General features: G+C 45.7%; 3 protein-coding genes and 2 pseudogenes across 3 annotated transcripts; all 5 read right to left on the minus strand.

Annotated features, from left to right (window-relative positions):
* Positions 1-18,599: 18,599 nt before the first annotated feature.
* Positions 18,600-18,719, minus strand: LOC136643258 (5S ribosomal RNA; annotated as a pseudogene).
* Positions 18,720-24,032: 5,313 nt separating this feature from the next.
* LOC136641145 (keratin, type II cytoskeletal 3-like) lies at positions 24,033-33,876 on the minus strand. The gene is made up of 7 exons (XM_066616808.1): positions 33,331-33,876; positions 30,504-30,715; positions 28,083-28,143; positions 27,521-27,616; positions 26,131-26,295; positions 24,861-24,986; positions 24,033-24,257 (listed from the first exon to the last, which is right to left on the minus strand). Exons 1-7 carry the CDS (start codon positions 33,874-33,876, stop codon positions 24,033-24,035), a joined length of 1,431 nt encoding a protein of 476 aa, XP_066472905.1.
* A 17,897-nt stretch (positions 33,877-51,773) lies between these two features.
* LOC136638797 (keratin, type II cytoskeletal 75-like) lies at positions 51,774-65,625 on the minus strand. The gene is made up of 9 exons (XM_066612826.1): positions 65,137-65,625; positions 63,403-63,614; positions 60,844-60,904; positions 58,580-58,675; positions 57,099-57,263; positions 56,597-56,722; positions 53,705-53,925; positions 53,006-53,034; positions 51,774-51,811 (listed from the first exon to the last, which is right to left on the minus strand). The coding sequence occupies exons 1-9, from the start codon at positions 65,623-65,625 to the stop codon at positions 51,774-51,776; spliced, it is 1,437 nt and encodes a 478-aa protein (XP_066468923.1).
* Positions 65,626-79,277: 13,652 nt separating this feature from the next.
* LOC136638798 (keratin, type II cytoskeletal 73-like) lies at positions 79,278-96,293 on the minus strand. Its single transcript, XM_066612827.1, has 11 exons — positions 95,580-96,293; positions 91,685-91,896; positions 90,675-90,735; positions 90,350-90,445; positions 89,584-89,748; positions 89,319-89,444; positions 87,700-87,920; positions 86,964-86,992; positions 86,599-86,850; positions 81,538-81,626; positions 79,278-79,448 (listed from the first exon to the last, which is right to left on the minus strand). The coding sequence occupies exons 1-11, from the start codon at positions 96,291-96,293 to the stop codon at positions 79,278-79,280; spliced, it is 2,136 nt and encodes a 711-aa protein (XP_066468924.1).
* On the minus strand, positions 91,436-91,556 carry LOC136642299 (5S ribosomal RNA; annotated as a pseudogene).
* Positions 96,294-109,463: the final 13,170 nt, after the last annotated feature.

Here is a 109,463-nt window from a genome sequence, read left to right on the forward strand (position 1 = left end):
CCTGGAAAGCACTTTCTGTACGTATATGGTGATTTCCAGCACTTATTGCCAACAAATTCATGTTGTTCTCAGCTCCAGTCTTCAGTCTCATTTTCCTATTCTGTTCTTTAAAAAGTCATGATCCTGATCACATCGTGTTTTTGATGCGAAGATGACACATGGTTTGCCATGGCCAATTGGATTAAACAGAACTGTGGGCAAACAAGGCCACGGGCCATGATGGCAAAGAAAAAATAATGGCAGCAAGAATCAGCAGACAGTCACTGAACAGCAGCTAAACAATGCAATTTCTTTGCGAAGTTATCATTTTTCAGTCACCTGGGCTGAATGCATCACTGCACTCAGGCCTACACTCAGGATTCACCGTATTTGGGCGAGATCCACACCAAAACAAGAGCCCTCCTACTGGCCTTTCTTGTTAATGCTGCCTGTTCCACTCATCTTTCCGAGTGACCAGTGACGGCAGAGAGGAGCAGCACCAGAAGCCTCCTTTGGACAATGGTGTGGATTGGGAGACATAACAGGCAAGCAAATGGGTAGCAGTGACAGCAGCAGGGAGGAGGTGGGCCCACAGCAGGAAGGGGGACCTATTGCCTGCCCAAGCATCTTGCCCAAGCATCCCCCAAAACCTGGAGCCAACCCAACCTGCACTAGTAGTGTGTCACGGGTAGTCCCAGTCTGTCTTAGAAGTTCTGAAACATAACTGGGCAAGGAAACACCTTTTAAAGCAGTGTTCCCATCAGATGTCACTAGGGTTTATGTTACCAGGTGCAAGAGCTCATTGTGTCACCCCCTTCCGCAGGCACTTCATCCCCTTTCTCCTCCTTCCAGTTTTTTGTACGTCTCTCGCTCCGAATCTTCCTCCCCACCTGCCTGCCCACTAACTACTCACTCAGCGAACAACCCTGAGGAGAAAGGTGAAGTGCCTGTGGAAGACTTGTGTGGGCATGTCCTCCTTTTTCCTCTCCGCCATGGATTCTGAGTTGCTCCCAAGCATTGGCCACTGCCTTAGTACAAAGATTGCACTGGTTGCGGCAACCCCATTGGCTGCTGTGCAAGTTGTGACAACCTAGAAGTCTAGTAAAAAAGCATAACATCATGCTACTAGACTTTCTTACCTGTATATGCAGCTCTGAAGCCACCAAAGAGGCAATGCTATCCCCAGAGAGAACAAGGGGTAGAGCTACAGAGCACGCTAGCATGACCATGTTTTGCCTCCATGTGTAGGAGAGCCATTGTGTATCTACCACCATTGTGTATCTAAAGAACTTGGTTCGCTTCTCCATCTGCCATGAACTACAGTATATGGGGGCTTCAGGAATCATCATTTTTGACCAGCACCTGCTGCAATTGCCTATCAAACTTTTTTTTTTTGCTCCATTGCAGGATGCTTCAAAGGAAAGCATAAACATCTCATTTCTTTGCCATTAAATCCAAGAGCAAAGAAAAATCTTCTTCCTTCTACTTTGTTTTTGCTGCTTCCACTCATCCCAATCAACAACCTCTGTAATTAAACCCAAGGTGGCCTAATTACAAGCAGCAAAGTCAGGAAGTTCAAGCCAAAGGCTTTCTTCCACGCATATCTAATCACCCAGCCTAGCAGCAAGGGAGCAGTCACTAGTCCTCCTTTGGGCCTTCATGTGACATGTCCACATGGCATCCACCTCTCCAGCTGGTTCTGTAATGGGGCACAAGACACTTACTGGAAAAGGCAGCTCCCCTTTCCCTGGGACAGTCCCATGCTCCAAGCTGAAAGTAATCTCTGCATGTTGCAAGAACGCAACAAAAAGGCAACAGAAAGCCACTAGCACCCAGCAGGAAAAGAATGGAAGTCCAGCACAGGCAGGTTTATTGATACCAGTTGTAAATTGCGCTTCATGCAAACAACTTTTCATTAAAATATTAACAACACAATTCTGTGCAACCCAGTATACATATTGCAACCTTAGGGCCCAACTGTAGCTGGGCTTTGTAGTGCTGGAACTTGCATTCCAGCACCGCAAGCCAGGCTGCTGTCATGTGCTTCTGGGCTGCTGCTGCTGCAAACAACCAGTAGTGTGGCACAGTGCCCCCGCCAGTGCCAGTAAGTTGGCAGCAGAGGCGGGTGGGGAAGGAAGGAGCAGGGGGAGTTTTGGGGTTGGGAGAGCTTCAAGGCAGGGAGGGGGAGGCAGGGAGGGGCTGTAGCCCAGTGGCAGTGACTTGAACTAGGATCATATTCCTCTTTCCCCAGCTGCCCCACCCCCTTTCTTTCCTTGGATGTACACCAGCTATGTGGGTCTAAGGAGATTCACAGGTGGCCAGAGGGCCTATCCAGAGGTATGTAAAAAAGTTTGGTACTTACCTCTGGATGGATTTCTTATTCCCCCTCCCCCCATTGGATGCAGTGTGATAGCATAGCTGCATCATCATCAATGGCAGTGGATAGGATTGAGCTGCTCATTTACTGCTGCCCACTGTCAAAGCTCCCATTGTAAGAAGATAAATAGTTCAGCCCTGAACTGAGGTTCTTATCCATGTTTTCGGCTGTCATACAAAAGGGCAGTGTATATTATGTGCTGAAAGAATTAAAACACTCAACAATTTGAAATGCTTCGTACTGCAGCCTGTATTCACTATGCAAATCACAAAGCTTAATTTCTTTCTTTGTATTATTTAAACCTGCAATTTTAACTATTTTGTATCATTTTTCTGATTCTGCTGGTCATGGGGAGGTCAAAAGGCTCCACTCCTGGTCACTGAGGTTGCAATCCTATCCACACTTACCCAGGAGTAAGCCCCATTGACTATAATGGGACTTACTTCTGAGTAGACATGTAATAATAATAATAATAATAATAATAATACAGGTATTTCTATACTGCCTTTCTTGGTCCTCAGATTTCTCCTTAGACTTTATTCAAGGCAGTTTACATAGGCAGGCAAATTTAAATCCCTGTAGGGATTTTTACAATTTGAAAGAAGGTTTCTATTTTTCAAGAAACCACAACATTCAGATGTTTCTTTCTTGATCTGGTCGCACATTCTGGCCTCCATCCTCCCACGCTCAGAGCAGATGGAATAGCTCGGCTCAGCTTGTCAGCTGCTTCAAGGTTGCACGGTGCCGGTGGCCTCAAACTGGCGACCTTCGGATGTTATCTTCAGGCAAATGGAGGCTCAACCCTCTAGACCAGGGGTGTCCAAAGTTTTTGGCAGGAGGGCCACATCAGCTCTCTGACACTGTGTCGGGGGCCGGGGAAAAAAAGAATTAATTTACATTTCAAATTTGAATAAATTTACGTAAATGAATATATTAAAGATGAACTTATATGAACGAATGAAGGTCTTGCAATAGCTCAATGCCTATAAAAGGCCTTGCACAAAGCAAGGCTGGCCTTTCCTTTGCTGCTGCATCACAGATGTGAAAGAGCAAGCAGTGGAGGGATCCCTCATCCCACAGCTCACATGAGAGGTCAAACAGTCGCCGTCAATCTGAGAGAAGTTGCGTTGGGCCAGTGTGGGCCAGTGAGGGCCAGAGGCTCATTGGAGACTGGGGGCTCCCTGAGGGCCACATTAAGAGACCTTGAGGGCCGCAAGTGGCCCCCGGGCCGGGGTTTGGGCACCCCTGCTCTAGACCAGACCTCCTCCTGTATAGGATTGGGCTGTGAATCTCTTACTCAGTCACTCCTCTGGCTTCTGATTGTTTAGCAGACCCAAGGGGAGGGGGCAAAATCCCCAGGGCCCGGGCTTCCATGAGGCCATGACAAAACAAACTATACAGTACAAAACAAATTTATTACAAAATAAATCTGGGTACCTCAGCCTATTCAGGGTGGTGTTTCCACCACTATAGGTTTAATCCACTTTCAATGCACTCAATGTATTCTGGAGACTGTAGTTTGTTAAGTGTAGCTCTAACAGCTCCCAGATCCCTTAAGAACATAAGAACAACCCCACTGGATCAGGTCATAGGCCCATCTAGTCCAGCTTCCTGTATCTCACAGCGGCCCACCAAATGCCACTGTGAGATACAGGAAGCCACAGTGCCCCCAGAGTGCATTGAGGGAACAGAAGTGCATTGAAAGTGGATTAAAGCTGTAAATGAGTCCAGGTCTTCTCCATAACCACCAACATGTATTAGTACAATTCAAACATGGGCAAATGCAACTTACACCTTCAAACCAGAACTACTAGATCCCAGTAGCAGGTCATTCAGTTCAGTTCACAGAATTCCCAGGTACCAACAGTAAATTCCACCCCTTGTCCTAGTTTACTATGTCTCTAGAAAACTTGGCATAGGGTCTACATGTGTTTTGGCATTGTTTGAAAGTGAAATTAACAGTATGGAGTACAAATAGAAGTCTGGAGCACAGAAAAGAATGAAGAAAAAAAATGATGGGGAAAAAATCCAGGCTTAGTTTATTTCACGGGGGCTTTGTTTCAAACTCATCACCTAGTAATGAGGGAAGATAGTGATAGCCAGTCCTTGGATGACCCTGCATTATTAGAAGAAGAAGAAACAAATGAGGAAGACTTTGCTGAGAAAGAAAAGAAAAACAGTAATGCTACTCAATGGAAGGAAATTATCCCATTCTGATAAATGTTTTCATTTCGTTTCAGTCTTGCTCATGCTAATGTCAATTAAAAACTTGTTTTAAAAATGTAGTAATAACTGGTTTGTAGGAAAATTTAGGCAGAGCCCAATCAGGCATCTTGTCCTGGGCCCGATACCAGCTCTCAGCAGCCCTGCCTTTCAGGGGGCACCCCCCCCACACACACATTCTTCAATTCTGATTCCATATTTCAGCCACAAGGGCTAGAAAAGTTCATTTTAAAACAACAGCTAGGATTCATAAGGAGCTGAATTGAGTGCTTGCCACTACATTCCGCACTTATTAAATGCTTCCTCACAATTACTGCAAACACATAGTCATAACAATAATATTATAATAACATAATTATTCTTTATGTGGGATCGTTTCACCCTTGAGAAGCACCTTGAGAGCCTCTTAAGAGCCAAAGATGCCAAGGACTTTGTTTGTGCACCCTCCAATGAACACTCAAGACAACAGACCTGGGAGAAAGGGCCACCTTATTAGTAGTTATAGTACAGAAGGAGAGGCTTTGGCAGCGAAGCACCTGTGATGCGGAGGCTGGACCACTGGAAGGCCCCAGAATCACATCTGTCCCCCAGGCTGGGCATGCACCCAACTCAAAGCCTTTCTCAGGCGGCGCAGCTCATCCAGGCCTATCCTGTAAGGGGGAGGCAGCAGGACCACAGGCCATGCCACCTTGAGCCACTGAGTCTCTGAGGCAAACTCCGCGGTTCCAACCAGGGCCCCGTCTATGTCCTCGTGCCGCTGAGCCCCTGAAGACTGCAAGTGGGTTCTGCCCTGCCTATGCTGCCTGAAGGTGCACGCCAAAGTCCATCTCATGCCTTCGAACTCGCACCACCTGCCATCATAAAGTGACCGATGTTCAGCAGCAGAAAAAAAAACCCCAGCCCCAGACAGTCTGGGATAGGCGAAAAAACTATGAAAAGTAGTAGTAGGCGAAAAGTATTTTTTCCCTTACTAAGTAACTCCAGTGAGCCATCTCATGTGAGGATGTGAGGAGAAGAGCTTCCAGGTTAGAGGGTATGGCTTGCAGACCCAAATCCCGATGAAATACTTTAATTGGACTTCTAGATGTGTGACACACACATCAGTCATCTTTACATAACTCTTTTGATTGATACTGAAATTGCTGTAGAAGTTTTGTCCAAGCAGAACCCTCAAAGTGTGTTTTGCCTTTAGGTGAATGTCATTGTCTGTTCAGCCATTTTATGAGACTGCATCAGAGAGAGAGAGGTGAGATAGCAAAGCCTCCTCTGTTTGCCTGGTTTGAGGCAAGTGCCATTTGACTCCTCCATTCCCCAGGCTCTTGGAGCAGGCTGCATCGGACAGAGACGTCACACAGTAGGGCCCCCTTTATTGATTCATAGCCCAATCCTATCCAATGCCAGGCCCACAGCATGCAGCCATGCCAGCTATGGTGGGGGTGTGAGGGTATGACCAAATGGTCAACAAGAAGTAAGTAACAAACTTTTTACTTACCTCCCAGTAGGCCGCTTGGTCACCTATGGGTCTCCTCAAGCTCATGCCAGCTATTGTGCTGGTGTACATCTGAGGAGGGGAAGGGGGTGTGTCAGGAGGCAAAAAAGTGGGTAGCATCCCAGCGCATACTGCTGCCAGTGGGATCCACCCCTCCAGCCCTGAACCACCCCTGCCCTCCCCCAAACTGCTCATGGCCCACTTCTGCTGTCACCTTACCTGCTCCACTGCCACCTTACCTGCCTGTTGGTGGCAGGTGCACAGAACTGCCAGCCATTTGCATTGGCAGTTCCAATGCGCTTAGCAGTAATGCAACATTTATGTCTGCAGAACATGGGTTCCATTATCGTAAAGGACTGGGCAGTTAGACCACTGACCAACTGACCAACTCCCCTTCCAGAACAGTCTCCACTGTGGCCGCATCATCATTATTATTATTATTATTGTTGTTGTTGTTGCTGTTGCGTTGCTGTTGCTGTTGCTGTTGTTGACAGTATTTATATGCTGCTTTTCAATGAAAAGTTCACAAAGTGGTTTACAGAGAAAACTGAGTAACTAATGGCTCTAATGGCAGTAACTTGCATTTTCTTGCTTTCCTGTTGTTACATGTTATGTGAAATGCCTACCTGTTGTTAGAGCAAGAGTAACTCCTTTTTGGAAATGTCAGCCTTACTGGGTTAGGTGAAGATTGTTCTGTGGGAGGGTTGTTGTGTGGCTTAGTGGGAAAAACCGCCAAAACCATTATCTGCTAGGCAAAACTGAAGTAACCTCTGGCTGTCTGAGGTAAATGCGGTCAACAAGCCCGTATACGATCATGATAATAAAGTATAAAGGTGTGGTACGTCTGCCTCAGAGCAGTTGCACTAGAGCAGTGATTTTCAATCTTTTTCATCTCACGGCACACTGACAAGGAACTAAAATGGTCAAGGCACACCTCCAGGTTTTTGACAATTGACAAGACACACCATGCTGCCAGTGGGGGCTCACATCTCCCATTGGCCCTGTTAATAAATTACCTTCCCCCAAATTCCTGTGGCATATCTGTGGACCACTCGTGGCATACCAGTGTGCAGTGGCGTCGCTAGGAGGGTGCGGGGGGTGTGGTCCACACCGGGTGACGCGCACGGGGGGTGACATGCACCTGGGAGGGTAACATGCTAAAATTGTGGTAGTTAGGAGTAACCCCATCATATTATATACCGTTGGATGCAGAATTTTGAGCGGAATGCAATGCAATAAACCAGAGTGAAATATCTCCTTTCTATCAAAAGATATGACCAAAAAATTGGAGAACAAAAATGCATGGAAAGTGAGTCGTATCGCGCGTTTACTCGTGAGTAGGTAAACTTGCCTAAGTCTGTCGGAAAGGGCAGGCTGAGAGGAATCCAACGACACCAGAATGGTCCTGATCCAATGAATGCAGCCCCCAAAAACACCTGAGAAGGAAGTCCCTCCCTCCAAGCAGATAAATGTATTGAGCCCTATGGAAAGTGAAACTAAGTCTCATGGTTGCATTTACTGGTGAGTAAGCAAACGTGCCTTGGCTGGTGGTCAGACCAGGCAAAGGGGAATGTGAGGCCACCAGAATGGTCCTGTTCGGATGGGACTGGAGCTCAATAAATGCTCCAGAAACCTCCCCTCCCACTAAAAAGGATCAAAACAGAGGCTTCAGCTAATAAGGTGAACTTTTCTGAGACTTGCAAAGCCAGGTGGATCCTGACAGTGATCTGGTTTAAACAGAAGTTCTTAAATTGAACTGGGCACTGAGTAGGGCTGAAAACCTTACTGATTTTGGAGGGGGGGGGGTGTTATTGCAGGCAGTCTACAGAAGAAATTCACTTGGTGGACCAGGTCTGGCTTCTTGTTGCTGGCAACCTTCAGTCTCGAAAGACTATGGTATTGCGCTCTGAATGGTGGTTCTGGCACAGTGCCCAGTGTGGCTGAAAAGGCCGATTCGGGAGTGACAATCCCTTCCACACTGGGAGCAAGTATAGTGTGTCCCTGGTCTGTCTCCCTGGCTATGGGCCTTCCTTCTTTGCCTCTTTGCCTCTTTGCCTCAGTCTGTTGGCCAAGTGTCTCTTCACACTGGGAAAGGCCATGCTGCACAGCCTGCCTCCAAGCAGAATGCTCAGGGTCCAAGGTTTCCCATCTGTTAAGGTTCATTCCTAAGGCTTTCAGATCCCTCTTGCAGATATCCTTGTAGTGCAGCTGTGGTCTACCTGTAGGGCACTTTCCCTGCACACGTTCTCCATAGAGGAGATCTTTTGGGATCCGACCATCGCCCATTCTCACAACATGACCAAGCCAACACAGGCGTCTCTGTTTCAGCAGTGTATACACGCTGGGGATTCCAGCTCGTTCCAGGACTGTGTTGTGTGGAACTTTGTCCTGCCAGGTGATACCGAGGATGCGTCGGAGGCAGCGCATGTGGAAAGCGTTCAGCTTCTTCTCCTGTTGTGAGTGAAGAGTCCATGACTCACTGCAGTACAGAAGTGTACTCAAGATGCAAGCTCTGTAGACCTGGATCTTGGTATGTTCCATCAGCTTCTTGTTGGACCAGACTCTCTTTGTGAGTCTGGAAAATGTGGTAGCTGCTTTACCGATGCATTTGTTTAGGTCAGTATCCAGAGAAAGAGTGTCGGAGATCGCTGAGCCAAGGTACACAAAACCATGGACAACCTCCAGCTCATGCGCAGAGATTGCAATGCAGGGAGGTGAGTCCACATCCTGAACCATGACCTGTGTTTTCTTCAGGCTGATTGTCAGTCCAAAGTGTTGGCAGGCCTTGCTAAAACAGTTCATGAGCTGCTGGAGATCTTTGGCAGAGTGGGTAGTGACAGCTGCAATCTCAGCAAAGAGGAAGTCACGCAGACATTTCAGCTGGACTTTGGACTTTGCTCTCAGTCTGGAGAGGTTGAAGAGCTTTCTGTCTGATCTGGTCCAGAGATAGATGCCTTCCGTTGCAGTTCCAAAGGCCTGCTTCAGCAGGACAGCGAAGAAAATCCCAAACAAGGTCGGCGCAAGAACACAGCCCTGCTTCACTCCGCTTTGGATGTCAAAGGGGTCTGATGTTGAAAACAAAAATAGACCATGAAAATATATTAGAGCTGATAAGGGTTTGGTTAGGAAGCTGATTTGTCTCCTATACTAGGAGATGCACAACTCAAGCCTGTGCATACCTACTCAGAAGTAAGTCCCATTAGAGTCAATGGGGCTTACTCCCAGGAAAGTGTGGATAGGATTGGGCTGGCAATCACTTCATCAATGGCTGATAAGTATTCCCTTCAAATGGCAAGATTCGTCACTTTAAAAATACAGCCTTTCCTCTTCAGTCAAACAACAAGATTAATAAATCACTTTCAAAACAGTACCTTTTTTCTGCTCCTGGCCAAGTAAAGTGTGTGCTTGTCTCTCCCCTCCCCCTTTGCCAACTGCATGGAAATAACTTTAAGGGGAGGGGGAGGAAAGCAGGAAGGTTTGGAGACTGAAAGGGGGGAGTGGAAGAGGGAGGGGGTTGAAAAGAGAGATTTCACTTTGATGAGATCTCAGGCTGGGAACTAGGAACCAACCAGACAAGGATCAAGGAGGGTTTCTTTCTGATTGTTAGCAAGGGCAAGGACTGCAAACCAAGCATGCTCAGTACTTGCCAGATGGGGGTTGGAGTGGAAGAGCTTTGGAAACAACATGCAGCGAACACAGAAGGCGGCAGCCTCGGAGTGGAGGGAGAAGCGTTTCTTCTGCTTTAAAAAAAAGCACAGAGACGGGCAGAAGACGGGCTCATATTCTGCCCAGGGGTGTGACTTTACCGCTGTGAGAGGACATCCCGCGCCTCCCCTTTGGGTTCCTGGTGCCTCCCTAAGGAGCCACGCCTCACAGTTTGAATAACACTGCTGTAGTGTTTTGGATTGCACGAGCTGTGCCCTAGGAGCAGGCTGAACTGGGCCAGCACTATCCCTTTTTCCTTTTGTGCCATATATCTGTTAAGTTGTAAGCCATGATTGTAAAGCATGAACCTTCTCAAGTGTATTAGAAGAAAAGTAGTATTTCCTACTATGTAAAATTTGTTGCTGTAAACTGTTGGATAAAATGAATTTCAAATGGAATACTTGTCAGGCACATAACCTGAATGTTGCTCTGTAGATACAGAAGTGAGGAGAAGGACAACCAGGTCCCATTCATTGATTAACCAAAGGCCAGTAGGAACCCACTTGCCCCTTCTACCTAATGACAGTGGCGCTGTGGCTATGGAAGAAAAGGGACTGCTCAATGTACTGAGGGCTGCTGGGAGATTGTGCCCCTTTCCTGCCAGCAAGAAGAGGCTTAGCTGCCACCAGCTGCTCTCAGAGTCACTGCCATGGGGCAACAGCTGTTTTGTAGGTGCTCATGGTATGTATAGGGTAGTTTCACTTGGTAGGGTGGGAGTGGTTTTTTAATGTCAAATTTTAAATACTTATGGAAGCAGCTCGAAGCCCTAAGGATGGCACGGGGCATACATTAAGCAAACAAACAAACAAACCAATAAATAGGTGCCAAATCGCACCTGTTGAAGGCATGGCTCTTGTTCTTATGTCCCCTCCTTTGGGCCACCTTGTTTTCTCCTTTTCCTCTTCTGTTAAGTGCTACCTCTGTCAAGGACTCCCTCCATTTCCTGGTAGACGTGTTATTTGTGTATTTAACAAGCATTTTCCTGGTTCATTCTTTTTTCCCCCCTTTAAGTAAGTAATCTCATGCTTTTCCATGTGAGTGTTGAGCCTTATATTGTTTCCGCACTGTCCAATGAACACTCGAGACAACAGATATGGAAGAAAGGGCCACTTTATTGCACATTAACAAGAGGAGCAGAGGCTGAGACCTGCAGTATCTGAGGCAGCGAAAGCCCCTGTGGTGCGGGGAGGGACCTCTGGGCGGTACCAGAAACCTCTGCCCCCAGGCGGGCATGCACCCGACTCCGAGTCGCGCCCCGCTGCTGGGACGGCGCATCTCATCCATGTCTATCCCTTAAGGGGAAGGCAGCCGGACCGCAGACTGCGCCACCTCGAGCCGCTGAGCCTCTGAGGTGTGCCCCGCGGTCCCAGCCAGGGCCCCGTCTAAGTCCTCGTGGCGCCAAGCCCCTGAGGACTGAAATAGGGTTCTGCCCTGCCTATGCTGCCTGAAGGTGCATGCCAGAGTCCCATTCACGCCTCCTAACCCGCACCACCTGCCACAAGGAGGGGTCAGCCTAGCGCTTGACCCCCCCCCCGCTCCCAAACAGGGGAAGAAGCACCTTAAGGCCGCCCTGCAGGTCCTTAAGAAAGATGTCTGCGCCTTCCTCCGACAAATGAACCCCGTTGCTCCTGTACATGTAAGGTAGCAAGAACACAATCGCAGGATGCATGACCACCCTGCCACCAGCGCTAGACACCAAGTTGCCAATGCTCCTGGTAATTTTCCTGCACATCCTCTCAACCTTAGCGCAGCAGAAAGCCCCCCGCCACACGCGACGCTGTAAGAAATCCGACCAAACCAAAGTGGTCCCCGGTAGCCAACCCATAAGGGTGGTGATGTCCTCACGAGCTCTGTTCGTCAGAGCCAGACCGGACATTCTGCAAAGGTCATTTTCGCCCAGGTGGAGCACCAAAATGTCTGGTGGGGGGTTCACTTTCAGGAACTCCATCAACGCTGGCAGCAGCTGGCCCCATCTCATGCCCCTCTTGGCTAACCAAGCAACCTGCACTGCCGGGCTGAGGCCCAGATTCGATCCGAGGGGGGTAGCAGCCGCCCTCTTGCGGGCCCAAAAGATAATGGAGTGGCCACAGATTAACACGCGTATCGGGCTACCATTGCGTCCTGCAAGATGAAAACAGATGTTATTGCAAGGCATCCACTTTTACGCTGCTCCCCCCACAGATGGGGTATGCCCGGACGCTATATGCGTCATTTGCGCACGTAGCGCCTGTAGGTTGACGAACGCCAATGACCTATCCTTTGTATGTCCTCCCCTGACAGCCCTAACTCAGCTGCTGCAGAGGCTGCGCCAATGCGGAGGGAGTGTAAGCCAAACTCCCTAGGCTGCAACCCCAAAACCCCCAGTGCTCGTGAGAAAATTGCCCAAAACTGGAACAGCATGAGAGGAGAACCATCCCTATGCTGGAACAGAGCCCCTGAGCGCTCCCCCAAGAGTGCAAAATACTCCCTTAACGCCGCAACTGGACACAATGGCATTCCTACCACCTCCTTAAGGGTCACCAAGCAACCAATGCCCCTTTGGTCTGTCTTAGACCGTCTGAGGTTAATTGAGACTCCTCCGGGCACCCAGGTTAGGTCCGCCCTCCGGAGGGCCTGTGCTGATTGATCAGTCTTGTTTTTTTGCCAGGACCTCGCTGGGACGAAAAGCGCCAAAGAAGCTGTAAGCAATGCGGCCCTGAAAAGTTGAACCTCACATGGTGACGAACAAAGGGTCGTGAAGGTCCCTGCGATACCCCCGAGCAACTCTGGCGTGATGGGGCGCCTGTGGTCCCGGACAGGGGGTGTTTTCCTAGCGAAGCCCTCTAACATCCTCCGCACTCTGAAGTCTTGAGTGAAATCGGGGTAGCCCCCTGCTTTTGAAACAAAAGCTATGGCAGACATGAAGCCCGGGAGGGAGCTAACCGCCCTTCCAGACCGCTGCAGGTGAAGAAGGAAAAGCAGCAGGTGCTCAACAGGTGCCGGCCACAGGCTGGGCAAGCCGGCCGTCAGTCTAAAATCAGCGAACTTAGTTACCTTCCGTGAGTAACCCCTCTGCATGCTGGGCGCCAGTGAGGCGCATATGACCTCGTTTACTTCTGTAAGCCAAGGTCCCAGAGCCAAGGAGGCATGTGGTCCGGGGATGGCGCTACCCCAGGGGCGAGTTCCCGAAATCGGTCCTCCTGAAATCGAGACAAAGCATCCGCAATGCAATTCTCAACCCCTGGAACGTGCTGAGCTACAAAAAGAGCATTGATGCGCAGACATTGCAAGATGAACTGCTGCACAAGCCTCATGACCCTGGGGGATTTGGAAGACATAGAGTTCACTACTGCCACCACTGCTTGGTTGTCACACCAAAAACGCACCAAGGCGTTCTGGAACTCACCAGCCCAGATGTGCACTGCCACCACTATCGGGAAAAGTTCCAGGAAAGTAAGGTCGGCCGTGATGCCGCCCTACGCCCAGCTCTGCAGCCACGGTGCAGCGCACCATCGGCGGCAGAAAAAGATGCCAAAACCAAAACCTCCTGCTGCGTCTGAGTGCACCTGCAAGTCAGCCTTGAGCAGCTGCTCAGAACACCAGAATGAAACCCCGTTGAATTCCTCCAGGAAACGAAGCCAGACCACCATGTCTTCCCGCATGGCCGCTGTGACCCGTACCCTGTGGTGTGGCGAGCGCAACCCTGCCATGGCCTCGCACAATCTACGCAAGAAGGCCCTCCCTGGCGCGACCACCCTGCAAGCAAAATTCAGGTGCCCTACCAGCGCCTGCAACACCCGCAGCGTAACCTTCTTTGCTTGTTTAACCGCCTGCAATCTGGACACCAGCGCTGTCAACTTGTCATGCGGGAAGAGGGGCCCTCCGTCTTGCCCTGAGCCAGCGGGACCCCTAAATCGCGTGTCAGGGCCTCAAAAGTGGTGAGCAGCCTCTGGCACTGACCTGTGCCCGCTGGGCCCATAAAAATAAAGTCATCGAGATAATGCGCGGTAGTTTGCGCTCCGCACTGCTTCCGTAGGGCCCACTCCAGCATTGTACTAAAGCAGGGGTGCTCAATATGTTGATCCCGATCTACCAGTCGATCGTCAGGCAAAATGAGTAGATCGCAGGCTTCTCTCCCGTCCACGCATTCCTGGGAGTGAGCCTGCCCTGGGAGTGAAGCATCCCTGGGAGTGAGCTCCTGTCCATGCATCCCTAGGAGTGAGCCCTGTTGACTCTACTGGGGTGACTTGTGAGTAGACCTGGAGAGGAGCCACTGACTGGCAGGCTTCTCGCCTGTCCACGCATCCCTGGGAGTGAGCCCCATTGACTCTCCTGGGGATGACTTACCTTTCCCCTGTTTTTGCACTGGTATGTATGCAGATCTGCCTCCCCAACTTCCATCTGTTGGTTCTGTGTGCAAGGGGTTTTGCACTGGTCTTGCTGTGATGTCTATATAGAGATATTCCCTCCCCCACACCTTTCCCTTGTTTTTGCACTGGTCTGTATAGAGATCTGCTCCCCCCCTCCCACTTGTATTGGAATTGAGGAAGATCTGGTGAGGAGGTAGATGTGGTGTCAGCAGTGGCCCCTTTAAGGGTAAGGCCTGGGCATCCAGCAGAGTGTGCTGCACAGCTGCAGCCACTTGAAGGCAATAGGGCCCTCAGGGATATAAGAGCACCTGAGGCAGGAAGGGCTCCACTTATTTATGTGAGTCAGCCTTTTCCTACATGAAGATCTTTAAGTCCAAGTACCGTTCCACCATGACTGATGAACATTTGGAAGTGTGCTTGAAGCTGGCTGTCAGCAGCTACTGTCCGGGCTATGCATCCTTGGCTGATTCACTTCAGTGCAAGTCATCAAAGTAAACTCAAGTAATTACAAAAAATGTTTATAGTTAATTATGTTGTGTTGTGCAATATTGGCTCATGCGGTTATGCAAGGTACACCAACATACATTGTACACATAAATGTTATATGATGGCGCGAACATTGTAAAAAAAACTCTGGTAGATCTCCGGGCCTTGCTGGGTTTCAAAGTAGTTCTCGAGCCAAAGAAGTGTGAGCACCCCTGTACTAAAGCATTCAAAAGTGGCACAACTCAGTGAACACCCCATTGGGAGTGACCGATCCAGTTAAAACTGGCCCTGGAAAGCAAAGCCCAGCAGGCAGAAATCTGCAGGATGCACCGGAAGCAGGCGGAACACAGACTTGATATCACATTTAGCCATAAGTGCACCTGGGCCACAGCGTCTCAATATGCATACTGCTTGGTCAATAGACGTGTAGTAGACCATGTAGTACTGGTCGGGGATCCCGTCATTCACCGATGTCCCTTTGGGGTAGGACAAATGGTGAATGAGGCGGTATTCCCCTGGGGCCTTCTTAGGCACCACCCCCAGTGGAGAAACCTTAAGGTCAGGCAAAGGGGGAGTAGGAAAAGGGCCCAAAACTCGCCCTAAACCCACCTCCTTGGCAATCTTCCTCTGGACTATGTCCTCCATGCCCGTGACTGACTTCAGGTTTCGAGCTAAGCTCACACCCTTGAGATGTGGTGAGTGTATACAGAAACCCTGATTGAAACCCTCCCACAGGAATTCTGCTGCAGCGCGATCAGGGTATTCACTCAGCAGCTCGGCCAACACCGGCAGCCTAATCGGACTTGGTCCCTTTGGAAGTGGAAGCGTCACCTGCCCCACCTCCCTTCTTCTGTCCTGAGCCTCGGCGCCTAGGTCTCCTGACGCGGTAACCCCTTGGGCATGAGGTGATCGGGTGGCCTGCACCGCACAGTCCACAGTTGTGCAGGAAGGAACAACTTGATCTGGAACAGTAACCTGACGATGCATAACAAGCACGCGGGGGTTGAACCCGTTGGCCTGGCATTCCTGTCTGCGGCGGCCCCGCCAGGCGTGAATTGCTGCTCCTGGCAATCAGGTGGCCGCTGTCTGAACGCTCTCCCGCAGTAGCACCTCCCACCATCACAAGTTGCATCCACAACTCAGAGTTCTTCCTTTCCCATGAAAGCTGGGGATTATTTTCCATGCGCATGAGGAATTGCTCGTCATATGCCAACCAACCTGAACCCGAGTATCCTCGAAAGGCCCTGTGAATCAAGTCCAGGTATTTTGCCAGTGCCGGGCCTTTGGACAGATCTCTCTGCAGTACCACCCCCATGTAGATGGTAAACCCTGCTAGCCAATTAGTCCAATTCCAATCTATTTTAGGCTTACGCACTATCTGGTGCTCCCTATTGCACTCCCCTGGCCTGATCTCGGGCTCTGGCTCCCTGTGGAGAAGGCTGAAGAGGTCCACATACTCACCCTTCCATATCCGTTCTTTAACTGCCGGGGCCAGATGATCCCCAAGTGGAAGATCCTCCTCCCCGTATGGCATAGGGGGAAGGGGGGGAGCCCCTTGAACCGCCGCCTTGGAAGCTGGTGACGTTAGCAGCCATGCACCCGCTGCCGGCCCAGCCCCACTCTGCACAGGCAACCCAGCATGCCAAGCTTGGGCTGTATTGGCAAGCTGGGGCGCTAAGTAAGCCTCACCTTGCACCTGAGGGAGCTCGCCTGGCCCTGCAACCCCCACAGCCAGCTGCGCGCTCGCCCCTAGGGTGCCATTCTGTGCCTGCGAGGGGCCCGAATGCAACACCGCCCCTGCCTGTCGGGGAAGAACAGCCGGTGCCGCACCACCTTGCTGATATGCAGCCTGCTGGGCGGTCCATCCCTGTGGGGAGGCAGGCTGTCTGCCCTCCAGCAGTTGTGTAGACACTGCCAAGCAGCGGGGCTGCGCAGTCTCCGCCACGGCCAGGACGGGTGAAGGCTGAGGCAATCCCGGTTGCCCTTCTGGGCCATCCAATACAGACCCTGGACGCCCACACTGGTTGTGCGGGACAGCGTAACCTCCCTAGACTTCCACAATACCCGTCAAGCCTCTCCCTTCATACTCACCCACGTTGGCCCGGGCCCCCGTGTTGGGGCTAGGCACTGCAACAGACGCGGATGGAGCCACTGCTGCATCGCTGTCTGCAGAGGCCTCTGAAGATTCCCTCGCCGGAGTCAAAGCTGGGCCTATGGCAGGCCTCTCATCTTCCGCTGGCGTTGCCGCCGCTGCCGCCACCAGCCTGCAGCCCTCCAAAGCTGTAAGCCTGTCCAAAAATCCCTTGCAGGATATCGGACAGGGAGGAGCACGCCCGCTTCTCAGGCGGGGCATTGCCCCCAACTCGGGGAGTACCCGATGAAGGCACCATCTCCCCTTGCAATGCCATGACCTGCGCAGCTATGCTATCCAGGCCTGGCGTGGGAACCACCTGCCCCGCCGTAGAAGCCCCCGCGCTCCCAGCAGGCAGTGCGGCAGCGGGTGCCTTGCGGTTGGCTCTACGCTGGGACCTACGCATGTTGAAGAGAGATTTGAGCAAAGAAAAAGGCTAACCTCGAAAGCCAAAAGTCTGCTGTAAAGCCCCAACTGCTGCTATCCACAAGTATGCCGAAAAGCACCACTGATGCTATTCCCACGGTGCCCACGTGCACAAGGAGGAAGGGGGCTGGGTCTCGTCCCCTTTTAAAGGTCCACCTTAGCTGCCAGACCCAGCCCCCTTCCGCCCCCCCCTTGGGGAGGGACTCTCGTGTCCTGGCCAGGCAAAACAAACTCCGACCACCTCCTTAAAGGGGGGCGATCGGGATAATAGTGTATAACACAAAAATTGTTCATGTTGAATTTTTAATGTTTCACTTACAATCCACAGCCCAATCCTAACATGTGCTGACGCAGCTGGGCCAAGTGGCCTACACCATATTTAGCGCAGTTTAGGAGCAGACTCGAGGTCTGTTCCCTTACCCCAGAGGTGTCCAAACAATTTGGCAGGAGGGCCACATCATCTCTCTGGCACTGTGTTGGGGGCCAGGAAAAAAATGAATTAATTTACATTTAAAATTTGAATAAATTTACATAAATGAATATATTAGAGATGGAATTTATATGAATGAATGAAGGTAGCTCAAGGCCTATAAAAGGCCTTGCACAAAGCAAGGCCAGCCTTTCCTTTGCTGCCACTGCTGCATCACAGATGTGAAACAGCATGTAGTGGAGGGAGCCCTCGTCCCACAGCTCAGAGGTGAGAGGTCGAACAGTCGTCCTTACGCTGAGACCAGTTGCGTTGGGCCAGTGTGGGCTCCAGCAAGTCTCAGAAGGGCCAGAGGCTCATTGGAGACTGGAGGCTCCCCAAGGACGAGATTGGGAGCCCCCGAGGGCTGCAAGTGGCCCCTGGGCTGGGGTTTGGGTTCCCCATGTTGATCTCCAGCCTGCCCAGTGGGGCCACTCACATCTGTAACAGCTATTTAGCTAGCGTGCATCCAAGAAGCCCTGTGTAGGACTTCCAGGCCTGGGGGAGAAGATAGGATATGGCAGAGGCGGCCGCCACTGATCCCAAACCCCTCCCGCGCTTGTCCCCCCATTCTGCTCTTCACCGCCTGTAATGGAAATGAGCAAGATCCCTGGAGGAAATAGGGTGTGGTGTCAACAGTGGCCCCTTTCTCTGGCAGGCAAGCAAGGGGGTAACAGCAGGGCCTTAGATTGCAGTGAGTGTGCTGCACAGCTGCAGCCACTCAAAGGCAATAGAGCCCTCAAGGATAAAAGCCTGCACCAGCACTGGAAAAATGGATAGGATTGGACCCTAAGGTTACAATTGTATATACATTTTCCTTGAAATAAGCCTGTTGAACACAGTGGGCATGCATAGGATTGCACTGTTAGCCAGGCAGTCAGCTGGCCCACTGGAATCTCAAATGACCCAGTCAGCTGACCTACCACAGCATTGGTTGGCAACCTTCAGTCTCGAAAGATTATGGTATAAGCCTACAGCACCCAGTATTCCCAGGTGGTCTCCCATCCAAGTACTAACCAGGCCTGACCCTGCTTAGCTTCCAAGATCAGATGAGATCGGGCATGTGCAGGGTAACAGTTGCTGCTACCATCACCACAGCATTATGTACGTAGGTTTCCCTGCTTACTTCCTTGTGTCCATCATGTTAGCAGTGTATCTTGCCTATGTTATGTATTGTGCCTAATAGTTGTACTAGGCAAAGTAATTTGCTCCCCCCATTGACGTATTGATATGTTTCCAACAGTACTCACTCTTTACAACTTCTACGTTTCATGAAATCAAGCTCCATTTCTAGGTAATTGTCATTATACAGTGTGTGACAAATCACAGTTTCGAGCATGATGGTTTTAAGCTGAAACCCTATGAACATAAAAATCAATCAAGAGAACTATCTAATCTAGGGTCCAATCCTATCAGGCTGCTACACTATCAGAACTTGCATTCTGGCAGCACAGCAGCCTTTCTGGCATCACAAATGGTGATGTACTATCATGCACAACTGGGCCACTGCTGCGCATGGTTAGTGGTGGTGACTGCACAAAAGTGGCCTGCAAAGTTACTCCGATGCCATTACGTTCGTGCAGGGTGGTAGGTGGGATGGAGTGGGCGGGAATGGGAATGGGGAAGAACAGGGCAAGGACCAAGGCAGGGATGGGGGTGTGTTGAGAGCAGGATAGGGCAACTATCAATGGCAGTGGCTCTGCCAATATCCTATCCCTCTTTCCAGGCTCAATCCACCTCCCTGGTTCTACTTGGAGTTGCGCCAACAGAAAATTTGGTGCAGGTCAGACCTATCAGGGAACAGGAGGCTTACCCCATGGTGGCCTCTGGGACTACCCCCCCCCCCAACCGGATACAGCACACACTCTGTTGGCGCAGCTGCATCAGTGGAGACATTAGGGAGGATTGGGGTGCAAGTATTATAATCCAAAAGCAGCAAGCCAGATGTTTTGGGAAACTTATAAGCAAAGCAGGAACGTGATTTTATTCATTCAATGTAGCTATCCTGAATAATTGGTGTTGGCAGGCATATCTTTCAGGAAAATGTGGAATCTTTTCAAAATGCCTGTTCAAGAATAACTCGATAAGTGGACTTGATGGGTAAACACTTATCCTAGCACATCACAGGGCTGAGTAGTCTTATTTCTCTGCAATCCACCTAAGTGCTGTTTACAGTCCCACCCCTATTCCCTTGGGATGTTAGTGATCCATTCCCAAAACAGTTTGGTCTTCTCTACCAAAAACATTTTTTGGAAGGAGTGGCTATCTGGGTGAAAAGTGGGCTAATGCTGTATTCCACCACTAGGTGACAGCATGTGCAGCATTCTGTCTTGTCTTAAGAAGGTATATACTTTATTCTGCCACAAGGTGTCATTGTTTGCTCTTTGCTTCTTTTTCTGCCAACAATGATTTGAAATGCTCTGTTCTGATTGGACCCGATCTAAAGAATTCCAACCCAGCATGTCCATTTAAAAACAACCCCTCAGTGCCTGATCCTAAACACCAAAAGAGGACTGCATATATTACTTTGGTAAAGTCTTCATTTCCCATTGTCAAAATTGCCTTCTGACCTGACCCACCTGTAGAAACGGTTGCAGTGACCTAGAGACAATTTCCAAGAGCACACTCACTTGAAAATGTCTATCTGCAATATCAGAAACTGCTGTCAGACTGTTGTGGTTGTATCCATGGATGGGGCTTGGACAAATGTGATGTCTGCCTCACAACTGTGGGCATACACATTACAAAAGATTACTGTGATTACATTGCGCGAAGACAATGTGAAGTGGGTGAACTAGGCCTTGGGGTTGTTGGTTGAGTACTTAATTTCTTAGGATGCAATGTGGCAGTAGTAGAAGCGTGAGGCCATCGTTCAAGCTCTGCTTTGCCTGCAAACAGTGCCAGCTTAAATTGCTGCTATGTCCCTATAAAGCTGGGAAAGACTCCTACCTGAGTGGCTGTCAGTCAGTGTAGACCAGCCTGAGATGGATGGACTACTGCTCCAACTCCTTACATGGCAGTGTCATACATTCTGGATAAATGTCATACCTTAGCACATTAATGTTGCTAGTGGCCTGGTCTGCACACACAGCAGAATAAGGTGGGAAAGTCCTGAGGCAGTGCAATAGACTAGAAGAGCCGGAAGGTGGGAATCATAATTGTATGATGTGAAACACACTCCAAACTTCCCAGCAAGTAGCAAACTTGCGCTGGAACCCTTCTGCCTCGTGCTACTTTTCTGCTTACCAGGAATGTTATGTAGAGATCACTCAAAAGTGGTATCTTGCACCTGTTCTTTGCCACCTCACAGTAGCATCACAATGGGCATGAGTGTGTGTGTGTGTGTTTGTGTGTGTGTGTGTGGGCCACAGTGGGTGTCACCCTCAAGAGGGCTAACACCACATTGCCCAAGCCTCAGGACAGTCTTTGGCCCACTTCAGGTCCAGCTGTCTTGCACTCTTGTCAATGATTGTGTTTTCACTGCTCATCAGTGAGAACATGAAGTGACTGGGCCTGGAGCAAACTGAAGATTGCCTAATGGGAAGCAGTCTGGAGGCAGATTTTTTTTTTTTAATTTAAAGCAATATAATAACCCGGAAGGTTGAGGGTAATGTGTTTACATCATTACATCACCCTCAAATTTTCAGAACACCAAGCTTCTCCAGGTAAGCACCGCACTGGGTGTCACCCACCCCAGGGTCACCTCTGATACTTCATCCTGTGTCAGAACTAAACCTGACACAGGCAGCTGTGCCACTGTGTATATTTAGGTTACGACAGGGAATTTCTTGTCATCTCATAGGTCCAGAGGGAATGGAAAAACACGTGTGTGACACAGGAGCTGAGTGCATGCATGCAGTTTATTGGAGATACAGAAGAGATTCGGAGGTCTTAATAAGAAGCAAAGTGGAGGCAGGGATGTTACTACTGTATAGATAAGAAAGCACAGGGTGATCTCAACCAGTACTCCAACAGAATAGCAATCCATGCATTGAATTGTGGGTAAAGTACATACAAGTGCTTAGTTTGTTGTAACTAGAGCTGAAACAGAATTTCACTCCAAAAGTTATGAAGATTCCTGATGTATGATGTCATAGATCATAAACCACCCTGAGTGGCATTCACACATGCATGCACCCCAAACACAGATACACACGCCACACATAATCCCTTTCCCCCCCGACTTCTGAAGATTCACTCTGAATGCAACATGTGCATTTTTTTTTTTTCAGCTGAGCTTCTGGCTTCTTTGGGGCTAAGAATGCAAACTTTCTCTCAAATCTGTTGCAGGTCTAGCTGTAACAACACTATCATTTATCCAAAAAGAGAGAGGGGGAGAGAAGGAAATGTTATTTGCAATCCCATCTTGGACGGTTAATGCATCGCTTCCCTGTCTGAAATGCTTTGCTAGGGACTGTATGACAAGGGGGTGGGGGGAATGGTCGGGATTCAAATTCCGTAAGTCCTAAATTAGCTGATGCAAGGAAACCAAGGTGAGAAGGGGAAATTGAGCAAATGGGGGGGGGGAGATTGCTTGAATAGCCAAGATCCTTCCCGAAGACAGTTACCAAGCCACTGAACTCAAGCTACAGCAACCCACGAGGAATCATTCCTGTGAGCAAGAACATCTCTAGTCATAATATCTACATTTGGTGTAGCCATTAATCCATTGGCCACGAATTTAATGGTTCATGTGGCTACCCACAGGTGGGATTCATTCCTCCCAACATTTGGGCTTTAATAGGCACATTTCCTGGACGAAGAACTGACTGATGTAACATGCAGACTTCGGACACCAGTGCTGCAGTCACCTCGGGAACCATACACAGCTCCTAAGATGCCTCCACCAGTTCCGGCGGCATAAGCCCCACCAGCACTAGGGCTGTGCATTCCAATCCCCAGGCCACCAATACCACCGGCTGCGTTAGTGTAGCCCCCACTTCCAGAGGAGTTAACAATGCCTCCAGCTCCTCCCACTGCATGGTGAATTCCCCCATGGTGCCCACCTGCACAACTGCCCTCTGCAGAAATGCCGGAGCTATGTCTTCCACCTCCAGAAGTCACCACATGCTTTGTGGTTACTGTGGAGGCAAAGTTGCCACTTTTGGAACTAAATCCTCCTCCGTTTGCTATACCCGAACCATGTCCGACCCCATAACCAATTCCTGCTGCCCTGCCTCCTGTGCTAGCTGCAGCTCTGGACCCCATCGTGTGGATACAGCCAGCACTTCCAGAACTGAACCCATCTCCCACACCGGCAAACGTTCCCATGTTGGCACTCCCAACAGCAGCGCCAAATGGTATTCCAGGTCCAATTCCAGAAGCACATTCGCCCACCGGGTAGCCTCCGCTAACCATCGCTGCAAGGAAGACAAACAAAGACAGGTTGGGTTCCATTGATGGTAGATTTGCCAAGACCCTCTGAAGAACTACCAGCACTTGTATAATGCTTAATTAAAAAAAAAAAATACTCACCTACACTTACAGGGTTCCCTGTGCATATCCTATTAGGAAGAGAAGGGCAACATGAATTCATTATTCCACAATTTCTGGTATTTTATATGTACTTTGTATCAAGATACGTTGGAGTTAGGCTGTTTAGAGGCACCAATCATTAGAGGCATCAACTCAGCACTAAGTGATTGATGATACACAAATAGAGAAGGAGGAGCCTCTCTCAGAAACTTATGTCCAAGATCTTCTGACAACAGATGGACCATTGGTCTGATTCTGTGTAAAGTTATCCCTAGCCTTTCTGGTCATGAGCAGGAGGCAAGGTCTTATGTTTGGTACTGCAACTCTGTTCCCTGAACACTGGAAATCCTAATCAGTTGCTTCTTGGTCATGAGGGCTAGAAACATGGAAAACAAGTTCTCAGGATGCTGAATTTGTCTTTCAGTACCAAATTCTGCACTTTTCTGGAAGCACAGAAATCCACCACCCTGGTTTTATGTCAGTGATCCACTGGGCATCCCTCACTGTATCCACTTCACTAAGCCCCTCTTTGTACTGCAGTTATCTCAAAGCTGAGGAGTGGACCTCAACAGGTGGGAAACCCTGGCTTCTGAGCGGCCCGCTTGGAGGCAGGCTGTGCAGCATGGCCTTTCCTAGTTTGAAAAGACACTTGGCCAACAGTCTGAGGCTAAGAGGCAAAGAAGGAAGGCCCATAGCCAGGGAGACAGACCAGGGACAGACTGCACTTGCTCCCGGTGTGGAAGGGATTGTCACTCCCGGATTGGCCTTTTCAGCCACACTAGATGCTGTGCCAGAACCACCATCCAGAGCATGATACCATAGTCTTTCGAGACTGAAGGTTGCCAACAACATATCTCAAAGCTAGCTTCCCATTTTAGCAAAGCTTCTTTTTACAGTATTCTTCTATATTGGTTAAAATATGCACTTCACCTGCTCTCCTCTCCTTCTAGCAGTGCTCTATAGGTAGCAATCTCAATGTCCAGAGCCATCTTGGTGTTCAGCAGCTCCTGGCAATCACGGAGCAGGCAAGCCAGTTTGTCTTTGGCCTGCTGATAGGCAGTCTGCAATTCCACATGCTTGCCACGGGCATCTTTAAGGGCAATGTCGCCACGCTGTTCGGCATCACAGATGGCTGATTGCAGACTGGCCACCTAGGAATGGGAGGAGGAAGAAAACGTTTGTCATGAAGATGATCTAATTCCACAGGCAGAACCTTTTCCTGTCTGCTTTGCCATTCCATAACCTATCCATTTCTCTTTTAGGAAGTGTGTATATCTCTGTTCCAGATCACAGAATGGGAAGAGGATGAGAGCACATGTGAAGCAAGGGAGTCAGCTCTTTTGATGCTTGCAATAATTGTATCAGTCAAGTGATGCCAGCAACTCCAAAGCTTTAACTGTTTGTTACTTTGGGTACAATTTGTCAAACATATGTCACATTCAGCTGAATGGTTCCATGCTATCCAATGCAGAGGTGTGGCAGAAGTGCCCTCAGCAGAGGAGATCAAGCCAGTGAATCATTCAGAGGCACAGCAGTGAGTCTTCCCTCTGGATGACTTTGAGTCGGCAGGAGCTTTTGACTGCTTTCTTGATTTATTGTGCCATGCACACTAGCCATTCTTACACAACAGCACACAGTTTGAGAACTGCCATGTGAGATCTTTGCCTGCTGCATACTAGGTCTGATCAGAAGCCAGAGGAAAACTTGCCCCATTTAGGGCAAGTGGGATAACAGGAAAAGAACATTTCCCCTACCTGCTTCTTTGCATTTTCAGTGTCGGTGTGCAGCCTCTGGATCACTCGATTGAGCTCCGAAATCTCTTGCTGGTTACATTTAAGTTCTTCATTGAATTTGCCCTGATGATTCTGAATCTCTGCAATCTAGAGTCAGCAAAACAGGATTATGAGTATGGATCAGGATCTCTACCACCAAACCCTTCACATCTGTTACACTGACCGAAGCTTGCATGTCAAATATTTAATTTCTTTGGTATAATCCTAAATATGGGATCCAGTTCTTCTGTATTGCCTAGTATCGTGAAACATGCAGTATAATTGCAGTTCAAAGCACTCATTTTCCAAGGAGCAAGTCCTGCTGAACTCAGTAGAAAGCACTTCTGAATAAACATACTTATGGGCCAGTCTTCCAGGGCCACAGCATGCGCTGCCCTGGACACCGAATGTAGTTCACAATGGCCAAGTGATAGGAGGCATTGGCACAAAAGCCTACATGGGCATGTGGTGGCCTCTCGCACTGGCAGGACAGGCACCGGGCACCAGGAATGGTAAGTCCAGCACCCAGTGGCACAGAGGCACAGAGTGGCACAGTGGATGGGGGGAGAGTGGGGAGGGCAGGGAGGGATGTAACAGGGTGGATAAGGGTGGCGACAAGGGTGGAGGTGGGCAGTGCGGGCCTGGGAAGGATGAGGACAGTGTCTGAGGCTCCCAATGGATCCTATCCACTCTCCCAGGCCCAATCTGCCAGCATAGGGCTACTCGGGCCTGCACCAGTGATTTTGCTGGCGGTAGGTATACTCCAACTGTGGAACTTCCCACTTGGGAGGCCTGGTTTGCCCCCTCTTGGCCCTGGTTTTGTTCCATCAAGTGAAAGTTTCCATGTTCAAACAGGCCTGTGCTCTATGGAGCCTAACAGCACAATCCTATGCATGTTTACCAGCTCCATTTTGTTCTATGGAGCTCACTCCCAGCTTGAGTGTGCTAAGGACTGCAGCCTAAATCTTTCCAGTTGTTTGGGTTCTTTTAATTGGCTGATTGCTGATTGGTTTTATCTACTGCCAGTTTTTTCTTTTTTTTTTAGTTTTAAAGTGATTTGTTTGAATGGTTCTTTAGTGCTGTAGATCACTGTTACCCTATTTGTTGGAAATTGCCTTGAACATTTGGTATCAAAAGGTATACATTCTTAAAATCAGCAAGCAAGCAAAATATCAAGTGATCATCTGGAGAGAGCCTAGGACTGACCAGACTCTGTTTAAAAGCAGGCAATTTCTGACTATCAGACAGATACCTTGTTATGGTAAAAGGCTTCAGCTTCTTGTTTGCTGGCATGAGCAATATTCTGATACCAGGCTTCTACGTTCTTCAGGATGGCATCCATGTCCAGGTCTCGGGTATTGTCCATTTTCAGAACCACTGAAGTGTCAACGATGTGGCTATTCATCTGTGCTAACTCCTGCAGAACATGATGAGACCTCATTGTTACATCCTACTTTGCCACAATTTCTCTCTCAAGTAATTTCTGCCCAAAGTTGCATATACGCAGCAGGGATCAAATGTGTACACCTGTGGGCTGGGCAGAAATGAGTTAATAACAGCAAAGCTGGTCATTTCATTTGGCAAATGATGGCTCTGCTGGAAGCTCAGATGAAAGGTGAGCTTCAAGGGCCATATATTGGGCTACCCAAAACAATCTTTCATCTCTAACTTGTACTGAGATAAATGCAGGGTAGTGACATGCTGGATTACAATAATGACAGGTCTTCTAGACCCTCCAAAGACAATCTTGTGAGCAATAAGGTTTCTAACCCACATTATATCTTATTATTATAGGTGGCAATCATCACACTTAAACCAATCCCAGTTACCAGTGAGAAAACCCCTATGTAATTTAGTGGTAGTAAATTGCATATATGGTATAAAAAAATGGTAAATTCCTTCATTTCGAGTGTACTACTTTTCCTTTTTTCAGTTTTTCTACTCTTGTATCTATAACTTGACAGAGTCTGATGTCTACATATTCCTTTAGGTAAGGAGGAGGGCAGCCCTAGTCATTTCTGCCACTCCTTGAAAACAGACAGGAAATGTCACAAGCTTTCATAAGAACAGCCCCGCTGGATCAGGCCATAGGCCCATCTAGTCCAGCTTCCTATATCTCACAGCGGCCCACCAAATGCCCCAGGGAGCACACAAGACAACAGACACAACCTGCGTCCTGGTGCCCTCCCCTGCATCTAGCAATCAGAGGCAGCTTGCCTCTAAAACCAATAGCTTACACATACCTGCTGTGACTTGTAACCTGTCATAAGCTACAAGGAAGTTTATTCTATTCCATTTATTCTACAACTAACAGCCCAATCCTGTGTGCTGCCCCTACAACAATGGGACAGGGTCCCATTGTCGCAAATGGTAGTTCATGGTTTGTGATGCCACAACCCCGCTCCCCCAACAAACCGATCTGTGCTCCCTCTCAACGTTCAACTTTTTTTAGTTTTGGAGGGTTTATTCTATATTATTCCATTTTATAGATGGGAGAACTGAGGCAGAGACGTAGTGGTTTGTTCCACAGTGTGTTGAACAACACACACTTGGTTCCAATTCTGTATGAAATTATAAAGTAATTCGTTCCTGTTTCTCTGGGGACAAATTTGCCACATATTTCATAGGAAGTAGACGCTTACCTCTGAAAAGACACATCTCAGAGCTTCCAACTCCTGTGCCAGAACATCTACTTTAGATTCCAATTCTTCCTTGGTGAGGAAGACACAGTCAACATCCTGGAGACAATGAGAATGTGCACAAGAAATGGTATTTAAAAAGGGCTTTTGGTGAGGAGAACCAATTCCTTCTGTCTCATAGTTTGTACTGTCCTAAATTTATGCAAAAGGAACTATGATCAGCTGCAGACTGTTTTTTTTTTTGTTTTGCATTTCATTATAAAAAGAAATTAGTCATCAGACTGATCCTCCATATCCATCTCTACTGAGAAGTAAGATCCATGAAATTCAACAGCCCTAACTTCCACATAAGACTGCGCAATAGGATGCTCACAGAATAAGCAAGTTAATTCTTCCATTTACTCAAATGAAGGAGAAAGCTTTGTGGATGCATTCTTTTATGCACACAGAGCCTCTCCCTCCACTGATGTCCACAGGGAAGCATTTGCAGACCAGGTTGCTCCATGTCCATATCTTGTTTTGATTTCTCTGTGTGTTTTATACTTCTTAGACATCCACTGCTCACCTTTTTGAGCACCACAAATTCATTCTCTGCAGTTGCACGTCTGTTGACTTCCTCTTCGTATCTGTTTTAAAAAGAAAGAGTATAACAAATCCATTGAGAGTAGGGATGTGCCAGAACTCCCTGAGAAATTTTCCTTGTCTTCTAGAAACTCTTTTGGTTTATTCTTAGTGTCTCTCCAGGGGAGGAATCCTGAAATTCATTCTGTCACTTCAAAATGCTTTGGGGGAAGGCAGGATATAAATATTTTAAAATAAATGTATAAATACATTTTGAAATGTTGGTGTGAGCCCTAATGAGAGTTTGCTCTTACTATCAGAAGAATTAAATTGGAAAGCAGCTTTCTCTTCAGCATGCTCTGATGAAACATTATTTTCCCCTGAGAGCAGTGGTTCCCAAATGTTTTTTGACCGGCGGCTCTCTTGACCTACTGGGCCATTGGCCATGGCTCTCCATTAAGGCTACAATCCTATATATTGTATAGGGCGGTGGAATTTCTGTGAGGATTCTGCAGCTCCCCTGGCTGGTTACTGCAGCTCCCCGGGAAGTGGAAGCTCACATTTTGGGAACCACTGCCTTACAGGAATTTCTGGCTTGGTGAATACAGGATCTTGCAACAGGTAAAGGGCTTGACAAAATTTAACACTACAAGAGTAGGAGAAACAAATCTTGCAAAATGCCCAAACATTTGGCTTTGAATGCAAATGACAGTGCTTTTATATTGTGAGGTTCCCAAGATGACTTTTATATTGCGGTGCTTTAGTTCCTGTTATGGGAAAACATTCAAGGGGAGAAAGTAAATTTTTAAAAGCCAGGGAAATTTCTTTGGAGATTCCAAGTATCTTATGAGTAGGGTCCCACAGGAACAATTAATGGGGTGTATAGCTGTGCTGTGCTATGGGTGGCATCTGACCCTCAGTAGCACTGCCTTCCTGCCGGAAGTGCAGGGCTGGAGAAAAAACTTCTCTCTCGACGCAGTGGATAAAATTCATAAACCCTGGGCGGAGAGTGGCTACCAAATTTGACCTAAAGCAAAACTCTCAGGCAAATTGGAAGGTTTCTGCTCAGGAGACACTTCCAAGGAATCCCAACAGATGCAAAAATAATTTTGATGAGATTAGCACAATGTCTTTGGGGTTCTAACCACCCCTAATTAAAAGAGTTGTTTCAAACAAAAAGCAAGATTCTGACCTCCAAAGCCAATACAAACATGTTATTAACTTTAATAGTAAAGCTAGAACTTGTACCTGGGGCTTGCCTTATATAAAAACTTTGCTTGCTACAGCAGATGGGAAAGATGGGTATGTGGAGAATGAGGAACACCATGGTGTAGGCTTGCTTAATGCTCTGGGCATTTAAAAAGGAAGAAAGGTGGTCACTGTAGATTTGAAGATCAAGCTAAGAAATGGAAAGCCACTGTACTAGGTCTCATGAAAATGAATATTGGGTAAGGGTGTTTGCTTGTACCTGCACTGCCAAAGGCTGTTTTGTCTGAGTAGCTGCCACTTAACCCAAAGCACCTTTTTACATTCAAAAAAACAGCATGCTGACTGAGTGCCACAAACACTCCAGGGTCAGCCAAGAATTTGTTGTGCAAGTACATTCAACAGTCATGTGAACAACTGAGGCTGGATATGAATATACTTTTAAAAGAGAACTGGTGGTGTGAGATGATAGGAATACTACCACTCGTAGTGTGCCTCACTCATCCCACTATCGTCCAACCCGGTTTTGAAGGTTGTTGGAATATTTGGAGTGATTTTTCAGGGACTGCATGAAAAGGAACCAAAAAGAACCTGTAGGGTGAGGGCAAACTGCAATGTGACGTCCACCATGCGACTGAGTGAAGCTTTGCCTTCACTCTCAATAAGCAATTTCATTTGCTCTCTCTGATACTGTGATGCAGCCAAATGTGATTGGCTCTCTAGCACCATGATATCTTGGGAAGCACCCATGACGGAAGGAAAGCTCGCAACTATCTGAAGAAGTAACCAGGGTGCATGCAATGGTAGTGTACAGGATATTTTTCAGGAAATATTTTCACTTCCCCAAAGCTGTGTTTTCCACAAACATTAATACGAACAATATTCAGCACAGAGTTGGTTTGGTGTACACCGCAAGCAGCAATGCCTCTAATGTCCCACTTTCTCTCTTAAGACTGTCTCCAGCCTGGCCGTGGGGCTATCACAGATTATTGGACCATGTAAATAAGCCCTTAAATCCTGAATGATCTTATCCTAAAAAAGCAAAAACAACCACTGAGCCACAAAGATTATTAATGTACAGAAGAACTTAAGGTGTAGACTCTTAATTAAATGTGGTGCGAGGAACAATCGTTTCTGTCCATCTCGCCTGGGGGTGGGTGGGATAGGGAAGCAGTAAGGCAGTTTGTCAAGCTTTAATTGAATTAATGAGTGTACTCACTTTGTCCTGTAGTCCTCTACTAGTTCCTGCATGCTCTTCTGCTCATGTTCTAGTTTCCCTCTCTCAGCCAAGAGACATTCCAGTTGCTTCTTTAGGTTGCCAATGAAATTTTCATAGTAGGCTTCCAGGTTCTTCCTTGTGGGTTGGACACATTGCTGTAGAAGCTCCCACTTGGTCGCAAGTACCTTGTTCTGTTGCTCAAGGGATCGGACCTGGAAGAGACATGTCAGCCAGTCATTCTTTCCATCACCAGCATAGACCAGTGAATTATTTCAGCCTTGGCTAGCCTCTCCCTTTCCCTCTCAGCAGCAAATGGAAATGACAGCTTACCCTGAATGCACCTGGGGGGGGGGGGAATTATTAGATCTAAAATGTACATTTTAAAAAGTTGAGCTTGGAAACTTTTTTCAAATTTCAGCAAGCCAAATGTGGCCCAGATTTTCATGTAATTCTTAAATTAGGGCATTTTCACACATTAGGCAACCACAAAGCTGGGTCTGTCATTGAGCACACTCAGTTGGAACTGCCAGCCAATACTTGCTCCTTTATAAGTGTCACAGTTCGGCACATCTTTCTAAATACGTATTTGCCATGCTTTAGCTTTGCATTTTTGATGTGCTTTAAAAATTCTTAGTTGTACACCTCAAATTATTGTTGCTGTTGTTGTTCATGAAGTAGCCCTCTACCTCTGGTATATCATTTGTAAGCTTTGGACTATTTTACCCACTTCTCAGATGGGTGATAGAAACCAAGGTGATAGAATTGTGACCTGCACCATTTCAGATTCTACTCCTGCAGATGCTGATGAGAGACCAATTTTTTAATGTTCTGCTGTATAAAAATCTCCACCATGTAGTAACCTATCACGTTAAGTAGAAGACTAAACACTAAAACCTTTCTGTATGCTCTGCTGGTTGACCACATGCAAGGTGCTTTGCAGGAGGGGAAGGGGGATTATTCTAAAATATGAGAAACACACAGCCTGAAATCTACAGTCCACATTCTCTGACCTCATTTTGCATAAGGTGTGCAACAGCTCTTGTGATAATTCCTTAGTGCAGTTTTAGTTACAGACCGCAAACTGATCACAAAGTACGCTGTCTTGCCAATGCATTTACGGTTTCTCACTCACAGATGGAAATGAAGTCAGTAAATAATTTAATCAAAAGTCTGGATCTGGAAGGACTAGAAAGCTTTTCACAGCTTTTATTTCAGTTGGAGTGGGCCGAAAAAGAGAAGAGATTCCCATCCAAATCTTCTCTATGTATTAAGACATTAAAAACTCAGGAAAAGCCAGGCTAATGCACTGGATACAGACCTCCATGCTTGTCCCATTAGACCTGGACAAGTAAACTTCAATGGAGGGAGAAGCTCCATACACACACACCTGTTGCAAAAACTGAGCTGCCTTTCATTTGTAGTAAAGGGGGAAGCTCTTCTAGGACACAGAGTGTGTGTTAAAGTTTTTTATGCTCACCTTAGATTGTTGGACTGCACCTGTGTGTAGGCTACTTTAAGGGACTTTTTCAAACAAAAAATAAACATGTGATATTTAATGCAACAAGCTTGCAGACTGATTGCATTACATTCACTAGAACAATATAAATTTCCAGCATGAAGGAGGGAGGGGGTTAAAGGAAGGAAAACTATAGTATTTACTAATTTTTAATTAGTTCCACAGTTTCCTTTAATTCTGCATCTGTGATTCTGCGTTTGTGATCTGTGTTGTGTGATCCAGGACTGCATCTGAGCTATTTGCAACTCCAAAGTTGAATTGTTTGTTCTGCATCCTGGAAGGCTTATCAGTAACTATGCCTATCAGTAACTATCAGTAACTATGTGTAGAATGACAAGTGTTGCTGCAAGTAGTGGTTTATTCAAAGCAACATTGCAACTTTTATACAGTTTTACTCCTCCTTTCAAGCAAGCTCAAAGTGATTTGCAAAAAACAAACAAACAAAAAAACCCATAAAAGAATAATCAGTTAACTCTTTCTCACTACAGGGCACAATCCTAACCAGGTCTACTCAGAAGTAAGTCCTATTTTGTTCAATGGGGCTTACTCTCAGGAAAGTGTGGCTAGGATTGCAGTCACAGTTGCATAACTTTTATGACAATAGAGGATCTTCAGCTCATTTCATGTTAGACCAAATATATTGCCCTATAAAATGAGTGCTGTTCCTCTTGATGTCTCTGAAAGTCCACAGTGGGATAGAAAGCTCTCATGCTTGCAATTTATATAAGCTAGACTGGACAAAATGGAAGAGAGGGAACAGGGTTTGAGACGCAACATGGAAGAGAAAGAAGGGGGAAATGAAGTTATGTGAGAACTACAGCTAAGCAATGAATGATGAACCAGGCAGGAAGTCACTGATTCACATTTTTGTAGTTTGTCTTAAGGAAGACAAATTACTGTGTCTCCCTTACAGCCCTCTTCTGCAGTGTGTGCATGAAGATCCTGACCTACATTATGGAGCCATTGTAAAACTTACTGAGATAATGTAGCTGAAATGTTTTGAACCCTGGAGTGCTGTATGAAGTCCAAGCGTTTCTAGGGAAGGCATTTTTGAAGAAGGGAACGTCAAGGTGGAATTTAATTTTTTTTAAGTAGTGAGATGTGATTTGAAACACAGAGGCGATGTTGAGGATAGATTATTCTAGGATAAGGAAGCATCATAGCCTAAAGATTAGGGAAGAAGATAGGAGCAACGGTGGGGATTAACTACACTGAAGGAAGGCCAAAATCTTGCCATACTTGTGGCTCTTCCCTTCATTTAAACATTTTTGAGAGCAGGAAAGAGAACGCTGGATAATGACCAACTCTCACCTTGTCAATGAAGCAAGCAAACTGGTTGTTGAGGGTCTTCATCTCTTCTTTCTCATGCGCTCGTGCTATGTGCTCCTCTGGATCAAGTCCGACAGAAAGGGGCTTCAAGAGGCGCTCGTCAATGCTGACTCTGCGGATCCCTTCGCCTCTGCATGGCATTCCACCCCCCATACCTCCAATTCTCCCGTAACCTCCAAGTCCACCCTGACACTCAGGGCCACCAAAACCTCCTCCAAAACCTCCAAAACCACCCCCCATCCCACCCCCCATCCCACCCCCCATCCCACCCCCCATGCCTACACCTTGGCCTCCCATAGGGCCCCCCATGCCACCATAGACTTGCCCTCCAAAGCCCTGACCGCAAGCGATTCTTCGGCTTCCACCACCAAAGTTATTGAGGCTCATGCTGGAGTAGCCGCCACATGGTCTTGCAACTGGCTGGCACACAGGAGCACAGGCACCTCGACCGCCCAGGCCGCCAATGACAGAAACAGAAGTAAAGCCCTTCCGTCCACCAAGGTATCTAGGACCGCCACACACGTTCATGGTAGTTATTTTAGAAATGAAGCAAGCTGTGTTAATGAAGCAGTGGAACAAGGGAAGCGCGAAGGAAAGAGAACCCCTTCTATGTGAAATCTGGAGCTTCTTGCTTATATATGGCTTGAGAGCTGCATGGGGTGCAAAAAAATTAAATGAAGCAGCATGGGTTTGGTTTGCCTAGCAGCTAGAAATGGTTTCTCTAGTACAAGCCTCTGCTCCAGAGCAAACACTTATCGTCTATGAAATAAAGTGAAATTAAAAAACTTGCTTTGCTTGCAAGCTTCCCTTCTCAGAGGCCTTTGTGCTTTTACTTTAATTAATCCGCTTCCTCAATGTGTAATTATCGTTCAGCAAAATACTTCAAGTGGTTTGTTTACCAGTCAGTTTCACTTGCAGCTTCATCCCTTTTTATGTTTAATTATGTGAGGGAACATACCTGAGACACTTACTGTTCAGAAGGCATTTTTTTCAGGGTGACTTTTTTTGCCTGACTAGAGGGATGGCCAGAAAGAGAACAGGTGGCACTGAAAGTTGCCACCAAAATGACACTCAAAGAAGAATAAAAACTCCTCTAGGGGAATCCACCAAGGAAAGGCAAAAATCTTAGCTGAATCCTGCAGATAAAATTATTTGCTTATTGCAATACTGGCACTCAATGTATTGTGTCCTCTCATATTTAGAAGAGGAGACCAACTGTCCCTCTTCACCCCAGCATTGCGTCTTTTTCAGTGGCTGTTTGGTGTCTCGTCTGTATTTTTTTTTAGAATGTGAGCCCTTTGGGGACAGGGAACCGTTAATTGATTTATTTTACTATGAAAATCTCTCTTGTTGAAATGCAGTATATTAATATTCTTGCTGCTGCTGCTGCTGCTGCTGCTGCTACTACTACTTATTTTTATTATTATTAGTGATGGAAACATGGGCCTAGAGCACTGCTCTTCATCCATTTTTCAGATTCCTGCTTTCTCAGATAACAGTATATTTTTAGTTCCACTGAGCATACAACTAGCATACTAAGCCAGGGGTGTCAAGCATAAGGCCCGCAGGCTGGATGAGGCCCCCAGAAGCAATTTATCCAGCCCCCATTATAAGAAGGCTCTCATAGCATTACAGTTGAACTCTCTCATATCTTGAAATTATGAACAAGATCTGCACATTTTCTCTTCTGTCACTTGCAAGTAATGAGTTTCTGTGTGAGTATAAAGTGTTTACGTCTGGCCATCATCCACTTAATGATGTCACTCCCTGCTTAATGATGTCACTCCTGGCCCTCAGCAGGTGCCATGAATGCTATTCTGCCCACTACCTGAAATGAATTTGACACCCCTGTGCTAAGCATTCCCAACTGGGAGGTGGGGTGGAGGGCAGGAATTTTCAGGAAAGCAGAAGACAGGGGAATCAGTGGGTGCCACTTCCTTGCTGTCATTCCCCCCTCCCCATCTGACCTTGCCTTGCTTCTCTTCTTCAGGATTTCAATATAGCTCGGTATTCTGTAGTTATAACCTTAAATATTCCAGTGGATTACATGTGTGCCACATTTACAACTCTTATTCAGTGCAAACTAGATCTACAATGACTTTGGGAGATGAGGTTTCCAGATTTTTCCAAATTCTCAGGGTGCAATCCTAACCCCTTATGTCAGTGGTTTCCAGCACTGGCATAGCGGTGCCAATGGGACGTGTGCTGCATGCTGCAGTTGGGTGTCACTCACGGAGGCCTCCTCAAAGTAAAGGAATGTTTGTTCCCTTACCTCTGAGCTGCACTGCCCTTAAGTCAGAGCTGGAAAGCACTGACATGAGGGGCTAGGACTGCACCCTCAGTCTTCTAATCAGTTTGCCAAAATGTTGGAAAATGGATGAATTTTGGTTTCATGCAAAATACCATATCAAGCATGCTCTGAGTGTTCCTTTGCAGAAAAGGTGTCTTGATAGGAAAAGTGACCTGTGATTGAAATGAAACTAGTTCACACCCTATAGAGGACACCCTAATTTTTGGTCTATTGACTCACTTTACTGTAGCTGAAACCTACTCCTCCTCATCTAATTGCTTCTGGAGCAAAATATGCTTGTTTTCTAAAGGACTTTTATCTATGAAAGTTAGGAACATAGGAGGCTGCCTGATACCAAGTGAGACCCTTTGGCCATCTGATTTAGTGTTCTCAACACAGATTGTCAGAGGTTCTCTAATGCTTCAGAAAGGAATTTTTCTCTGCCCTTCATGGAGATGCCAAAGATTGACCCTGGAATCTTCTGCATGCAAAGCAAATGCTTTTCCCATGAGCAGCAGCCTCTCCCAAGCACATAACTGGTTGTGCTGAACCACAGCTTGCCTCGTCACCGCTTCTGAAGATTAACTGTCCTAGAGCCATTTCTCTGGGTAGGTTCTGTGGTCCAAGGCTTTTCATTTTTCATTTTTTGCTGTTGCTGCTGTTGTTCCTAGTACCACTTCTCTCAGCACTACCTTAGACAGATACCACTTTTCTAAGTGCTGCCAGTCAGGGCCAGACTATCCATGAGGCCAACTGAGGTGGTAGAGGATTGATGGGGGAAGCATACATCTCCACTGCTTGTCCACCTCTTCCCTGGATTGTATAAAGGAGAAGGAAAGGGAATGAAGTGGTAGGCTAGATTGTCAAAAAGGAGCAGAGATGGGTATGTAACTAGGTAAGGTGGCACAGCTTTCAGTACACCGTCTCAGGCACCAGGAGGTTTTGGGCCAGCCCTACTACCATAGACAGCGGCCATGCAATGGACTGGGTGGCTTGTCCCGCAGTTGGGGCTTCTCTCTGCACCCTCCTCCTTCAAGCCATACCATTTTTGTAGGGCTGGGCAGCTGCACAGCCACATCAAGCCCACTGGTGCACCTCTGTACCAGCCATCTCCAATTCCAGGAGGCCAGGAGGGGCAGGATGACATGGCCACTATGTTAATGGAGCTAAGTACCATCTGCCTTTCTGTGAAGGCCACTAGTGATACTAGTACTACTGGTTGGCAAGTGGGCAAATCAGTAGCTCTGAGTAGCTGCCAATTTGTTGTAGCAGGGCTCAAGTTAACATGAGGATCAGCTCATAGCATTTTAGCTTAGCAGCTCCTTTTTAAAAGAAGCATAAAGGGGAACATGATTTGGCTAAAACTAAGGGAAGTCAAGGGTTAAGTCATGTGGATTTCCTTAAAAACTCCACTAACATTCCGCCCCCCCCCCCAATAACTTAAGCACCGATCACAGTAAAAAGTGTGGTCCATTTAACAGGAAACTCCTGCAAGATTTACACAAGCATAAGCCAAGCAAATGGAGGCCATTTATGCATCAAATTAAAGAAGGATCAAATGAGTAAGTGCTCCCTGTAAACTTAGGAATGCACTGCCAGTGGAGGGGAAGGTCACATGAAACGTGTTTAAATATTCTGGTACTTAGAAAACTTGCAATGCACTGGAAAGGGAACCTAGCCTGATGGACTTTTGGAGGGGGGAAGGAGTTTTTGAAAGCATCCAATTTTGCAATATCTCTGTGTTCATCTATCTAATCCCTGCAGTATGGATGCTAAAATTAATCCTAGATATGTATATAATTGTACCTCTGGGAAATTTCAGTAGTCTTATTGAAACTCCTGAATTGCCTTAGATTTTCACCAGTTGAGGAACCAACCTCCAAATTCACTTCACATGTCACCCTGGGCAAAATTTCATCTACAGAGGAAACAGGATAAATATGTGTTCCTAACAAAGGAATATTCAGTGCTGCTCTCCCTCATTGGCTAGCGTTTCTGTGGCAACTCATTCCCATTCCTTAAATGTTTTGTATTTATTTCCTTGTGGCATAAAAACATCTTCCTTCCTTGTGCTTTTAGGCATGGGTGTGACATGTGGCAGTATTCAAAAATGAGATTTAAGTTCAAAACATGAACTTGTAATAGGTGAACCAGCCCTAAGATGCTTATGTTACAGCAGACATACCAGTTTGGCGGGGTCTTTGCTCTGCAGCTTTCTAAATGTGATGGTTAGTCCCAGTGGTGTCACTAGGGGGTGTGGGGGGTGCAGGCCATACCGGGTGACACACAAGGGGGGTGATGCACACTGGGAGGGTGATGCGCTAAAATCATGGTGGTTAGGAGTAATACCATCATATTATATACCGTTGGATGCAGAATTTCGAGCAGAATGCAATGCAAAAAATGGGAGTGAAAAATTGCCTTTCTATCAAAAGTTATTGGCAAAAAACCAGAAAACAAAAAATTCATGGAGCCCAATGGAAAGAGGAACCAAGGGGTATCACGTGTTTACTCATGAATAGGTGAACATGCCTTACTTCATCTGAAAGGGCAGGCTGAGAGGAATCCAACAACACCAGAATGGTCCAATGAATGTAGCCCCCAAAAAACACCCAAGAAGGAGGTCCCTCCCTCCAAGCTGGTGAATGTATTGAGCCCTATGGAGAGCAAAACTAAGCTACATGGTCACGTTTACATGTAAGCAAATATGCCTTGGCTCCTGGACAAGTCAGGCAAAGGGAAATGTGAGGCTACCAGAATGGTCCTGATTTGATGCAACTAGAGCTCAACAAATGCTCCAGAAGGCAGCCCCCACCCCACCCCTATAAAAAGAATGAAACAGGCTTGACTGGTAAGGTGAAATTTTTTTCTGTTTTAGTCTGCAGTCTTATCCACACTTTCCTGGGAGTAAGTCCCACTGACTTTTATGGGACTTTCTTTTGAGCAGACAGGCATAGGATTGGGCTCTCAGACTTGCAAAGCCAGGTGGGTCCTGATAGTGATATGCCTGAAATATAAGAACTTAAATTGAACTGGGTACTGGGTAGGGGTGAAAATCTTACTGATTCTTTTTTTTTTTGGGGGGGGGGTGTTATTGCAGGTAGGCTACAGAGAAAATTCACTTGGTGGAACAGGGTTGGCTTTCCCTTATTTATTGATTTTACTTTAATTTATTTATAATTATTTATTTTAATTTGCTTTATGATGGGTCCTGGACAGATTGTCATTCTAAGAAGTGGGTCCCAGTGCTAAAAGTTTGAGAACTGCTCCAATAAGGTGTTAGTAAGTTGACACCCTGGGGGGAGGTGACACCACTAGTGACCAAAATCACTAAAATCAGAGTTTGGAGGAATAATACCATCATGTTATATATCAATCAATGTGTAATTTCATGCAGAATGCGATGAAACAAACTACGTTGAAATATCTTTATTATATCAAAAGGTACAGCCAAAAAACCAATGAGGCGGGGCAATGGTAGATCACCATGCCCACCACCTAGAGTGTTGCCCCGCCCACTGCAGGGGGGTGACGTGCTGGCCTCCCGCACTGGGTGACGCGAACCCTAGTGATGCCACTGGTTAATCCAGATGTGAAGACAATATTCTCCAGCATCTTGAATTACCTGCACATCTGGACCATCTTGCATTGGGTGACCAAAGTAATTGCTAAACAAGCAAAGATTTTCACAGTAAATTACAAGGACCAAGTTTTTATGAACACATTTAAGCAGGATGTATTTTGATTGTGGAAGAAGATGACAAGTGTAGTATGCCTTTAAAAAAAAAAAGGTGAAAGTATCAAACCTAAATAACTACAGAGAACTTTTGGGATGTGATTTTGCTACAGCGGAAATGAGTACTCACAAATATTGTGAGTTTGGATTTAGAGTGTGCCATCCAATCCACCCATCCCTGCCCCATCTCCTCCTTTCCACCCCCTCCCTGCCCTTCCGCCATCCCCTGTGCATGGCTTACATGCTCTGGCAGGCCTCATGATGTCTGCAGTAGCTAATGGTGCTGATGCAAATTGCTTTATGCCTTAGAGCAGAGGCTGGCACATTATCAAGTATGGGGGAGGTAACATTTGGTATGCTGCCCCAGTGATCAGCAGCTCTTGGACCAGCTGTGGCTCCACCTGGCCCAGCCAACTCCTGAAGTCTCAGTATTGGTGACAGTTGTAGGGCCCAATATGCCATTGGGGGTGGACAAGGGAGCCATGGAGAGCCCAGGATCAAATGGTGCCCCAAGACCCCCAGCAACCTTGCAGTGGCCACAGTAACAATAGCTATCGTAGCAGATTCCTTCTCTTTGCAAATGTATGTTTGACTAGGGTGTACGTTGGTTCCAAATGGATGAAAAATGGAAATTAATAGGGTCCATTTGTTTCATTGGTTACTAGAAATGAAAGGAACGGCAGGGTCACAAATGAGTTCTGACCCTGTAACTTATTTGAGCCCTTTGTTTCATCTTACTGTAGATGATGAAAAATGAGCCTACCCCCCCCCCCCCAGAACCTGGGCATGATGGGAATGAAGAGTCCCGGAAGGATGGATTCCCTGCTCACCAGAGAGCAGGGTGAGCAAATCTAATGCTATTCAGGGCCGTGGGAAAAGGGAAGATCCAAATCACTCTTCTCAAGGAAAACTTCCTCATCTGGTACAAAGAAGAAGCAAAGATCTTTCTTGCAAGGTCAGTTCTCCCCATTTATGCTTCCTAGAACTCTTTAGGTTACGATAAGATTTGGAGACAAAAAAAGATTTCCTCCCAGATGTCTCTGGTGTCCCCTGCAAGGGATGCAACAAACAACTAAACAAATGAGTTTGGTGTATGAAATGAACACAATTTCAGTTGCAAAAATGAAAGCAAATGGAATAACAAAGTGAAAAAAAAAAATCGTGCACATCCCCAAAAGCCCAGAGGCTTCTGGGGTAGCACTACTCTTGCCCACTGTGGCTGGAAATCTAGTGTAGAAACTGTGCAGAATTTGAGGACCCAGATGATAAAACAGATTTGGGCATTACACAGTCACAGTAACACGTATCATCAGCCACAGAGTCTGTTCCCAGCATCCTCCATTTGATATGTCAGAAGCTAAGCAGGGTCAGGCCTGGTTAGTACTTGGATGGGAGACCGCCTGGGAATACCGGGTGCTGTAGACTTATACCATAGTCTTTCGAGACTGAAGGTTGCCAACCAATTAGAGTTGCCGGTGAACCTAAAGAAGCAAGACTCAAAGTGGTTTCTTAGGCAAAACATCCGAGCAATACTGAGGGAATCAAAGGGGAAAAAAGAGGTTTTAGCAAGATTGACACACATACAACCTTCCATGTAGCTAGACATTTGGTGGTGAGGAAACCTACAGTGGCCGGTAACCATTACAGAACTGCCAAAATGCAGGAAGCCCAATATGTTATACAGTTATTAGCTATTTTATTGTTATTTAATTAATTAAAGGTATTTAATGGTGTAGCTATCAGTGCAGTAAAATGTAATTTTATATTTTAAAACAATACTTTTAAGATTGTTACAAACTATGTAAGATTGGCCTGCCGGCCAGGGTGCTCTGCAACAGCGGAACCAAGTTCTGCTTTCACAAAATGGCCACGGGCAGAATGCGCCGCCAGCGGCCATTTTGGGAGTGCTGCTGCAAGATGGAACCTGTTGCAGCCACTGGAGTAGGTAAGGCAGGGGAGGGAACAGGGAAGGGGTGAAACCAGGCAGGGAGGTAGAGGAATGAGGTGGTGGGGAGGCTGCGGCAGGTGATGGATCCTGCAGTGATGATGCACGCCAGATCCTATTCACTCCTTCAGCAGCCTCTTCCCCCTTTCTCCCCTCGGGCCAGCTACATAAAGGGTGTAGGTCCGAGGAGACCCATTGCAGAGTGGGAGGCTTGCAGAGGGGTGACGGGATTTAAAACTCCTTTTCCCTCCAAAGCCTCCCAATCCCCCCCCCCCAGATACAGCACACTCCTTTTGGCATGGCTACACCAGCAGGGGGGAAAGGATAGGATTGGGCTTCTATGGATTGGGCTTCTATAGTGATCATGGGGAGCAAGTACTCGGTAGTGAAGTGAGATACTGATTGCACACTTTTCCTTATAAATGAAAACAGAAAATGCAGGGCGGAGGGCTGGAATATCACGGGGAGAATATCACTGGCTGCAACTCTAAGTGGTCACTGGGTTTTACCCAAAATGAATTCAGCGTGAATTTAAGATTCTTCTGTAGGCAAAATCTCAGAGGATTTAAAGGGTAGGCAAGATTTTCTGTCAAGCTAGCAATACTTTACATTATGCATACTAAATATAATATGTAGGCAATTCCTTAATATGCCCAGTTCTGTTTGGCTATGCAAAAGGACAGATGGATCTGATTTTCTTTCATGAAATGGATGTTTTTGAACATCTTATCTCATGCAATATAAACAGTAATCATGAGTTGTCATTTGATGGAGCAAACCATAATCCACAGCATACCATTTATGACAAGCCCTTTGTCCAGATCAAATCAACAAATCAACAACAAAAAGTCAGGATGGAATTATAAATGCACTTTGTTGGCAACTCCTGTGAAAGTCTGAAAGCCATCATGAACAGGCTTAATGAATGAACGGTCAACAGCCACGAGTGGTAGTGCAATGCTAATCACATTGGAGTACGCTTACAAGGGAATAAGAGCCCAATCCTATGCATGTCTACTGAGAAGTAAGCCCCATTAGAATTAATGGGGCTTACTGGGGCTTACTCCCAGGGAAGTGCGAATAGGATTAGGCTGTAAATTCCATTAAACCATGGGAGTAAGCTTCTAAGCAAACATGCATAGGATTGTGCTGTAAATAAATCAACCATGAATTTCTACATTAGACTATTTTCTTCCCTGCCTTTTATAGCTCATTGCATCCTAAATTGCTGTAGTGGGTTTCGGTAGGTTCAAATAAATCTATAAAAATGGCAAAATGAGATTTAAAACATCTCAAAAAATAATTGGTGTACTAGTGCTATATTATGCATGTTTATACCAAAGTGTTTCACTTACTTCCACCACCTGGCCTCCCCCATCCAATGAAATGAAGCAAACAAGACCCCACTTCTCTCCCTGGGAGAGCATGATCCAGTACTGTCTTCACTCCTCTTTCCATCTGTCTTCTCCACTTTATCATCAATCTGTGTTTGTGGTCAGAGCTGACTTTTGACCTTAGGCAAAATGACACCCACACACACACACTGAACCTGATGCTTCTTAGTTAAGGTTCTTTACAAATGGCAGAATTAAAGGCAGCATTTCAACTCTCTTGATGATGATATCACCACTCTTCTTATAGGAGAAGTCCTGGTGCTGTGCACCGCACTACCCACTCCCTGACTACTTCCTGGAGACAACAATTATGGAATGGAAATAAGGGTCAGAGTTTTATGGATTAACTTGTATGATCTGCAACAAGATAAACCCACTCCCTTTCCCCTTCTGTTTTTCAGCAGTGACTACTGTACTCTGCTGGAGCATATTCTGAGGTGAGAGCTAAGATGACATGCCTCTCACTGTCTCCTTGATTTAGGTGGCTCCACCCTGGCTCAGAGTCTGGGTTCAGACTTCCAACTGATCCTTGCTCCTGATTGTCTTCTGCCACTGGTGCCAAGGAGGGTCCTGGAGGCATCAGTCCCAAACCATCTCAGTCAATGAAGCTACCACTATCTAAGGCTGCTTCCCATCCCATTTGCCTGTGAGCCAGTTCACAAAAGATTGTTTGGGGTACACTTCTTATCATCACTGTAATGTTTTACCCTTACTCATGGCCATTCTGGGAATTGTTGGCATCATTCAGTCTCGGAAGACTATGGTGTCACGCTCTGAATGGTGGTTCTGGAACAAAGTGTCCTCTCCAGTGCGCAAAGCCTGGGTAAAGTAGGTATGGAGGATAGGCTGTTACCCATGCAGCAAATCCCCCCTCTCCACGTCGCTGAAATGGTCCAATGGAAAGGCAGAGGCCAATACGGTTGGTTCCAGCGGCGTCGCAGGAGTTGCCAGAACATGACTGTGTTCAGCCATGAACTGCCTCAGGGACTCCGGCTCCAGATTTTGCCTCGAGGTTGACCCCTGAAGCCTTTTCCATAAGTGGATGTAGCCACAAGGCAGTGGAGGTTTGGGATCAGAGTTTTCCTTCTCTCAGATGAGCTGCCTTCCCCGGCTAACAAGTCCCATCTACCCGGTGACTGTTCAGTCGCCTCTTACGACAAGTACAGCCAAACTGAGGGCCTATTCTTATCCCCAGCCCCCAGGGGTATTCTGGGAATACAGCAAAACAAACAAGCAAATAAAATCCCTACTGAGCCCCTAAATAGTGACCAGCGAATCCACACCAGCCACTCCCATAAATAGTTGGATGAGACAGTTGCCACTTTGACTCACACTAAGACCAAATGGGGAAGGTGTGGCTGCTTAAGTTCAGACTCTCCACACCTTTCCCTCACTGCTCAGCATACCTTTCCATTTGCATGGGACCAAACTCAGGAACCATATGTGTCTCCTTGACATATAATGTGCAGTTCTCAGAAATATGTTGGTTGAACTCCTTTTTGCATCACAATTAATATAAAAGGTAAATAAAGAGGATCCCATAGGAGGAGAAAAGTGGGATAAAAACAAAGCAAATAAATAAATAATAAGAAATTTTCAAGTTTTATAATTATTTACTGGGTATAAACGGAGAGTCCACTGGATTAAAATGTAAGCTTAATGTTCATGGCGAAAAAAATATATTTATGAATTTAAATGCTTCTTAAATATTGTGGCTCTCAAACTTCTCTCTTGAGGCTCTCAAGCATCTGAAGTTTATCATATGTGGCTTTTGCGTTAAGCAAATTTGGCCGCCCCTTCCCTATATCATGGCCTCATCTGCATTCCTCCAAGGGTGAAAGTAAAACTATCCCCCCAATGGGATGGGGGGAGTAGTATCATCATCAAGCAGATCACATTGGACTCAGCCTGTGGAAAAGCCTATACAGGGGTAGCCAACCTATGAGGTCCGCTGAAGCAGTAGCTTTGAGTGGCAGGGCTAGATGAGGTGCCTTGCACCCTGCACCTGTTCACTACTACTCCCAGCCTGTCCTCTGCCAAACCACTGTCCCATCCGTTTCTCATCCACTCAACCCAAGAGAGGATGAGTGGGGGCAGCTTACTTCCTCCTTCACCACTGCTGGAAACTGTAGCAGTGCAACTGGAGGAGGATATATAGGTCACAAAGATGCTGTTCTCAACGGCTATCCTGGAAGGAGAGCTGCTGGCAAGAGGAATACTTCCTTGTCTCCTCTGTCACCCAGCATTTCTTCAAAACAGGTCAGGGGGAAAGTTCTAGGGAATAGAGCAGGAACCTGTTCTGCTCCCAGGATCTTCTCCAGCCTGCAGGTTTTGAAGTAGTGCAGGCAAAGGAGGTAGGGAAGTGGCCACAAGGGCAGGCTGCATATATACACACAAAATGGCTGGTGATGGGGGCAGAATTTGATGTGCCATTCTAGCTTTGGGCAGGCCTGTTCCTTTCAGGAAAGCAGGAACTGTGCCTATTGGCAGTTTGATGGGGGTAGGGGGAACTAATCAAATCCAGTCATTGTCCCCCCACTTTCATTCCCAAACAGCTGATCGGCATTACCCCCAAGCCCGCCAATAACAAGACCAGACTTCGGCTTGGATATAAAATGGGCCACTTTATTAAATCTCAACTGCAGCAGGGCAATAACAATCACAACAAACGTGCGAGGCCTTATGGGGGAAACGGCCCTAGCCGTCTACCTTCCCCTGCAGACTCATTGGGCGTATCGCCTGGCTCGAGGCCCCAGCTGTCAGTTGCCAGCTCAGGTCTTTCAACACCACCCCCAAATGGGGCAAGGCAGCCAGACTTCAGACCAGCTGCCAGAGCGTCACCTGCCTGCCTCCTGGACCCGGTCAGGCATCATGGGAGCGATTCAGGCTCGCCCCTTACCTTGCTGCCCTGGATGGACACCGAGCCAGATACCTACCTACCCAGCCCCGCACGTATCCTGCCTAACCATAAAGTGACCAAACCCACCCTGGGGTGAAAAAACAGACATTGCACGGCCAGTTAGGATGCCTGCAAAAAATTCCTACCTGGCCCTAGAAAGCAACCAGCTAATCCCAGACTTGTTAACGGGAGGGTGGGTGGGGTTGCTGGCCGGGAGCGCACTGAGCCCCGCCGGAGCGCGTGCTCCAGACGGACGCTCTGGCCCCGTCTCCCCCTAGCCATGGACCAATCGCGGCAAAGCCTCAGCCCTGGAGCTCGAGGCGAGGCAGGGGGCAATCTGCTGCTGGCGCCTATCTGGCGCCAACAGCCTTTATTGCTGGCATTCTAACAGGGCCGCTGATACTATATGCAACTTGCTGAGTCGAATGGATTTTGAATGGTGAGTCAAATGGATCCATGATTTCCACATGGATACAGCTGGTACCCAGATAGCAACCATGCAGCATTATTATTGGTAATCTGTTTAATCTTTTCTAATTTTCAAAGCTTTTTGTTGTGTCTCATGCAGAGGAACACTCTGTACATCCTGGCTGCCTCCCCTGAGCAGTGCCTGGGTGGCATGCTCTGCTCCTGTGTAGGCCCTGTAGTGTTGGTTGGCAAGATCCCTCCCTCCCTTTAGGTGCCAGGTTAAGACATTATTATTAGACAGGTGTTTTATCTGAGAGGTTGCTGGCGATCTCCGATTCTCTTTATTTCCTGCTGTCATCTTACTCTTCGTGCAATTTTTTTTGTTTGTTTTTAAAATTAATTATGGCTGTTTCTATAGGTGGGTCTTTGTTATTAGTGAATGTTGTGATTGGCATTTTTCCTTATGGTTCTGAGCCACTGTAATGGAAGATCAGAAGATCGTCAGGTGGATGATGTGGTGCTGACAGCGATTCCCTGTTTTGACAGCTGGTTGACAGCTCTGGGAAGGGCAGGGCCGGCTCCACAGCTGTAATCAATCAAGGCCAATGGAGACCTGGTTGGACACCTGAGCTTCATTTGACCTTGATGGGACCCGAGCTAACGAGGTAGCTCACAGCTGAGCTGCATTTGGACTTAACAAGGGGCTGCAGGATAAAAGGCAGCTTCAGAAGGAGCAAAGGGCTGACCAGAGCAGGACGCTGAGCTAGCCAGGAGCGGGATGCTGACCCAGACCTACAGGAGAAGGGGACTGCCAGGACTCTGCTGGAGGACACATAGAGGAAGTGGCTGCTGAGACTCTGCTGGACACACACTCTGTTGCAGAAGACTGGACTGTGCTGTGGAGACCGGATTGGACTTGAATTGGAGGCTTCAGACCTTTACCCACTGAAGTTAAGTGGAGTTGTGGGGAGGGAAAGCCTCTGGACAAGAGGACTTTCAGGGAGTGTCTGTGTACTAGGCAATAAATTTGGTTAACTGCTATAGATAAGGAGTTCTGTGTTCATTCCATTGCACACCACAGCTGTTGTTTCTTGGAAAAGAAGGGTGTTAATTAGCCAAAAAGCAGGCATTAGAAGGGAGTTGGGATATTTGGATGGGACAAATTGGCGTAGTCGGCAGGATAGGACAAATTGGGACAGGACAACCACTTTCAAGGGTTTTCAGAATTGGAGAGGTAGGGCAGAACTGTTTTAATGAATGAGTTGAGCAAACAAGTGTCACGGAATGGATCATTTCCCCTCTTCAGCTAGGGGTGCCAACTCTGACTTAAACCATTCCTGGAGTTTGTTTTCTACTTCCCCAACTTGATATAATGCTGGAATGCTGAAATTCCTGGAGATGATGATATTATATTATTATTATTATTAGTAGTAGTAGTAGTAATACAGGCATTTATATACCGCCTTTCTTGGTCATCAGATTTCTCCTCAGACTTTAATTCAAGGCAATTTACATAGGCAGGCTGTTCTAAATCCCCGTAGGGATTTTTACAATTGAAGAAAGGTTCTATCTTTCAAGAACCGCACAACATTTCAGATGGATCTTTTATGGTCTGTTATCACTTTCTGGCCTCCAGATTCCTCCCACGCAGGCTGACAAGCCGCTCCTTCATCTCTCCAAGAGCAGGTGGAATAATTTGGCTAGGCTTGTCAGCTGCTTCAAGGTCTCGCCATTCACGGTTGCCTTGAACTGGCAACTTTCGGATGTTATCTTCAGGCAAACGGAGGCTCAACCCTCTAGACCAGACCTCCTGCCCTGTTAACACCTCCAGGATCACTTTCAGTAGGCATTTGGAGATTGATGTCAATTCCTGGGGACTCTGGGGAAATTCTGAAGGGTTGGCAATCCTATATACCAGGGATGGGAAAATCCAGTGGGGCTTGACTCAAATAGAGTCTAGAGTCACCGCCACTCCACGACTTGACTCAGAAAAGAGTCATAATGGGGGCACTTTTCAAGTTGCCGAGTCACCCTTTAGTGACTCTAAAGAACTCGAGTCAAGTCACCCTCCCTTAGAAAGTCTGCCATGGACAAAAATGGGGCTGCTGCCGGGCTCTTGTGTGCATGGGAGTTCACTCTAAAGACTTCCCTGTTGCCCCTTCCCATCTGTAAAGAGGGTGGGAGGGGGTGGGAGGATCTGCAAGAGAGCGGAGACAGAAGCGGCAAGAGGGAGGAGGGTCATGCACAGCAGCTGCTTACCAGAAGTTTACTGGGACAACTCAATCCTTTGCAGCTCTACTCAGAAGTAGCCATTCATTCAATGAGGCTTCCTTCACCCAACTACCAATGGAGCTTACAGCAGCTATGCCATGCGGTTGGCAAGCGTGATTGCTACAAACTGCCGCCATCCCCCTCTGAGTTTTTGCAGCCAATTGTAAGGCAAGAACCCCCTTGGGCTCCTCCTCCTGCACATCCTCAGTCAAAGATCCAATGATCATCAGTTCCTTCCTTCCTATCAGAGAGCTGCTCCCGCCTCTCCCCTCCCACCCTCTGCCAAAGCAGACATTAACCCTTCCCTACCTCCTGGCTGGAACTCCTTACTGCATGCTAGGTTGGAATGATGTCACTGCAAGGTTTTTCACGCTGTGAAAACAGTAAGCAAGCACACCCAGACACAGGTAGACTCGAGTCAGCATGTGTGGGGACAAGTGCCAAGTCAGGGGGTCCCTGACTCAAGTGTTTTTCAGAATCTTCCAGGTGTGCAACTCATGAGTCCACGAATCACAAAAAACCGTTGGTGCATTTTCGTGACGCAAGTCCGATTCACTGACTTGAGTTCCCATCCCTGCTACATACACAGTTGCTGGTGGCTGCTGGAAAGTGCACACACACACAGACCTATCCCTGGCCCCTCCAAACTTCTTTCCTGCACTTCAACACCAGTGGCTCTGGCTGGTGGAAGATTTAGGACAGACAAAAGGTGCTACTTCTTCACTATGCACATAATTTGTGGAATTAATTGCCACGAGATGTGGTGGTGGCTGCTAGCTGGCATGGCTTTAAAAGGAAACTGGACAAATTCATGGAGGACAGGTCAACGGCTACTTATTACGATGGACTACCCAGGGTACAGTGGAAATATGCCTCTGCATACCAGTTGCAGGGACATATCAGCAAGAGAGACTTGCCTTTCTCCCCTGCTTGTGGGCATCCCAAAAATTGCTGGTGGGCCGCTGTTGGAAATAGGATGCCAGACTAGTTGGGCCTTTGGCTGGTTTCAGCAAGGCTTTTCTTACGTTCTAAAGGTAAATATGCCATCTTCAGACTTTTCTAATCAATGGGCACCAGATTTTAGCTTTTCACCTTGTGTTAAATTTGCAGCACAATTCATATCCCATTTCAAGGGAAAGGTTTTAAAATATTCTGTTTTCAGACTTTTTTTCTTAAATAATTGGGTGGTCTTGTGTTCAGGTTTCTGTCTGTGTTGCAGACATAGTGTAACAGTTTTTGATCTTTGCCCCCCACTCCACTCCTCGTGGTAGTGAATGAATGAGATACAGCATTTGTAAATCTCCTAGATTCCTCTATCTAATAGAAAGCAGATTTTCTTTTAAACAGCGGCAACCAGTGGGAAGGAAAAAGCAGAGGAAAAGTTCCAGCTAAGCAAGTGGAACTCTTCTTCCAGTAGACACATTTTCCTTCTTTGATCCCAGAAAATGCAATTGCAGGTGTGCATCACTTAATGACAGGGATACGTTCTCTCTTAAGCAAACATTCAGCCCAGTCTAGTGCCTTCATTGTGTAAACAGATATTCCCTGCTAGACACTAGCTGGCTGTACAGGCTGTTGGAGATAGATTGCCTCCTCTTTGCATTAAGAGCCTCTTTGTTGTGTAAACAGACACCCTGCTGCAGGCTATGGAAGAACTGACTGCCTCATTAAGGGCCTCTTTATGAGGCGTTGACCACCATCATATATATGGCCCATCATCAAGCAGAAGGTTGTTAAGTGATGCGCACCTGTATAGAGTTTTCAAAATGGCAATTTTGCAATTTCCTTCAGGTCTGAGGTGGATTTAAAAAAAAAAAAAAAGATTTTTAGTCTTTTTCTGAAGTTGAGATTTAGGGAAGGAGGGCATTCTCCTGGTTGTTTCTTCTAACACAAATCTATTGAATTTATATTTGTGTGGATGTTCCTGGTTTTAGGCAAGAGGTTCAATGGAAAAAAAAACAAGGTGTAAAAATCTGAACATTGGACAACTTGATATTTAATACAGTTAATTTAATTATATTAACTTTTTTTTTTTCTTCCAAAATTCAGAACTTCTAATCTGCAATGTGAAATTTTAGGAATGTCAAATTTGTCCTAAATTTACATTTTGGCTCTAGTGTGTTCCTATGAAGAATCCCAGTGGCTACATTTTAGTGCATGAGGCGACACAATCATTTGATTTTTCATGCATTTTATTATAGAGAACAGCAGAAACAGGCATTCAATTAGCAAAGCCTAGTGTAATGCTGTAATCATTTGCACTGAGATGAAAAATACCCACCTGCCCCAGATTCTTCAACTGGAAGCACAAAATCTGGAGTCATCAACCTCTTTGTAAAGCACAGAGCTTGTAATTTAATACATTGTGATAAAAAGAAAGAAAGAAAAAGAAAAGGCTTCTTACTCTCACACAGTGAACCCCACTTATGTGGAATGTGCTTATAGAAAACCATTTGCCATTAATAACACAGTAACTACTGCTGGGGCTGCAATCCTATACACACTTTTCTGGGACTAAGACCTATAGAACATAGTCAGACTTATTTCTGAGTAGTCATGCATAAGATTGTGCTGGAAATACCCATTTTATCTTACAAAATTTTGTAGAAACAGGCTAGCTAGCACAGAATCTGGTAGCATAAATAGAACCCTGAGAACACCAGCTCTTATTTCTTATTATTGTAAACAAACAGGTCTCTAATCCTCATAGCAATTGTGAGAGAAGTTTCTACCTAAGTTCCAGCATTCAGAAGCCTTTAGTATGTTCATGTGTGTTGGATTGGAGAGGATCAGGAACCTGGTCTTCTTCTTGGTTCAGTGTTCTCAGTGGACACCAGACCTTTTCCCACTATTGATCTCCCATACCTTTATCATCCCATACCATACCATACTTTTCCCACATACCTATTGATCTCCCATTTCCCATTGCCCAATTTCCATAATTATAGTTCCTACTAATAAATTCTATAACATGCACCTCACCCATTTTGAACTGCAAAATCTTAAGAAATCTCAATACTTGAATGTGGGTTCATCTTCCTGATTTCAGAAAGATTGTTCTGCTTGCAATACCCTAATTCCCCCCCCCCCATGCTAATCTAGTTCTCCAATTACACTGGCTCAAATGACTTCTCACTTAACACTACCATTGTAAGAGGAGGACACTAATCAAAGCATAAGAAAGAAATAAAAATCTCTCTTCTTCCCTTTTTTTGGCTGCAGTTAGTCTTGCAATAGCGAAGACATCATGATAAGGATCAGTTAAATTTCTCCATGTTGCCAAAAAAAGACTGGACATGTCTTAGTACAGCCCTGTCTATTAAAAACTAAGCATTGGTTCCTCTTTTAAAATTAGCTTGGGAGGAAAAATAATTTCTGAGACAAAGGGATTGCCAAAAATACCAAGAGCAAAGGTGGGTGTAGTAATGGTGTAGCATATGTGACCAAAAACAGATACACATTTTGCTTAAAGGAATGCAAGTTCAGCACAATTTCCAGAAAGCATTAATGTTGTAAAATGCTGTAAAACAAAAAGAAACCATGACACATATCTGCATTCCTATGGCAGCAGAGTGGGCCTTAACTGCTGCTGCTTTGTCTAGAACAAATTATTTCGAAAATTTTGAGTTTGTTAATGCATCAATCTTTAAACTACAGCATTTCTAACAAGACCTACAGTTCCAGGGTAGCAAACATTTACAGGTGCTCCTATAGCTCCAGGGTAACACACACCAACAGGGGCGCCTACCCCTACAGCTGGAATGCCCATGGCTGGAACACCCATGGCTGGAACACCTACAACTGGGACACCCATGGCTGGAACACCTACAGCTGGAATGCCCACAGCAGGAACACCTACACTCCCACCTCCTCCTAAACATCCAGGGTTGCAGCCCATAGCTACAGAAACACCTGCAATCCTGGGCCCAAATCCCCCAGTCCCAGATCCAAACGGTATGGTACCTACAGGTGCACAGGTCCCAGAGAGGTACCCTCCATCTGGGCTACTTTCTATTATACTTCCAGAGGCACGTCCCTTCCCTACATTGACAGCTGATCCTTGTGCACTCCCTGAACTGAATCCTCCACCCTGGCCACAGTTTACACTCACACCTGCTGTTGAGGCACTGTCAACATCTCCAGAAGTATTTTTTTTACCCACAGAATAGGACACATTCCTGGAGCCCTGCCTTGTTCCTGAGAAGAATTCCGCGTCTGCAGAGGAATGTGCTGCAGCTGCACTGCTGCCTTCAGCCCTTGAGGGTTGCCCATGTCCAACACTTCTGGAGCTGAAGCTCTTGCTGTGTCTTCCATGACTTTCAACATAGCCTCCACTGTATCCTCCACCTGTTAGACCATGACCATACCCATGTGAAGCTGGGAATGCAGCTGTGCCTCCAATAAAGGGAGGCTTGACCACATCTGCAAAGAAAAGCACATGTTCAGAAAGTGACATTTGTGCTTTACACACAGCTCCCCATGTGGTTCAGACCCCACATAATTGTGCTTCACACACTGGATATTGCACACTGGCATGAGCATTTTGTGTGTGCGTGCACATGTGAAAGTGCAATGCTTCCCAACATGCTGAAGTTCATGTGCATGTGGGCCCTCTCTCTCTCTCTCTCTCTCTCTCTCTCTCTCTCTCTTTGAAGTAAGTTAAGGGAACCAGTAGTGATCGAGCCTAATGTACAGTCTACCCTCTTATACTTACCTATCATGACAAGATTCCCTGTGCATATCCTAATAAGGGGGAAAAAAGAAAAGCAATTCATTATTTCTGTATTAGATTATCTTGATTACAGATTCTATGTACTAGGCAGATACTACCCGGAACTACTCCCATACAAGTTTGTTGTAATGAAATGGAACTGCATGAGGATATATACCTATAACTTGTAAGGATTCCATTCATTTTAACGGGGTTTAGAAAATGGATGTTCAGTCAGCTGAGCCCCTCATTTATAGAACAACAGGCTTCTGTAAAATCATAAAGAGGCAAACCTGACCCTTGCAAGCTTTTAAAAATATTCCCTATAAAGGCCCAGTCCTATCCAAATTTCCAGTGCTGATGTACCCCTGCCAGTGGAGTATGCGCTACGTACTGTGGGGGGGGGGGCACAGAGGCCTTCTCAAGGTAAGGGAATGTTTGCTCCTCTACCTTGGGGCTGGACTGCAGCTGCATTGGCACTGGATGGTTGAATAGGGTTTGGCCATTAATCACTTATTGGGGATCAAGCTGCCTCAGCTGATTGGCCAATGAATTTTCTTAAAGCAAAAATTTGCCTAGAAGGAAATCTGAGTCAAATTTGAGGATTCTGAAATTTGCAGAAATTTCAGAATCTAAAAGAATCTTACTAACACTAATCGAATTCCTTGGGTTGTGCACATCTTTAGCATAATTCATAGTCACCTGCTCTCCTCTCCCTCCAGCAGTGTTCTGTATGTAGCAATCTCAATATCCAGAGCCAACTTGGTATTCAGAAGCTCATGGTAATCCCTCAGCAGGCCAGCTAGATCATCCTTGGCCTTCTGTAGAGCAGTCTGCAACTCAACATGCTTATTCCGAGCATCTTTAAGAACACAGTCTCCTCTCTGTTCAATGTCACAAATGGCTGTTTGCAAAGTATCAACCTGTCAGAAAAGAAATCTGAATTGATTCAAGGGGAAATGCCATTCTCTGATGTGTCATTTCCCCCTGATTCTCCCTTTGAAAAGGAGGATCCAAAATCTGTTGAAATGAAGGGCAATTTGGGGGTTGTGCAGAAGGGATCTTCTAAGATAGAAACTATCCAATAAATTCTGATGCTTCTGCATTCTCCACCACCACTTTCTGAACCCTCAGTATGAGAGGAGATTTTAGCAACATGGAAGTTTCTAGAATAAAAACAAACTCCATGTACTACTATTTACTACTGCACTGATATTTAGCAGTTTTAATTAACAGGTCAACAGTGACGATTTCAGTAGGACATCATATTTATAAAATATGTATTAATTATAGCAGAATGAAAACCATAAGCATTTTCTGTACATTTGTATAAAAAATTCATGCCCTGCCTGCAGGTTCACCATCTATAAAATCAGGTGACTGTGACACAAATGCGTTGGAGACTAGAGGAAGAGCTGATCAGAGAGGCCAAGTCTTTGAGTCTTCAGACTTTGTTTTTAAAGACAGAATGGAATATGAAACACAAAAAGCTAGAGCTTAGAGCAGCAGAACAAAGAGAATGTTAAGGGATACGGAGTGAAAAAAAATAAGAGATCTACAACGGACAAGAGAACATAAGTATTTGAAAGCAAGAAGTAGAAGTTAAAATGAACACAATATGGCAGTGGTATTCAAACTGGGGCTTCCTGATGCCCCAGCCTGTGGGTCCTGGCCTCTGCCCCTTAAGGGGCGGGGGCAGCCAGGAGACAGGAAGAAGGCAGCAGCGCAATCTACAGGATTGAGCCACTCAGGGGGGCTTCAGGGGCTTGGGTGCACTTGCCCAAGCCTTCTGCAGCCTCCTGGGGGTGCGGGGAGCCCTGCGCAACCTTTGGCAGGGCTCCCCAGGTCAGGAAAAGTGAAAGCAGAGCGATCATGACCTGCTCCGCAAAACCAGAAGCGGAGCACGATCGCTCCGCTTTCCCTTCTGACGGGGCTGCAGGGACTGGGGTGCACCCTCCAGTCCTGCAGCAGCCGTCCCTCTGTGCGGGGAGCCCTGCACAGGCGCCTGCAGGGCCCCCCAGGTCAGGGAAAGGGAGAGTGGGGCGATCGCTCTCCACTTCCGCTTTTGCGGAGCGGGGCGTGATCGCTCTGCTTTCACTTTTCCTGACCTGGGGAGCCCTGCCGAAGGTTGCGCACGGCTGCTGCAGAGGGAAGGCTGCTGCAGGGACTGGAGGGTGCACCCCAGTCCCTGCAGCCCCATCAGAAGGGAAAGTGGAGCAATCGTGCTCCGCTTCCTGCAGCCCCCTGATCGTGCTTCCGCTTCCTGCAGCCGCCTGAGCGACGCGATCCTGGGGATCGCATCGCTGCCTTCCTCCTGCCCCTGCTGCCTCCCTCCCACCCCCACAAAGGCTTACTGCGGGTTTCAAACTCCCAGAGAGTTTGAAAACCACAGCAATATGGAAAATGAAGGCAGTTAAGAGGAGAAAGAAGAGAAGAAACATTATCAAGTAAAGAAGTTGTGAAAAACAAGTTGGATGGCATATTTGACATTGAAAAAAGAAGCTGGAGATAAGAGGAAGGCCTGAAAGAAATGCATTGCATTAATTGAGGCATGACAAAGTAAGGGCTCAATCCTATTCAACTTTCCATCACTGATACAGCTGCAATGCAGCCCTGAGGTAAGGGAACAAATATTCCCTTACCTTGAGGAGGCCTCCTCAACCATCCCCCACTGCTAGATGCAGTGCACACCTCGTTGGCATGACTGCATCAGTGCTGGAAAGTTGGATAGGATTGGGCCCTTAGAGAGCTGATCAAAAGAAGAGAGGTAACCAATGCTGTAGTAGAAGAAAGAAGTAAATGGTGGAAATATTCAAAAAAATGAAGATCATAGGCAAGTAAAGAAAAAGAAAGGACTGATGATAGAGTGGTTCAACTTCCTTTCCCATCCTCTGTTTCTGTTGGGTTCCCCAAGGCTCTATCCTCAGTAGAGCCTCAGGGAACCCAACAGAAACAAAGGACGGGAAAGGAAGTTAAGCCACTAAAAGGAACACAAAAAAAAGCATTGTTCGGCAAAGACTGAAACTACAACAGTCCTGTTCAGCCCACTGTATCCGTGGCTACCTCTCTGGCACCTTCCCCATCTCCTGCTGGTGTTTCTTTCTTCTTTTTGAATTAGCTGTATTAAAGAAACCTCTGAAAGGGGAGAGCGTTTTTTAGCACTGCAGAAAAAGTTTGCAAAAATGACAAGTAGTTGGACTCAGTCAGTGACATATCTAGGTAGTTGACACCTGGAGCAGGTTGCTCAAAGCAATAGGTAGACCTGCCTTGTGATTTCGCTCTTCCCTGGTCAAGGCCAAGGTTGAACTGTGAAGGCCAGGCCTTTACTTTGAGATTCTCCACTTTGAGACCAGGGCTACTGGCTGCTCAAAGCAAAGGGTAGACTTGGCCTCCACCTCGGGTTCCTAGGGGGAAGCCCAGCCACTCAGTGGTGGGTTTGACATCTGGAGCAGTCTGCTCCTTTCACCCCACACTTGGTACGCTACTGGGCTAAGTCCTAATATTTTTGCTGAATATAACATTGTTGACATCATTGTGAAATCATCAGGTACCCCCCCCCCCCAAAAAAAAATAATATATGCCACATTCTTCTACCTGTTTTTTAACAGCGTCATGTTCGCACTGCAACTTCTGGATCAGCCGGGACAAGTCTGCAATCTCGTGCTGGTTGATCTTCAGATTATCAGTGTATTTACCTCTTTGTACCTGAAGCTCTTGGAACTGAAATGGATAAATGAGAAGGATGTGAATAGAATTGTTACCACTTTAAATGTGGGGGTTCCTCCTCAGGTGAAGCATTTCATTAATTCTGAAGGCAATCAAAAGTTTCAATAAGACAAACAATGGAAGCCCCACTCCAAAAGTAATAGCCTCCTACCACTGTAGTTTCACCATATTTCACCACGACCCTGGCACTACTGAATAATACAACCTCACTGGATCTTGTTTATAGGCACATCTACTTTGACCCTAAAATTAGTGAAAATTCTAAGGAGTGGATTTGGGCTCTTTCTCACTCTCACCATCCAGTAGTTTTCAGTTGTCGTGGCAGAGCAACTGCCTATACTTCTGGCCCAGTACTGTTGTCCCCACTTACCCTGTTTTGATACAAAGCATTCACTTCTTCTTTGCTTCTCTGGGCAATGGTCTGATACCAGGCTTCAATATTTCTGATGATACAGTCAATATCCAGATTTCGACTGTTGTCCATTTGCAAAAGGACGTTCATGTCACAGGTGTGGCCATCTAGCTGTGCCAATTCCTGCAGGTCAAGAAAGTGTCAGTGTTAAGTCAAGCATCAAAGACAGTACAACTCTTTTTTTTCTGCGTTCTTGCATGGTTAGTTTGTAAAGGGGCTGAAACTGGTCTGCAGGCCTGGCCGTCTAGTCTGGAGATGGGGCCGTAGCTCAGTGGTAGAACATAATCTTTGAATGTGTAAGGTCTCAGATTCAGTCTATGGCATCTCCAGCAGGGTTTGGAAAAGTGTGTCTGAAACCATGGAGAGCTGCTGGCCAATCAGTGTAGATGAGGGGTGGGCAAACTTTCAACTTTAGGGATCCTGAACCTTTAACAATTGTTAAAGGAAGAAAGAATTTCAGCAGAATTTCTCAAGGTGCAGCTTGAGATGACAAGCTGCACCTGCTGAAACTCCTACTTCTATACAGTTATAAAAGGTCCAGGATCCATAAAGTTGAAAGTTTGCCCACCCCAGGTATAGAAAATACTGAGCTAAATGAGCCAAAGGTCTGCCTTGGCATATGGCAGTCTCATTTATTGTTGTGATTAATTTTTATTATTTTCTAAGGCTGAGCTCTAAAACTGAAAACATGTTCTGGGGTTTTGTTGAATTCCTCTATCAAGCTCTACCACACTCAAGTCATTTACCCTTGAGAAGTTCTTGGTATTACTCCAGAAGAAGAAAAAAATCATGTATTCATATCTGCTTCTTTCACAAAGCATGTTGTGTATACTTTAGACAGCATCCATATGTTCCTTTTCAGAACACAAGAGATTACAAATAATTCTATTCCTGTGTTAATTTAGATACCCTTTGATGTACCTGCAGCTCTTCAACAGCAGCTGTTTATGTGATCAGCGCCCCAGGGCATAGATTCTAAGGTCAGCCCACACAATATGGTTGCATCTTTGAGGTGCAGTTCCCAGCAGCATAAGACTGACATTGGAAAAGCAGCTATCAGATACCTAGAGGCACATCTAAATGTTACCTACTTTCCTTCTCTTTTGTCTGCACACACTGTAAATGTTATTTAGTTATTTGATTTTTCTCTGTAAACTGCTCTATAAACTTTTTTGTTGAAAGATAATAACAACAACCACATTTGAGGTAACTGCTCATTTATTTACATTAGATTCTCCATTTCTATAGTGTGCAGTGATAGAGGATGCTGTATTTGGCACTCATTCTTTTTCTGTTTCAAAAACAGAGGTAGGTACGTCAAAACCCAGGTTCTGGCAGCTTGGGGGAGTCCTTCCATAGCACAGATTGACTCAGTCATGTTTGCATACTGCTGAATTCACAAAGTGCTACATCTAAGGTTTTGTCTTGTTCGGTCTTACCTCTGGATAGACGCATCTGCGGAATTCCAACTCCCGTACCAGCAAATCCAGTTTTCCTTCCAACTCTGCCTTACTCATTGCGATACAGTCTACATCCTAAGGAGGATTTAACAGCTTGTTAGACCTGAACTTGTTAGACCTGACAAAGTCAGCTCAAGTTTAAAAACCCTTGAAGCAAGCATCTACATAGTAAGTGGGCAAGGAGGAACTTATTAAAGTAGTGCTCCTTTTATGATTAGCAGGGAAAGAGCTACTCTCCGTCTTCATTTCAGCATAGTATCTTTTCCAGTGAATTTTTGAGGGTATTTGCCTCTTTTTTTTATTGTGAGCCCCATTGGGATAGGGAACTATTTTCTCTATTTTCCTGTGCAATCTGCTTTGGGAACTTTGGGAACACTTGGAGCAGGCCAAGTGCATAGGGCCAACTGGAAATCTGTGAAGCAAGGAGGTAAACAAAGAAACTCTGTTCTGCACGCAATTGCTCTCAAAAAATTATCTGCTCAAAAATAAGAGCAGAAATAAATTCCCCACCCAATTTTCAAAGTTATCTGCAGATTTTGATTATGAATAGTTCCTGGGTGCATAGATATTCAACAGATATGTCACTCTGATATTTGAAAAAAAAAGACAGTAGGAATCAGGAATGTGGAAGCTAACAAGGAACAACCCAAATGTCTGACAATATCTGATATAGATCAACAAATATATCACAAGATTTAACTGCTAATGTGCTGATTTACTACTATTTCTACTACACCACCACTACTACTAACTAGAGTAGTGATTTTCAACCAGTGTTCTGTGAATGCTCTGCAGGTGTGCTGTGGGAGTTTGGGGGAGGTCATTTAATATTAGGCCCATTGGGGGATGTAAGCCCCTCTCAGGCAGTGTGCCTTGTCAATTGTCAAAAAACAGATGGTGCGCCTTGACAATTTTAGTGCCTTGTCAGTGTGCTGTGAGATGAAAAAGGTTGATAATAGTTGACCTAGAGGATAGTGCTTTATAATGACAGGATCGTGGTTCAAGTTGTGTCCAATGTAGAAAAAAAAGACATAAGACAGAGATAGAAGCAGGAAGAAGAAGCAGGATAAACCGTGGAAGAATATGCCATTTGGGGCAACCTTTGCGGAGGTTCCTGATTCCACATTCCATCCTCCTCTTTGAGCTTCTCCGGCTCTCAGCTTCTCCCACCTGTATGTTCAGCCAGTCTTTCCCCTAAATGTGAGTGTGTGGCAAGCCACATTTGCACAACAGGAGTTTCTGGCCCCTTACAGAGATATCCTAGCAACAGCACAGCCAGTGCTACTGGTAGAGTCTCAGTGGTGAAAGAGGCATGAGAGGTGCTGCCGGCACTGCATCCTAGCCTGTCTCAGGCCCGCAAGGGTCTCCCCAAGCTTTCTACCCTGTGGGGCAGGAAGGAATCATGGCACCATTATTGTAGTAACATATGCTTTAGGGTGCAATCCTACCCTGCGCTGGAACAGGCAAGCCAAGAGGCTTGCAATGTATCCAGTGCAGGATAGGGGCCCAAAGCAGCTCAGCCAGAGGCAAGGGGAAACTTTTCCCAAACTTACCTCTGGGTAAGGTGCCTTTGCCCCCCCGAAGAGAGTGGGGCGGGCAGCTTGAAGCCACTCAGAACTCCCCAGGAATGGGGGTTGGGATCCATATTTGAGGAACTGGCATGCAATATAATTTTGTACTTATTACATTCACTTCATTTACTTAGCCAATCAATACAGAGAATTTTTTAATTTGCAATCCAAATTCAGACCCCAAATTCAAAATACTTGCAGAAATGCAGTTCAGTTGTGCAAAGTGATTAACGAGATTGCTGTAGAGAAAAAAAATTGAGTCTGGACTCTGCAACAGTTGCCTAGTCAACAGGTAAGCCTAGGCCTCTGGGCTTCCTCTGACTGGGAGAGGGCTGGAGAAAGATAGATTAAGCGTCTGGGGAAATCTCCCATTTCCGGCCAGGAAGGATATGCTGGCAGAAGAACAAATGGAGTGCAGCTGGTTTTGCACTCAGTCTGAACTGCTTTGCAAGCAAAATTTTACTAGTCTGGTCAAAAGCACCTTGCAAGCTCAACCTCCTGCTGCTCAATCAGGTGCCAAAGAGATGTGGGGCAGCACCTTGTAAGTCCAAGGTGGCAGGCAGATGCAGGCCAAAGAAAATGCTAGTGGGAATAGGACATGTGACCCACAGGATCCTGGCTGGCCAAATAAAGAATTGTGCTTGACACTTAAGGCACTGAACCACACCTTACCTTCTTGAGCAGCACAAATTCATTCTCTGCTGATGCCCGCCTTTTGACTTCCTCTTCATATCTGTTGAAACACAGAAGAGCTCTGTGTAACTCAGGAGCATCTTAGCCTTCCAGCACACAATAAGTCATTCAAAGCAACAGGATAGATTGCTCAAGAAAACATTTTGGCTCTGGAGGCTGAATCTCTCTCGCTTTCAGAAGTTGGCTTGCGATGGCACTGTTCAGACTGAGGATTTACATTCACAGGTGTAGTTTGCTGGCCTGCAGCTTAAGAGATGGAATGTCATCCATTTCCATCACTGTAAGGTTTCTCAGTAGTTGAGACACTTATGCATGATTTCTGCTTATTTGATTGGGTGCAGAATAAAAATTAATGCATAGAAACACTGTAATTCACTAAGTAAAACTACACTAAGTAGTTCACTTGGGCTTAACACTGGCCCAGCACCAGAGCTAGCCCACTGCAAGCCTAGTGGTCTGCTGCTCAGCAGTCACCCCAGACCACCTGGCAGTGGAGAGGTCAGTGAGGGTGTGGGAGGAGGCGGGAAGAAGGTGTTCCGGGGGAGATGGGCAGAGGGCAGGGAGGAGATGTGGCAGGGGGAGGGGGTTGGACTGGTGGAGCTCAGCTCCACCTGATCCAGAGCTCCACGTTGAGCCTTTTGGCTCGACACAAAACTGTTACTCTGCACCCACTCGATAGCAGGTACAGACTCAAGTAGCCTCATTGTGGGGCTACTTTCCTTATACTGGGGAGGAGGACAAAGATTCCCTTCTCCTGAGGAGGTGATGGTGGCTGCCCAGGGCGTTTTGGATGCCGTGGCTGCCATTTTAGCACCATAGCAACCCCACACTCCGGGCAGCTCAGGATTGGGCTGCCCAACCACTGCTCTCCTGCAACTGATAAAAAGATTTCTTTGGGTTAGAGAAAATGGTTTCCTAACAACACTTGGACAAGCCTTCACGGTCAAACCATTGGAGATTATACAGGCTGAGACTCATTATTGATGAGGGTTCCAATAACTCACTTGGATGGCAAAAAACACTATAGTAAATCAATTTCAAAAACAAAGTTTCTTTGCTCTGGTGATTTAAAACAGCCTTGCTGACCTTTTGAAATGCACACAGAGGCAATCAGTCGATCTCCAGGTGCTTTGGCTTTACTAGGAGGCAACAATCCCTCCCTTCACCAGGAGCCCCAGTGAGGGGGAAAGAATGGAGAAGGTGATAATCACTGCCATTTAACCTTCTTTCAGGTGCTCAGGGGGGAGGGAGGAGTGAAGCCTGCAGAGAGAATGACTGATGGATTGTCAGCTAGCTGCCCTCTCTAGCATTATTAGACTGTTTCCCTTTAATTTAAAGGGCCCTTCTCATCAGCTTTGAGATAGAAAAATCTGTGGATAATTAGGTTATACCTGTAATCACTTGCATGACTGTCTCTCTGCAACAGTAAAAAGCAGTTTTTTAAACTGTGATTTTAAAGGGGTGCATTTTTCCCCTTCTCTAGGGATCAGCACATTCCTTCTCATCTGTGAGGGCCATTTGTGTTGAGTCAAATAAGTGTATAAAAAATCAGTGTATAACAAGGCTGGACCTGTAGTTGAATACAGTACTAGGTTGTTGTGTGTATTTCTACAGAATCAAAGATGATGTGATAGAAATATTACTGGTTCTGGTGTGCATGCTCACTTCTTCCATCATATCATCCTTTTTCACAAGTGTCACAGATGCTGGTAGTGCAACAGTGGGAGAGAATAAAGAAATGGGTAGATAATAGAAAATGATGGTTGTTATATGGTTGTCTGTCTCCAACTCACAAGGTTCAGAAAACAGATCATGGTGACTGATGTTATATAAGTGACCTCAGAGGTTACATGATGTTGTGATGGTCAACCAGGTACCCTGGGATCTTGATCTGTTCCTTCTCCTCATGTGAAAGGGAAATAAAACATTTTTAGCAGGGGGAGAGTAACTGGCCTGCCTCACCCCAGCAGTGTCATTTCCAGTGGCTCTGCTGGTGTTCTTTTGCATCTTTTTAGATGCAGGTGGAATTTTCGCAGGTACAGCTTTTTTACCCTTCTGTGTTGAGCTGCACCTGCCAGAATCCCATCTTCTATACAACGGTTAAAAGTATAGGCACTCTGTCTTCCTTTGTATCTGGTCACCCTGCACTTACTTCCCCACAGATTTCCTGGCCACCACTGGGTCTCCTCAGACCTATGCCAGCTCTTTTGCTGATGTAAGTCCAAGGAGAGTTAGGGGGTGGGTCTGGGCTGGGAAGAGGGCATAGTATCCCAACATGTGCTGCTGCCACTGAGATCTACTCCTCCCACCCCAGAACTCATCAGGAGATCCAGTGCCATAAAAGCTGTTTAGTTTTGGGCTGTCAGCATCCTATTTTCAGTATAGACAGATATAGCCAAAGCAGTGCACACATGAAGTGACCCAATCCTTTGATACTGCCACATCATACCAGTTGGGAAACTCCTTGAGATTTATGATGCTTTTCCTTCTCATATTAGATGATAACAGCAGTAATGATATGAAAACAAATGAGCTTACTTGCATTTGAATTCTTCTACCACCTGCTGAATGGCAGCATGTTCACTTGCGAGCTTTTCTCTGTCTGCTGATAAACACTGTAGCTGCCTTTTCATGTCGCCAATGAAATTCTCATAGAATGGCTCAATGTTTTTCCTTGCTGGTATGGCACATTCTTGCAAGAGGTTCCACTTTGTTTCAAGAACTTTGTTCTGCTGCTCTAGATATCGGACCTGTGTTTTTTAAAATAATGATGCAGCAATACATGTAATTAGCAAATAAGATAATCAGTAACTCTGCTTTCAGAACAGGTGTTCAGTTTGGTTTTGTCTGTTCTGCATCTATCAAGGGTCATCACGCTGACCCACATTTGCCATGTTCAAATGCATAATTGCTTTTAATGACACAAGGGAAATTAGTATGTAGGTAAAGCCAAGCACAGCACTACAAGAGCATTCCCTCATCCCTTCAGATCTGTGGTTACTTAATTATTGTAATTTCAGAAAAGTTTATTAAAGTATACACATATACTCCTTAGGATCATGGAGTGTCCCCATTCATTTCAAGAAATGCAAAGGTGTGTGTGCATTCCCCCTGCTGAAAAAATTAATGGAATGGGGATGGGAGAAATGGTACCAGAGAGTGGAGTCTGCAATGAAACTCCTGCACATAACTGATTATTACTGACCAGTGCACCGTGTGATGCATACTTTCATCCCCCTTACTCCCACTAATCTCAGTTTTAATAGAATATATTATTTACTTTGAAACATAGTTCCAAGAGCCAAAGGGGATTTTCTAGGTACGCAGCACAGACTGTGGGCTATACCCACTTGGAGCAGGGTGACTGATGAGCTTGATAAATCATAATTGTACACACCATGCTAAAACATCATATCTGGAAACTGTTGTGTTATTTGATAATTGCATTGTATATTGTAATTGCGTATTGCACCAACAGCAAAATGAACATTTGTATGTTCTTCACATGTGGTAGTGTACATGTTTTGTGTGCCTTTTCTTACACAAAGGTGCTTTCTTTCAAGGAAAATATGTAATGTATGAAACATTTCAGAGAAACTACAGACTTACGAATCAGTCTCTTAATATGTCTGCCAAAGGCCTGGAAACAGATAAAAATGACCTGTGCTTTTTGTCCACATGCATCTTAGCCAATAATTGCAAAATATAGCAACATCCAAAATATGTTTCAGGAACAAATATTCTTTTCTCTTGCAGAAACTACCATATTCTTTAACTGCATGTTAATAGCTTTGTTACAAAGCAAGCAACAGCTTCCCAGAAACCAGGTACATTAAAACAGCAATGGTTTAGCAATGGGTGAATGGGGGTTGTAGTCTGCCCTGGGTACCAGTCATATGAGGGTGCTACTTTTGCTTCTTCTGCGGCTGCAATAGCCAGCAGAAGACGTGGTTGCCACTGAAGAGCGCTGAAGTGCTCGCCACAGCCAGAGCTGGAAATATTGTACATATTTGAATTCGGACAAGGCATGCACAAATTTTTATAAGCAAGGTTGGCTTCAATGGGTGTGCGTAAGTATTTTTTCAGACTAATTCCAGCTTCAGCATCATTGCATAACCCATGTGCAAAGGAACCATACAATGCATGTCCCATGAGTCAGTTACATGGTGATGCAAAGCCATTTTTTAAAGTGATTCATGCCACAAGTGCTTGGCCTTTATGACTGTTCCAGCCCATCTTCTTATTTCAAGTGGAAAACATTTGTATTCTCACCTTATCAATGAAACAAGCAAACTGGTTGTTGAGGTTCTTCATCTCTTCCCTCTCATGATTTCGGACTTCTTGTTCGTGTGGGTCAACTCCGACATGAAGAGGCTTCAGGAGCTTCTTATTGATCCTGACTCCTTGGATACCATCACTCCTGCTGTTTCCATATCCTCTCAAAGGCCCACAGATTCCGTCATAAACATTAGGACCGAAATGGCCCACCCTGCCACCAAACCCCAGATTATTATAACCGCCATGACCACAGCTGTAGCCGCCATGATATCCAGCACCATAGCCAGCATGGGAAATTCTTCTGCTTCCGCCCATGTTAGAAAGACTTTGGCTGCTGAAGTGAGGGACTCCACATCCATTTCCCATTGGGTGGCGTATAGAAGCAACGTATGTTCTGTTCCCACCTAGTCCACATATAGCTGATGCCGAACTGAATCCCCTTCCTCCCATGAAGGTCCTTCCAGCGGATATCTGTTGAGCCATTGTGCCAAGCTGGGGTTGGGTCTGTTGCAAGGGAGCAGGAGCAGCAGAAACAAAAGCAGAGAGCAGCCCTCTGGCGTGCAACTGAAAGCAAACCCTTATATACAGTGGAGGAGCTGGGCTTGACTGGCTTCCCATTTTAATTTAGGAGCATTCACGGGTTTGGCTTGCCTCAGGCCACTAAATGCTTTTCACCCTGCAAAACATAGTCGTGAAATGCACACTTCTGAAATAATGAGAAATTTGAAGAACTTGCTTTGTTTGCAAGCTTTGCTTGAAGGATACTGAGTTTGAAAAGTATTTGTTTGGCTTGCATTAATTATAGTCTAGAAAGTTATTTAAGGAAGTCTTCCTCTTTGGTTGGCCGCAGTTGATATGCCGAGGGCAGGCACACTATGCAGAGTTGCAAGTTAATGCCATGCTTTAAGGATCACTTTTAGCATCCTTTTCCCCTTGACCAAAATATGCGGCTCGTATTTGCTGTGTTTTGTGCTCACTAATAACTGTGGGTCCAATCCTATCCAATTTTCCAGCTCTGGTGTAGCCACAATGCAGCCCGTGGAAAGGGAACATATGTTCCTGTACTTTAAGAAGGCCCCAGTGACTGCTCCTCCACCACAGGATGCAGCGCACACCACACTGGCACAACTGCACCAGCACTGGAAAATTGGATAGGATTGGGCTCTATGTCTCTTCTACTGTTTTGTTTGCACAAACGGCATTTGAAAAATGTGTTTTTGTAAACTTGTTTTCTTACAGACCTTTCACCTGACTGCCGTTTTGAACATCAAAAATTGCTGCTATGCTGAAAACATTTTTCTTAGTCCATTAATCCCTTGCAGAAATAGATGGCCCATTTAGAAGGATTTCCCTATTCCATGAAAAGAACTTCACATGTCCAAACAAATAGTTCACAAAAATTTATATACTCATTAGAATGCATACAGAGCCCTGATTCATGGCAAAGGGTGCAAGTTTAACGTGACCCACTTTATGATGGTGAAACTTGCATTCTGCCATGATAAATGCACTGGCACTGCCATAAATGGCTTATCACTGCCAGGTGTGTGGGGACCGCTGATACAAATGGGTGCCAGTTCTGACCTGCACCAGACCAGGTTTAGACAGTGGAGAGAGCAGATTGTGGGCGGGGGGGGGGGAGGTTTGGAGTGGAAGGTTGGAGTGAAGAACGGGGCGATCAGGGGTAGTTCTGGGGGTAGAGGGGGTGGATCCCAGCTGTAGTGACTTGCACCAAGATGCTATCCCCTTTCTTGTTCCTGGAAATGCCCCTTTTCTCTCTTCAGACATATACCAGCAAAATAACTGGTGTAGGTCCAAGGAGACCTATTGCTGACCAAATGGTAATTAAATATGCTTACCTCTCGTTGGCCACCCCACCACTGCATGCATTGTGCACTCTGTTGGCACTGCTGTGTGCTATGGAGTAGTGGAGGGGATAAGATTGGGCTATAAATGAGTTGTAAACCCCACTAATTTAAATCAGGCCATGGTGGGTCCTTTCCTCCTTAGGCCCCCCATGCCTGTGTTGGCTGCCAATCACCTGAAATCTCACCAGTCACCTGCTTCTCTTTGCCAGCCAATGAGTTTATCGGCTGGTTCTGTCATAGTGTATCACTGACAGTGGCCAGTTCCCAAGTCTCCAGCCTATCATGAGCGGGAACATCCCACACAGCCCTAAAACCATAATGACTTATGTTTAAAAAATGATTGAACACAAAACAATATCATCCATTCTTCTCCCTTTCATGGGCAGCTTATTAATCAATTAATATAGGATTGTTTCATTCTACATATGCATTATCTCTCCTGACAAGGCTTTATCAAAGTAATACCTAATTATTGGCAGATTATTTTGAGATTGTAGTTTCTGTGATAGTTCTCAAAGCTTGCCTGCTACATAATGCAGCCATTTTTGTGTACATGGTCCTAAAGCCAGTGCAGGGATGATAAGCAGAACACTACTCAGTGCGCAAAAGATGGAGTTTTAAACACCTTTACATGTTTGCAGTGCAGGGGTTTTCACCTCCTTTCCCCCTGCTTTGCATATTCCTTCTACCCTCTTGCTGTTATGAATGGCAGCAAACATAATGTATAACAAACATGACTTCACACAACGTTATTAACGGATTCCATTAACCTATTCTTTGTCTCTGCTTTCACTAATCAAGTGTTCTTTCTCTGGCTGAACTCCCACAAATGATAAAGGACCTCCCAAACAAGGATTTATGAATAGCCATTAAGGTCATGGGCAACCCAATCCCACCTAAGTTAGGCCCGATCTCATCTGATCTCGGAAGCTAGTCAGGGTCAGGCCCGGTTAGTACTTGGATGGGAGACTGCCTGGGAATACAGGGTGCTGTAGGCTTATACCATAGTCTTTCGAGACTGAAGGTTGCCAACCATGTAGCGGTGCTACTGTGGCTTTTACTACATCTCATGGGGGAATCTTGCAGGGTGGAGGTCTCCTTGAGGTATGGGGACATGGTGCAATGGGTCAACTCAGACCGCTGCCAGCTATATAACTGGCACTCTGCATTGATCCATGTTGGTGGATCAGGCCCAGGAAGGGGCATAGGGCATGGCATGTGCCAGTGCTGCCAATTCTATCTCTCCTGGGCCCAATATGCCCACCCCACCCTAATTGCTACCCTTTCCTCACCCCGTTAACCCCTCCTCACCCTTCTCTGTCCCTGATCTTCCCCCTGTGCAGCGTTCACCTGTTCCAGCAAGCGTAGCTCCAAGTGCTGGTGCCATCAAGAAGGCTCTGGCCTTCCTGCCCATGCTGCAAACAGGCACACCATTGCAAAAGTGCTTTACAGCACTTTTGCAAAGGCTTGCACAGATGGAGCATACACTCCGCCAGTGCCGGAGCCAGTTAGGATTGAGCCATCAGTGTGTTGGACGTCTGCAGTCTATATTGTTGAATGATAGCATCTAATGAATGAAAGGGAAATTGTACCTAATTCTAAAAGATGGCTCAGGCTTTGACTACTTTCTGTGAGCAAAGAATGTCATGAGAAAGAGATTTACAGCCTCACGAACCAAAGTCCCCATCGTCAAAGCAAAATGGGACAGGAGTTTCCCAGAAGTCTTCACACTGACCTCCTCCTTCTAGGTTAGACAATAAAATATGTATCATATTGCAGCTCAACATCAAAAACAAGGGTTGCGCCTTGGTCGTTGCCGTCTCCTTCCCTCAGTTTAATTTCAAGTCCACACCCATAAAAGTCATTTGTAATAATAGCCCAAGCACAAGCAGAGTGAAAAATACCTTGTGTTTATGCTTTCCCTGCTTTCAAGTGTAAGATGGCTTAGTTGCTACCTTAGAGGTTTGCTGTGACTGCAAATGCAGGAGAACCTTTTCTAAGGTGAATTTCAGGTATGTAATTAATCCCATGTGAAAAGAGCTGAGAGAAAACAGGGAACTGCTAGGCACAGAGGCAGGAAGGGATTCTTCAGCACTGCAGCCCCATAAACTAATCCTGAAACTCAAAAGTTCTGTGTCTTTCAGATCAGAGTACCTGTCTTCAGGGATGGGAATTCAAGTCAGGTGACTCGAGTCCGAGTTTGTTTGTTTGTTTGTTTGTTTGTTTGTTTGTTTGTTTGTTTAATACAGGTATTTATATATCGCCTTTCTTTGGTCAGATTTCTCCTCAGACTTTTAATCCAAGGCGGTTTACATAGGCAGGCTGTTCTAAACCCCCATAGGGATTTTTACAATTGAATAGTTCTAGTCTTTCATAGAACTGCTTGTTCCAGCTGGATTCCTTCCTGGTCTGGCCTCTCTCTGGCCCTTTGCCTCCCACGCTCCACTTGACGGCAACTCCTGAGTTGAGTTGAGTTGCAAAAAATGTGTGTTTTTGATGACTTGTGTACATTTGAGTCACCTGTGCCGATGACTCAGGCATTGACTCGAGTCTGAAGCCACCTGACTCAGCACCGATTTCCCACACATGCGCACTGGAGTCTGTCTGTGTCTGGGTGTGCTTGCTTACTTTTCTTGGTGCGTGAAAGACCTTGTGGAGCCATCATTCAGATCGAGCAAGCAGCCAGGATGCAGGGAAGGGTTAATGTTTTGTTTTTGTATGCAGGAGAAGCGGGCTCTTTTGCCCATCTCTGATAGGAACCAATGATCATTGGACAAAAGATGGGTGGTCTGATATTTTCTTTGGATGAGATAGGGCAGAAGGAGGAGCCCAAGGGGGTTCTTGCCTTAGAATTGGCTGGAGAAACCTGGGGGCAGGGAGGTGGTTCATAGTGGTCACACTTTCCAGTAGTATAGTTAAAGGGGGTGCAAAGCACTAGGTTTTGCAGGGAGCCTCACTTTGGCTTGCAAAGCACTATGTGTTGCACAGAGCCTCACTGCCAGCTGACTAGAATAGTTCTGAAGCAGGGACATGCACTGCAGGGTGGTAGGTGAGGCAGAACAGCCCTATCATAGTCCATGGAAAGCACCGCAGCTGCCCCACCTGCTTACACTCAAGGAGGCTCTCCTTACACCTGAGAGAGTGGGTGTAAGGAGAGCCTCCTTGGGTGTAAGCAGGCAGGGCAGCTGCGGTGCTTTTCCACTGACAATGATGGGGCAGTTCTGCCTCACCTGCCATAGCCACTCTGAAGGGGAGGGGGCTGCTTGCATGCCTGTGGTGAGGCTCTGTGCAGCACATAGTGCTTTGCAAGCCGAGATGAGTCTCCTGGCAAAAACTTAGTGCTTTGCACCCCCTCCAGCTATGTTACTGGTGGACTCCGTTTTTACTTGAGAGGAGGAAACCTCATTGAATGACTGGCTACAATGGGACTGCTGAGTAGAGCTGGAAAGGATTGGATCATCCTGGTAAGCCTTGCAGCTGCTGTGCGTGACCCTCCTCTCTCGCAGTCCATCCCATCCCTTCCCATCTTGTTTACAGATGGGATGGGGACATCAGGGGAGTGGTTAAAGAAAACTCTGACACACATACACCCTGACAGCAGTCCAGTTTTTTTCCATGGCTGGCTTTGTAAATGGAAAGACTTGTGACTCAAGTCTTTTCAAGTTGTGAAAACACTCTGGACAGCTCGGAAAGTGCCCCCTTTATAACTCGTTTTTGAACTGAGTCACAGGAGGTGGAGACTCATGACTCGATTTGAGTCAAGCCGTGCTGGACTTGCCCATCCCTGGTCCTTGGTGTGCGTAGTGGTGCTACAATGCCACAGTAGCTAAGCTTATGCTGAAACTTTTGAGGAAGTCCCACAGTGAACTGTTCTTCGCTTGCCCCAACAGACCCAATGTTCCTTCACCCTTTCTTTGTGCCCTATAACTAGTCCTGGCCAAGGTGAAGCAGCACTTGAAGTGATGCCCTGCGTCCTCTTGGCAAGTGGGCAGACTGAACCAACAAACAGTAGAGCTCAAAGTGAGGGAATAGATGGGTCATACCATCACCTCCTCCTCCCTGTTCTTGCTCCTGTAGCTAGTGAAAGTAGGTTGGGCAAGGGGAAGAGAGTGCCATGCTACACTTCTCTTACCTTGAGCTTCACTGTTCGCTGGTTCCCACCTTGTCATTTTTTCAAACGCCCAAACCAGTTTGAGCATGCTGGAATAGAAGACTCCATTCCCAACGCACTCAGCCCAGCATATCTAGTTGAAGAAGTGGCAGGGCAGGAACCAGCAGGCATTGGAGCGCAAGGTAAAGGAAGTGGAAGCATTGCTCCTCTTCTTCCTTATCCTTGTGGGCATGAAAGCAGTGGAGGTGCAGTGATCCTGCTTTGATTGCTCTCTTGGAAGGGAGTGATCAGAACAGAATCGCTCCCCGTCTTTCTTTCTTGAACACTATCACTGTGATTGCTCACAGGAAGGATACTGGAGGAAGAAGTGGGTACTGTTCAACTCTACCTGCTGCTCACTGTCACTGTCAGTGAGCGCAGTGAGCGCAACTCAAACTAATGATAATGCATTCGTAGATAATATGACTTCCCATTGAATTCTGTTGGTTGAGCTGCTATGATGTCATGGTAAGTTCATTATGATTCTAACTGTTGAGAGAATGAGGCTGCAATCATAACCACATTAACCTGAGAGTAAGCCACATTGAACAAAATAGGACTTACTTTTGAGTAGACCTGGTTAGGATTGTGCGCTGAGTTTGACAAAGACATGATATAAGAATGTTTGCAAATAGTTTTGTTTTCTATGGGGGAAAGTGAGAAATCATGCAGGATGGGAAAATCTCGGTCCTGGGGTTGTTTGAATAGGAAGGGAATGGTCAAAGAACAGTAGAACAAAAATTACATTTACATTATAATACATTGATATGACAAGAAAATGAAATCTGTTTTCACCATTAGAAAGTTAAACAAAGCATGGGCTCACACATTCAGAACAAAAGCATGATCTTTACTTCACATGTTATTGCAGCTAACACAAATTCTATACAATTTCAGTAGGCATGGTTACCCCCAAAGAATCCTGAGAATTATGGCATACGTGAGAGAATTCTCGTAGAACTCCCTAGTCGTCTTTACAGAACTACAATTCCAATGATTCCCTGGGGTGACGGAAAGGTCTGTTGTTGTGTGGTGTTGCCATTGAGGTGGGGTCTCTCCACTCTGGTGCTGTTGTTGCCTCAACTAGGAGTGATTTTGTTCAACAGAACATTTCTGTTGCATATTTTTTTGTTTTTTGCAACTATAGCAATGTTATCAATCTTAATCAAGTCTAAGATAAGGGATTTGTGCCTTTGACATGTATACCCAATCTGCACACCTTGAAGACTGTTTGGAAACTGCAATTAGTATAGAATATGGCCCATGTGGTCACTGGGGCTTGACTATCCAACTCTATAGGACACTGCTTTGTCAGTTTGTTTCCAAGCACAATTCAAGGTGCTAGTTTTTGTTGGAGTTGGTCTGCTGTCCAGAAAGGGTCAAGCTATGGCCCAGTGACTCTGACCTTTCTACCTGTTCTGTGATCCTTGTGGGGTGTGGCCCTAACCCTTTATCCTTCTCCGCTGAGCACTTCCTCTTGTCCTCTGACCACCGACCTGTTAAGATGCACACACCAGGGCTCTGATGCCCAGGCCATCTTGAGCACAAGGCATGCAGGGTGATGCAGCTCTAGGGCCTTGCTATCTCTAAGTGTTAGCTGAACCTCTGATCCTAATCAGATGCTGTAAATATACACTCAATGGAACTGTAAGTAAATAACTTCTTTTTTGCAACTTTAACAAGGCATTGCCTCTTTGTCTTTTTTATTGATTAGCAGTCAGCCAGATGAGGGAGGTTCCCTCCGGTGATATCCAAAGGGGGGGGGGGGTCCGCTGCTTAAGCTACTCTGCTCCCCCCCAAAGAGGAAACTATTTTTAATTTCCTCCAACAGTTTTGACCTTTAAAGGCCTTGACATTTTGGGACCAAGGTAATTGAGGGATCGCCTTCTTGCATACATACTGATCCAGTCTGAGGTCATCTGAGGGAATCTCCTGCACTAATGGAGAAGGGGTAGCAATGGCAAGAGACAGGGCCTTCTCAGTGGTGGCACCCCATTCCTTCCCTTCTGATATGATAGTTGATCTCTCCCTGGAGACCCACCTGTTGACTTTTTGATGCATATTGAATTGGGTTAGGCTGCTATATTGTCATTTTTAATTATAGCTTACCTTGCTGATACTTTTATGCTACTGTTTGATATTGGATTTATGTTGTTGAGGTGTTCTATGTTTATGCTGTGTTGTACTGCTTCTTGATTTCTGTTGTATTGTTCTTACCACTGTTTTGTGCCCTGCTTTTATTTTGTGTCAACGCTGTGTTTTGACCTCTCACCTGTTTTCCATAGCTGGTTAGATGTTTTTATATTTTATTGCATTTGCATGTAATTGTGTTTTTGTATTTTATTGCATTATTGTACTTTTTTTTAATTTGTAGGTTGCACTGGGTGACCTTTTTTAGAGGGTAAAAATTGTCTAAACAAACAGAATGTAGGCCCATTCAGTAGTTACGAGGTATGTAGACCCTGATGTATTTGTCATGGGTTCCCTCATAAATGGCACTTCCTGTTCAAAAATATATGAAAAGCACTAATGTTCGGCATGCTTGCATATGATGTGGAGTTTTGTGTATTTGATGCAGTGAGGAGTATGCAGAGAGATAATTTGAAATTAGCAGTTCCGTTTCTGTTTCTCCCTACCAACAGTCACTTCTCTCCCACTATTACATCTTTTTTTCTACTCTATTAATTATTCTACAGAGCAGTGTTTCACAAACTGTGGGTTGGGAACATCTAGGTGGGTCGCGAGCCAATTTCAGGTGGTTTTCCATTCATTTCAAAGAGTATTTTATTTTAAATTTTATTTTTAATATATTAAAAGTCTGCTGTGGCTGCATTTGGGGAAATGTTACATATCTGTACTTTTGACAAGCTACTTTTACAGGGCGGCTCTTGGTATCTGTGGAGGTTCATTTCCCAGAAAACCCTGTAGATACTGAAATCTTTGGATGTTCAAATTTGTGAAGTTCAGGCCACCCAAATCCTCTGAACCCAACTGGAGAGACTGGAGCAAAAACCTAAAGTAGTGATTATCAGCCGTTGGAGGCCTCAAAAGACTTACTGAGGGCCAAAAAAGCACAACTTTCAGTTTTTGACCAAAAACTAGAAGTCGTGCTTTTCAGTCCTCAGAAGGCCTTCTGAGGGTTGGGGAGGCTTCTCTAGTTGGGTTTGGCAGGCAACAGATGACCCAATCTTCAGATTCAGAATCCATGGATATTCAGATCCGTGGATACTGAACCCATGGATACAGAGTTCCACTTGTATATGCTTTTAATAATGATAGTCCATGGGGCTTACTCCTGGGTAAGAGGTTAGGATTGAACCATTTGAGATGTTTGAGGAATTTTTTTTAAACAGATCAGCAACTACTTGGGAGGGTTGCAAGCGTTCTTTATTTTAAATTTTTAAAATTTATACATATTGTAAACTTTTGATTTACTTACTTAATTGATTTGATTTTGTCATATGGGGTGTTAAAAATTTTCCTGCTTGATGTCACTTCCAGGTTAATGGCAGGGAGAGGGCTGTCAGTGGCAAAAGTGCATGCCAGAGCCTATCCCCCATTCTTTTGACAAACCTGCCCCATTCTTGTCTTGGACTTATGCCAGCTATATAGCTGGCGTTAGTTTGAGGAGACCTACACAGAGGGTCTTGTGTGTGCTCCCTGAGGTATCTGGTGGGCCGCTGTGAGATACAGAAGCTGGACTAGATGGGCTCTGGGCCTGATCCAAACAGGCTTTTCTTATGAGCTCATTACCGAGCCTTTTCCGTAGCAGTGGTAGCAGCGAAGAGATCGTTCTTCTCTACCATTGCATCTGCTGAGAACCGTCCAGCAAAGCTATTCCGTGTGGTGCGGGGCCTCCTCCATCAGGCCCCTCCAGTAGACCAGGAGGAACACACGGTCACCCGCTGTGACGTGTTTGCACAACATTTTGCAGATAAAATCGATCGTATTCGTCACAACTTGGATGCCACATTGACAATGTCTGATGATGTCCCCTTGGCAACTGCTCGTCCAGTGTTGTGGGATTCTTTTCAGCTTGTACAGCCTGAGGATGTGGACAGACTCCTTTGGAGTGTGAGGCCTTCTGCCTGCCTGCTTGACCCTTGCCCAGCTTGGCTGATAAGAGCTGCCCGGGGTGGACTGGCTGAGTGGATGGGGAGGGTGGTTAACTCTTCCTTGATGGAGGGGACGTTGCCATGTGCTTTGAAACGGGCGGTGGTTCGCCCCCTCCTGAAGAAGCCCTCCCTGGATTCCACTGTGTTAGACAACTACCGGCCAGTCTCCAACATCCCATTTCTGGGCAAGGTAATTGAGCGGGTGGTGGCGTCTCAACTCCAGAGGGTCTTGGATGAAGCAGATTATCTGGATCCTTTTCAATCTGGTTTCAGGCCGGGCTTTGGGACGGAAACTGCATTGGTCACCTTGGTGGATGACCTACGCCGGGGACTGGACAGGGGGAGTGTGTCCCTGTTGGTCCTGCTGGACCTCTCAGCAGCTTTTGATACCATCGACCATGGTATCCTTCTGGGCCAATTGGCCGAGTTGGGAGTTGGAGGCACTGTTTTGCGGTGGTTCCGCTCCTACTTGGAGGATCGGTCCCAGATGGTGGTGCTGGGGGATGCCTGTTTGACGCCCTGGCCCTTGAGGTGCAGAGTGCCACAGGGTTCAATTCTGTCCCCTATGCTATTTAATATCTACATGAAACCGCTGGGAGAGGTCATCCGGGGGTTTGGAGTGGGGTGCCATCAATATGCCGATGACACCCAGCTCTATCTTTCCTTTCCTCCAGACTCCAGGGTGGCGGTTGAGGGCCTGGAGCGCTGTCTGGAGGCAGTGAGGATCTGGATGGGGGCTAACAAGCTGAAATTAAATCTGGATAAGACAGAGGCTCTCCTGGTTCGGAAATCCTCGATGCAGGTGCTGGACTATCAGCTTGCGCTGAATGGGGTTGCACTCCCCCTGAAGGAGCAGGTCCGCAGCTTGGGGGTCCACCTGGACTCGCAGCTGCTCCTGGATTCCCAGGTGGTGGCTGTAGCTAGGGGGGCCTTCGCTCAGCTTTGGCTGGTGCACCAGCTGCGGCCGTACTTGGATCATGCTGACCTGGCCACGGTGATCCATGCCACAGTGACATCGAGGTTAGATTATTGTAACGCGCTCTATGTGGGGTTGCCCTTGAAGACGGTTCGGAAACTGCAACTAATGCAGAATGCGGCAGCCCATGTGGTTACTGGAGGTAGGCAGTTTGACTCTGTCAGTCCGCTTCTCCAGGGGCTACATTGGCTGCCCATTCGTTTCCAGGCCCAATTCAAGGTGCTGGTTTTGACCTTTAAAGCCCTATACTGCTCTGGGCCAGGGTATCTTAGAGATCACCTACTCCCATACAATCCGGCTCATCCTCTTAGGTCATCTGAGAAGGCCTTTTTACAAGTGCCGCCGCCTAGGGAGGTACATGGGGCTAGAAATAGGGCCTTCTCAGTAGTGACACCAATGCTATGGAATTCCCTTCCCCTTGACTTAAGAATGGCTCCCTCTCTTGAGACTTTTCGGCGAGGCCTGAAGACCCTTCTGTTTAAACAAGCCTTCTGAGTTCTTGGCCTTTTTAACATCTTTTCAACATCTTTTAATATTTTACAGGCCTGATTCTTTTATGACTTGCTGCTCTATGCTCTTTTTACCTTTTTACTACTTGTTATCTGACTACTGTTTTTATGATATGTGTTAATATGCTTTTATATGTGTTAATATGCTTTTTAAATTATGTTGTTAATCTGTTTTTTAAATTGTTTAATCTGTTTTTAACCTGTTGTAAGCTGCCTTGAGTCCCTTCGGGGAGAAAGGCGGGGTAAAAATAAAGTGATGATGATGATGATGTAAGGACTGCTGCTGCATAATGAAGGCCACAGTAGCAGCTTTTCTCCAATCTGTCACTGGTATGTTTCTGCAGAAAGGAGAAGGGAATGGCTGAAGTGATGGAGAGGGTTGGGGAGGAGGGGTGGTTTCAAAAGTTAGCTCTGAATTTCCTGTGCCAAACTTTACTTCAATTAACTCTTAACCTGTGAGTGAATGAGTGATATAGAAAAAGCTTACTAAGAGTCAAGATTACTTAATACACATTAATTGGCATTCAAAGCCTGTGAACCCTGTGTTGTATCACAATCAGAGAGGTAAAAATTGAATTTGTTTTCACCTTCCAATGTATGAATGAAGTCAAGGTCCTAATCCTTTCATGATTGCAATTCTGGGCAGGTTAGACTTCCAAGGTACAGGGAAAGGGTGTGTTTGTCTGTGTGTGTCAAGAGAAATGCAAATTTCCATGCTTCTCAAACGGATGAATGCAAATGCAGAATGATTGTGGATTAGTTCCATCTTACATCCTCTTCTAACATTAATTATAGTGAAAACCATCCACAGACTCCCTTTTATGAAATGCCAGCACAAATCACCCTCTAGCAACCTGGATTTCTCACCTTCTTAAGCAATGCAAAGTCATTCTCTACGGCCATACGGCCATACGGTTGATTTCCTCCTCATACCTGTTTGGATATTGTAGAAAAAGAGGACATGCTGTGACTCAACAGCCTTGCACAGCTTCAAAGGTGCACAGGCTAGATTGCACTGAAACAGGGGCAGAAGCTTCCTATGCGTGTGACACATTTGGAGACCTGTTCAGGATAACCAGCAGTGTGAGGGGGCAGACAAAAGGACTGGGGAAGGAACATCAAGAAAACCCCAGAGCTTCCATTTGATCCATGAGCTTCAAGGCAGCACATTAATCTCTGGGTTGGAAGTTTGCAACTTTAAAAGAGAAAGAGGTCTAGTCATTTTCAGGTACACTACCAGGCTGGGTTCTACCAGGAATGGGAAAAGCCAGCACGGCTTGACTCAAATCGCTGAGTCACCACTCCCCACGACTTGGCTCAACTCGAAAAAGAATCCTAACGGGGGCACTTTCCGAGTCTCCGAGTCACCCTTTAGTGACTCTAAAGCACTTGAGTCACCCCCCCCCTTTAAAAAGCCAGCCTTGGAAAAAAACAGGGCTGCTACTGGGGAGTGTGAGTGTGTGTGTCTTGGAGTTCCCTTTACTCACTCCCCTGCTGTCCCTGCCCAACTGTAAACAGGGCAGGAAGGGTGGGAGGGATGGCAAGAGAGCCAGGACAGAAGTGGCGAGAGGGAAGGAGTCACATGCAGCAGTTGCAAGGCTAACCAGGACAACCCAATCCTTGCAGCTCTACTCAGGAGTAGTCCCACTGTAGCCGGTCATTCAGTGAGGCTCCCTTCTCCCAACTACCCATGGTGGAAAGCATGATCACTATGAACTGCTTCTCCCATTCCCTGGGCTTGTCCAGCCAGTCCTAAGGCAAGAACCCCCTTGGCTCCTCCTCCTGCTCTCCCTCAGTCAATGCAAATACCAGACTGCCTATTCTTGTCCAGTGATCCTCCATTCCTTCCTTTCTATCAGAGATGGGAAAAGAGAGCCCAGTCCTGCCTCCCCCCTCCCGCTCACGTTCACCCTTTCCTGCCTCCCGGCTGGAACTTCCCTGCTCCTCACCCCATCAGAATGTTTGCCCCATGAGGTTTTTCACGCTGCAAAAACAGTAAGCAAGACACAGGCAGACTCAAGTCAGTATGCATAGGGACCAGTGCAGAGTCAGGGGGGCCCTGACTCGAGTCTTCTGCGAACGGCTCATGAGTTGCTGAGTCACCCAAAATCATGCATTTTTGTGACTCGAGTTCAAGTCACTGACTTGACTTCCCAACCCTGGGTTCTGCTATAGTAGTTTGTCCTTACTACTCATTCTCATTTTTCCCCAGAGATCCAAGGCATGATTCCTAAACATTTAAAAAGATATACCTCACATAGAAGGAGGTGCCAGGTATCCTACTATGCTGCCCTCAGGGCTCTTGCTAACTTCCCTGTTCACCCATCACTTGGCAGACTACACACCCATCACATTTCCCATGCAAGGAAGGAGATCTGGGTATTCTTCTTGCTTTGATCTTTTCTACTACATCCTTAAATCAAAGTTGCTCTTCTGAAACTACACCCCTGCATATCCAAGCATTGCCCACACCCACTTGCATTTAAACTCATCTGCGTTCTGCTGCATAATCTACAACTACAATTCCATCTGCTCTTGGTGGTGCAGCAAGAAGTTGAGCCGTTTGCACAGGTCACGGATGAAGCTTTCAAACAGAGGCTCGAGATCTCGCCTAACAGGTGGCATCTGTTCCTGCAAGAGGCTACATTTTGTTACCAGCACCTTGTTCTTCTGTTCCAGGCATTGGACCTGAAATCACAGGAGCAAACATCCAAGCACCAAAGGGATGGGTGAAGGGGAGGGGGAAGAGAGACCCACAACACACAGTTACTCAATATTGAGTTCACAGCTACTCTGCAAACTTGCAGTCTAGGCCCTCTTAAACATTTTCTGTGGATCTGGCAGACTAATCCTACATGTATTTCTTGAGAAACAAGTACTGTTGATTTCAGCGCAATGTAACATGCATAAGGTTTGCACAGCTTTAAGTGCATTTTAACAAGTGCATGGCAATGCTGGGTTTGATGAACTGACTCCAGAACATTGTCTAAGGAGCAGCCGCTGGCAATGGGGTCGCAATTTGCTCTCAGCAAGACCTCTTTATAAAATAAAAATTAGCAAGCTGTTAGTCCTCTGAGTAGCAGGGGCCGAGTTTGCTTGTAAAATGCCAAATTATATATTCTTGATTTGCATTCTAACCCTGCACACTCTTGCAACATTCCTACTTATATAGATGATTTTGAAATGAGGGGCATGTTAAAAAATTTCTAGTATCAGGTCACAGCTTGGAAGCCTTGAGGCACAGAGAGGCCACATGAAGCCTCTCCCAGCCTCAGAATACCTCCCGGATGCAAACAGAAGCCACTTTTGGTCACATCTGGGAGGTTTTCTGAGGCCTTCCAGCTGCAAATTCAGCATCTGTGGATACTCAAATCCACTGATAAGGAAGGCCCACCAGAAACAGGATTGTGCGACTCCTGCTAGCTCCTTTGTTACTGAAAGGGTGGCCAAATTTGCTTAATGTAAGAGCCGCTTACAATAAACTACAGATGTTTGGCAGACACACTATTTAGGAAGCATTAAAAATTCTTGAATATATTTACTCACCATGAACATTAAACTTACGTGTTATTCCAGTGGACTCTCAATTTATACCTGGTAAATCATTATAAAGTAATTTCTTATGACCTTTTATATTAATTGTGATGCAAAAAGGAGCTTAGCCAATATATTTCCATGAGCTGCACATTATATGTCAAAGAACTGCATGTGGTTCACAAGCCATGGTTTGCCCACCTCCGCCCTATATCATTTTACTGATCCTTCCTTTTCTATGCTGCATCGAGGAGTTCTTTGTGATTTTTATCCCTGAAGTTGCCACCAAATACCATCCAAAGAAAAATGTGCTGTGAAGTGAAATGGTCCTGCGCAGGCTTTTCCATGTATATATCATGATGTCAGTTTGTTCTGACTTTGTTCCCTTTAGTACATGCAATAAAATAGTATTCAGAATATTCTGAATATATCATCTCCAGCAATTCCTATCCTACAAGTTGGCCAATGAACAACGTTTGCCGTTGCAAAAAGAAAAAAATGAAACTAGACGAAGAGCCCAATCCTGTGGTCAGCGGCACAGCTCCGTGCCACCGACCACAGTTGCAAACATACCGTAAGCCATGTTCGTGGGGCTCACTGCCGCACTCCCACCGGTACTAGCCCTGCGCCCAGACCAGAACTGCAGGCGGGGACGGGGGTGTGGAAGAGGTGTTCCAGGGAGGGGGGAGGCCGGCTGGGGCAAGGAGGAGGTGTGCCAAAGGGCGGGCGGGCGGGGGATCCGCGGAACTGAGCTCCACAGGATCCAGGGTGCTCATGGAGGGCTGCGCACCCTACAAGAGCGCCTTTACTCTACCGCCGACCTTTTGGTCAGCGGTAAAGTGAGTAGCCCCATTGCAGGGCTACTTACCTTACTCGGGGGAAGGGGACGAATGTCCCCTTCTCCTGAGGAGCCTCCCGCGGTAGCGCAGGAGGCACATGATTCAGTGGCAGCCCTTTTCGGTGCCACCAAGCCTGGGTGCTCCGGGCAGCTCAGAATTGGGCTGTAATAGTGGATAACTCCTACAGTCATTCAATACCAAACAAATGAACCCTAAACTGAGCTGGAACAGTAGGTCTTCCAGATCCCTTTAATGGTTAGATGCTCAACAGAATGTGATGTGCCTCGCAAAGACATTGCTTCAAATCAGAAAGTCTGAAGTTTGTTTCTAGCTGCGTACTTTGTCATCTTTGTACAGCTGCCTGTGTGCAGAAAGGAAGAAAACATAAATATTGATACTCTGACCTGATTGATGAAGCAGGAAAACTGGTCATTGAGATATTTCATCTGTTCCCTCTCGCCAACTTGTATTTTCTGGAATTCGGGGTCAACTCCTACACAGAGTGGTTTTAAGAGGTATTCATTGAAGATGACTCCATGGATGTAGTCATTTTGATAGCTGCCAGCATGATTTCTGAGCTTCTGGGAATGCTTCTGGGAATGCCGCAATATATGCCACCGTTGCTCTGACCACCAGAGTTAGCATGATGTCCAAGGCATCCATAACCCCCAATTTGATAGGCACCATTAGAAGATATTCTTCTACTTCCACTCATAATTGAGAGGCTCCTGGCACTATGACTGTAACCATTTCTTCCACCAGGTTGGGATAAGGCAGGTGCACTTTGCTTACCTCTGCACAGACCACCTATGTCAGAAGCTGAAGATAAACCCCTTCTTCTGTAGATGAAGTTTGCCACATGCAGTTGTTGGCTCATCACAAAGCCGAATGAGTTAATAGTGCCGCAGAAAAAAGGAAAAGAAAGGCTCCCCCTCTCTGTGATGACACCCTCAAACCCTGACTTTATATCACTTTGCAGTATTTGGACTTGGTTAATTCTGAAAAGTGTAAAATGAGGCTTTCCTCTGGGTTTGGTTTTGCCTGCCAGCAAAATGCCATTGCAAAACAGTAAAGTAAACATAAAAATATCCTAGGAAATATAAAGGATATATTTTTAAAGTGCTTAGTTTGCAAGTCCAGTGGACAAGAAATTATCCATTTTAAGAATTTGTTCCATCTTGATTAATTATAATGTAGCAAATTCCTTCCAGAATTTCTCATAGGCTTGACTTCTTTGTTTAATTAAAAGTGCATGTTGGGTAATGCTGCCCTGCTGTCTACTCGTGATAAGAATCCATTATTGCATCGCTTGAAACTTCTTTCAAAATGAATATTTTTGGGGGGTTCCCTTATCTGAGATCTAGGGGTGCTGAAATAATAGTACGAAAATATTACACATTATTGCATCTTGACATTTAGGCACCTCTCCATTTTGTTATTATTGGTTATTCTTTGGTAACACTTCCACCTGTGCCCTTATCCCACCAAGAGCAATCCTGTGCGTGTTTTCTCAGAAGTAAATCCTGTTGTGTTCAGTGGAGCTTACTCCCAGATAATTGTGTTCAGGATTCCATTATAAGACAGTTCTAGCCAACCTACACACTAGATGAACCAGCCCATAGTGTTACCCTGTTCACTGTTGATGAATGTGAATTGCAAGGAAATAACGTGATACACTTGCTACATTCTATACCTATGTCCCTGATTTTATGTCCCGAATTGCTAAATCCAGCATTCATAGTCGGGAATATTTAAAAAATATCAGCAATCCCAAATTCAAAGTTAAAAAAGAAAGAACAATATACTTGAGAATGTTTCTTTGAAATCCGTTTCAGCTCTAATTTTTGCACGTTTTCTGGGTATCTTCCTTCTTCCCCGCTGGATGGTGCTAGCTTATACCCAGCTAATTCCTCACTGTGGGTGGGGGGGCATATTGAATTGTATCTGTTGAGTTTATGTTTCACATTAGATTATGAAACAGCTCATCAGAATCTGCCCACTGGCAAGATCGTCAGCATCCCCATTTTTTTTTTTTAAAGTGGTGTTTTTGCAGGCAAATCTTTTGAGGTTGTGTTCTTTGTGGCCAGTGACTGAGCACACACACACAATACAACCTAGGCCTTGTTAACTCCTTCAATAGAGTGTAGGCCAAACACACAGAGGAAGGAGTTGGATTGCATTTTCTGTCCTCAACTGCAACCAGCATGCTGAACAGAACTCTCTTCATATCCATGACTGGGGACCTTGTATTCTGTTGAGTTCTCCGTGGCATGGAAGAATCTACAGATGAACAGCTGCACATACATATGGATCTGTTCATATCTGTGCTGTATATGAGAAAGGGAATGGGTCAGCTTGTGAGATCCTGCCTCCTTCATGCAGTGTGGCTGCATACTTTTGAAGTTGTGAGCAGGAGTCTAGTGCTTACCTACCCCTCAAAAGAAAACCAGTTTAAAGAGAGAGAGAGAGAGAGAGAGAGAGAGAGAGAGAGAGAGAGGACAGTTATTTCAGAAAATAGAAAGCAAATGTTTATTTACAGCACAATGCACTAAGAAAAGGCGGGGAGAATGGTTAGAGTAAATAAGGCAAAATCATAAGTGAACAGTGACTTCAGTTGCCTTCTTCACTCAAACCATACATGTTTTAACTGTCAGTGATGGTAACCATTTCCTTGGGCAGTATGAGTCACCACAGTTTCTTTCAGCTCAGAAACTTGACTCTGAGCAAACATATTGAGGTGCAACCTTAACAAAATTTCTTGAATAGTTATGCTTTCTGAAGTTCTCCCCAACAGACAGTCCAAATAGCTACGAGTCCTATGTGAATATCCTAGAGTTCAGAAAGCAGTCCTGGAATCATGAAGAGATTCAAGTAAAAGGGCCACTGGGGTACATGCCAGTTTCCTTGTAAAGTCATGGAATTCTGTGAAAAGTATACTGGCTATGTTATGCTGTATGCTATATAGGTAGAAAAACTTGTGCAAGTATTTTTTTAATTTGTGCAAAATAATTGATTCCTGTCTACTCTTCCAGACCAAATGAGATGTGACATGGGGTCTGATCTTCCAACATTATTTTCATTGCTTAAAAATAGTCATTGTAGTAGAGATTTGGACCAGAAAGAGTCCGTTACCTTTTGACCCCTTTCCCTTTATGCCATTTCCTCAATTTAAATTCCCATCCCAAAGTTGCTACTACCTGTAGATCTGTAGACGTTCATTAGACAAGCTAATCTTGTTTACTTGGAATTCTTCCAGCTTTATAGTGAGTCAGCTCACATTTAAAAAATAATAATGATTCTGTGACAAAGGATAATTTATAGATACTGTTTATTTTCAAGGTAAGTGGAGTTAAGGATCTCTAGCAGAGAAATTATCCGCATCTTCACTAAACCATATTTCCCAGGATTTTTTGAGGGAAGCCGTGAGAGTTATGGTACAAAATTGTTGAAGATGTGGCCAAAGAGATAGTTCAGATGATGTGCATGGTGTAGTCCGTGTGATAGTCATGAGTTTCTCTGGTTCAATGAGTAATAAATACTACAGTGAGAAGATCTGACCTCCATAACCACAGGTTGAAAGCAATGACGTTTCTAGCACCTCACATAGAATGAGGGGAAAGGAGGAACATTATACAGCAAGAAAGTGCAGTAATCTAAGAATGCAAGTAACAGAAATGCAAAGCAAGTTGAAATAGTGGGGTTGATGTCTAAAGTTCACTCAGGTTCAAAGTCGCACAAGTACCCCAGAGATAGACTAGCTGGAGTCAGACTTGTTGATTACTGTAATATTGGGGCACAAAGGGAGGGGTGAACAGCTTCCCTATGTGACACTGCTCTGGTCAGCAGGTCATGGAGGGTTCTTTTTTTAGCAGCCATGGTTTCGGATTAACCCTTCCATGTCACCTGACATCCCAGCCAGGAGGATGACCTGTGATGGCTGAACCTGCCTACAGTTCCCTCTCCCAACCAAACACCCTGTGAGCAGAAACCCAGTCCTTTAGCTTTAGGGTTCCTGATTCAAGCCCCACAGAATCTTACAAACCCCAGCCTTATAGGCAATACGAAAGATTGTATTTTTGAATGCTATTTTAGTTAATCCAGAATATCAGCAATTGGTTCTGCATGTATTCATAATCATTAATTACGGTTTAGAATTCCCCCTTCTCACATAAGATTGTACTTTTCTCTTTGTAAACTCTTTGTAAACTCGCAGCTTGATTGTGAGTTTATCAGTTCGGTTAATGTATGCTGATGGATAACTAAACCACGTAAAGTAATCTTGGCTATTTTCCTTTGAAGTAAGTCCCACCGATTTCAGTAGGACTTACAGGATGTTAAGTTGCGGACTTCAATTCAGAATAACTTGGGATCACACTCCAACTCTAAACACACTTAACAGAAGTAAAATTCCATTTATTTAGGGTGGATTTAGTCTCCACAGGAGAGTGCTTAAGTAGTTCCTTTGAAATCAGTGGGACTTAGAACAGATTTATAGGTTAGAGTTGCCATGGGAATATTGTAAAAGATGGTATAACCATAGTGAATTGTCCTCCAGCACTCTCAGCCATAATGTTTCCAAGCTCTTATCATGTAACACAAGAGTCATCACCCTGTGTATATTCCAACCCCCAGCAGCCACTCTTAACTTGAAGAAGTGCAGGGATACTTATGATTATGTGATGCCAGCGCATGGTCTGGCGCTTAGAACGCAGAACATTAGTTCACTGAGTTCAGAACTGTCTGCTCTGATTGGCAGTAGTTCTTCAGGGGGATTGGGCAAAGGGTCTTTCCTAGCTCTACCAGGAGATGCTGGGGATCACACCTTGCAGCTTAGGTCATGAACTACAGTCTCACCCTGACATCTTGTGACAAGAGCATCATCAGTGTTATGGCTCAGAAGGTGGAGGGATTTCTCCATGGAGAAGCCATCTTTGGCAGCATCCTCATGGCAACATTCAACATGTTCAGCTCTCCTTTCTGTTGTGACATTTAGAATCAGGGTGTTCTGAACCAATAGATCTTCTGACATTAAAAAGAAATGCTAAAAGGCCAAAAGGAAATGCGCTGCTTAATGCACCTCTCATTTGCAGGTTGAACATCCAATTGCACTAATGAATAATGAATGGATAGTTGGTTCCATCAGCAGACAAAGAAATACCCCTTCCCTCCCCAAAGAACATTTTGGCCTGTGTTTTATCTGATTAGGGAACCTCCGAACCCCGCTCGGCACGGACTCCCACTGCTGTAACCCCCACTTCCAGAGCATCCCTCATCTCCCATGGTGCAACCCCCACCATTTCCAGAGGCATAGCCCTCACCAGCATAGCCTCCTGTACTCCCAGTGGGGTAGCCTCCACAGGGTCCTGAGGAAATGCGTGTTCCCCCTGAGCTGTAACTCCCCCTTCTAGAACTGCATCCAGTGTTGACTGAGCCATAATCCCTAGATCCACACACACCACTAGTACCAGACTGCCCAAATCCTGAGCTGACTGAGTGTTTAGAAACACAACCTCCACTCCTAGAGCTATATCCTGTTCTGTAGTCAAGCCTTCCACTTCGGGAGCTGTATTTTCCACTGCCACAGGCAGTTCTCTGATTATAGCCTTGTCCTCCTGGTCCAGCACCATAGACATTTCTCCTTCCCAGTCCAGCTCCAGACATCATGCTGCTATATATAGGGCCAGCAGTTGCAGAGATGTTGGGACAGCCCACCACAGCTGCAAGAGGAGAAGAAAATGCTTTGTTACTCAGGCCCATGTATCTGGGCCTCAGGCAGTAGACTACCTGGCATTGTTCATGACAGTATAGGATGCCTTTTTGAATTACTTACATATGTTAACAGGAATGGAACTAGATATCCTGTAGAGAAAAAAGAGAAGAGATATTTGTTAACATTGTGGGAAGCCAGCCGTGTGTTCCAGAAACCTTAAGAGATGAAATAAAATTGTGGAAACACTGAAATTTGGCACTACATCAACATTCACATTCAAAATGTTTTCTGATCTCTCTTTTGAAATGTGATTTTTTTTTTGAAGGCTATTGATGAAGTTGAAGGCAGCACTGTTGGGTTTCAACTAAGCTCAAAAATTTTCTGTCTCCTTGAGTTAATGAATCCACTGTTGTAATCTAGATAATTATTACAGTATTTCATCTTAAAATCCAAATTCCAGTCAATTAATTCAGCTTCTCTTGGTTCGGGTGTATTATTCCAACAGTGATATTCGTAACTTACTTGTGTTGGCAACCTTCAGTCTCGAAAGACTATGGTATCGCGCTCTGAAAGGTGGTTCTGGCACAGCGTCTAGTGTGGCTGAAAAGGCCGATTCAGAAGCGACAATCCCTTCCACAACGGGAGCAAGTGCAGTCTGTCCCTGGTCTGTCTCCCTGGCTATGGGCCTTCCTTCTTTGCCTCTTTGCCTCAGTCTGTTGGCCAAGTGTCTCTTCAAACTGGGAAAGGCCATGCTGCATAGCCTGCCTCCAAGCGGGCCGCTCACTTACTTACTTTACTCGCTTACTTACTAAATAGCAAGGATTTTAGCAATATACTTTTTTTTTTTTGCACCCACCTGCTCTCTTCACCTTCCAGAAGTGACTTGTACATTGCAATCTCAATATCCAGGGCTAACTTGACATTCAGCAGATCCTGGTAGTCCCTTAGAAGACGAGCAAGCTCATCCTTTGAACTGTGTAGGGCATTCTCCACGTCAGCAAGTTTTACCTTGGCATCCTTTAGGGCACATTCGCCACGCTGCTCATTGTCAGCAATGGCTGTCTGTAGTACGTCAACCTTGAAAAGGCCCAGACCAAACAAAAAAAAAAGTCAAAGCATGACATGATCTGTGAGAAGAATATTCAACTTAATAGCATCACTTACAGCTAAAGAGAAGACAGACTCTTTCTAATTAGTAGCTGTGGTGTAAACTGTGTAAGCACAAAGATCCACTAGGTGGCACTGTGCAGAGGATTCGATGACATGGTAGGGAATTAAAGTTCAGTAGTTTCTCCTGAGCATGGAGTCCGGTAGCTCTCAGCTGGTTGACTAAAGCTTGTGTTCTTGTTCTCATAAGGAACAGAGACAGGAAAGAGCATTGCTTTCAGAGGGACTCGTGGGAGAATGCAAGCTATGTAAGGAAAGAGGGATTAGGAATAGGCAGAATTCTGGAAGAGAGAAAAAATGCAGAAACTAGCTGGAATATAGGTGCTATTGAGAATGGAAGAGATACAAGCAGGGGCATTAACAGGATTCTTGTATAGAGCTCTAAAATAAATAACAGTGCAGCACTTGGGGTGGAGACAGTGGGTTATCCAGTCAATTCTCAAATGTCCTTTCTAAAATGCAGATGTATATTATCCCAGTTTAAATTTTTATAGCATTCCCAGCTATGACTGCTCTACATTTAGGTTTTAGAAGTATTGAATTTGGGAATTTGGTATTCTCTGCTTATATTTCCCTATCCATAATCAATTCCCCCCCCCCCCAACACCCAGAGCTGTGCTTGAACTTTGCTACAACCAGGGTTTTGGCTACAGCATGCTCTTATAATGCAATCCTGTGCATGTCTACTCAGAAGTAAGTCCCCTTGCATTCCCTAGGACTTATTCCCAGGTAAGTCTATTTCGAATTGCAACCTTAGGCTGCACACTTTTCTGGGAGTAAGCCCTACTGAACACTATGAGACTTACTTCTGAGTAGAATGCATAAGATGGTTCTGTTTCTTAGTCATGGAAATTTCAAAGCCTGCTAGCAATATAAAGACATTACAATGAAACCATTCAACACCAGCAATAAAAGACTCAACAAAGTAACATTCAGAACCATAATTTAGAGCAGCAGCAGCAGCAACTACAACATCATGTTAAAAGCTGAAAAGAAAAGCAACATTTTCCATTTTTTCCCCTAAAGATCAGCAAAGTGGGAGTTGGGCATATTGATAGTAGAAGGCAAGCTGCCATGACCAAGGCCCTGTGTTCCTAGCTGCCTTGTGTTCCTAGTTCCTCACTTCAGAAAGTGAAGTAAATCTTAAAAGGTGGAGCTGGTTCATGTGGGGAAGGCAATCCCTCAGGTACCAGTTAAATTTTCTTACATTCTAAAGTATGAGAACTAACCTCACACCATTCTCCGAATATCGAGAATCAAGAGAAGACTCCTCCTACTCACCACCTCTTCTCCAACCTCACATCTCACCTGTTTCTTGGCATTTTCCATTTCGCCCTTGAGTCTCTGGATCAGACGGGTCAGCTCTTGGATTTCATGGCGACAGCTGTTCACGTTGTCACACTGACGTCCCCAGACGCTTTGAAGCTCTTGGTACTGAAATGTATTAGAAAACGAATCACTTTATTTTGTAAAGCCTGTTTGCAACATTTGGTTAGACTTTCGTGATCCAACTACAGTGGGGCTCAACTCGGCTCACTTCCTGACAGTGCAGGCAGCTCTACCGGGAGTTTACCTTGTTTTCATACAGAGTGTTGACCTCGTCTTTGCTCTTCTGTGCAATCTCCTCATACTGACACTTCACAGAACTAATGATTCCTTCCATGTCCAGCTCTCGGCTGTTGTCCATGCACACGATCACGTTGGTGTCACAAGATGTTGTCTGTAAGCTCTCTATTTCCTGCAAAACACAACAGAGCTTTCCAGCACTTTACCTAATGAGGTAAGAGGAAAATTTTTAAGCTTGGAGGAAGGTGTTTTGGGGGCACCTTCTATATTAGTGTGTATGTAGGCCATGTTTGAAAACATGTGGTTGAAAGCATGTTTTTTATCCACAGAGGAAACTATATAGTGGATAACCAGCCATATTCATGGTTCACCAACAACTTCTCCCCTCCTCTGAGTCCCCTAGAACAAGCAGAGAGGTCAGGAGGGTTACTCTCTCACGTAGATAATGTAGTCCCAACACCCATCACTGCTTTGGATAATGCAGAACCAGTAAGACTCGCACGACATCCCCCTTTCCCACAACCCAGCAGAAAGTGAGGCAAAACTCCTTCTCGCCCAGTTGTCTGGCATGGGGGATGGGTGGGGTCTTTTCTATCTGTACACACTGCATGTTGGAGAAAGAAAGGAGTTGGGTCCCTCTCCCTCACACACTATTTTCCCTTTCTTCAATGCCTGACACAAAACATGACAGAGAAAGTACATTGGAGGAAATGGACAACATCACGTTTTGGGAAGAGAAAAGAAGAATCCAGTTATGTGGAGAAATTCCTTACTGCTTCATGGACACATCGGAGGAACTCTAGCTCCTGCCGTAGAGCTTCCACTTTCACCTCCAGCTCCACCTTGCTAGTATAGGCGCAGTCCACATCCTGAAAGACACAGCAGGATAAACATTTGCTGTAACTGTGAGAAAAAGGCCTTCTCCCTGGGTGCAGCATGTGTAAATCATATGAACATGCAGTGCAATACACTTGTGTATGGTTGTCCTGCAGGTGCAGCATTGTGATGGCTCCCCCCCCCCATTGCTTGTCCCCAGCCTCCCAGTCACATATCATTTTAAAGAACTGTTTTCTGTACTTTAGGATCAACATAACTAACCTTCTTCAGCAACACAAACTCATTTTCTGCAGCCATTCGCCGGTTAATTTCTTGTTCATACCTTTGCAACAAAAAGAAGGAGATCTTAAGGTCATGGGAAACTTGAATTTCCTCACCTAAAGTCAACTATACTGAGAGCCGCTCCTTGGGAAATAGTCCAGTGTGTTTCCAAGTTAATCAGAATTTTCTACCACCCCTGTGAGCCCCCTAACTTCCTCACTCCTAGCTCCAATGTAGAAGCTGTTGAAGAAAAAAAAACTACATTTCATAAAGGCCATGAGGGCATTCCTTCCTGAGGAAGTTCTGAGGGGCAGACAGACCATGTAAATTATCTGGCCAAATGGTCGAAAGCTTGTTTGCTTGTTCAGGAGCTTCAAATCTAGCTCCGGTCGCCTGCTGTGGCTGGGCTCATGGAAGGACCGAAAGTGGTGCGAGTCAGTTTGTAGGAGAGGTTCTTCCCCCGGCCATCATTTCTCTTCTAAAGTACTACTGAGATAGTACTTTAAAGTACTCTCTGATCCATTGGGTATAGTAGACAGATTTGTTTGTGGGACCTGGATTCAGATCTTTACCCATTCATGATCCTCACTGGATGATCTTGAGCTAATCACTCACTCTCTGCTGTGGTTGCCAGTTTGCCCCAAATCACAACTTTTCCAGATGTTTTCTATTTTTGCAAGCCGACAGGCAGTAACAGTTGATCTCAGGCCATCTGGGGCTAGTCTGGTTGGCAACCTTCAGTCTCAAAAGACTATGGTATAAGCCTACAGCACCCAGTATTCCCAGGCGGTCTCCCATTCAAGTACTAACCAGGCCTGACCCTGCTTAGCTTCCAAGATCAGACGAGATTGGGCATGTGCAGGGTAACAGTTGGCTATTGCTGGGTTCATCCCTCTACGGGAATGCAAGGTCCCGCCCTGGTACCCGATTTCCCCCCCACCAAAGGTTAGCAACCTTGCGACAAACACGCTGTTCCTTTCTTTTGTCCCCTGCAGGTCTCCTCTGCTTACCTCTGTTTGTACTCTTCAACCACATCATGGAATTTTGTTTGCTCCAACTCCAGCTGCTCCCTCTCGTTCAACAAAAGTTCTAACTGTCTCTTCAGGGTTGAAATGTAGTTCTCAAAGAGGGGTTCGAGGTTCTTCTTCTCAACCTGGCCCTGTTGCTGCAGGCAGCTCCATTTGGTCTCCAGGACTTTATTCTGTTGCTCCAAGTGCCTAACCTGCAGTTAAACAGATGTCCGGATGATATGGTGGCATGTCACATTGCAAATCCTTTGTTGAATGATACCTGTTCAGGGTGGGAGGGGAAAACACTGGGCCCAATCCTATCCAATTTTCCACTGCTGGTGCAGTTGTGCCAGTGGGGTGTGTGCTGCATCCTGTGGTGGAGGGGCAGTCACTGGGGCCTTCTCAAGGTATGGGAGCATGTGTTCCCTTACCATGGGGCTGCATTGTGGCTACACCAGAGCTGGAAAGTTGGATAGGATTGGGTCCACTGTTGCCATTCTTCCAGGACCTGCCAAGCATCTCCTGGAATCAGTATCAATCGCATAAAAACATCTCCAGGTGACTACTGAAATCAAATCTAGAGGTTTCAAAAGACCTTCAGGAATTTTCAACATTGCAGCAAGTTGAGAATGGGCTTTTTTTTTTTTTTTTCCAGTAATAGGTTCAAAAAGAGTTGGCAATCCTACATTTCGGATGAGCAGCAAGATGACATACATATTTTCATCTGCTACCTGCGGCATTGATGAAGGCAATGTGTTGGCTCCTCCTGTGATGGTCAATGAATGTTCATAAATAAAGGACCAATGGAGGCACTACCTGACTTACATAAGCCTTGACATATGGAATCAGGGCAGGCCTTAGGAGCTGTAGGACCCAACTGAAAGCACTTTTGGGGGCCCTCTTTACTATTTTTTTTTAACTCTTAGCTTGAATGGAGCCAGACCAAGAAAAAAAATCTGTTACTTCTATGCAGGTGGATAGGACTCCTGTACTCTTAGTGGCTGTGCAGAATAGGCACCTGTGAGGTCAGCTGGAGGGAGGAAGGAGTGCGCCCCCAGCCCGCAGTGCTCCCTGACTCTCACCTGTTGCTTTCCTGTCCACAGCAGCCCGCTCTGGAGTGAGATGGGGGAGAGGATGGCACCGGGAGCTATGAGGACGGGGAAAGAGCAAGGTGTGCATGCTGCCACCTCATGGCACCAATTTTGGGCCAACTGGAAGCAGTGGTGGGAGGGAGCTGCTTTCAAAGTGACCCAATTTCGGGCCCATTGGAAGCAGCGGAAGGGCAGCAAGGACCCCCACCTTGCACGAGGCCCACTTGGGCGAAATCTCCCCATTGTCTTAAAGTTGACCCTGTACGGAATTTCAATTTTACATAAAGTTTGGTCTGTCCATTTGCAATTTGCAATCTCAGTGCAGTTACAAAATCCTCTGTTTCAAACTGGTACTGAGGCTGATTTCGGACTAGGAGCCTCAGAAGTGTTGGGAGGGACAACAACCCATCCAAAAAGGAGTGAGACTGCTGCATCCCAGATCACAGTGATTTTGCCTCTTCCTCTATGCAGGTTCTTCAAACAAAAGAGGAAATGCAGAGAGCATGCTAAGAGCAATCCTAGTGTTGTTTACAGAGCAGCAAGCAGGGGTAGCTCAACTTATGCAGAAGTTGACTTCCATAAGGGTGTCCAGAATGGAACGCTTTTGTAAGTTGGGGAGTGCCTGAATTGTGGAGTGATGCATCTTGCAATGATTCTTGTTATCAGGAATGGAACAGTACCCAATTTTGCAAAGGTAATCCCTACGTGCACACCCACCCACACACACTGTTCAAAATATCTGCCCAACTGAAAAGCAAGGCAAGAATAACAAGGTTCACCTCTTGTAGACGTTCAGGGGTTAATCAGTGACTTTATCAAGAGTTCCTGCCCGTATGTAAAACAAGCCTCTTGTGTGTGAAAGACCCACTGGTGCAGATGGAGAAAGAGGAATCTTCACAATCTTGATTTACGAGGTTTTGACTTCCACATTTTTGAAATAGCATGATTTGCAGATTAATACCGGAAGTCTAACTTACAGCGGCAATTTTTGAAATAACACAGCTCATTTTACATACAGGCAATCCTAACCACACTTTCCTGAGAGTAAGCCCCAATGAAAAAAGTAGGATTTACTCCTGAGTAGACCTGGTTAGGATTGTGCCCACAGTCAATCCTTTCCTTGCAAAGACTCAAGGACTTTTTGTGATGATTGCCAGCTTTGAAATGTAATTAATTACCAACTGAATTAGCTGAATTAGCTGCTAACAAGCAAACCTGTAAGACACTGGCAGCTTCCTCAGGGAGGGAGCAATCTCATCTAAATCCAGAAGATAAAAAACTGAGTAAGAAAATGCATTCACAGAGCTGCTGCTTACTGCTTTCTCATGGCCATATCCTATTCAGATTTCCAGCACTGACGTAGCTGTGCCAAAAGGGCATGTGCTGCATCCTGCTGTTGGGAGACAGTCATGGAGGGCTTTTCAAGGTTAGGGAAATGATGATCACTTACCTCGGCCCTTCATTGAGGTTGCTTTGGTGCTGGAATGTTGGATAGGATTGGGCCCTCACTCTCCATACCAGCATTTTTGTTTTTATTGCTTTCTCCCTGTACATTAGTAGCCATTCCTACACCCAGTAGCCATAACTTTCTCCCTACACCTTCTTGAGCAAGCAGAAGCCACTAGTCTTCAGCATAAGGGTTCAGTGACTTTTTCCCTTAACGTAACCTCCGTGTAAATGGAGAGGTGCCCATATGTGCTGTATAGGCTGTAAAACAAGGGCATGTTAGGGTGGAAAAACCGCACCAATTTCTCAAAAAAAAAGTGTGTCTGTATTCACATGTACTCAGACTAACATGGATTTCATAATACAGTCATAAGAAGATAACATCTTCTTGTAGATAAGACCAAAGGCCAGCATCCTGCTTCCCACAGCAATTGAGCAGATGCTCATAAACAGAACATGAAGGCTGCAGTCTTTGCTTGTTGTTTCTCCCCCCTCCCCTCAACGGATTATGGTTGCATGTGGTCTGTAAGGCACTTGTACAGAACTCCCAAACTCATTTGGACATTTCATTTAGCTATCATAGCTAATAGGCAGACCTAACCTCTGTGGATATATTTACTGCCTATAGAGGGGATGTGCTATAGTGATGGCAGTTAGGTTAAACAAAAGCAATGGTTGAAATGGTCAGGTACAGAATGGAATTTGACCCCATCCTTTCACAACTGCTAGTTGCTTTCATAACCCACAGCCGATCCAATGTTTCTGATGCTCCCTTCACATCACACCAGTTGCCCAGTGACTCCTGAGCCAATCTCAAACCATGAAGTTCAATATATTATAGCGCCCTTTAGATTTCTCCAGCATTTTGGGGATGTGGGGCATCACAGATCTAACCCCAAAGGGCATTTCCTAACATTGTATTTTGTACACCATTACAATCATGGCTTTCTGGCCTTTTGGCTAAGATCAAGTGCGCGTACAGTAATGACAATTGATGGCACCAAGTAGTGTTGATGTGCAACCTTCATGTACTTGAATATGGTTGCTCAGGGAAACTTACAAGGTTGTTGTGAGGATAAAATAGGATCATCCCAAGTGTAACACCTTGAGCTCTTTGCAGGAAGGGTGGGATATCATGGAAATGAGTGGATGCTGCACAGTAGCATTATACAGTGGTTTATGCCTGTGCAGTCCTAAAGATTATGCGTCAATCAGTTTCCACATTTAAATGTAGCTGTAAAAATGGTGCTTGGCTCTAGCACGAGATTAGTATAAGATGGTTCATCTTTGTCTCTTTACTCTGTTTCAGTGGCCTGTTTTAAACAAAAATAAAATGAACAATTACCATACAATCTCACCTTATCAATGAAGCCGGCAAATTTGTCATTGAGGGTTTTGATTTGCTCTCGCTCTTCCTCTTTCACTCTAGAGATCTCTGGATCAATCTGTATGCAGAGTGGCCGCAGGAGGTTTGTGTTGACCCTGACCGTGTGGATGCCAGTGCATTCACCGAAGCGGCCCACCGGCATATAGCCTAAACCGCCACAGATAAGACCGCCACCACCAATGCCTCGGCTGCCACAGACACCATTACCCAGACTTTCACTGCCAAAGCCTGCAATCCTATAGCCTCTACCATAACCGCCACCAAGACTCCGGCTGCTAAAGCCACCGCATCTGTATCCGCTGCCATAACCGCCATGGCTTTGACTGCTGAATCCACCAGTTCGGCCGCAGCCCCCTGCACTTTGACTACTAAAGCTCCTAGGCCTGCCAAGTCCCACACCATAACTTAAGGGCCCAACACCATAACTCAAGCTACTGAAATCCCTAAAGCCTGTACTGTATCCAGCAGAGTTGCCTCCATATCCACCGGCGCTTCCGCCAGAAAGTCTCCTGCTGCGCCCAAAGTTGTAGTGGCTTATGCTGCTGTAGCCACCACTTCTTCCTGCTCCGGTGTAGGAGGTAGAGGACAAGCTGTTGCCACCTCTAAATCCACTGTTGGTGCCTGAGCCAGAGGAGAAACCCCGTCTTCCAGTGAGGGATCTGGAACTGAAGCTCTGTCGGCTCATATTGGCTTGTTGAGAGGCAGAAGCACGACTGAAGCAAAGTGGAGGCACAGATCGAGGTCTCAGAGAGTGGAAGAGAATGGAACCCTTTGGATATGTCCACCAGATGATCTTTAAATAGATCTGAGGATCTGGGCTTGGCCACAAAGTAATTATTGAATTAATCTATGATGTCCATGGTCTACCATGGGATTGGTTTACTCCGAAGTCATAAATAGTAAATGTTTTCTTTTTTTAATATGCAAACAAAAAGACATCAAAGAAAGCATAACCTCATGCTTTATGAACTAATCTAAAATTGAAAAATATTGCTTGGCTGGCAGGCCTCTTCATCTGGAGATGGAAGTTTGTCTTTTCTCATTAACCTGTTTTCCATTGAGCAATTAGATTTTAACTAAATGATTTCAGAGAGGTCTTTTGCATTTTGCTTTCCTTGGATTTCACTGCCCTGCTCTGTCTTTCATACTGTTCAAGAGAGAACATTTTGCAGACCTGTATTTTAGGATTTTGATATTCAAGGTATGCAAGCTGGCTTCTATGGCTGCATTACTCATGTTAGGCTCCGAGCAAACAGTCACAAAATGATGCAGAGCCAAAAAGGCAAAGCAGAGGAATTGTTTTCAGAAGCTTCCAGTATACCCGGTGGTTCTTAATCAGAGATTCATGACACCCACTACTGGTAATGCAAAGCACGTGAGAGAAAGCTGTCTAAAACAAACCCAGAAAACCTTTTTATTATCAAGGCCAATATTATTTGTAACTGGACACAACATCATTCCCAACAAAAGAAGGAAAACATGCAGGGACTTGTCTTTGTGGTCCTTTGATTTGATTTTTTTTTTTAACGGATGTTATTAAAAGGTGGTGTCCAGGATTATCACCCATACACTCATTGACTGTTGTTACTTTCACTGACATAATTATTTGATGGAAAAGAAGAATCTGATCCTCAGTAGGGGGGGAACTGAAAATGAATATGAAAGATGAGTTATCCTGCTATCTCAGACTTATAGGTGTGTGATCCTCATGGACTGGCATGACTGAACATAAGAACATTACATAACATAACATAAGAACATAAAAAGAGCCCCGCTGGATCAAACCATAGGCCCATCTAGTCCAGCTTTGTGAATCTCACAGCAGCCCACCAACTGAAGTTACAAGGAGGCACCAAAAATACATTTCTTATCATTTTGATGCTTCTTGGCAAATGAGCAGAGACGTCAATGTTATATCTGGCAAAATGTGAGTTTGGACATTTTGGTGCCATTTTTTTCTTGCTCTCTTCTTTACCTTGCTTTGTGTACCATGGGAGCAGTAGGGTAGCCTTTCAATAAATGCAAACCTGGGGATAAAAGGGGAGCAATTTCAGAGTTTTGGCAGAGAGTGGGTGTCAATGGGCAATTTTCACAATGGAGAGAGGTGAAAAGCGGTGTGCCCCAAAGATCTGTCCTGGGACCGGTGCTTTTCAACCTCTTCATAAATGACCTGGAGACAGGGTTGAGCAGTGAGGTTGCAAAGTTTGCAGACGACACCAAACTTTTCCGAGTGGTGAAGACCAGAAGTGATTGTGAGGAGCTCCAGAAGGATCTCTCCAGACTGGCAGAATGGGCAGCAAAATGGCAGATGCGCTTCAATGCCAGTAAGTGTAAAGTCATGCACATTGGGGCAAAAAATCAAAACTTTAGTTATAGGCTGATGGGTTCTGAGCTGTCTGTGACAGATCAGGAGAGAGATCTTGGGGTGGTGGTGGACAGGTCGATGAAAGTGTTGACCCAATGTGCGGCGGCAGTGAAGAAGGCCAATTCTATGCTTGGGATCATTAGGAAGGGTATTGAGAACAAAACGGCTAATATTATAATGCCGTTGTACAAATCTATGGTAAGGCCACACCTGGAGTACTGTGCCCAGTTCTGGTCGCCGCATCTCAAAAAAGACATAGTGGAAATGGAAAAGGGGATTGGACAAGTTTCTGGAGGAAAAATCCATTATGGGGTACAAGCCATGATGTGTATGCGCAACCTCCTGATTTTGGAAATGGGTTATGTCAGAATGCCAGATGCAAGGGAGGGCACCAGGATGAAGTCTCTTGTTATCTGGTATGCTCCCTGGGGCATTTGGTGGGCCGCTGTGAGATACAGGAAGCTGGACTAGATGGGCCTATGGCCTGATCCAGTGGGGCTGTTCTTATGTTCCTATATCATGGCTTGTAACCCGTAATGGATTTTTCCTCCAGAAACTTGTCCAATCCCCTTTTAAAGGTGTCCAGGCCAGACGCCATCACCACATCCTGTGGCAAGGAGTTCCACAGACCAACCATACGCTGAGTAAAGAAATATTTTATTTTGTCTGTTCTAACCCTCCCAACACTCAATTTTAGCGGATGTCCCCTAGTTCTGGTGTTATGTGAGAGTGTAAAGAGCATCTCTCTATCCACTCTGTCCATCCCCTGCATAATTTTGTATGTCTCAATCATGTCCCCCTGAGGCACCTCTTTTCTAGGCTGAAGAGGCCCAAACGCCGTAGCTTTTCCTCATAAGGAAGGTGCCCCAGCCCAGCAATCATCTTAGTTGCTCTCTTTTGCACCTTTTCCATTTCCACTATGTCTTTTTTGACACCATTTGTACCAGCTGGAAAAATGAAGTAAGCTCATTTTTTTTCTTTTTGCAGTTGGCTCATTTGGATTAGATTTAAGTCATAATTCATAGCACTCAGAGTTCAGCAGGTTTCCCCTGTTTCATTACTTTATGAACTCTTCTGAATTTTGATTTAATTACAAAAATTTTTAACATTAATTCTGGAACTGGTACATGTGCAGTTTGCCATAACTTTCAGCTTGTTCAGTTCTCTTGTGTATTTTTTCTCCTTCTGTGTCTCTAATATGCCTGTGTGCATTGCTGAAACACACTGCAACTCTTCCCTACAAAAAAGTCCCTTGATGTGATTGTATGGGCGCAATTCTAACCTTGAGTTAGGCCGACCCAAGGGACTTGGGCACTCAACCGCAGTGGTGGGCTGTGGAGCGTCCACAAGTGTGCTGCAGGAGTTTAGGGAAGGATCATTTATTCGTAGGGCCACTGGGGAATGTGAGTAAATTGTCCAAAATCAATGGTGTGCCTTGACCATTTGAGCACCTCAGTGTGCTATGAGATGAAAAAAGTTGAAAATTGCTGATCTTATGAATAATCATTTCAAGTTTGCTTTTTTGCAGTTTTATATCCCTACACGGGTTCATACACATTTGTAAAACTTGGCAAAAATAGAATTTGGATGCATTCATACATATGATTGTATGAATATTGTTTTTTATGCAGTGTTAACATTGTACTTTGTTTTACCATTGCCACCTCTTTAAATGCAGAGGGGGGATATACTCAAATGAACTAAAGGATTTCATCACTGCACCAAACTGCACATGTACAGCACTCTGCACAGTAGACCAATGGAAGATTCCGGATGCATCAGTTCCATTCTGGAAGCCAGCCCGGATACTCTGGAATTTCAAAAACTGAGGAGAAATTTGGATGAAAAGAGCAGTTTAAAAATGGATCCATCCAATTTCAGTAATTACTATGTTCCCAAATTATGATGATGATATTCACAATAATCCTAGTTTAACTAACTTCTAAAAGAGCCTGGAGGTATGGGGGAGGGGGAAAGATACATGCAGGGCTAGGAGCATAGGTTAGGCCTAGTTGGCCCTGACCATTTGAAATTTCCTGGATGCCCCACACCTAACACAGCATCAGGGCTGGGCATCCGGGAATTTTAAAATGTCTGGTGGGGTGATGTAGTGGTCTGGGAACTGGACTTAGACCTGGAAGATCCAGGTTCAAATCTCCCCTCAGCCACAAAGCTTCCTGGGTGACCTTGGGCCAGTCACTTTCTCTCAGCCTCACCTACCTCACAGGGTTGTTGTGAGGACAAAAGGAGGGGAGCAGCTGTGTTCACTGCCCTGAGCTCTTTGGAGGAAGGGCGGTATAAAAAAAATATGAAATGTGAAGAAAATGAACTATTCTTCCTCTCATTGCCCAGTGAGTCCCAGGACACTTACTGGGCAATGAGGGCAAGGTGGGGGGGGGAGAAGCAGCTGCTGCAGTGAAGGAGAGGTCACTAGGAAAGCTTTCCATCCTCTGATGCAAGCTTTGATGCAAAGGAGAACTTTGGTTTCCAGCCTGCCTCAGCAGATGTGGGGGAGGGGGCAGGGAACTGGTACATAAAGGTCTTGTGCCTGGTGGTCCCCACCAAGGTGACACCAATTCCAGACGCATAACTCCAAATCTGATATTAAAGTTGCCAACCAGCCAGCCATTATTTTCTATAGATAAACAAAATCTGCCCATCTCAATTCAGAATGAGAATGGCCCTTCAAAACCTTTATAGAGAATACTTTGAAAACCCTCTGATTTTTCTGATAATTTGCCAAATCTCCGAAAGAACCAACATGTGGTGGTTCCACCACCATTAGCCCTTTTGTCCACTAGTTTCCCTCTTCCCTCTTTGGGGAGGGGGGAGCAAAGAGTGCTTGCAAAAGCCAAGGGCTGTCCCTAGGTTTTCAGCAGGCTGCAATGAAAGCTTCTGAGCTTCTCTCCGTGGTCCGTTGGAACTTTGTTATTCCTGGTAAGTGAGGAGAAAAATTTTTCAAAAGTCCTCCCAGTCAGCAATACAATCTCTGAGCATACTCAGACGTCTACAGTGTCATGTAAGGAACTGATTCAGCAATTTTCAACTGGAGTGTCATGGCACATCAGTGTGCCGTGAAAGGTCTGCACATGTGCCACAGGAGTTTGGAGCACAGCAATAGAAAATCACTATAAAAATCTTCCAAGTTCTGTGGCTCTGTTTTTAGGGCAATCTATCTGTAGTAACAAATGATCTGTCCTTCTTCCTTCACCTGCTCTAAGGGGCAAGGCGAAGGAAGAGGGTCAGACAATTTGTTACTACAGACAGTTGCCCTAGAAACAGAGCCACAGAACTCAGAAGAGTCTCACAGAAACCAGAAGTCACATCACAAGAGGTGAAGACCATAGAGAAAACAGATCAGTGTGCCGTGAGAAAAAAAAAATGTTGAAAATCACTGACTTAGATGAAACAGCATTCCATTTAAGGGAGACCTGTCTGTTCTCTTCAAGAGAGTGCAACCCCTGTCCCATGTTGCATGCAAATGGAAGAATGGCTTTTTGCTCCTTTTACTTCAATGAAATGAAGCAAGTGCGGGTGGGAGGGTTGCATTATTTACCTGGAATCCCTAGATATCTGTTGGTCCAGGCTGACATTTGTACTGCTTTTTCAGTTGTTAGACCATCCATGGGGCATTTGGTGGGCCGCTGGTGAGATACAGGAAGCTGGACTAGATGGGCCTATGGCCTGATCCAGCGGGGCTGTTCTTATGTTCTTATGTTCATGCTTGAATGTTCAGGCATCCCTTTGTGAGCAATTCATTCAAAAACACTTGTGTATATCTCCTCCGGCAGATATTTTACAACTCTGGATTTATTTGCTAATTTTTGCAATGGTGGCCATGCAATCACTGGGCAACTGTTGGGAGAATTCCTCTCCGCCAGGTGCCACTCTATTCTCACCTGGAGCCACCAAGTCTGAGGGCTTTAGGGCAAGAAGAGGGAAGACCTTCTCAGACTCTGTTTTACCTTGTTCCAATTCCCTTTCATCTGAAAGGTATGTCTGCCTTTGAGACAGTCCGGTCAGTATTTGTTCAGTTGTGTGTCTGCGGCATAGCTAAACAAACCTCATTTGCCTTGCTAATCCTTCACTTAGGCATTGTTAATTTTGTTTGGTTACACAAGGAATGCTGGGTTCAACATCTTCTGGAGGGAGGATGCTTTCTGCCACCAGTGTAATTTGCTCAAATAAATATACAGCTCCTGTAATTTTACAACAGTTCGCAGTGATTAAAGTTTGCAGTCTCTTGTTTCATTAAGAAAACCTTTAAGGAGAAGGAAGAAACATAGACTTTAACACCTCCATGACATTTATCTCAGAGATCAAATGCCTACAACTCCACAAGGAAGAGTACTTAGCTTTTGTGCAGCACTTTCCGAGTCCACAAAGCACCTCACACATGTAACCTCCATAGAATCCTTTCAAAAACTTGGCAAGTCTATTACTATCTTATCTCCATATTGCAGCTGTGGAGCGGAGACTGACAGGGAGTGGCTTGCCTAAGGCCACCCAGTGAGTGGATGGTGGAGGTGAGATTTAAACTGGGGAAATCCTGATTTGCAACTCCATTTTGTAGCCACTTTGTTATATACCAGCTCCAAAGAAAAGCTGCTTTCACAATTTCTTATTTCTTTCTGCAGCTTTCTTGTTCCATCATGTTGCCGTGCAGGGCCAGCCCACTGATGGTACCTGGTGAAGCACCCAAGAGCTTCAGCTTGATGGGGTAGCAGGTACAATGCCCTCTGCAGGACACTAGGAGGCAATGTATTGTAAGAGATAGAGCTGAACAACAGCAGCGGGTAGTGAGGTAGAGGAAAGGATGGGGTAAGAAGGAAGACATCTGGGCAATCCAGACTTGCTGACTCAGCACAGCTCACTGTGAGTATTAAGGACTCTGACCCTCCCCTCCCCATGAAGGCAACTAGGGGGCAAAGATAAAAATTGGACTGTGGTCCATACTGTGAGTTGTTCCTAACTACTAATAAAAAAAAACTCCTACCTACATAACACTTTTGGCACAAGCATTGTCACTTGAGTGTGTAGTAACCTAACATTGTCCTACCAAACCCCCCTTTGGCACTGACCTTCCCTCTTGGGAAGAAGCAAAAGAGGTGGGGGAGCTGCAACAGTTGGCAACTTCATAGGTGAGATCACTGAAGGAAACAGGATATTTAATCCACCCTAGGGTATAATCCCGTGTTGTGACTTAATGAAAACTTGGACTACGTGACTTTCATCTGATAAAATACTATCTGCCTGCACTGCAGATACCAGCTTAAGTAATTTCCCCATTATCAGACTCTAATTTGTTTATTCTAGCTCCAAACTTCCTCTTCCCAGGCTGCAACTCCAATGTCAAAAACCAGTGTTTCTCAAAATGTGGGTCAGGACCCACTAGGTGGGTTGTGAGCCAATTTCAGGTGTGCCCCCATTCATTTCAATATTTTATTTTTTAATATCTTAGACCTGATGCTATTATGCTACGTATATGACTGCATTTGGTGAACTGTTACAGATCTGTACTTTGGACAGGCTTCTCTGTATATTCTTTTAACAATGGTAGTCAATGGGACTTACTCCTGGGTAAGTGTGGGTGGGATTGCAGCCTAGGATTGTTAAAGACTTTCCTACTTGATGATGTCACTACTGTTCATGACATCACTTCCGGTGGGTCCTGACAGATTCTCATTCTAAAAAGTGGTTCCTGGTGCTAAAAGTGTGAGGACCACTGTCAAAACTAAAAAAATGTATTTCTGGCAATATCCTTAAGAAGTGTTCACCTGAATCCTCCTTTGCCCTTATTTCTAGCAAGCATCAGCAAATGATTAATTCCATTCCATTATTCAGAGACCTACAAATCAAGAATAGTCAAGTCAGTAAAAAGGTGAACTGTCCAACCACATTTATGAGGAATGCAATAACTGTATGTTTTAGCAACAAATAAACCTGTGAGGAGGTAAACCCTAATACTGTGGTAGGATATATGGGACAGACTTTCAAGACATAAATATTCTTGGAAAACTCTTAAGGAATGCTTAGCAGTTATGTCATTTATCTTTGTTCATCAAGTCCATATGTTATCCTCCTTGGTACTAGTTTTGGGTGCAAATATAAGGAAGTACTGGCTACCAGTTCCCACTCTTCGTTTCCACATTTATAACATCACAAAATTAGGACAGGTTTGGTTTCCTTACAAAAAAATAAATTGAAAACTGAACTGTTAATTTTCCTAATCTCTGTTTTTCAAAACTGATAGTATCCTGATCGCCCAATTAAAAAGGTGATCGGAGTTTGTTTGGCCTGGCCAGGACACGAAAGTCCCTCCCCAAGGGGGAGGGGAAGTGGGCTGGGTCTGGCAGCTACAGCGGACCTTTTAAAAGGGCATGAGACCCAGCCCTCTTCCTCCTTTGCACGTGGGCACCATGGGAATACCCGCCCGCCCGCCCTAGAGGCAGTCTGAGTTTAACTGGTTGCTGTTTGGGGGCGGGTAGGAATTTTTTGCTGCCTGCCAAGATTGGCTGAAGGACAGGCAGTTTTTTCACCTACCCCAGACTGTTGCGGGCCAGGGCGTTACACACACACCCCTGTTTGCAAGCTGCCATTGGTCACTTTAAGAGGGCAGGTGGTGCGGGTTAGGAGGTGTAAATGGGACTTTGGCATGCACCTTCAGGTGGCATGGGCAGGGCGGAACCCTATTTCAGTCCTCAGGGGCTCAGCGGCACGAGGACGTAGACAGGGCCCTGGCCAGGACCGTGGGGCACACCTCAGAGGCTCAGCAGCTCGAGGTGGCACAGTCTGCGGTCCGGCTGCCTTCCCCTTAAGGGACAGACATGGATGAGACGTGCCGCCCAGCAGCAGGGCACGACTTGGAGTCGGGTGCATGCCCGCCTGGGGGCAGAGGTTTCTGGTACCGCCCAGAGGTCCCTCCCCGCACCACAGGGGCTTTCGCTGCCTCGGATGCTGCAGGTCTCAGCCTCTGCTTCTCTTGCTATGTGAAATAAAGTGGCCCTTTCTCCCATATCTGTTGTCTCGAGTGTTCATTGGACAGTGCCGAAACAAAAGAGAAGGTTTTGGGATTGGTGATGGAAAGAAGTGCAGCTGCTGAGACTGTGATGGCTGGAGACCCATGGAAACATCTCAGATATGAAGCTGTCATGGATAGTTGCTTCAAATAAAAACTGTCGTGCAGGAATAGTTTGTAGGAGGGGAGAAAAATTGTCTGAGTGATAACAGAATGAATATTATTCTGAATGTATGGTCTTTTCAGTGTTCCTGTTTGCACCTGGCTCAACCCTGAACTCATGCACTATAGTGCTAGCAGTTTGGCTGTGCAGCACTCCTGATCAGGGCTGTGATGAACCCCTGAATGGTAAACTTCCTTGAATTCACATGTTCAGATACCAATAGTGTGGCAGCTACGATGACCAGTGTTTTGAAGTGTGCCCAATAGCTGATGCACAGCAAGCCCTGTGTAGAAGTGTAGATCCTTCTTTCTGTCTTCAGGCCAAATCGCGCTGTATGCCATGACAAAAACACCAAACAGATTTGCCACATTCAGATCACTGCCTTTTTCCAGAAGGGTTCCTCTGCTTTTAACAGCCTGATGGCCAGCAGAAATTTGACAATGCAGCCAAGTCCAAGCTGCAGCTTCCTCTCTGAGAGCGAATCAGTCTTCAGTAAAATGCAGTCTCCTCTTCATTCAGCACTTTTGATCCCATGTCTGTCAAATTCATGAAGTATCCCCCTTTCCCAGGGGTTGGCTGTGTGGAAACTGGGAGAACCGTAAGGGGATCCTGAGTTTGGAGCCAGGGCGGCTACACCTGAAGGGGAACTCAGGCAGGTAAATCTCTCCACCAAATTAGGGGTCTGCACTTGCGGGTGGTTGTAGAGTAGGCCGGACCCACTGCATTTAGTGACTGCTGTCAAACATTCAATATACATGGCCCTTAATTTCTACTAAAATTATTGTCATGTGCGTTATATGTGGGGCATACCTGTACAAGTACAAAAACTTCATGGGAAAAAATTGATAAAAAGAGAGGCCAGATTGGCTTCTGATAAGGGCTCTTCCTCTGCTTCCTATCTCATTAGCCCAATAGCCACTGTAAAGGAATATTTCTAAATTCAAACCAGTATCACTCCAGGCACCACCCGGAACTGGTGAGATGAAACTGCATTTTCTCAGCATTCTTAAACATCCTCCATAGGGCAACTCAGGAAAACCATGTGCTTTTTTTCATTACAATTACAGTTTATGTATGAGGAGTATAAGTACCCAAAGGGAAATGATCCTCTTCTGTGTGGGCTGTTTACCATTCGTATAGTGAGCTTCCCCTCAGTTCCCTAGAGCACTACCTGAATCAAATGCATGAGCATCAAGGTTTGAGTCAGCCAGTTGGGTAGGGTACTTATGAGGGATGAGCATACCTCATGAAAAGTCATTGGCCACTGTCGGCCCAGGGGCTGCTTTAATGGGGTTTGTCTTACTTGGTAATAATGGGTTGTGTCCTAATTCTCACGCATGCAGACATTCCCAGAAGGTCACTCCCAACTTTTTCCTCCCCAGAGCACCCCTTCTTCAGTGGGGCACTGCAAATCTATTCATGGGTCGCTCCAAGTAATTCTTTATTCAGACGAAAGCTCCACTGGGTTGAATGGAACCTCCTCCCAGGTATGTACACTAGGATTGCAGCCTAAGCACTTTTTGTTTCTGCAGACATAGCTTAGGATACAACCCAAAACGTGATGCCAAATGCCCCTCAGGGTTTACAGAATTCACATCATTGCTCTCGGTATGGCAGCCTGACTCCACTCTCCCTCCCTTTTACCTGCAATGCTGTAATGTACATTGAAAACAAAAAGCAACCTATCGCATAATGAAATCTTACACAGCCCGGTCCTATGTGGTTTTGCCCCAGAAAAGGCAGCTGAACAAGAAATGAAACTCCTCAAGGCCATTGGCTTTCAAGAGCTCCAGTGCAGAAGCTGTGCAGGACCAGCAGCTCCTCTGAATTATTTCAGCCAAGCCCTGCAAACAATAAGTGATGTTGTTTCCAGTTTTACAATGCAGGCTTATGAAGGAGCCCAGCTTATGCTGGTTGCCTTCCTTCCAACCTTGCCCTGTCTGAATCCCAGGCACTGGACCAGGAACCCCATTGCCTATTCATAGTCCCAGCTAGCATCAGGCAAAAGGATGGGAGACTGTTCTGACTTAAGAGAGTCAGAGAAGATTTTTTTTTTTTTCCTCCAGAGCTAATGGTCTGAGAATTGAACTTAGACCAGGGAAATTCAGGTTGAAATCTCTGCTCAGCCATGAAGCTTCCTAGATGACCTTGGGCCAGTCACTATCTCTCAGCCTCACCTCACAGAGTTTGTTGTGAGGATGAAAGGAGGGAAGGAACCATGTACACCACCCTGAGCTCCTTGGAGGAAGAATGGTATAGAAATGTGAAAAATTAGATAAATAAATTTCTAGGCAAATCCCTGAAAGTTGTGATTTAAAGAAACAAATGACTCCATCACAAAGTCAAAGGTTATACACAATGCAGTTTTATTTAAAGACACCAGAAATGTTAGACTTCTCAACCAGGTGGAGGAAAATATGCAAAGATGGTTTGACTTTTGCGTGCCACCCACACAGAAAAAGAAAACGCTCACATCTGCATTCGCAAGCAGAAGGAGTATATTAACAAGCAAACAGAAGAGAGAGAAGCTCACTCAGGGATGCATTTTCTTGAAGTTTGGCATACAGCTGGGGGGGGGAGTATTAGCCATTGTGGGTAATATACAAATGTGCTCCAAAAAGTGGAAGGGAAGGGGCATTCCCCAAGGAAATGGCTTCATAGAAACTTTATAGTTACACTGAGTGTCTTCCGCTGTTGCATAGGGTGGAAAACTGATGAATTCCTACTCAGCCTACTGGAAACTGAGGAATCAGTGTCAAGGGTTCATCCCTTATTTTTCACACCTGTAAAGTAGGCGCTTATTACCATATCGGTCTATAAATGGTTGACGCAGAGCTGAAAGGCATGTACTGGAGGCATTGTTGCCCACTTTTAGCCTCTGTTAAACAGATTTCTCAGGACCTTGTGGTGCTTCAAAAACCTGCAAAACCTATTTGACCAGAGATACGTGTATGATCAAATCACAGCGTTTATAACCAAAGACAAACATGGTTGTGGTTACTGCAGATTCAGCTTTCCTAAAAATTATTGCCTATCTCTAACCTTAGGATGTTGTGCCTTCCAAAAAGCCTTTGGGAAAGACCCTAAAGGGTCTGACTTCAGGGTTAGAAATAATTTTGTGACTGACAGAAAGTAACAGGCGCAGATGTTCCCATTGCTGATTCAGTCAGAGTGGTTTAGAGCCCAATTCTATGCATATTTACTCAGAAGTAAGGCCCATTATAATCAATGGGATTTACTCCAAGGGACATGTGGGTAGGATTGCAGCCTTAACCTTGCACTTTTAGGTTGAACTCTATAAAATGAGGTCACAAAGGAACAGGAATTACCACACTGTGTAGTGCGAGAAGGATTGGGGAAAGGTGACAGGGTCTCTGTATGCGTAAGGCATGGCCTGTGGGTGAATCAGAAGTCCATTCAGCACAGCCACATTCATTTCCTGTCCCACTCTTTTTAATACACAAAGGGGCTGTGACTGCTCAGATAAGCAGTTCCCTGGCAGATTCACTATGAGACAGGCCTTGGACCTGTTTTGTGAGGTAAACAGTAAAGTGTGCACAAACAAGATGCACATATCACAGCCCACAGACCATAAAATAGGTCTTGTTTCATGTTGTGTATAGAAATACTACCTCTGAGCTGTAAAAACAACCACAAGTCTTGGGTACCTTAAAGAGTAGCACATTTATTGACATGTAAGCTTTTGTAGACAAGAACTGACTTCATCACCTGCATGAACTGGACAGTGAAGTTGCAGGAGCAACTGGAGCAACATTTACCCCTTGAAGAAGGATGTGTGTCACATGAAACACACTGGGGCTATATTATTGTTTAGATCAGGAGTTTACAAAAGTATCATTTATTCTGTGCTATTTTTCTGTCATTGGAGGCCACAATTTAGTGGACCCCTTTTCATTCCTGGTGTATGTGGAGGCATCTCTGTCACAAAATGGGGCCACCCAAGTCTGAGGTGGAAACCACGTTTGTTTGGTCATAGGAAGATGTGGAAAACAATGTTATGGAACACAGGATATTCCTATGTGCTTTAACATGCGATTTTACACAACTGTAACAAAATGGAGGAAAGCTGCTCTGTAACCAACATTCCATGATAGACAAGATCTAGTGCACAACACAAGAGTGCAAGGCAAAAGCAAGATTCTGCAGCCTTCTGTGGCTGAGTGCTCTGCTGAAGAAATACAGGTTGAATGAAGGAACACACAGTCAGCACAGTCATGCCACATGGTGCAATTTTGGCTCATATCACTTCAGTCCCTGCCAGTGGGTGATCATACGTATGTTCAGGTGC

The sequence above is a fragment of the Tiliqua scincoides genome, chromosome 2, assembly GCF_035046505.1.
Source record: "Tiliqua scincoides isolate rTilSci1 chromosome 2, rTilSci1.hap2, whole genome shotgun sequence".
Classification (NCBI taxonomy): domain Eukaryota; kingdom Metazoa; phylum Chordata; class Lepidosauria; order Squamata; family Scincidae; genus Tiliqua; species Tiliqua scincoides.

What these genes read in the sequence shown, in the direction of transcription:
- LOC136638797 (XM_066612826.1), bottom strand. Translation starts at nt 65,625, where the DNA reads ATGGCTCAACAGATATCCGCTGGAAGGACCTTCATGGGAGGAAGGGGA. An exon ending in TTGCTTGTTTCATTGATAAG is followed by an intron (nt 63,615 to 65,136) that starts GTGAGAATACAA and finishes TAAAAAACACAG; the next exon opens with GTCCGATATCTAGAGCAGCA. An exon ending in GTAGAAGAATTCAAATGCAA is followed by an intron (nt 60,905 to 63,402) that starts GTAAGCTCATTT and finishes GTGTTTCAACAG; the next exon opens with ATATGAAGAGGAAGTCAAAA.
- LOC136638798 (XM_066612827.1), bottom strand. Translation starts at nt 96,293, where the DNA reads ATGAGCCGACAGAGCTTCAGTTCCAGATCCCTCACTGGAAGACGGGGT. An exon ending in GTTGAAGAGTACAAACAGAG is followed by an intron (nt 90,736 to 91,684) that starts GTAAGCAGAGGA and finishes TTTGTTGCAAAG; the next exon opens with GTATGAACAAGAAATTAACC. An exon ending in ACACTCTGTATGAAAACAAG is followed by an intron (nt 89,445 to 89,583) that starts GTAAACTCCCGG and finishes AATACATTTCAG; the next exon opens with TACCAAGAGCTTCAAAGCGT.
- LOC136641145 (XM_066616808.1), bottom strand. Translation starts at nt 33,876, where the DNA reads ATGAACGTGTGTGGCGGTCCTAGATACCTTGGTGGACGGAAGGGCTTT. An exon ending in AATTTGTGGTGCTCAAAAAG is followed by an intron (nt 27,617 to 28,082) that starts GTGAGCAGTGGA and finishes CATTGTCTCCAG; the next exon opens with GATGTTGACTGTGTCTTCCT. An exon ending in AAGCCTTTTACCATAACAAG is followed by an intron (nt 24,987 to 26,130) that starts GTATCTGTCTGA and finishes TGCTGACTCTAG; the next exon opens with ATTGCAGAGATTCAGAATCA.